The sequence below is a fragment of the Kogia breviceps genome, chromosome 1 (assembly GCF_026419965.1).
Source record: "Kogia breviceps isolate mKogBre1 chromosome 1, mKogBre1 haplotype 1, whole genome shotgun sequence".
Classification (NCBI taxonomy): Eukaryota; Metazoa; Chordata; class Mammalia; order Artiodactyla; family Physeteridae; genus Kogia; species Kogia breviceps.
In genome coordinates this window covers 85,784,860-85,902,170 of record NC_081310.1, presented here as the reverse complement: position 1 = coordinate 85,902,170, position 117,311 = coordinate 85,784,860, and the positions used below count along the sequence as shown (strand labels likewise).

At 54.9% G+C, this 117,311-nt stretch overlaps 8 protein-coding genes across 38 annotated transcripts; 1 reads left to right on the top strand and 7 right to left on the bottom strand.

Annotated features, from left to right (window-relative positions):
• Window positions 1-20,728: 20,728 nt before the first annotated feature.
• EFNA3 (ephrin A3) lies at window positions 20,729-29,740 on the bottom strand. Of its 2 annotated transcripts, XM_059047911.2 has the most exons (5): window positions 29,481-29,740; window positions 22,878-23,191; window positions 22,343-22,408; window positions 22,077-22,154; window positions 20,729-21,864 (listed from the first exon to the last, which is right to left on the bottom strand). In XM_059047911.2, the coding sequence occupies exons 1-5, from the start codon at window positions 29,606-29,608 to the stop codon at window positions 21,734-21,736; spliced, it is 717 nt and encodes a 238-aa protein (XP_058903894.1). In that variant the 5' UTR covers window positions 29,609-29,740; the 3' UTR covers window positions 20,729-21,733. The 2 variants fall into 2 exon arrangements, with proteins under 2 accessions (XP_058903894.1, XP_058903902.1); XM_059047919.2 differs by lacking the exon at window positions 22,077-22,154 and having other exon boundaries at window positions 29,481-29,705.
• An 8,846-nt stretch (window positions 29,741-38,586) lies between these two features.
• On the bottom strand, window positions 38,587-42,770 carry EFNA4 (ephrin A4). 3 transcript variants are annotated; one of them, XM_059047986.2, is made up of 4 exons: window positions 42,578-42,770; window positions 40,174-40,469; window positions 39,697-39,765; window positions 38,587-39,306 (listed from the first exon to the last, which is right to left on the bottom strand). In XM_059047986.2, the coding sequence occupies exons 1-4, from the start codon at window positions 42,688-42,690 to the stop codon at window positions 39,170-39,172; spliced, it is 615 nt and encodes a 204-aa protein (XP_058903969.1). In that variant the 5' UTR covers window positions 42,691-42,770; the 3' UTR covers window positions 38,587-39,169. The 3 variants fall into 3 exon arrangements, with proteins under 3 accessions (XP_058903969.1, XP_058903977.1, XP_058903986.1); XM_059047994.2 differs by having other exon boundaries at window positions 39,697-39,762; window positions 42,578-42,763; XM_059048003.2 differs by having other exon boundaries at window positions 38,593-39,163; window positions 42,578-42,762.
• A 1,098-nt stretch (window positions 42,771-43,868) lies between these two features.
• On the bottom strand, window positions 43,869-54,226 carry ADAM15 (ADAM metallopeptidase domain 15). Of its 12 annotated transcripts, none has more exons than XM_059047661.2 (23): window positions 54,002-54,191; window positions 52,699-52,805; window positions 51,985-52,061; window positions 51,503-51,581; window positions 51,250-51,326; window positions 50,965-51,157; window positions 50,109-50,174; window positions 49,958-50,026; window positions 49,711-49,880; window positions 49,475-49,559; window positions 48,881-49,029; window positions 48,622-48,796; window positions 48,282-48,374; window positions 47,848-48,152; window positions 47,560-47,761; window positions 47,216-47,293; window positions 46,693-46,765; window positions 46,346-46,484; window positions 45,871-45,940; window positions 45,161-45,235; window positions 44,680-44,751; window positions 44,289-44,413; window positions 43,869-44,199 (listed from the first exon to the last, which is right to left on the bottom strand). In XM_059047661.2, exons 1-23 carry the CDS (start codon window positions 54,078-54,080, stop codon window positions 44,157-44,159), a joined length of 2,601 nt encoding a protein of 866 aa, XP_058903644.1. In that variant the 5' UTR covers window positions 54,081-54,191; the 3' UTR covers window positions 43,869-44,156. The 12 variants fall into 12 exon arrangements, 11 of the variants coding, with proteins under 11 accessions (XP_058903644.1, XP_058903649.1, XP_058903687.1 ...); XM_059047666.2 differs by having other exon boundaries at window positions 45,161-45,232; XM_059047704.2 differs by lacking the exon at window positions 44,680-44,751 and having other exon boundaries at window positions 54,002-54,199.
• Window positions 54,227-54,609: 383 nt separating this feature from the next.
• Window positions 54,610-69,685, bottom strand: DCST1 (DC-STAMP domain containing 1). Its single transcript, XM_059048053.2, is given in 17 exon segments — window positions 54,610-54,864; window positions 57,590-57,703; window positions 57,825-57,967; window positions 58,452-58,568; window positions 58,954-59,080; window positions 59,221-59,316; window positions 59,442-59,541; window positions 61,609-61,766; window positions 62,091-62,212; window positions 62,940-63,083; window positions 63,185-63,422; window positions 64,162-64,301; window positions 64,648-64,776; window positions 68,995-69,069; window positions 69,138-69,263; window positions 69,624-69,645; window positions 69,647-69,685. Coding segments are annotated over 17 exon segments (2,145 nt in total).
• Window positions 69,686-69,993: 308 nt separating this feature from the next.
• DCST2 (DC-STAMP domain containing 2) lies at window positions 69,994-82,071 on the top strand. Its single transcript, XM_059047807.1, is given in 15 exon segments — window positions 69,994-70,261; window positions 70,438-70,608; window positions 70,904-71,005; window positions 71,252-71,449; window positions 71,998-72,063; window positions 72,555-72,768; window positions 72,946-73,103; window positions 73,843-74,007; window positions 75,707-75,874; window positions 76,005-76,105; window positions 76,751-76,881; window positions 78,215-78,342; window positions 78,704-78,797; window positions 78,903-79,043; window positions 81,855-82,071. Coding segments are annotated over 15 exon segments (2,322 nt in total).
• Window positions 82,072-82,093: 22 nt separating this feature from the next.
• On the bottom strand, window positions 82,094-98,055 carry ZBTB7B (zinc finger and BTB domain containing 7B). Of its 7 annotated transcripts, none has more exons than XM_059047856.2 (4): window positions 97,948-98,055; window positions 97,690-97,790; window positions 84,771-85,936; window positions 82,094-84,393 (listed from the first exon to the last, which is right to left on the bottom strand). In XM_059047856.2, exons 3-4 carry the CDS (start codon window positions 85,928-85,930, stop codon window positions 83,928-83,930), a joined length of 1,626 nt encoding a protein of 541 aa, XP_058903839.1. In that variant the 5' UTR covers window positions 85,931-85,936; window positions 97,690-97,790; window positions 97,948-98,055; the 3' UTR covers window positions 82,094-83,927. The 7 variants fall into 7 exon arrangements, with proteins under 7 accessions (XP_058903839.1, XP_066893450.1, XP_058903867.1 ...); XM_067037349.1 differs by having other exon boundaries at window positions 97,965-98,023; XM_059047884.2 differs by lacking the exon at window positions 97,690-97,790 and having other exon boundaries at window positions 97,948-98,006.
• A 7,107-nt stretch (window positions 98,056-105,162) lies between these two features.
• FLAD1 (flavin adenine dinucleotide synthetase 1) lies at window positions 105,163-112,532 on the bottom strand. Of its 11 annotated transcripts, XR_010841253.1 has the most exons (10): window positions 112,354-112,421; window positions 111,669-111,893; window positions 109,396-110,140; window positions 108,581-108,728; window positions 108,024-108,122; window positions 107,757-107,946; window positions 106,698-106,771; window positions 106,451-106,578; window positions 105,617-105,868; window positions 105,163-105,531 (listed from the first exon to the last, which is right to left on the bottom strand). XR_010841253.1 is itself a non-coding variant. In XM_067037275.1 (9 exons), the coding sequence occupies exons 2-9, from the start codon at window positions 111,747-111,749 to the stop codon at window positions 105,485-105,487; spliced, it is 1,512 nt and encodes a 503-aa protein (XP_066893376.1). In that variant the 5' UTR covers window positions 111,750-111,893; window positions 112,354-112,421; the 3' UTR covers window positions 105,163-105,484. The 11 variants fall into 11 exon arrangements, 9 of the variants coding, with proteins under 9 accessions (XP_066893376.1, XP_066893416.1, XP_058928753.1 ...); XM_067037275.1 differs by lacking the exon at window positions 105,617-105,868; XM_067037315.1 differs by lacking the exons at window positions 105,617-105,868; window positions 112,354-112,421 and adding an exon at window positions 112,082-112,185.
• Window positions 105,670-105,855, bottom strand: LENEP (lens epithelial protein). The gene has a single exon (XM_067037329.1). It carries the CDS (start codon window positions 105,853-105,855, stop codon window positions 105,670-105,672), a length of 186 nt encoding a protein of 61 aa, XP_066893430.1.
• Window positions 112,533-117,311: the final 4,779 nt, after the last annotated feature.

Below are 117,311 nucleotides of genomic sequence, written 5' to 3'. Positions count from 1 at the left end.
CTCAGTCAATGTTTGCTGAATTAAACTGTGTTTTTGTTTTTGTTTTTTAAAAGAGGGTTACTTTGCAGAAAATAAAGACTCTGCATTGGCACAGACCTAATTTGGTAAAAGCCATCACACTTCAAGATATTTTTATTTCATACTCTTTGAAGTTCACCTCATTTGGAGTGTTGAGTGCGCTGAATTTGGAACTGGTGGAATTCAAAATCTAATTTGAAGAAAATGTGGTATTATGTTATTGTAGTTCTGATACATAATGTTTATCTTGTTAGGAAATCCTTTGTTTGGAGACAGCTTTTGTGGGAGGGCAAGATGGCCTGTGGTAAGTTTGTCTTTATTATGAAATTTCCTGGCATCTGATTGATGAAGGATGGTGACACTCTGGCAACTGGGCACCATTCCCTGTAGTGGTTTCTGGGATGGATAATGGGGAACTCAAAACTGGGTATGGAAAAAACACTTGATTAGTGTGAATAATTGAAAGACACCCCAAATGTAGCCTGGTTAAATAGAAATGTTAAAGGGAGTGGCAATCTATAAGTCTAGCTGTTGTATTCAGCTCTCAAAAAAAAAATTACAAAAAGCAAAAGATGAAGGCTCCTTGGTGTTCAGTAGTGAGGCTGTCTTGGAACAGAACTGGAACAGATGCCTGGGGTGGGCTCTCTCATGAAGGTGGGTATTCACGCTTTTTTTCCTTTGCTTCCTGGCTGCCCCCTGGGAGGATGTGGTACCTGGGAAGAGACAGGTGCTTAGGAGCCAGGCAGATGGGGTTGGGGGGTGGGGTGGGGATTTAAGTGGTCTTGAGTCTCAGTTCTTGAGTCTTGAGTCTCAGTTCCCTCATCTGCAGAATGTAAGGAATAATAAATACCTTACAAGGGTTTGGGATACTCTTGTAAATGGCCCAACACAGTGCCTGACAGATGTAAGCGCACACGTGTGGTATTCCTCCACTTAGCTTGTGGGGGTCCCCCATCCTCTTCTCCCAGCCTGTCTATGCTACCCTTTCTTCCAGATTAGGCTTATCAGATTTAGCAGATAAAAACAGGACGTGCCCAATTTAACTGGAATTTCATATCAGCAATGAAGAATGTTTTAGTATAAGTATGTCCTGTGGAATATTTGGGACATATGTACGCTAAAAAAGTATTCATTGCTTATCTGGAATTCCAGTTCAACTGGGGGTTCTGTAGTTTATCTGACAACTGTATGTCAAGGTGCATTTTCCTTTGTGAAGCCTCCTGGGTCAATTTAGTAAGCTCCACCCTCTGAACTCTTGTAACCCTTCATGACTTTGACACTTGCTTGACATCCAGGAAACAGCACCACTTTTACTTGTCACTAATAATAATGACCATTTGTTGAACATCTATGGTGCACCAGGCATGTAGGGTTACACAACCTGCCATATTAGCCCTCACACTAACCCTACATGGCTGTAATTAGTGTCCTCAGAGGCCCAAGGAGCATCAATACAGCCCAGCGGGTACACAGTGGTATCATCCTTCAGGCCCAAGTGTGCAGGACTGAACCCAAACCCCACACTTCTGCTTCCTGGGTGTCTGTCACTGCCCGGCCCACAGCGGCCGCTGCCCACGTTTATTGTTACGGAGAGTGATGCTACAAAGGAGCAGCACCACTATCAGCATTGATTTGGGGACGGAGGGGTTATGACCTGTTTCCCGAGTCCTAAAAATATTACTGTCGGGGCTTCCCTGGTGGCGCAGTGGTTGAGAGTCCGCCTGCCAGTGCAGGGGACACGGGTTCGTGCCCCGGTCCGGGAAGATCCCACATGCCGCGGAGCGGCTGGGCCCGTGAGCCGTGGTCGCTGGGCCTGTGCGTCCGGAGCCTGTGCTCCGCAACGGGAGAGGCCACAACAGTGAGAGGCCCGCGTACCGCAAAAAAAAAAAAAAAACCAAAAAAACAAACAAAAAAAACATTATGGCAAAGACATGGGTTTTCAGACAAGAACAAGAAAGTTTCTAAACTTCTAGAAATTTCTAAAGTGCTGTTTGCTTTAGTGTGTAACTCTAGCATTGTTCCTTGCAGTACTGTGAAACTCATCCCTGAGCAAAGTCCTCTCTGACACTGCCGGTGACAGAGCATGTGTGGGATGCACAGTGTATACGTGGCTTGTGGTAGAGAGCTGGCGCTGGCCAGGACTGAGGACATCCATTACTCCTCTGGGAGTTTTTTTGGTTTAAGCTTGAGAAGCAACTGTAGGAAGCTATGGTCCTTTTTGGAAAAGGTGTTAGGCATAACTAAGCAGCCATTTCCGATACCCAATCTCCATGGGTTTTCTTCTCTCAGATGCAGAGGATCTAGGAGTGTGGGTGAGCGGTAGATAGGTTTATGATCACCAAATGGAAATGCAGCTCCTTCTGTGGTTTGGACCTCAATTGCCATATTAATGTTACTTCCTTGCTTGTGCTTCGAAGTTAGACACATGCATCATGGTCAAGCACGTTTCGTTCCCAGGATAGAAGGAAGTGACTGATGAGCATGAATGGTTATAGCTGTGAATATACCTGAGCTAGGGGGTGGATCTTCACCCCAACAGGCTGGCTGCCTCTTTTTTCTCATTACCCCCTTTTCTATTTTTATTCCCATTCTAGTTTATATGAATTCTGGGGAGGTGGTTTTATAAGGGGGTGGGGAGAGCGAAGGAACTAGCCTCTCCTAATGATAACCAAGGAGTAGGTATCATCTCCATCCCACAGTAGGGATGGAGGGGTTTAAAAGCCTTTCCAGGCTTGCAGACCTGAAAATTGTGGAGCTGGGACCTGAGCTCAGGTCTGTCTGACTTTGAATCCTCAGCATTTTCCGTGCTGATGCACAAATTCTGCCCTTTAAAAGACTTGGGGAAACAGGAGGGGTTAATCACACATGTCTATTTCTTAAAACCACACTAGAATGACTGTCAATCATTATATAATAATAATATAGCTCCTCCAAAGATGAGAGGTTTAACACATTTTGGAAGGTGGGCAGCAGATCGGGGAGTGGGAACTGATTTTTTGAGAAAGGAAGAAGCTCTAAGGTGGGTGCCTGCAGAATGGACTCTTTTTTTTTTTTTTTTTTTTTTTTTTTTTTTTTTTTTTTTTTTGCGGTACGTGGGCCTCTCACTGTTGTGGCCTCTCCCATTGCGGAGCACAGGCTCCGGACGCGCAGGCTCAGCGGCCATGGCTCATGGGCCCAGCCGCTCTGCGGCATGTGGGATCTTCCCAGACCGGGGCACGAACCTGTGTCCCCTGCATCGGCAGGCGGACTCTCAACCACTGTGCCACCAGGGAAGCCCCAGAATGGACTCTTGCCAAAGGATTTTGGAAGAGTAGGGCATCTCTCAAGGCAGGATCTGGCCCAGGGCTGGAAATGGAGATGGGGTTAGGAAAGGGGGGTCTGGGGCAGTTAGGCCCCCAGGTCTTTCCTGGATGCCCAGAAGTGAAGCAATTACACCCCTATAAACCCTACCCCATAGGAAACCTCCCCATTGCCCTGAGTGAATGAACTCCTTAAGAGACCTCATCAGGCTCCCAGCTCACACGTGCGCAGTGGCTTGTGAGATCTTAGTTCCCAGACCAGGGATTGAACCCCCGGGCCCCCAGCAGTGAAAGCGCAGAGTCCTAACCGCTGGACCGTCAGGGAATCCGGACTCACACATCTATATCTAACCCATCCCTCACCCTAAACTTCACACTCACAGATCTCCTGCTTATGTGACATCTCCACCAGGGAGTCTAATTCGCATCCCACACTCTTGTGATGGCCAAAATGCACTCTTGATTTCCACCCCCAAACCCATTCCTCCTCCTAGTGACTCCCACCTCAGCAAATGGCACCACCTAATTGCCAAGACAAACCAAAACAAAACAGAGCAAAATGGGAGTCATCCTTGACTGTCCTATCTCTCAACTGTCATCCAGTCCTCATCACCTCTTGTCAGGTCTGCCTTCTGGTACATCCTGAAGCTGACCCCAGCTTACCACCTCCACCTCGACCACTTGGGCTGAGCCACCAGCACCTCCCCTCACCTGGATCTAAGCAACAGCCTTCCCTCCGGTCTCCCAGCTTCCACTCTCACCCCTATAATCCTATTCTTTACAAGATAGCCAAGAGATCCTTGTAAGCGTAAATTTTATCCTGGGCTCCCCTGGCCAAACCCTCCAGTGGCTCCCAGTCACACAATGGAATTCAGGTGCTCACTGTGGTCTACCAAGCCCTTCATTATCTGGTCCCCGGCTCCCTCCCCCACCTTATCTCAAACCATTTTTCTCGTTACTTACCACTGTCCAGCCACACCGGCCTTCTTGATGCTCTTTGACCTCCCCAGCTTGCTTTAGCCTCAGAGAATTTGCACTTTGATTGTCAGGCTGGAAAACTTTTCCCCAAGGTATACACTTAGTCAGTCACATGTCGCCTGCATTGAGAGGTCTTTTCTGATGACTCCAGCTCGCAAGAGCTTGCACGAGGAAGGTCACATGCATGCACTCCTGTTCCTCGTCATCTTCTTTTTTTTGACATAACACAAAACATGTTTATTTCTTACTCATATAAAGTCCAAAACAGACATCTGATTGGCAGGTGGCTCTCCTCCAAGTGAAGATTTGGAACTTCCTTTATCTTGCGATTCTGTTATCTTGAGACTATGGCGTCCCAGGTCACCATGCTTATTATCACTGGTAAAGAGAAGGCTCCACTGGATGAATACAAGGTGAACATGGCATGATTGTTATTCCCACTGCATCTGAGGCCTTGCCAGCTTCATCAGTGGTCCTGAGGTCTCAGCTTCAGTCTCTGGAGCAAGCTGGAAGTCCCAACCATCCCATCCTCGTTGCCAAACTGTCCCCTCTTCATCTTCTTATTTTGCTTTACTTTTCCTCATAGCACTTGTCATTACCTGACATTTATATTCATACATATATATATATTTAAAATAGAGTTTATGTATTTATTAAATATGTATATATCCTTTTCTGTTTATTTTATGTTTCTTCCCAGTAGATTTTAAGCTTCATGGGGCAAGGACTCTGTTCCTTACTGTAGAGAATAATGCCGGGAAGATAGTAGGATGTGAAAAAATAATCTAGCCTCAGGAACACCAGGCAAAAATAGGTAAAAAGAGTATATGGATAAAAATAATCTGTGTGCTGAATGATGAAATTCCTGCCCCCTTCCCTACCTGCTTCCTGAAAGCTAGGGCTGCACTCCTTCCAATTTTCCCTCTGTTTCTTCCTCCCTTCCTTCCTTCCACAAATATTTGCTGAGCATCTACTATGTGCCAGACAATCTTCTAGGTGCTTGGACTCTATCTGTAAACAAAACTGAGGTAGATCTTTGCCTTGAAGAGCTAGTATTCTATCGGAGTACAGTCACAAACCCAGCTTGTACATACAGTTACCCAACAGCTTTTTCTGTGCCTCATGCTGAAGTATGAATGGATAGCCAAGGGTCAGCAGGCATCTGAGGAAGGCTCCAATGGGAAAAAGACAGAGATAAAGCACACAGAGAAAAAGAAATCACAAAGAAAATAGGAATAATGCAGGGAGTAGAAGAAATCTTTTAAAAAAATGGTAACTGATATTTTTAGAGAGGTAAGAGGATTCATGAAATAAAAAGATTATGTTAGGGCTTCCCTGGTGGCGCAGTGGTTGAGATTCCGCCTGCCGATGCAGGGGACACGGGTTCATGCCCCGGTCCGGGAGGATCCCACGTGCCACGGAGCAGCTGGGCCCGTGAGCCATGGCCGCTGAGCCTGCACGTCCGGAGCCTGTGCTCTGCAACGGGAGAGGCCACAACAGTGAGAGGCCCGTGTACCGCAAAAAAAAAAAAAAAAAGGCAATTAGAAACTTAATTAGTCAGAAATTAGACATACGTTAGTAAAAACAATTAACTAAAGGAATGAAAAATTTAGCTGAGGAAATCTCTGAGAAAGCAAAAGAAAACAAAGTTTTAGGGAATAGGGGAGGAAATATAAAAATTAGAGAAACAACCCAGGAGACTGAACATCCAACTAATAAGAGAAAGGAGATGGGAGGAAATTATCAAAGAAATAATACTAGAGGGTCTCCCTGGTGGTGCAGTGGTTGAGAATCCGCCTGCCAATGCAGGGAACATGGGTTCGAGCCCTGGTCTGGGAAGATCCCACATGCCGCAGAGCAACTAAGCCCATGTGCCACAACTACTGAGCCTGAGTGCCACAACTACTGAGTCTGCCTCTGGAACCCGCGAGCCACAACTACAGAAGACTGACTGTGCACCGCAACAAGAGAAGCCTCCAGGGCATGGCAAGGAAGAGTAGTCCCCTCTCACTGCAACTAGAGAAAGCCCCGTGTGCAGCAATGAAGACCCAATGCAGCCCAAAATAAAATAAGATAAATAAATTTTTTTAAAAAAAGAAAGAATACTAGAAACTTTCTAAGAACCAAAATTTTAGAATGAGAGTGATAAAGATTTGCATTCACACAAAGGATCAGGAATGGGTTTAGTCTTAGACTTCTCAGTAGCAACGCTAGAAACTAAGAGACCTTGATGTCCTGAGGGAAAACGTTTTCCAAACTATGATTCTACCCCAACCAAACTAGCAATGAAGGATGGGGTTAGGATAAAGAGCACTGCAAGTCACTCAAACACACAAAAGAAAGCAAATGTTTCTCAGGAAGTTCTTGGAAATATGTCCACAAAGGAGAAGTGAACACAGAGAGAATGGGACATGGGATCCAGGAAACAGGGCTCTAACACAGGATAAAGGGGAAGGGAATTCCCAGACTGTTGATGAAGAGGAGCTCCAAGGTGGCAGCTGTGCAACAGAACTAAAGACAAACCAACCCAGATTAGAGCAAAGGAGTGAATGAGTCCAGGAAGACTGTCTCCAAGAAAAAGGGCACTGCCAAGCTATTGATGAGTTTGACCACATTGACTGGAAGGATCGATCAGAGAGTTTGGGGATAAATTAGTAATCAGGAAAAGAAAACAAAAATAAATAAATAAAATAGTCCAGGAAATATTTTAATTTTAAATTCATTTTTGAATTGGTAATACATTCATATGGTTGAAAAATCAAAATGATATAAAAAGCAAAATAACTGACTCCACATACCCCCTGTCTCCCCCCAAATAGGCAACCATATTATGTTAATTTCTTATGGACACTTCCAATGATTTTGTTTTTTTTAAAGTTGTGGTAAAAAAAGACATAACAAAATTTACCACCATAATTTTTTTTTTTTTTTTTTTTTTTGCTGCACTGCACCACATGTGGGATCCTAGTTCCCCAACCAGGGATCGAACCCGTACCCCCTGCATTGAAGTGCAGAGTCTTAACCACTGGACCGCCAGGGAAGTCCCCCATCATAATCGGTTTTTTTGTTTGTTTGTTTGTTTGCGGTACGCGGGCCTCTCACCGCCGCGGCTTCTCCCGTTGAGGAGCGCAGGCTCCGGACGCGCAGGCTCAGCGGCCATGGCTCACGGGCCCAGCCGCTCCGTGGCATGTGGAATCTTCCCGGACTGGGGCACGAACCCGTGTCCCCTGCATCGGCAGGCGGATTCTCAACCACTGCGCCACCAGGGAAGCCCCATAATCGTTTTTAAGTGTACAGTTCAGTAGTGTTAATTATATTCACATTGTTATGTTCCAGTGTTTTTTCCATAAGGTATGAGTAAATATGAATATACTATCTTATTTTTATTTTATTTTATTTTATTTTATTTTTACTATCTTATTTTAAAAAAATATTCTATATACATTGTTCTACACTTTGCTGTTTTCGTTTTCCATTATATCCTGGAGATCTTTCCACGGAGAGTTTCCTCATTCTTTTGTCAAGTGGCTTAGTGTTCCACTGTGTGGATGTACAGTAGTTTATTAGACCAGCTCTTTATAGAAAGACACTTTTTTTCCTAATACTTTACTGTTGTAAATGAATGCCACAGTGAATAACTGTATACATACTTTGTTTCAAATGTCTGCAGATATAGCTGCAGGACAAATTTGTTGAAGTGGGACTGCTGGGTGAAAGGGTAAATGCATTTGTAATTTTGCTTGATCTCTCCAAATCCCACTCCATGTGAGTTACACCATTTTGCCTTCCCACTGGCAATATATGAAAACGCCTGTTCCCTGAAGCCTCATCAACAGACTGTGTTATAAACTTTTGGATCTTTGCCAAGCTGATAAAAGAGAAGTGCTACCTCAAAGTAGTTTTAATTTTCATTTATCTTATGTATGAGATTGAGCATCTCTTTAAACATTTAAGAGCCATTTGTCTTTCTTTTCTGTGAAATATTCATGTTCTTTGGCCATTTCTCTGTTGGGTTGTTGGTCTTTTCAGATAATTATTAACTACAAAGAAAATAAAAAGTTCTTGAAGAAAATTCTAGAATGGATCATAGTATATTACAAGGCTCAATTCTGAATAATTATTACAGTTTCATAACTATCTAAATGCTAAATATTGAATTTACCAAAAATTTGGATTTGACTATATTGGGAAGGTAGAAGCAAAGTGTGTGTGTTTGTGCATTAAGGGGTAGAACATAGAGAACTAAATACCTTCCATAAGAGGAAGTCATAGATAAAGTCTAAAGTAAAAAAAAAAAAAAAGAAAGAAAGAAATAACAAACAGCAGTACCAGCTAAATCAGATTGTTTAGAAATATGAAGGTAAATATCAGAAGAAGCAACTAGAAAGTTTGAGTGTGGTTGCCTCTGGAAATGGGGATTGGGAGTTGGGGAAGGGTGTGGCAGGGGCTATTGTTTTTCCATCAAAGTTATTTAGTCCTATTTGACTTTCTAAACTATGTAATGTATTCCTGTGATAAAACAAAATTAATTATATACAATTAAAAGGGGGTGGTATATACATTACAATATAAAGCCTCCCCCTTTTCAATAGAGGGATATAATGGAATGTGATACACAGGAGTGTTTATGCTAGTTATTGCAACCAGAAAAGGTTAAAAGACTGAAGAAGACCCAACAGGTCTTTTTTAAAAATAATTAATTAATTAATTAATTATTTTTAGCTGCATTGGGTTTTCATTGCTACACGCGGGCTTTCTCTAGTTGCGTTGAGTGGGGGCTACTCTTTATGGAGTGCGGGTTTCTCATTGCAGTGTTTTCCCTCGTTGCGGAACATGGGCTCTAGGCGCATGGGCTTCAGAAGTGTGGCACTCAGGCTCAGTAGTTGTGGCACGCAGCCTCAGTAGTTGTGGCACACAGGCTTAGTTGCTTCGTGGCACATGGGATCTTCCCAGACCAGGGCACGAACCCTTGTCCCCTGCACTGGCAGGCAGACTCTCAACCATTGCACCACCAGGGAAGCCCTGGCAGGCAGATTCTTAACCACTGCACCACCATGGAAGTCCCAAGGGCTTTTTAAAAAACAAACAAAGTCATGTTTGCAGGAAAGTCTCTTCCAATCGTAGGCCAACTTCTGATTCCTTCCATTATGGAGTAATAGGGACCATCCTCTACCCTCCTGCATTAATCAACTAAACAAATGGACAGACTCTATGAAACAATGATATTCAGACATTGGACAACAGGCAGAACAGAACAGCGATCCCTGAGAGGGAGGAAACAAACGAAGTGAGCTCTAAGATTTCCCAAGATTACTGCCTGAAGAGAATTTCCAGGCAGTGGTGTAGAGAGGGGCACCTAGGCTGAGCCTGGTGATCTCCCCGAGTTGAGGAGAGGGAGCTGGGAGTCTGGGGAGGCTGAGGTGGGCAGTTCACAGGTCAGGGCACTGAAGAGGAGAGAGCTGCATGGAGAGAGAATTCTGGAGATCTGCAGAGCGTCCCCTCCAGGTCTTCAGTTGTGTGCTGAGCAGTGTACACATGTAGGGGAAGAACCAAAAATTTGGATTTGACTATATTGGGAAGGTAGAAGCAAAGGAAAGGAGGAAAGGAGGCATTCCTCAGAGCTTAGACAACTTCAGGAATACTTTGTGTTCCTGTTACCAAACCAAACTTGGGTGTGCTTGCCCGCTGGAAGTAAAGCCAATCTATGGACACCAAGTTGTGGTGAAGGAAGGTGGAGGTTTTATTGCAGGGGGCCAAGCAAGGAGTCCAGGCAGCTAGTTCTTAAAAGACCTGAACTCCTGGGTGGCATTCAGAGAAAGGTTTTCAAAGACAGGGTGAGGGAGGGGGGGGGGTTGTAGGGTATGTGATCAGCTGGTGCACATTCTTCTGATTAGTTGGTGGTGAGGTAATCCAGAGTCAACATCATCAACCTTCTGGTTCCAACCAGTCTGGGGCAGCATACAATTAACTTCTTCCACCTGTGGGCGTTTCATTATCTACAAAACAGCTCAAAGGGTATGGCTCAGAGTATTGTCTGTAGCCCTTGAGGAGGAACTAAAGGTCCTTGACTTTATTTAATGGTTAAACTATTATTATTTTGTCTTACTTGACTGTTTTCCTTTGTTTCTACATTTCTTCACTTCTCTGATTAAATTTATTCTTTGGAACTCGGGGAAGGCCTAGGAGTCTGAAGTTTTTCTACAAACAAGAGGCAGGTGGAGGACATGGTGGGGGTCTGTCCTGGGAAGGCCCCAGAGGGTCCTGCTCAGTTATAGTCTCACCAGCCAAAGTGGAAAGACCTCCTAACAGTTATCACTCTGTGCCAGTTATTAACTTATTGCCTCTCAGCTCTAAATTGATTCCTCAGGGGCTTCCTTGATGGCACAGTGGTTAAAAATCTGCCTGTCAATGCAGGGGACACGGGTTCGAGCCCTGGCCCGGGAAGATCCCACATGCTGCAGAGCAACTAAGCCCGTGCACCACAACTATTGAGCCTGCACTCTAGAGCCTGCGAGCCACAACTGCTGAGCCCACGCACCACAACTACTGAAGCCCGTGCGCCTAGAGCCCGTGCGCCTAGAGCCCGTGCTCTGCAACAAGAGAAACCACCTCAATGAGAAACCCACGCACCACAACGAAGAGTAGCCCCTGCTCACTGCAACTAGAGAAAGCCTGCACGCAGCAATGAAGACCCAATGCAGCCAAAAATAAATAAATTAATTAAATTAAATTTTAAAAAATTGATTCCTCATTGCCTGCTCTGTGAAAATGGAGATGAGCTCTTTAAATATTTTTTGTTATTTTAAAATTATTTTTTCTTCCAGTTTTATTGAGATATAATTGACATACAGCTCTGTGTAAGTTTAATGTGTACAGCATAATGATCTGACTTACATACATTATGAAATGATTGCCACAGTAAGTTTAGTGAACATCCATCATCTCATATAGATATAAGCTAAAAGAAAAAGAAAAAATATTTTTCCTTGTGATGATAACTCTTAGGGTTTACTCTCTTAACAACTTTCACATATAACACACAGCAGTGTTAGTTAGATTAATTATGTTGTACATTACATCCTTAGGACTTATTTATCTTATAACTGGAAGTTTGTAACTTTTGACTGCCTTCATCCAATTCCCCCTCACCTCATCCCCACCTCTGGTAACCATAAATCTGATCTTTTTCTACTAGTTTGTTTGTTTGTTTTTGAAGTATATTGACCTACAACACTAAGTTCCTGGTACATAATACAGCGATTTGATATTTCTATACAGTACAGAATGATCACCACTAAACATTATGGGCATGATTTTAGGCTTTGTTAAAGGAGGATGCTGTAGAGACTTTGCAGGAGGAAGAACTTTTCCTTCTGGATTCTGGTGTGCTCTCTCCATAGGTTTCTGTAGCATACACAGCTTCTTAGATGCAGCTGGGGAAGGGCTTGTCCTTCCCAGCCCTAGAAGTAGTGGCTGAATATCTGCTATTCCTGTATGCCTTTAGAGTTCTGTTTATCTCTTACTGACCAGTCTCTTGTTACGGTTAATAATTCTTTTTTAAAAAAAATATTTATTTATTTATTTTTGGCTGCATCAGGTCTTAGTTGCGGCACGCGGGATCTTTCATCGCAGCACACTGGCTCTTTCATCACAGCACATGGGCTCTTCGTTGCCACGTGCAGGCTTCTCTCTAGCTGTGGTGCGAGCTCCAGAGCATGCGGGCTTAGTAGCTGTGGTGCATGGACTTAGTTGCCCTGCAGCATGTGGGATCCTAGCTACCCAACCGGGGATCGAACTAGTGTCCCCTGCATTGGAAGGTGGATTCTTAACCACTGGACCACCAGGGAAGTTCCAATAATTCTTTATATTAAACTTTCCCTGTTCCTGGCTGATACATGGGCATCAAGTAGCATCCTCAGAAGAGTATTGCCTCAGTGGCCAGACCAAATTGGCCCTAAATGAAAGGCTGTTTTGGTCTTGCCAAATGGCACTTAAAAGCAAGTTTTAAAAGATCAATCTGTTTCCAAGTAACTTAACTGTGTCCCTGAACAAGGCTCAAAAATATTCAAAGCAATTAAAAAAAAAAAAAAGGCCAGCACCAAACAACATAAAATTCACAGGGTCTGGCATCCAACCAATAACTACCACACATGAAAAAAAGCAGGAAAATATGACCCAAAATGAGAAAAATCAACCAATCGAAACAGATCCAGAAATGACACAGATGATAGAATTAGTAGACAAAGCATTTTAAATAGCTATTATTAATATATTCCTTATGTTCAGGAAGATAAAGAAACACAGGAACATGATAAGGATAGATGTGAGAGATATAAAATAAGACATCAATTGATCTTCTAGAATTGAAAATTACAGTGCCTGGGATGAAAAATATACTGGATGGGATTAAAAGCAGATTAGACACTGCAGAAAACAGTTGGGTGAACTTGAAGACTTAGCAATAGAAAGTAGCTAAAATGAAGCACAGAGAGGAAAAAAACAGAAGAATAAAAAGAAGGAGAGGAGGAGGATGTAGTAGTAGTAGTAGCAGTAATCAGTGAGCTCTGGAATAATATCAAGCAGCATATATACCTGTTTGGAGAACCAGAAAGGTGGGGAGAGAGGTGACAGAAAAATATGTGAAGAAATAATGGCCAAAAGACTTTGTGTTTTTGATTAAAACTATAAATGCATATATCCAAGAAGCTCAACAAACCCACAAGAAATATGAAAGCACATCATAATCTGCCTTAATCACTGCTGAACATCAGTGATGAACAGGAAATCTTAAGAGCAGCCAGAGCAAAAAACATGTTAAGTAAAGAGGAAAAAGAGAAGCAGACTTCTCGTCAGAAACAACGCAAGCCTGAAGACAGTGGAGCAACGTCTTTAAAGTACTAAGAGATAAAGCTGTCAACCTAGAATTCAGTGGAGATGTCTTTCTAAACTGAAGATGAAACAGAGATGCTTCAGACATTCAAAAGCTGAAGGAATTCATCACCAGCAGACCTGCACTATAAGAAAAAATTTGAAGTCCTTCAAGCAGAAGAAAAATGATACCAGATGGAAATCTCCATCTACACAGAGGAATGAAGAGCACCAGAAATGGTAAATATATGGGTAAATATAAAGACTATTTTCTTATTTTAAAATTCTCTTTAAATGATAGTGGAGGGATTAAAACAAGAACAATAATGTGTGTGGGATTTATGGGATATGTACAAATAAAATGCAGGACAACAATAGCACAGAGGCTAGGAGGTGGGAAATAGACAAAGTAAGGTGCTTACACTATAAGTGGTATAATATTACTTGAAGAAGATAGTCTATGATAAATTAAAGATACATTCTGTAATCTTATGGAACCACACACACACGTTTAAAAGTATAGCTTAATAAGATAATAAAGGAGACAAAAAAATGGAGTCACGGTCACAAGCATCCACAGGGGCATGTTGGCTGCCCGCTCTGCACACTGAGCGCTTGGGTTGGGTTCCTCAGGACAGAGGGGTGGGAGGGGGCGCAGGGGGTGGGGGGGATGTCCCACAGACCCTCCAGGTGTTTAGGACAGAATAAGTACTGTCAGAAAAGCGCTTCCTCTCCTGCCACCTTCTGGCAATAAATCCAGCCTATTTTACTCAGGCCTCTGCTTAAGTGCTCTTGGCTACAAGAGAACCTGCCGCTTCTGAGGCCCCGGGCGGCCACAATCTCCCTGGCTTCTCCGCTGTCCCCAGCGCCGGGAGGCTCACGGGCTGCTCCGGATGCTCCCAGCTGCCCAGCCACCTGTCCCAGGAGAAGAGGCTCCTTCGCTGCGGGTGTCACAGCGAACACCCACGCATGATAGGCGGCCCCTCAGTCCCGGCGCAGATGTGCGAGAGAACCTCTAGGGGGCGCCATGCACACAGAGACTGTGGGAGCGGCGCCAGCAGGGTAGTCCCGGGACCGAATGGGACCGCAGACTCGTGCCCAAGGGGGTGGTGGTGGTGTGTGTGCATGAAGGTGCACTGTGTGAAAAGGGTGTGTTCTACTGCGAGTGTGAATGTTTTTGTGACTGCTTATGCTATGAAACATAAACATAACAGCCTCTGCCCTTTTGGTCAGCCGCCCCCTCTGCCGGGCCTGTCTTCCATCCTAGTGGGCCAGCCAGCTCCCACACGCTAGCTGGCAATCCACCACCCATCCCTCAAGCCTATCATCTCTCCAAAAGCCTTCCCTGATGGCCCTGCCCACAGGCCCAGCCAAGTGGCCCTTTCCCTCTAGGTTGTACACCCAGGGCTTAGCACAGGGCCTGGGGTGTGCTTAGCCCTCAAGGAGTGAAGAATGCTCCCAAGGTGCGTTGTGAGCCCTTTCTAGGGGTCAGACCAGGTGCTGGCAGGCCTAGAAGAGCTGCCAGGTGACAGGCCTCAGAACACAGAGGGGTGCCAGGATCACCCTCCAGGCCGGCCCAGGACTGGATCTATGGGGTCTGTGCCCAGAGTGGGCAGTGCTGGTGCCCAGGGTGGTAGGTGTGGGGACATGGCCCACAAAGAGCGGGGCAGGCTCTGTTGGTCTCTCCCCGGGTCCCTACCCCAGGCTCAGGGTCTGGTGCGTGTGTGTGAAGACGTGTCCGTGATGTGCAGAGAGGGGTCCCTTTCATTGTTGTCTCCTTATTGATCAGCATATGGAAGGAGTGGGAGGGTTGTTCAGGGCCCCTGGGAGGCATTGCGGTGGGCATCTGTGTCTAATGCCAGTGTGGACTCATGTCTCTGTGTACATATGGACGTGGGTGAGAACCCCCTGCCTCGCCCTGTGTCTGTGTGTCTGGACATATCCTTGGGGTCCTAGGAACCTGCAGGTTCCAGAGGGTGTGAATGTGGCACTGCTCTCTCCCACACCCCACCCTCTCCCTCCCCTAGATTTTCCCGGACTCCAGACTTTGTCCAGCCGGTTTGGCTGCTGCCCTTTCCAGCACGAAACAGTGTTTGCTTAATTGGGACCGTCAGCGTGGTCTTTGTTGGCAACTGCCATCTGTCGGATGCCAGTCCTCAAGCGTGTCACCCTGTGTGACCCTGGGTGCAAGTGTGGCTTGGGTGCCTGTGAGCCCCTCCACCTGTGTGTGGGCTCTCGTTTGTTGAGTGTGTTAGACAGTGTGACTTTCCTGTGCGTGCCTGGTGCCCGTGAAGGGTAGGGGTGTGGCTTTAAAGTGCGTTGAGCACGCATGCCGGAATGTGTGTGGAAGTGGCGAAGCGGTGTGTGTCGGGGGCCTGTCCGCAGGGGCGGCTTCAGGGGCGGGGGGCGCCGGTGGGCCCGTGCTGCCTGAGCTGCTCCCTTGGCCCAGGGAGGACCCTTCCATTTCAGCTGTGTAAACAAAGCCCCTGCCTTCCCTTCTGAGGCCCCTTCAGGGGTTATTCCCCCACCCACCCCATCTGAGAGCAGGGAATTTGATTGAATGCGTGGGGTTGCAAGGTTGTGAGGTTATATGACCCTGTGTGAACTGAAGTGTGCAAAATTGTGCGTGAGCGCGAATGTGAAGCTGAAGAGTCCCCTGGCCAACACCAGCCTCTCAGGAACAGGTTGGGGGACCCCAAGCCACTTGAGCTGAGCTCTCGCAGGTCCCCAGGCCAGTTCGTCCACCCTCTTATAGCCAGGCTTGGCGACAGCCCTGTAATTAACCCCGGCCAGGTGCTGTGGTGAAAGCCAAGAATGTGACGCTGACCCTCTGGAGGAGGGGCTGTATCTGCCCCCGCTCCCCGCAACCTCTGTTTAAGCCAGAGGCCAGGCCTCCCCAGCTCAGATCTCAGGCCAGCATCGCTGGGTTCTGCTTGCAGCTGCTCTTCCTGCTCTGGTCCCAAAGTGTCCTGGCTGGCCTGGCCCCAGCACATCTGGGCTGTTCCCTGTGTCAGCACCACACTTGCCAGTGTGTCATCCAGGGGCTGAGATACCCAGCCTATGTGTCCCCACCACTTCCCACCTCTGTCCCTCATACTAGCCCTCGCCCCACCCCCCAACCTAGCTCATGTCCTTCATCCACACCTGTGTCCCCCCATCCAAGTCCATGTCTCCTGGTCCTAGCTCTTCCCTCCATTTCAATCTCTGTCCCATCCCAGCCCATGTCACCACCACATCTAACCCATGACCCATGTCCCCCCAGCTCAGCCCATGCTCCTGGGTTTGCCGGTAAGGCAGAACAAGGATGGCAAGGGAGACTGCGTAAGGCTTTGGGGCTGAGTAGCTCTAAGCTGGACAGGTGTGGACTTGGCCCAAGTCCACTCTCAGCCCCATAGCATCTAGAACTGAAGGAAGGGAGAGAAGGGGGTAAGAGGTCAGAGAAATTCTGAGATGGACGATGGACTGGGATGTCTCCACTCTGCCCCAGGCTCCAGAATAGGCTGAGCCTAAAGCACCCTCCAGCGCAGCTCTCTGCTCCCCTCAAGGGCCAGCACCCACCCTTGCAGGCCCCCATCCCAGGGCACAAGGCTTTGAACCCAGCCTGGATTGCAAACGGCCCTGTTGACCTCGTGTCCAGAAGGGGAGGACGCAGCTGGCTCTGAACTTCACTCCACCAGCCAAAATCTGTGCTGAGTTGTTTGTTGTGGCTGCTGCTTTTCACCCTGGGGAGGGCAGGAAGGAAGGGGCCATGTAAGAGTTTCTGTCTGGCTGTGTCCTGGGATGTCCCTATGAGGACCCTCTGGGAATTTCAGCGTGTGTTGATATGAACCCTCTTGAGGCCCTTGTGGAGGCGGCCAGAACAAGAGAACAAGGAGGAAGAGGACCCTGTTCAGGGTGGGCACACTGCCATCTGGAGCTGGCTTTGCCAGTCTGAAGCTGGCACAACTCACTGAATTGAACTTCCCTGGCCTCAGGGCCCTGTCTTTTGGGGTGGGGACAAGACACTAGCAGAATGTCAGGTCCTGTGGCATCATCTGGCAGCCATCAGCAGATTCTAGGGGCCTCCCAGGTGCTGGAACGTGGCAGCAGGAAGAAGGTGGCTTAGCCTGGCTTTCCCATGCCCTGCTGTTGTCCTGTTGCCCTCTGCCCCCCTCCCCCCAGTATCTTGCTCAGTCCCATATCCCAAACTGTTCTGTTTGGTTCTGTGCACTCCTCCCCTGCTTTATCCTCTCCATCAGCAGGTATTGAGTCTGGATCGTAGGCCCCCTTCCTTCCTTCCTGCCACCCCTGCCCTCATTCGCACCTCCAGCCCTTGCCCTCAGGCCCACCACTGGCATCATCTCACCTCTGCCTTGGCCGGGACACCCTGGGCTATGCAGATCTTGGTGCCACAAGGCAGAGGCCCTGTGCCAGGCGAGGCGGGCTCAGGGTCATGTCATCTGTGCATCTAAGTGCTGAGCCCTCACCCCACTCCATCTCACGTGCTCTGGGAACTTAAGCCTTGCCTGAGGGGGATCCCAGCAGCACCCCAGAACTTCCTGAAGCCCCAGCCTCGGGGGAAATGAAAAGAGATCTTTGAAGTGAGTCGTGCTTCCTCCTTAATCCCTGCTTGTGGGGGATTAAGGGGTTTCAAAGACCAGTTTCCAATTCCTGGGAAGGTGCAGATCTTCCCTTCTGGGGCTTCACAATATGATAGGAAAAAATGGGGGCTCAGGAAACCTGAGTTTCAGTCCTGGCTCTGCCATGGACATCTAAGTGACTGTGGGCAGGTCACTTGCTCTCTCTGAGCCTCGGTTTTCACATATGTAAAATGTGGGGTTTGGACTGGCTCCCCCAATCCAGAGCTGAAGTCCTTTGATGTCTTTCTCCAAAAACTCTGAGTGACTCTGATGGAGGGGATGACAGGAGGCAATCAGAATTTGTGGGAAAGGGTTCCAGGTGGTGGTGCAGGGTCCAATGGTCAGAATACAGTGACAGACAGACCCATTTTGAATGTCAGCCTTGAGGGACATAGCCTCTTAGACCCTCAAGTTTTCCTATCTGTGCTATTGGGGTAGGAAGGCTTCCAAGGGCACAATGCACACAATGCATGTAAAGCACTGGGCATAGTGCCTGGCACGTAGTAGGCGCTCAGTGAATGGAAGCTGGCTAGGTCTAGTTCCTGCTTCCAAATGCCTGGCCTTCTTGCAGCCTTCCCATTCTTGGATTTTTGAACCCACTAGATCCTCCCCATCCCAGCTGGCCAGCTCCTGCCCCACGTAGCCCTGGGGTTGGAGGGAGCCTGCAGCCTGGGCTCCTTTATGGGACAAGCCCACACTCCTCAGCCTTCAAGGCCCTCAAGACTGCCTAGTAGGACCCCTTCTATGTGTACCTCCTCCTCCTATGTCCCCAGGCTAGAGTGTGATTTTTTTCCCCCATGTTCCTATAGCTTCCTGGCATTTACTCATGTTACACCTGGTTATATTGCCATGTGTGTGTGTGTGTGACTGATTACTCATCACGTATCAACACATGTGAAATTATGAGCTTATCTGAGGCTAGAGACGGTCTTCTTTGTATCCCCAGTACCCAGGTTAGGGCCTGGCACTCAGCAGGCGCTCAATAAATGTCGATTGAGTCCATGAATGACTAGGTCGATGAGCCTACCTTTTCAAGTCCTGTCTCCACGTAGGGAGCCTCAGACTAGTGCACTGGCTGCCCCTGATCCTTTCTCCACCTGCCCTCCCACCCCCACGCCTCCCAGCTCTGCCAGTGGGAAACCTACCCACTCTTCACGGTCCAGTCGAAATTCCGTTTCCCATGTTTTATGAGTACAGAGGGGGAGAAGACACAGTCCCTGCTGCTCAGAGACTCACAATGCAGCTGGCAAGAGCCACAGGGCACACAGGAGGGGCACTTACTCAGGACCCAGCCTGCGCACACAGTGCCCTGGTTGGGCTGGAGTCACTGCTTGGCAATGAGGAAAAAGGCACCCCCTTCCTGGACCAGGGAGCTTGGCTGGGCAAGGGAAGCCTGGATAGATTTTGGCCCCTATATCAGCAACCCCTCACCGCCCTCCTGAAGTGCCCACCTGTACAACCCTGACCTCACTGGGCTTAGGTGGGGCTGTGACCTTTGACTGCTTCAGCCACTGTTCTGTCTTTTGCCTTCTGTCCCCTCACTCTCCTGATGGATGTAGGGTGCTGTAGTTATATGTGGCTCCAGCACCAGCAAACTCTCAGCCTTTTGGCCATAATGTTTCTTTTTGTTTGTTTGTTTGTTTGTGTGTTTTGCGGTACACGGGCCTCTCACTGTTGTGGCCTCTCCCATTGCGGAGCACAGGCTCCAGATGCGCAGGCTAAGAGACCATGGCTCACGGGCCCAGCTGCTCCACGGCATGTGGGATCTTCCGGGACCGGGGCACGAGCCCGTGTCCCCTGCATCGGCAGGCGGACTCTCAACCACTGCGCCACCAGGGAAGCCCAGCCATAATGTTTTAAATGAAAAAAATAAAATTACAAAGGATTATAAAGGAAACCAATTATACTGAAACACAGTTATCAAAACATTTACATTTTTTGGTACAGTAATATATATGCTTCTTTATTAACTCATTAAAAACAAGATCTAACAACAACGGTTATTTCAAAGAAGTGACGAGAGTAAATGATATTTTGAGATATCTTCAAAATCTATAATGCAGTCTGAACACATCTGTGTCTGTTACAAAGTCACGGGCGCCCTTAAAACTACTGTGGCTATTTTTTTTTAAAGCTTCTTTGTTTTACCTTCACATTTAAAAAAAAATTATTTATTTATTTATTTAGTTTTGGCTGTGTTGGGTCTTCGTTGCTGCGCACGGGCTTTCTGTAGTTGCGGTGAGCGGGGGCTACTCTGTTGCGGTGCGCAGGCCTCTCATTGCGGTGGCTTCTCTTGAAGAGCAGGGGCTCTAGGAGCATGGGCTTCAGTCGTTGTGGCACGGGGGCTCAGTAGTTGTGGCACACGGGCTTAGTTGCTCCGCGGCATGTGGAAGCTTCCCCGACCAGGGCTCAAACCCGTGTCCCCTGCGTTGGCAAGTGAATTCTTAACCACTGCGCCACCAGGGAAGCCCACTACTGTGGCTTATCGCCCAAGTACATAGGAGAATGTTAAATTTCAGTTACAGGCGAATGAAAATAAAGATATAATTTTTTCCTATCTAGGTTCACACCCCCCTGAAATCCATAGACCACAGTCAAGAACTTCTGGTTACAGAATGGAATGGGAAGAGGAGAAAACCATCACTGATTGAGCCTTATACTCCCTCTACCATTTAATCTTTACACCAACCCTGTGAGAGGTGTATTATAACCTAAATTTTCTGATGAGATACTTGAGGCTCAGAGAGGTTGCCATGCCCTGGTCGGAAGCCCTTGTTGCTCCCTCCACTCAGAGCTGCCTCCTTAGGGGAGATGAGCCACAGAACAAAGTGTTCAGTTGACCCTTTGGCCTTAGAGTCCTGTCCCCTCTGCAGGCCCTGTGACCTGTGGGGTTTATTTAACCAGTGTACAGAAGAGTGATGGCCCCTGGAAATCACACACATGCAGTTATTTTCATCTCCAGTTTATTTTTTTAGACTAAGAGCAGAGTATGAAAGTCACAGCCAAAGCACTTGAAAAAGGCCCAGGAGAATGGGTGGGGACCACAGAGGATGGGCAGGGCAAGGTCCTGGGAGCTGGGTCCCCCGCTCAGGGCTGGAGGGGAGGGGGCGTTGTTGTCTCACGGTCTCCAAAAGTGTCTGTGCGTTGCATAGGTCCTGTCTTCACAGAAGACAAAAGAGGGGCCAGGTGGTCCCCCAGTGGGGTCCTAGCCTGGTGGGGAAGGGGTCTGAAGCTGGAAGGGGATGTCAAGGAAGGTCAGGGGGTTAAGGAGGGGAAGGGACTCTGTCCATCTGTACATTATATATAGAGATATAGAGTCTGTACATGCCTGCCTGGCACCCCAATGCCCACCCCTTGTCACCCATGTCCACTGCCGGCCCCCCTAGGGGTGTCTACTTGTAAACTTGGATTCAATCCAAACCACAATCCTGGGAGTGGGAGTAGGGGGAGGAGGACGTGCTTATTGCTGTAAACAGGGGAAGGGGGCAGCAGGCGGTGCCACCCCCTTGCCCATCCAGTCCCCTCCCCATGTTCTGTCCCTGGAAGAGAGTGATTGGGGGTGTCTCCCACACTTCGATTTGCTCTCTCTGGGGCACATTTGTCTCTCTCTGGGGGGACAAGGGGGGAGGGCACCAGGGGTCAGAGAAAGGTACCAGGGGGCAGGGAGTCCTGAGCACTGCCCCTTATATCCCCCCGGGTTTGGTACCAAACATTACCAGAGCCACAAGGCCACTTGGAAACCTTGGCTGTCCCTGCGCCTGGTCCACTACAGTGCCCTACTTGGTGGGGACGGGGCAGAAGGGGTGGGCACAGATTTATGGTGCAGACCCCACTTCCAGCCATCGGAGGAGGGGTCTAGGCCCCAAGGTTAGGCTTCCCTTGGAGAGGCCAAAGGCTCCCTGCTCTGTCCCAGCCCCACTCCATCTTTCCCTGCCAAGGGAGGGGGCAGAGCTAGGAGGCCAAGAGTGTCATAAGGAAGAGGGCGATGCCCATCGCCAGGGGCAGGTGTTCCCGCTTGGGGCTGGTCCCGCTGATGCTCTTCTCAAGCTTGGGCACCTGGGGGTTCTCTCCTTCAAAGTCTTCTGTGGATAGATGAATAGACAGACTGGTGAGAGCTGTGCTGCGTGCTGGGGCGGGGCACGCGGCAGCGGCAGCAGCAGTGGAGCGGGGGACGTGACCACCCACGGGGGTGGTAAAGATCGGTGACCCCGGGAAAGACATGCAAGATGAGCAGGCACCGGGGAGGGGGCTGCGGTTCCAGCAGTGGCCACCAGAGGGCGCTGCGCAGACTCACCCAGCACGTTGATCTTCACATTGGGGCCCATGGTGAACTGGGGGAGAGTGGGGACCGGCTTCTCCCCGGAGTGCGATGCTGCGGGGGGTGGGGTGCAGGGGGGGAGAGAGGAGGGGATAGTCAGGGCCAGGATCCCCTCTCCCTTTTACAGCTGAGGAGCGAGTCCCCCTCGCCTGTGCCCTCCGCCCCCACCCCCAGGAAGCCAGGGGAGCCCCAAAGCAGGGGAGCCGAGGATGGGGTCGCGGCTGGGAGCCTATTATACTCACTGGAGGCGCAGCAGACAAACACCTTCATCCTCAGACACTTCCAGTGCAGATTGTGGGTGGGCGTGGCTGGGGAGGAGACTGGGCCTGAGTCACTTTTTCCAGATTTACACCCCATGCCCTCCTCGCTCAGAAACTCTCTTTCTCACCCCCTCCAAATTGCCCCTCTTGGGCAGTGTCCTTCAGTAACTCCTCCACCCTTTGCGCATTGGTCGTGGTGGCTCCGCCGTCAGCCCTAGAAGCCCCTTGGGTCCCATCCCTCAAGAAACAATGACCCCTGAGGTCCCGGCCCCGGAATGGTCCTCACAGAAACAGTGACTCTGCGACCCAAAGTTCGGAGTGCCACTAAACCTCTTTCTTAGCCTCAAGACTCAGAGCTGGAACTCTGAGGTCCCCAGCCCCCACGCCTCATCCCGAGGTATCACTCCAAGCGATGAAGACCTAGTGCCTTGCAGCGTTGCCCCGCTCCCGGCCCCTCGGGACTCCACCCCCGGCACTCTTAGGTCCCGCCCTGGCCCGCCGCCTGGCCGTCACTTACAGATGTAGTAGTACTCGTGGCCCGCGTGGAACTCGTAGCCCAGAGAGAAGGCGCTGTAGCGCTGGAACTTCTCCGAGAACTTGATGGGGCTGTGGGGAGCGTGCGGTCGGTTGCACTCCCAGCGCTTGAAGCCTTGGGTGGCGTTGCAGGTGCGGTAGCCTGCCCGGCTCACCATATACAGCACGTACTGCTCCGCCCCGCCTCCGGGCCCTGGCCCCGCCCCCGGGCCCACCCCTGAGCTGTTGTAGTGCGGGCAGTAAATATCCAAATAATCGTTCACATTCACCTGCACCGTGTAGCCCTCTCGCCGCAGGCTGTGGGGAGAGGAAGCGGGTCAGAGCGAACAAACCCAAAGCCAACGCACTTTCCACCTCACCGCTCCGCAGACCTTCCCCAGGGTCCTCGGAGCCTCCCGGCTTTTCTTCGGAGCTTCCTCTCTTCTCAGTCCCTGTCTCTGTTCCCAGGGCCCTAGTGCCGCCAGTCCCCCCACTATCCTTCCAGGCCCACTCCTTGTTCTGCCCTTCTCACGGTGGCCACCAGAGGGTAGCAAAGGCGCAGGGAAGCCCTGCCGGCCTCCGAAGGAAAAGAGGCGGGGGAGAAGGGTGGAGGGAAGAAGGGAACGTATGCTCTGGTTACCACAGAAACAGCGCAGGCCTCTGCGACTCCTAGACCCAGGCCCGGATTTCCTCTGTCCATCCCCCATAATTCACTAGTGGGGAGGAAGGATAGAAGGAATGGAAGTGTGAAAGTGGGAGGGATCCCTTCGAGGTATGCGCACTCTCCATCGCCTCTCCCAGAATGCTTTCCTGCTGCTGACAGTCCGCCTCCAAAGGCGAGTCAGACAGGACCTGCCCTCACAGACGCATGTATGGAGGCTTCATGCATATACATGCACAAGTTCAATGGCACACACACAAATATGTTCACCGCCCACTCATAGGTGGCATACACATAGAAAACCTAGGTGATATGTGTGCTGGACTGGCATGCCAGTATTGGTTGACCCCAGCAATTTCAAGCTCTCTTCCTGCTCTTCCCATACACACACACACACTGGCACATGCTCTCTCTACACTATGACTGGCCTCTGTACCTTGAGTCCCACTGACCTGAACCCTGAGGCCACGGACAATCAGGTCCCCAATAATGTGCGTGACACAATAGACCAGGGAGCTAAAGGGACTCAACACCAAGGCTCCATGTGGTGTTATGTTAACCAGCCAAAACTTCTGTCTCTATACACCTCCCTCCTCAACCTGGACACCAACGCCCCCGGTGATGATGATGCTGTGAAGAGTAGTGGGTATAGGGCCCAGACAAGATGGCTGTGCCTCTTACTTCCCTGATCCTTCTATGCGCAGAGAAGCAGATGCTGGGTCCCTTGTAATCCCCACTTGCCTTGCTAGTTACCATCAAAGTGTTGGTGTTACTGTTCTCCATGGTAGTACTGAGTGGTGTGGGGATGGGAGAAACATCTGAATGGAGAAAGAAACTCAGAGAAGTAGGCAGGAGTTTCCCCTAATTTCCTTAGCATAAGAATGCACACATGGGCTTCCCTGGCGGCGCAGTGGTTGAGAGTCCGCCTGCCAATGCAGGGGACACAGGTTCGTGCCCTGGTCTGGGAGGATCCCACATGCCGTGGAGCGGCTGGGCCCGTGAGTCATGGCCGCTGAGCCTGTGAGTCTGGAGCCTGTGCTCTGCAACGGGAGAGACCACAACAGTGAGAGGCCCATGTACTGCAAAAAAAAAGAATGCACACATCTTGGCAGTGAGAGGGGAGTGTGGTGGACACAGGAAGGCATGGGGTACTTGGCAAAATATCAAACCACTGGGGTCCCTGGTCCCTGGAACTCCCTGAGGGGAGAGACTCTCTCCCCATGTCGCCAGGCACGTCCCAGTTCCACAAACAGTAATTGGATCCATTAGGGAAAGGAGCTTGGAGGCCTTTGGATGGCATGGGGACTTGAGGGGCCCTCCTCACCTCACCCTACTTCCTTGGCCTTGCCTGTGCCACCCCCCCCCGACACTCCCTTCCAAGCCTAGCAGTAAGGCAGATAGGTAAGAGCTGGTGTTTGAGCACCCCAGTAAGAATGGGCACAGCCTCCCTGAATCATCAGGAATGCCACCAGCCCCACTCGGTTCCCATGGGAGTGATGGGTCACTCTGGCCCCTCCTTGGCCCTGGCACTCAGGTGGGCAGGAGTCTCTGCCTGGGGCACTGGGAGCAGGAAAACGGGTTAGACCAGGCCTATAGCTCCCAGCCACCACCCCAAGTTTGCCTCTCTATCCCCAAGCCCAAAGTCTACTGTTTTCTCCACAGGCTTTGAGGAGGGGGCCACGAGTGCCAGGCCTGGAGCAGCTGCACAAGCACACTGGGGCCTCTGTCCTTGAGCTTCGCCCGGGTTTCCAGCCCTCCTCTGAAGTAGCGCCTCCCTAGGGCACTGCCCAGTTCCTCCACAACACACCCTGCTCTAGCAGAGAGGAAGCCAAAGCCAGAGCTATCCCTACAGGTACCTCAGTTTCCTCAACGCAGAGGGGAGTAGCCTTATACAAAGGTTGCTGGGCCACAACAACTGAAGAGAAGCCACCTCTTTCCCATCCCTGGGCTGAGTGGAACAGCCCCTGAAATGCACCTCCCTCCCCCCAAGCTTGGCATGTGGGAGAAAAAACTGCTTGTGGAATGACTGTGCCCAGTTGGTAGCTGGTGGACATGGGGCAAAGGGCTGGGTGACAGGAATCCCCAGCCACACCTCCTGGGAGACCTGAGGTGTCTGCTTGGCTTGGGCGCTTTAATTGAATGTGTCATCCTCCCAGCCTTAGCACTGAAGAGGGAGGTGCCACTAGGCCCCGGCTTAGCGCCACAGCTCACCCTCCCTCCAGGGCCGCACCTCTCTAACCTAGAGCCACCCCCCACCCCCGCCCCACGGGAGAAGAGGATAGGCTGGGATCTGGGGGCTGGGTCGTGCCTGCCCCTTCAAACAGTTCTCTATTCTTCCTACTTCATCCCCTCCTAGCCTCCCACTTCTCCAGAAAGGCGTGTCAACACACCCCACCTGGAGGGGGTGCCCCCTCACCCTGTTATTTCATTTCTCCCAGCTCTCACCGCCCCTGGTGCGCATTCCGACCCCTCACTTTCGCTCTTTCAGTGCCCTACCTGATTGAGCCTGGTGGGGTGGGCGGTGGGGGAGCGGGGAAGGAGTAAACCTCTCCCCCTGGGGCAATTAGGGGCAGGTAAACAGGGTGTCTAACAGACCAGGGAGTAGGGAAAGGATCCCCAGAAAGCTGAACTTGTTAAATCCCTGCCCCCACCCCTAGACGCCAGGATGCAGAGCTAAGGAAGTGGAGGAGGGATAAAGACACGGGACCCCGGTTCTCCTTCTCTCTAGCGCGCGCCCCCGAGGCTGCGCGCCGCTCACCCCAGCAGACTAGGCCTGACCACGTGTGTGCGGCGTGGGGTCCGCGCACCCGGGCTTGGGTGGGTGATTGGCGAGAACGCTCGCGGGGCGGCGCGTGCACGCTGACACCCCCTCACCCCTCCGGCGCCCCAGGCCTCGGGGCCCCACCGCACTGGGTCTTGCCAGCCCGGGACTGGGCCCCGGGCTTCTCCGGACGGCGTCGGATGGGAGAAAATCAGCGCGCCCCATATCCCAGCCCCTCCTCCCTGCGACAGCGGCGGCGGCGGTGGCGGCGGCGGCGGCGAAGGTTTATTGATCTGCAGCGGCGGAGAAGCGCGAGAAACCCGCCGAAAGCGAGACACAGAGAAATGGAGAGAGGGGGAGACACACACCGAGAGGGGGGATGAACAGAAACCGGATTCACTGAGAGGGGAAAGGGAGTGAGACACAGCGAAAGAGAGGGATCCAGAAACCGAGAGAGAGAGGGAAGAGAATGAGACGGGAGAGAGGCTTGCAGAAAGGGAGAGACCTAGAGGCCGCTCCAGAGAGGCCCACAGACAGCAAAGACGGAGACGGAGAGACGCAAAGCAGAATATCAGGGACGGGAAAGGGGTTCAGGACAGAGACTCGGTGACAGAGAGAAAAGAGAGAGAGAGAAAGACCAATAGGGACGTAGTATAGTCTCAATAAATATTTGTTCAATAAATGTATGAATGAAAGAGAGATAAGCAACAGAAACATTTCAGAGATAAAGAGACAGGTAGGGAGACAGCTAGAGAAAGATGTTCCGTACGCTTCTTGAGGTAGGGGTGAAGACCAGCACCTTTGCACACTTCTGCAAAGAAATGAAACACGGGCCTGGGCGCATATATTTGGCCATTGGCCAGTCCAGCCCCCCCCCCATTCGATTCCGGGCTCAGGGGACTCCTCGACCTCACACTCTCACGCTTTCCTCCAGTATAGTTCGCCCAATCCCTAGTTTCTGGGCCAGGTTGGGAACAGGTCTCGCCTATTCCAGAGGACCAAACGGAGGGGCCGAGTGGGAGACAGGAAGCGAGATCACGGTCGCTGTGCAGGGCACTGCCCCCAGGTCTGTCAAAGTGGCCAGCGCACAATTTCCACCAGTACCCTCCCACGTGACCCCCAGGAGGCGGGGTCGCAAGACCCTCTCCACGTGATCCCAAGGGTCAGAGACCCTCGGCAAGTGACGGGGGGTGGGAGCCTGGAGCCCAGCTCACGTGACCGGGGGGAGGGGGCGCGGGAGCCTGTGATTTGGCCCGGCCCCGCCCCCAGCTCCCTGGCCCTCTCCACTCCCGGCTCCGGAGCACGTCGCTCTCACGATTTATGGGGCCGCGGCTGCCGCAGTGAGGGAGCCGGGGAGCCCGGGCGCAGCGGCAACAAAGGCGGAGGAAGCGAGGCGGGGGCGGCGACGGCCTCCCGGCCCGGTGCGCGCCCCCTCCCATCTCTGCCGGTCCAGACCTGTGGGGGAGCGGGGAAGACAGAAAGGAGGCTCTCGGAACCTGGGCTCCCCCACCCCCTCCCAGCGCTTTCACCTGCGCCCAGGTGTATGAGGGGAGGGAAACCTGATCGACAACATCCCCCTTCCCTCCCCGCCATTCCCGCATCCCCCTGGCTCCAGCTTCTCCTAAGAATATGGGGGTGCCCTGACGGTGGTGGGAAACCCGGGGCCCCTCACCTGCGCGCTCTCTGCTCCCCGCCCCCCGCCAGACTCTAGCGGGGCGGGGGGCAGACTGTGAGTCTGGGGGAGGGGGACGAGCTAGACTGAGCAGGGGAGTCAGCCCCCAGCGCCTCCCGGATTTCTCCGAGTCCCGGTCCGGGGGGAGGGGCCGTATCCCCACCCCCGAGGTTTCCATGGGAAGCGAGAGGGGGGCGTCGTTGGCTCATCCCCACCCCCAGTCTGACACTCCGGGCGCGAGGAGGGAAAGAGGGGGAGGCGCAGAGCCCCAAACAACAAAGAGCGGAGCGGCGAGCGGCACTCCCTCCCCAGGGAGGTTGGGGGTCGCGGCCGCCCGGCCTTCTCAGTCCCCTCCCGTGGGGCCTCGCCATTTGCTCCCGAGTCGCCCCCTGGGGTGGGGAGCCAGAAACAGTGCCACCGCCGCCGCCTGGGTAGGTGTGACAGTGACCCCCGTGTCCCCAGGGATTCCCCCCCCCACAGACACACAAGGAGGCGGCCGGGGTGATACACACGGCGGCTCGGCGGGGAGGAGAAGACAAGGGCAGCAAGGACTGAGCAGAATGAGGACCTGGCCCCGCAGCCGGCACCCAGCCGCCGCTTCACACACCCGGGGAAACCACACGGCCGCCCTGACACCCGCCCAGACCGCGGCCAGCCACCTTAGCTCAGAAGCGGCCGGCCACGCGGACAGCGACCGCAGCCCCCTCCCCGACCCGTCGCCCGCTCCCACCCCCAGACAATCGCCGACGCAGACACACAAATCACACTCAGACACACACACGCACACTTGACAGCCGCGCACGCCCGCTCACTCTTGGAGCCACACGCCGTCCCCAGCCCGGGCGTGTGTGTGCGTGTGTGACACGCCATCTCCTTGCCTCCCTCCCTTTCGCCGGTACCCCACGTTCCCATCCTGTCCAAGCAGCACCTCCAGAGCCCCCCAACTTGGCGGCCCAGCCCCAGCTCACCCCAACCGGGCTTATCCATACAACCAGGGTAACCCATTCGCCTTCGTTCTGAGAAGGTGCTTGGTCGGACTCCTTGCCTCAGCTCTGGACTCCACTTTTAAAAGCAGGAGTCATAGACAGAACCCCTTGAAACCCTCACGGCTGAAAACGAAAACAGGTCATCCCTGGGTGCCCCAAGTGTGGCGGCCTATGCCCAGCACACTGGTACTCCCAAACCCCAGCCCGGCCGAAGGAGAGGAAGATGGGGGGACTGTCGGTGGGGGTAAGCTATTTCAGAGGCGGGTGTGGAGAGAAGCCACGGTAGGGTGGGGTGTCCCCGAGCAGCCTCCTCATCACGGCCCAATCCCTGGTTACTATACCTTAACAGCCTCTTTCAGACACCCCCCGAGTGTCATAGATGCCCACAGAGTGTTTCTCCCTCTCCCTCGCCTCCTAGCCCCCAGCTATGGTCTCCCAGGACTCCCACCCCAGGTTCCCCCAGGACTTCCCAGGCCTCCCCCTCTCACTGACGCGGGACGCATGGGCTCCCTGGGCCCCCGACTCACTGCTGGTTGGAGCTGTTCCAGTACACCGCATGCCGGTTTCCCAGCGCCCCCCCGGGCCCTTGGGCCAGCAGCGGCAGCAGCGGCACGGGCACAAGCAGCAGCAGCAGCAGCAGTGGAGCCGCCGCCATCCCCGGAGCCGCCGCCGCCGCCGCCCCCCTACTGAGCCCCGCGCTCCCGGTTTCTTGCTTCCCAGCTCCCTGCTGCCGACGCCGCCAGCCACAGAGCCTTAGGCCACGCCCCCAGCCCTTCCCTCCGCCCTCCCGGGCGCGCCCCTGAAGCCCCGCCCCTGGCGCGCTCCCGCCAGGCCCCGCCCCTCTCGGGCCCGGAGCGCGCGCGGCGCGTGGGAGGTGAGGACCGTGCTATCCCCTCGGGAACAACCGGAGCGCCTCTCGCCTCTCACTCTTAGGTTTAATTTGCTACCGCCGGCCCTGGGCCTTCTGCTTCCCAGTCTGGAGTTCCCAGGAGAATTAGGGAGGCCAAGACAGGGATCTTGATCTCCTGTGAACATTCATTTCTGGGATGGGGCGAAGGAGACTTGAAAAGAAGCTGGGTGTCCAGGACCCCTTAATAAGTAGAACTAGGCCCCCCTCCTTTCTGAACAGTCTGGTCCTCTGCACCCTTTATGCCCCTCTTCCCATGTGCATGAGGAGTCAGGTGGGTTCTAGAGGGTGGCTGAGAAACCCTCTACTGCCACCTAGGACCTGACAGCTGTTGACCTGAAGCCCCCAGCTGAGCAGGCGGCTTGTTTTTCTTGGAGGTAGTGTAGAGTAGCTCAGCCCCCAAGACTGTCAATACTGGGTGCTGGAAGGGCCTTGGGCAGTCCAGGGCCCAAGGCAGAGGAGGGACCAAGGAGAGTAAGCTAGAGCAAAACAGGCTTCCCTGGGACACCTACAAAGGATTCTTGACTCACTCAACCAGAGCCCCCTCCCAGCGCAGCCAGTGGTGCCCCCAGGCATTCTCACTCCTACTCTTACAGATGCTAACGAGAGGGCAGCAGGCAGAGCACCTTGCATTCCAGCTCTCACCATAGTCATTGTCCTCACAGTGGCACCCAGGCACAGACGTTACACTCACACATTCAGGAGAAAAGGCACAGACACCCAGAGGCAGAGAACATTAGAAACACAGGCATTTGATACAGACATACAGACACACACACAGATAACCCTTCGGAGACACACACAGGTAAAGGTACTATCAGACAACTAGAGATCTGTAGAAACACAGGGATTAGGTACACAGAGACTTAGGAGCACACACCCAGACACACACACACAGTGACTCACACACAAGACCATGCACACACTCTGACACACACACAGCTCTGCACTCTCCTCTTCTCTCTTTTCCTATGAAGCAGAAGTTGAGGGAAAGGGTCTAGAATCCGGACCTAGGGGGTATCCACCCCTCATCCCCTTTTTTGGAGAGGCTCAGATTAAGCGTGATCAGGAGGACCAGGTCTCAGACCAGACTCTCAGAAACCAATCCAACCACCTGTGCCCAGGGTGACAGGTATGATGATCTTTTCTTCTTACTGCAGGAGAGAGGACATACAGGCACTCTTTATCTGCTTATTGTTGGCAGGAAAGGGGTCCTGACCACAATTTGGCCTCAGATGCTGGCTTTGGGGGAGGGGCAGTGCCAACCAGAAAAAGCCCCGTGCCTAGCTGCTGCCAGGCAAGAGCAGGCTCTGTCCTCCCTGGGCTCCTCTTCACCGCAGGAGATCTCCTCTCTCTTCTCAGAAGCCAGAAAATAAATTAGGCCCCTTGGGGTGGGAATGGGGGACATTGCAAACAGCTCTCCCTCCCCCCAGACTCCTCATCCCCAGGGAGATTTGTTTCACCCAAATGATGCTGACCTGCCTACTCCACGTGCCACAAATCCCAGCCTCCTCCCTGCCTACCCACACCCCTGCTCTGCAAAGGGAGGCTTCTCTCTGTTGGGCCCACAGTTGGCAGAGAGGCTGCCCATATTCATAGGGAGTGGGAGCCTGCTGGTTTGGCCTAGGACTTTAAATTCCATTTTAGAAGCCCTGTTTGTAGAATCTGGGTCCCACTTAATGATTTGGGCCCTTTTCTGTGGGGCTCAGATACTCCTCTTTAGAATCTAGCATGCTCCCCGCCAACCCCTGCTCAATAATAACTGAGTTCTTTTCTCTACAGTTTGGAGCTCTCTCTCCAGGATTTAAGCAGCTCTCTCTATGGGGTCTAAGCCTCTGGTTTTTAAGTTCTGAGACACTCTCTATAGAGCCTAGGCCTCAGTCTATGGGATATGGTGCTCTGTCTGTCTATCTGGGCCCCTATCTAAATCAGGTGCTGGCTGATTTGGGCTTTTGGGTGAATTAGAAAAACCACGCCTCTATGCAGACCCAGTCCTTAGGGTTCATCTCTTGGCAAGCGGTGCCTTTGTGCAAAAACAAAGGTGCCGCTTCCTTCTGTGGGAGGTGGCCCTATGTGTCTCTCTATCTTAGTGAGGGAGCTTGGGCTGATCTTCTCTACTACTTCTTGGGTGGCTCCTTTGTGCCAGGCACAAACCGCACACCTGTATGTGGCAGTTCTGAGTATAGGATATGTGCTTCCAGCTGTAATGCTTAGGCCTGTCAATAGGCCTCTATTCATGGGGTTTGGACTTCTCTAGGGTTTGCGTCTCTGTGTGTAAGAAAGATCTGGGCCACTGTCTACAGTCCTGGAACCGGATCTGAGGCCTAGGCCTCTTTCTGTGGCATCTGGGTCATGGAAGGACCCAGGCCTCCATCAATGGGGCCTAGGACCTCTGTTTATAACATAACAGTGACTCAAATCTTTCCTGACTGTGACTCACAATAAGATGTATATTTTGCATTTGCAATACAGTACACACACACACACACACAGACGCACACACATTCACATATAACTGAAATAATGTTTCATGAAGCAATACTTACCCGTATTATAGAAGATGCACTCATATTTTTCTTCTGTTCTATTCTTAAAAATTTATTAAATGAAGTACAAAGCTCGTTAAGACCCAGAAAATTGATACCTTGATTGTATCACCCTTAATCAGTTACAATCTATAGTTTGAAACACTCTAAGGCCTGGGCCCTGACTGACACCTCTCTGCAGAGTGAGGGCCTCTGTGGAAGCTGGGGTTCTCTCCATGGGGCTGATCCTGTTTCTCTAGGGCCTCAGCCCTCTTTCTCCTCTCCTGCAGGCTCTGCCTATATTTCCCTCTGACCCTCAGGCTTGCCATTATGCTGCTGGCTGCCATGTTCTCTCCAGGGGCACTGAGCTCAGGCCATTGGGAGTTCTCTGAATGTGGTGCCTTACCCCACCCACCCCTCCCCCTGGGGCCAAGGAAGCAGGGAGCTGAACAGGTCGAGGGCAGAGGAAGTGCTCAGGCTGTGCGGCCCAAGGCAGCTCCCAGGACATAGGGCGGCAACCACAGAGCTGAGCTGTGTTCAATAAATCATGGAGACTAGGGCCTGGGGGAGGTGGAGGCCAGGACGGAAGGGGGGCCATGGATAAATAATTCATTAAACAAATAAACAAGGAGCCTGTGAGAGGGAGGTTCAGGCACGCATGTGAGCGGGAGAGGCAGCCAGCCAGTTCCAGACATGAAATATTCACAGGTTCTGCACCTTGCCCAGGGCCCATGTGTGCGCCAGTGCAGGAAGCCTGTTGGCGTGGTCCTAACATGGGACCCTGGGTGCCAACAAGGAGGGCAATGCATGTATCTTCTGACTTCCAAGTGTGATGTGTATGTCAACACGGCTACATGGTGCTCTGATGTCCATGAGTGGACATGGAACCACACACATGACTGACAGCAGGGAACATGGTGCACTGATGTATGGTCCAGGCCACAGGAAATTAGAATGCAGGGCTTGGTGGGTGGGGTTAAGGTGTCATAACTTCTGATCTGATTCTAGTCATGCCCTGATCCCTCAAATGAGTCCAGCAAACTCAGAAGCCTGAAGTGGAGAGGCATCTCTGGGGTGTTACAATGGAGGTGCGTGTGCATCCTCTGAATGTGCTTCTAGAAAAGCTGAGAGGGAGGCAGTTGGGCTTGGCAGTTAACAGGATGGGCTTCGGTTCGAATTCCATTTCCACCATTCACTGGCTGTGCTAGTCATCTCACTTCTCTGAGACTGTTTCCTCATCTGTAAAATGGGGATAATAACACCTTTCCTCAAAGAGTTGGCTGTTATGAGGATTAAGATCCATGTCTGGAAAGCACTTAGCACAGAATTTAGGACCCACAAGGTGCTTGATTGATGGAGGCCTCATCATCATTATTATCCTGTGGCCCTGCCCACCTAAACTAGCTTCAGATTCTCTTTTTCATTTGTTCCTCCCCATCTCCAAACTTCTCTTAATAGCTATCATAGTGGGAGAGGTGACCTTGGGCTTGGGGAGTAGGGATGGGATAGGAAAAGATTAGATAGAATGAGGGGGAGGAGAAGTTACAGCCAAAAAGAAGCTCACATCCTTGACAGTGTGAAAGGAGGGGTCCTTGACCTTCTTCTCAGACCCCAGAGCCTCCCCTTAACCCCTAAAACTGTCCTTAGATCCACAGTCTCTTCTCTTTCCTGCCACCGAAATTTAGCTTTCTAGCAAGTGGCTGCAAAGGGACAGAAGGAACTGGGGTAGAGTCTCTGAGTAGCATCACAGTCTCCTCACCCCACCCGTCCCCAGGCCAGTCTTCACTGCCAAAGCTCTAGCCCCTACCCTCTGCCTATTGGTTGAGCGCTTCCCTGAAAAAGATGACTATGTCTGGGCAAAACCCAGAGAAGTGGTACCCCAGAGTGGGTGGGGAGAATCCAGTCTGGAGAGAGCTGCACAGGGCCAGGGTGGAGTACCTGGGGCCTCCCACTAGGCCCTAGTATTCCCCAGCCCTCTCGTGTCCTCTGGAAAGGATCCGCTCCCAGTGGGAGAGAGCCAGCAGACAGGCCTGAGCCGGCCTGCTCCTCCACAGACAGAAGAGGAACAGGCTGGAGGAGGGGGCCTGAGATCTTGGTGGGGAGTGGTGGCTGTAACCCCCACATCTCCTGTGAGGAGCCAGGGGCAGAGGGGACCATGGCCTGGGCACACCTTAGGCCGTAGCCCAGCCCTTGCCTCCCTTGGCTAGCCTGCTGCTACTTGGGGTGTCAAGGGTCTGGGCCCCCAGGTGTGAAAATGGTGCCTGCCCACCTCTTCCCAAAGAGCCAACATCAGTTCTCCACTTCCCCTCCCCTGGGCTGGGCAGGTTCAGGCTAATCTGCACCAGAACTTCACAGCAAACACTGATCTGTAATGAAACCACAATGTGTGTTCGGGAGAAGGGATTCCAGACACAGAAAATCCAGGCACACATACACACTCACACACATACACGCAGATGCAAAACCTATAGCTCTGGGAGGACAGACACCAGTAGTACTGAAAACACAGCTAAACATGGACCCATACACTGAGTCAAACACACGAGCATGGTTAGTTCTACACCACTCCTCCATGCCATAAACTTTGTCCTTCAAAACCCAAGTCTTCTCTGACAGTCCATCTTCCCAGTGCTCCCATAGCACTTTCTGCACAGTTCCATAACTGCATTTGCACTTGGTATTGTAATTATTTGCTGGCCAGTTTGTCTTCTAGAGTAATCTGAAGATTCCTTAAGGGAAGAAATCCTGTCGTTTGCAAGTGTATATCCTCAGCATCTAGCATGCAGCCTGGTATTTAGTTAATAGGATTAGGTGAGGTGCTTAATAAATAACTGTTGAATTGATGAACAGAAGAATAAATGCATTCAGATAGTGAGACACCCATGCCTAGAATCCCTCAGAAGCACACAGAGCATAACCAGTGCATGCTACCCAGACCTCTGGTTCCCACCTTCTTGTCTGCTGGTCCCCTGACCCTACTGCCTCTTAGCTTCCTCAAAGTCCCTCCTTTCTCCTTCTTTTGCTCAGTGAGAGACCATGAATTTGAGTACCACCTGAGGGCTGGCAGGCGAGGTAAGGGTTAATGACACCTCATTAGTGCTTAATTGGAGGAAGGAAGCTGCCCTGGCACCAGACAGGTGGGCAGGCCTACCCCTTGCTGGAAACAGGCATCCCTAGTTCCAGCACCCTGTCGGGCATGTGGGTGAATTGGCCCTGGAGACCCTCATCTCAGCCCGGGGCACCTCCCCCCACCATTTGCTTTGCCAATTTAGTCTCTAGGCAGTACAGACCAGCCCTCCCCATCTGTCACCAAACATCCAGAGGGAGAGGCAGCCTTCTTATCCTTTCTCGTTTAGCTAGGCTGTGCCCCTTCCCACCCCTGGAGAGACCGGAGGCTGGGAGGAGAGGTGGGGTAAGGAACTGGACAACTGAGAGGTAGATTAGAGAGCCACTAAAGGATAGATTTGGGATACAGACAGGCAACAGAGCTGGGGATGTGGAGATGTCTGCCCAATTTGACCTTAAATGAAGAGAATGCAAATGAGATGCAGACGATATGCAGATAAAAGCGAGGAGCTCATAATTAACATTCCGGGTGGCATCAGCTCCATACCCAGGACCCCAACGCTGTTGCCAATACTCGCCTCCTAACCTTCCTGGGTTGAGTGGCACTGCCCGTTACTTTGAGTGAGAAAAATGAGCTCAAGAAAAATAAGAGCTTGGCTGGGCTAGGACTGCAGGACCTGGGAAACAGGGCTCCACCCTCGCCTCCCCGCCCCCATCCCAAGCACCACCCAAGCTGCCTTTGAAGCACAAGCAAAGACCACTCTCCAGGTTACGCTCGGACGCACCGTCGGTTGCTATGGGGACCCCCTCCACGTCCAGGCCTGAACCAATGGGCATCACCACTGATGACCTCATGCCCCAGGCCCCGGGATTCTATTGGTTATTTGGAAGCCAGAGTGCCCTTCTCCAACTGCGTCACCGCTGGGGATCCCCCGACGACCCCAGCTGGTGTGGCCGACTGAAAGAAGGACACGCTGGGAGCTCACAATTTGCTGTATGAATGAATAAGGAAAGGAAGGAAGGGATTAATGAAAAGGAAGAAGAAAAGAGGGTGGGGTCACATAAAAAGACCAAAACTCCAGGTTTCAGCCTCTAGGGAAAGACTTGCAACCCCAGAAAGTGCGGAGCAGGATCCAGGTCTGAGACTCTCGGGACAGCAAAATAGAGTGATGCAAAGATGAGGGGAGTTTTTGCATCGTTCCGAAAAAACTAGGGCAGGCCCAGCAAATTGAGGGCCCCACCCTTGGCCATCTAGCGCCGCTGAGCTTTGGGGAGATCGGTGACTCCCCCAAACCGGCAGGTCTCCCAGCCTTCTGGAACCGCGCCCTGGAACACACCTCGAGGACTTCTCATGGGTAGGGCCCAGAGCCTTCAGCCCGTCTAGGTTCCATAAGCGGACTTGGCCCTCGCTGGAGACGCGCCCCAGGACTGAAACAGTTGTCCGCACAGGGCCCAGGCTGTAAGGAAAGTGAGTGTAGGGAGGGGCTGGCTTGAGGCCTGCGGCCGGCGGGCCTGAGTTTTCACCGCCCCCTCCCCCCCGCCCCCAGGCCAAGTGCGTGGCTGCCCAGGTGTCCACCCTTAACACTTGCAGGGAGCTTAGGCGGCTGGCGAGGGTGTGTGTCTGTGTCAAGTGTGCGCGTCTGCCTAAGAGTGAGGGCGTGTGTCTGCGTGCCGGGGAAAGCCGACTGGGCCCCGCGCCTCTTTCGCACATGCGTTATCAGCGGCGGATCCGCGCGCCGGCCACAGACTCGGGAGCGAGCGCGCCCGGCTTGGTCTGCGAAGAGAGGGTGTCTGGGGCCGCTGGGAGCAGGATGAGACCCGCACGGTCCTCAGTGCCAGGCTAACCAGTCATCCCCGGCCTGCGCCGCCTCTGCTTTCACCGGAGAGGGGCGGAGGTAGCAGTACAGTCGGTTTACAAGGCGACATATAGACACCCTCCTGGATGACAGTAGAGACTGAACTCGAACTCAGGACCAGAAGACCGAGCCCATAGCTCATGCTTCAGCTCAGACTTCACCCTCTCCACTCCAGCCCCTCGCCCCCGCTAAGGATCTTGTTTTGGGGTGAGGGCCCTGACACGCAGGCACACGTACCTACAGACATGGCATTTTATGAAAGTGGCCTTGAATGGGGGGCGGGAGGGTCCACTCATGTATGCTCCATCCGCGGCGCTGTCCTCCATCCCAGGCCTCAGCCAGAGCAATGGAACCAGCCCAGAGGGACCGGGGTCCGACCCAGGTGTGCAAGGGGGTGGGGCAGCGGTTCGCAGTCTTCAGCACTTCGGTCTGGTCTGTCAGTCTCTGGACCCCCAGCACCCTCCGCGGCGCCTCCCCCTCCCCGCGCATGTTCACACGCCGCCTCTAGCCGCCGCAGCCCCGCCGAGCTAATCAGCACAACATCCACCTATCGATCGTTGGCTGGGTGCCAGGCGGGCCGGCATTGTGCCAGTGCAGACTGTGTGGGGCACCGGGGCGGGTAGAGCATAGCTTCGGGGGAAGGGGCACCCCTTTCCTGGCTGCACCCAGGACACCGTTCAGAAAGAGGACCCCGGTTAGTCTTGGGGTGGAACATAGCCTTGCCACCTCTGCCTGCCTGAGGTGGAAGAGACCGAGTGAGGCTGAGAGCAAAGGGGGCCCTCCCTCCTCGGCCCCACCTCCTCCTCCTTATAAAAGCGAAGAACAAAGAGGCCGCTGGGGAAGGAGGCTTTGATCTGACCCCACCTTCCCAGTTCTAGGCCAGGCACCGCCCAGACTGCCCTTGGGGAGGGGGAGGGACATCCAGCTCTCAGGGACCCACGCATTCTGAAACCCAGGTGCTGTCTTTCTACTACCCCTTGCTTTTGCCCCAATGCCCTGCTTGGTGCTACCACAGCTTCCGCAGTGCCCCAAGTGGGTGGGCTATCAGGAGCACCTGTCCCCTCCCCAGCACAGGAAGCCAGCTAGGGAGGTGGTAGAGGGTGCCAAGCTCCACAGCTGCTGCGGGCACCCACCCCACACTGCCCAGAGGGTGCCTACTGAGGCCTGGCATGGATGGTCTGGGCACAGCTGGCAGGGAAGTCAGGCCAAGCCAAGCTGAGAGCAGAGGCTGCAGGGAGTCCCCTCCGGTGTCAGGGAAGGAGCCAGAGGGCAGTAGGTTGGGGAAAGCAACAAAAAGATGGGTGGTTTATTGAAGGCTTGGTCCAGACACTTATAAAAATACAAATTGGCATGAAATTCGACCTCATGGCAAGTCCGTCTTCACAGAAGACAAGTGGGTGACCCCCTGGGGAGGAAAGGTGCTGCCCCAGGGAAGAGGCCCACAGGGCACTGGGCACAGATGGCAAGCATGGGCTTCTTGCTTGACCTGGTCCAGCAATCACCTGTCCCCAGGTCTTCGGCCTTGGCCCCCAGCAGGCTCAAGGATCCGATCCCATCAAATCCCAGTCTTCCTGGGGTATGGGATGAGAATATCAAAGCAGCTGACAGAGACCCTATGTTTGTCTTGCCTCTGTTCCAGGGTGCCCAGTGCTGTCTGCAGCTCTCCTGCAGCTCCTCTTCAGTCTGTGATGAGGAGGCCGGCACCTGGAAGGGTCACCCCAGACCCTCTGACCTCCTCCATCACTATTCCATCTTGTCTGTCTGGCTTGGCCCTCCCAGCTCAGGTAGGGGGCAGGGGCCCTCCTCCAGGGAGTCTTGGGAGGGCTCTGGTTCCTGGGGGTGGCAGGAAGGGTCCGCTTGGCTCAGAGAACTCTCAGGAGACGCAGAATTGGGAGCAGCAGCAGCAGCAAGAGACAGAGGGGGCTGGGAGTGGCCCCCCCTTGCCACCCTGACGTGCCACTCTCTCCAGGGCTCCCAACAGGATGGGCTGACTCAGGCTCTGTGAGGGGGAGGGGGTAGCACTGATGGGTCCTCCTGTTTCAGCAGCCTCCTTCCTGCTCTCCCCATTACCTGTTCACTCCCACCCCTTTCTAAGGTGTCTCCCAAACTGGCCAATCCCTTCCCATAATCCACCACCTCATCATCTCTAAGCCCCAACTTTCAAGTCTCCTTCCAGTTGCCATTAGAGACCACCAGTTCAGCTAAGGCCTGGGACAGCCTTGCCCCTGGAGATGCCATTCCCTTTGTGGAGGGGAGGCTCCCACAGGCTAAATGGGCGGAGAAGAGGTTCCCCAGAGTTTGATGCTCCCAGATTCTTCCCACTCCTCCCCTCATTCCTGAGGGCCCCACACTAGCCAGAAGGGTTGCTCCCCTGCCCCAACCCACTCACTGTCCTCCTTGCAGCAGACAGACACCTGGAGCCTCAAGCACTGGCCAGGACTCTCCGGAGTTGGCACTGCTGGGTGGTGGGAAATTGGGAGGAAGAAGTTAGCACAGGCTAGTTTGTATGCCTCAGACTCCATTTCAAACCCTCCCCACTTCTTTTCTCTCCAGTTCCCTGGAAAGCTTTTCCTTATTTTGGGGCCACATCTAGGTGCCAGCCCCCCATCTGTGACCCTACTCATGTCCTCTTTCCTGGCTCCTCTTCCTTTCCCCTCCTCTCTATTGGTTCGCTCTAGATGTCCCCCTACTCGGTCCTGGACTCAGGCTCCCTGCCCACTCCCCCCTCCTAGGCCTAGCCTTCCTTCCCAGTCCTCTCATTCCCCCACCCCTCAGGATCTCTGCCTTGACTGCTGGCCATGGCAGCTAGCCCCGTTCCCCTCCCCACCTTCCTCAGGAGGCAGCCAGTGTGCCCATCTTCACTCACAGATGTAGTAGTAGGTCTCTCCAGGCAAGAATTCGAAGCCAAGGGAGAAGGGCGTGAAGCGCTGAATCTTCTCTGAGAATCGAACAGGGCCAAAGGGAGCGAAAGGCAGGGAGCACTCCCAGCGCTTGAAGGCACCCGGCCCCTCAGCCCGGCAGGCCTCATAGCCTGGCCAGTCCACCATGTATAACGCAAATGTCTCAGGGCCCTCAGGGGGCCCTGGACCCTCATAGTGTGGGCAGAAGATGTCTAGGTAATCCTTGAGGCCCAGCTCCACCACGGCGTCTCCTCGAAGCAGCCTGCAGGCATAAGGTAGGTGAGGGCGGAGGGGCTCATGGCACGGCACACCTGGGGCACGAGGGTCAGAGATACCTCTTCCCAATGGTCCCCACCAGCCAATCCCCCACCTGCTGGAGAGGGAGCAGCTTAGGAAGGCCTGAGTTCTCTAGACTGACACCTCCTGAGAGACAGAGTGCAAGAAAAGGATGAGGTAACCGATTCACAGGTTCAGAGAGGTTAAGGAACTGCAGTGCCTATAACCACATGGCCCAAATGTGAGAAGGCCACTCACCACACCCTAGCTTTTGGGTGGGAGCTGCCACCCACCTATCTAGCCCTAGTGCCCAAGACAGGGCCTTGTGTAGCACCTATGCTTGATAAATGTTAGGTGGATGGCTGCTGAGAAGAAGGGGCACAGAGGCAAGGGCTATAGATCTGGGCCCACAGAGCAATCACAGACTAGAGATGGAGACTGGGAACAATATCCTCATTAACAGATGCGTAAAGAGGAAGGCTTGCCTTTTAAGACCTCAATTCAATGCTGAAAAAAATGCCATAGTAAAAAAAAAAGAGAGAGAGAGAGAGTGGATGGTGGGAACCTCCCTTTTTTTTTTTTTTTTGGCCAGGACAATCAAGTGCCATACAAAGAGGGGAGCCCCCTCCACATATCTCCCAATCTTTGGCCTCCTCAGGACTCCCTTCCACCTGCCTGGGGGAGCCAGTACAGGTGGGAAAACCTGGGACATGCTGTCCCCCTCCAGCATAAAATAGAGCATGAACCACTTCCCCCCGCATCCCCACCATACACAGAGTCCAACTTGACTTATGAAAGGCCCCCAACTGTCTCTCAATGAGTGGTCTCAAGACCACCTGCATCTGGAGTTCTGATTAGAAATGCAGATTCCTGGGCTCAGCTCAGACCTACTGGAACACAAGCTGGGCCTTTGTACGTTTTGTTCCATGGCATCCCCAGTGCCTGGAAAAGTGTCTTGCACAAGGACAGTGCTCAATAAATATTTGTGGATTGAATGAATGAGCCAGAAACCTCAGGCTTAGGGGCTAGCAACCTGAATTTTTAACAAAACCTCCAAGTGATGCAGAGGCACTGGTCTAGAACAGAGAGTGAGGAATTCAGAGTTGGAGGACAACAATAGCTCTTTATCACACAGCATTGGTATTGTAATGACCTGTCCCAAAGCTTGCTGGCCCAGGGGTTCTTTGGGCTCCCAGAGGGCAGAGCCTAGGTCTTATCTCTAACCCCCCCAGCACCCTAGCACAGATCCTGGAACAGAGTATATGCTTAATAAATGTTAGTGAGTGAACAAACGGCATCACAGATTGTCTTAAGTGAAAATCAGAAAGAAAAACAGATGGAGAAAGCAGAGGGAGGCAGGGAGAATTGGGGAGGAGGATGGAAACAGGAAAAAATATCGACGTTCAAAGACAGGCAGCTCAGGAGAGAGAAATAAATAATAGTTTATATCTGTGCAGCCTGCACTTCTTTCACACACATGACCTCAGTCCGCTTGACTTCCCGGGGTACTAGGCATTATTAGCCCATTTTACAGATGAGATAACTGAGGTTAGGGAGGTCAAACGACTTGCCTAAAGGTGATTCAGCTAGAAGGGCAGGGCCGAGACTGCACAGAAATAGGACTAATAATGCCGAGATGAAAGCAGAGTTACAGAATGAGATCAGGAGAAAGAGTAGCGCCAAAGGGAAGGCCAAACGAGCAGGAAAGTAACCTTCTTTCACTAGAGTAAAGCCCCCCCCGCCGCAAGTCCCCCCGCCCCAGCTCGGGGCCGTAGGGAGGCTGGGGATCACCAAGAGAGAAGCGAGGGGGGCGGGGCTCGGAGTGCAGGCCGAGGTCTCTCGGCTGCCGGCTCCGAGACCCCACCGATTGCCTTCGGGGCTGGGGGTCCCCCTCTCGCCCCACAACGCGTGCGGGCAGGGGTGGGGGACCCCGGGCACGCCTCGCCCCTCCTTCCTCCCCCGCCGGCTCAAACAAAGGAGCCCCGGCGCGCGGCCGGGTCCAGGCGGCGCCGCGCACAGTGCGAGTGTCGGGCGCGCGCCCGACGCGGGCGCGCGCAGGCCCGGCTCGGAGCCCGCAGGTTTCAGCCCTGCTACCTGGGGTTACTGGAGTTCCAGTAGACCTCGTGGCGGAGGCCACAGCCCCCTCGCAGAGGGGAGCTGAGGAGCGCGGCCCAGAGGACAGTCCGCAGCAGGGGCTGCAGCCGCATCGCCCCCGGGTCTGGTCTGCTCCGGCCCGGGCGGGCCCGGCCCGTCCCGTCCCGCTTCGCAGTCGCGCCGAGAAAGGTACAAAGTGCGGGGGGCGGGGGGGGACTTGCGGGAAGGGGGTGGGGTGCTGAGACTCACAGGCCACGCCCCTGGATAACTTTCCACCAATGTGGGCGCGTCTCCGCCTCTTCATTCAAAGCCAACTCTTGTTAACCTTCTGTGCGCTGTAGCGCGCACGCCAGCTTAGGCAAGTTCTTGCTGAGGCTAGACCGCGTTTCAAGGGGGCGGCGAGGCGGGACGTATTCCACTGTCTAGGAGTTGTTTTAGGGAGGTCGTGTTTTTCGTGTCTGTATTGGTACAGGGTAGAAAGCCTTATTAAATCTTTGGAAGATTTAAATATGGGCCCACGCCTTTTGTCCAGAAAGAGGCAAGTGAGGCACGGGAGAGGATCCACGAAGTTGTCCTGCCATCTTAGGCACCATTGCTCCTTTTTCTTTGCCCATCTAGGGATATAGCGAGGGGAAGGGACAAATCGCCTCCTGGGACCACCCCCCCACCCCCATCCCCCCTTTACAGAACCTCAGATGGCGAGCTCGATGTCCACCTTGGGGTTGGCCCCTGTCCCTTTCCGCCCCACACCTTCGTTCTGGGCGAACGAAGGCCATAGTCTCAAAGACGAAGTAATGATGTGGTTGCGGCCCATACAAAGCACTTCTGTTCCCGAACCCTCAGGTGGGGTGGGGGAGGGGAGAGGCAGGTGCGCGGCCTTGGAATCGTGGGAGCCGCCGCCGCGCCCCGCCCCGGCTCCTGGGCTCTGAGAACACCAGCCAGTTCCATTTTTCCCAGCCGCTGGTCAGAGGGTGGGGACAGCTAGTCCAACAGCTTGGCCGGTTTGTCGATGGTCGCCGCCAAGGGGCCGCGCAGCGTTGGGGGCGAGAACTTGGCTACTGGGGGTGGCAGAGGGCGTACAGCGCCCTTTGTGGTACTGATTGTGCAGAAGGTCATCCCAAAGTGGGCAGAAACAAGCCGCGAGCATCCCAGGGACACCCGCGGACCCAGCTTGGGGCTCTCGCCCTCCCTATCCTGTCTTCATCTGAGGCGCAGCGTCTCCTGGCGGCCAGATCTGGAATCGCGGCAGCGGAGACCCTCCTTCCCTAAGCAGACAAACTTCGAGGCGCGCTCCCAAGACCTCACTTTTATTGCAGTTCTGCAGAGACAGGCTGTGCGCACCTCCCTCAGCTCCGTCCAGCTCCCAGACACTCCCCAACCCCAAGATGCCACTGCGTGGGCGGGTCCCCAGGGTGCTGCTCGACAGCAAGTGAAGGTGCCTGGTGTCAGTGTCTTAAGACTCCTGCTCCGTAGCGTCCAGGTCCCCCAGCTCCTTCAGTCACCGCGGGGGACTCCAGGGGTCGGGTCTGCCTGTTGAAATTCTAAGTCCAGGTTGGAGGCAGCGGAACCTTAGGAGAGGTCAGAGGTAGAGCGAGGACACTGCTGGGGGCGGCGGTGCAGGCCTGCGGTGTGGGAGGCCAAGAAAAAAGGTCAGAGGTCCCCCCAGACCACTCGCCCCACCAGCCCATCCTCAGCGCCCCTCCTCCCCTACCTGGTGGGTACCACTGGGGACGGGATTCCAGCTCCAGGGCCAGGCAGGTCAGCCGAAGGGCGCTGACCCTGAGGGTCAGTAGGCAGTGGTTTCCTCGAGGGTGGGGGCTTGGTGGGCCCCTGAGACTGAGAGAGAGAAGGCAGGAAGCCAGCTTGGGAGGGGGTATCATGTTGCCCACCTCCCACAAACTGGTGCTGGGGAACACCAGCTTGAGGGGCGGCACCAGAGGACACCTTTGTCTGCAAACAAACCTGTCACCATTAAATATGCCACTGGGGTATGTGCCCTTAGGTACAGGGGGCATCTTACTACCAGCACCACTGCCAAGGCTACCAGCACCACAGCCCTGGGTGGGGGAGGAGGCTGTGCCCTTCTCTCCCCCCACTGTTACCTTCGGGCACCTCACCACCGGGTCAGCGGGCAGAGGGCGGGTGGGGGGATTGGGTCGGCCAGCCATCTCAGCCTGAACAGAGAGAGGGGCAGTGACTATGAGAGCACAGCCAGGAGCAGTGGGCATGCAGTGGATTTCCCGAGGGGTTCAGGTCAACATGCAAAGTCAGCCAGGGGGCAGGAGAGAACGGGGGCATGCGCATGGGGCCTGAGTGCATGGCAGTAGATGCCTTAGGGGAGAAAGGTGTGGGTCACCTGTGGTGTCCCTGGCAGACTGCAGTCCCACCACTGACCACCAGATGGTGGTAGAAACCAAGGCAGGAAGCTCACCCTTTGCTACTTCTGGGGAGCGTCTGAAAGCTGAGGGACACTCTGGTCCCCTAGTGAAAAGTGCCACTGGCAGGGAACAGGGAGGAGAACTGCAGTTGGGCACCAAGCCTCCCACCTGCCCTGGGCCAGGGTAGGGCCTGGCCCAGATTTACCTGGAGTCTCTTGGGCACAGGGTCAGGAGGCAGCGGCCTGGAGGGAGGGGCCGGGAAGCCAAGAGCACTAGCCTGCTGAAAGAGCAGGAGGAGCAGACAGGCAGAGTGGGCGGGGGAGAGGGAGCAGAGAGACAGATGTGGGCAGAGAGGTGTTAGTGCTCAGGGATGGGCAGCCAGGGCCCCGGGGGCAGTGGGGACTGTGCATGCGGTTATTCAGTTTCACGCAGAGGGGGTGCCAAGTGGTGGAGTGGGAGGGCGTGCAGACCACCTCCACACACACACTTCTGTCATCAGATCCAGAGGGCTCAGGGCAGGGGCATTCACCAGCCCTTCTACATACGGTGACCAGGGCCTCATCAGGTCCTGGCACACTGAAGGCCACTTTGAGCATCACCCACTCATGCCCTCCAGGGGGCATCACTGCTGGGAGCACAGGTAGACCCACCTTTCAAAGCCACTGGCTAGGCCAGCTCTAAGAGCACAGCACTCCCTCCTCTAGGTGACTTCCCCTCCCCAGTCCAGGCTGGACTCTGCTTCTCAGCCTGCAGCCAGGGGACGGGAGGGGAGGGCTGGCCCTGACTCCTCTGACTGACTCTTGGGCAATGCAAGTCTTTCTCTGAGCCTAGAGCCTTCAATACCCGCCCCCCACAGGGCCCAAGCTGGATGCCTGGCCAGGACGGGGCCCTCTCTCCTCTGGCATGCAGACTTACCTTGGCACCTGGCATCAGCAGAGCCCTCTGCGGGGGTCCTGGGCGTTCGGGGGGAGCAGACTGGGCTGCCCTGAGCATGGAGAGAGGCAAGGAGAGAGAGGGCCCAGCCTCAGACCCTGTTCTCCACCCATTTGCAGCCTTTGAGTGGGCTTAACCCTTTGTGGCCCCTTGGATCACGGTGTAGGCCAAATCAGAAGTGGGAAGGGGAAGCTGAGCAGCCTGAGGGAGGGCTCCACTTCAGCACTGGGGTTCCTGGAGAGAAATGATCCTAGCACCCCAGCTTCCCCACTTGGGTCTACATGTGAGGTGAAGGGTAATGGGGCACATGTAGGGAAGGGAGATGTGTGTGGGGTGTGGTCTGGGGGGCTTGGGTTCAGAATCAGGTGTCAGGGGCTGCCTAGGGGTGGGGGTGGGGCTCCAGAGCTGTTGTCCTTAACAGAGCTGTGGAGAAAGCTGGTAGCAGGGAGGCTGGTACCTGTATTGGCAGCTGGGTCCCTTAAGCTGGCAGAGTCGCTGGCGCAGGCGGGCACGGTGCCAGTAGCTGGCACCAAGCAGCACCAGGACCAGCAACAACAGAAGGCTGAGGGGCAGCCCTGTGGTCAGGGAGCTGGTTGCTGTGGGTGAAGGCAGGTTTGAAAGTGGGCAGGGCTAAGAACTCTACACCCAGGAAGAGGTGGGGGGGCAGGGAGTGAGGTCAGGTGATCAGAGAAGGTGAAGGGGTCAGGGGTCACAGAGAGTCAGGGAACCAGCAGCGAAGGGGTCAGAAAAGAGGGGCAGTGAAGGATGCCCTCTCAGCTGCCCCTGTCCCCCACCTCATGCTACCTCTGATGCGGGTGGTGCAGTCTGGGGGTGCCCAACCCTCCTCACAGTGGCAGTGTCTGTTGCTGTTGCAGACCTAGGAGGTACAGGTTGAACAGTGAGGAGCTGTGCCCTCTGGGGCCGTGTTTCCCTGTCCCCAGCTTTTCAAGATCTCAGATGTCCAAAACTGGAAGGCGTGCTGAGAATGATAGTGTGGAGGGCGCCAGTGTTCTGGAGAGAGACTCTTTATCTGTGCCAGAGAAAGTTAGATTGAACTCACATTGTGAGTGCCTTCTATCTGCCAGGCACTGTGCTAGAAGCCTTCATACTCATCTCATGTGCCCCCAGGAAGTGGGTACTATTATTATGCCCATTAGTTAGAGGAGGAAACTGAGCTCAGAGAGGTTAATAACCTGCCCTGGATCTAACAGTTCAGATGTGGTAGAGCACGGATTAGAACCCAGGTGTGTCTGTTTCCAAAGCCCACCATTCTTTTCCTTCCCAGAGGCTCCCTGCTCCCCTTTCATCTCCCACCATGCCAACTCACCCCATGCCCATGGCATTTGCTTCGACATTCCTGTGTTCCCAGGATCTCCACCGGTTGGCATTGATGGTCGATGCACACCTGCCCGATGGCGAGAGAAGAGCAAAGATCACCTTCTCTAGAGCTTTACTGGCACTGGAAGGCCAACAGAGACAAAGCCCACCCCGCTTTTACAGATGGGGAGACCAAGGCTCAGAGGATCATGGGACTCTGCTCCATCTGAAGTGACAATCTGAACTCCCCTCAGAGTCTGCACCTTCTTCACCGGTGGCTAGTGAGGCTTGGGCGCTGCCTGCAGCAGTCCAGATATCCCTCCCCACCTGGTGCTGCCCACCTAGGCTGCTCACCAGGCCGGGGCCACAGGCTGTGCCAGGCAGAGTCAGCAGGGGCTGGGCCACGTCGTTGCCCAGGTCCAGGTGTACCCAGCTGCAGTTCAATTTCAGCTGGGTCCCGTTGGCTTCCAGCATCTCCCAGTGAAGATCTCGGGCTGAGCCCAGCAGAGGCTGGGCCCTCCCTCCCTGGCACTGGAGCTGCCCACAAATGGCATCTCTGGGGTTAGATAGGAGGTGTAGGGTAAGTGGGGCGGAGCCAAGACTCCCACAAACCCAGAGGAGGAGCCAGGTTCCCTCACTTACCTAGGGGCACAGGACACATAGCTGCCATCAGGGCTGCGCCCACAGCTCCCAAAGGCGTCCCCCCGAGTGTTGGCAGTAAGAAGGCAAAGTGGTGCAGCGGGCTGGGCCCCAGGCCCCCAGAGAGCCTGGCACTGCTGGGCATAGGAGGTACAGCGTCCTTGCATGCACACAGCCTGTCCATCAGCACACGGCTCACCGTCCCCCAGGCTGACATCAGGGGGACACTGGGAGCTGTCTCCTGGGCAGAACTCGGGCAAGTCACAGTCACCTCTGGTAGAGCGGCACTGCCAGCCAGCCGGGCGCAGCTGTGGAGGGTGGGTAAGCATCAATGTGGGAGCTGGGCAAATCCAGCCAGGCCCTGGGAGTCAGAATGACCTTTTCCACACTGGCCCCTGGCAGGTGGGCTCTGGGCGGCCAGTCCAGTCTGTGCCCACCTGGCAATTTTGACAACAGAGTCCATCGGACGCACACTGTGCCCCTGGCCTCAGCTGGCAGGTGAAGTAATCACAGCAAGGATCAGTGCAGTCCTATGGGCAAGGGCACAGAGGGGCTGAGGGTCAGAGCAGGCTGGGCCTGAGAGCCTGCCCTTACCCCCTCCCAGGGCCTGAACCCAAAAGGATGCACACAGCAAATGAAGGCCAGAGCCCAACAATCTACGTGCAGTCCCCGCAGACAGGGAGGTGGGGAGAGGGGTTCCTGAGGCTTGGAGATGGCTGATGAGCCAGGGTGAGGGCACAGAAGTGAGTGGGGCAAGGCTCTGGGTGAGGGGCTCACATCTGGGAAGCCACAGTCACACTGCTCGCCGGGCTCCACCAACATATTTCCGCAGACACTGGCCATCGAGAGCAGACTGGAGAGCCGTTCAAAGAGGCAGCTGCCCATTCCACCCAGGAGGGCTTTTTCCAGGGCCTGTCGGCTGCAGTTGCTGAAGTTCAGGCCTGGCAGGAAGCTGGCAATGGCGGCAAGGAAGGTTGGGGCTTCGGACGTCTCCCTGCCCCCTGCCCCCTGCCCTCTCCATCCTGCAGCTACTCACTCTGTTGAGGCCTCCATGATGCAGCTCTTGGCCGGGGCTGGACCTGGACAGGGGCAGCTGTTCCCGGGTGAGTCATGGCCCAGGCCTAGGCTGTGGCCCAACTCGTGGGCTATTGAGGAGGCGACTCCCAGGATGCTTGTGGAGTGGTCCTGTCATTGGGGAGGGGATACCCCAGGTCCAGCACCAGCCTGACTCCTCCTCTTCTCTCCCATCTGACCTCTTGGGCACTGAGCAAGCACCGCCTCCCTCTTTAAGTGCTTCTAAAGTAGGAGAGCCTGGGCCTGGGTGGCAGGAAACCTGGGTTCTCACCTCTGTTACCCCTCTCTAACTATATGGCCCTGGGAGAGCACCTTTGTTCTTCAGGCCTCAGCTACCTCCTCCTGCCCCAGGAAATGGGAAGAGCTCATAGGTGAAGACACTAATGAGCTGGCCACAGGCGAGGGTATCCTGACAGCAGAGGCCACGTCATGCACCCTGGCCCTCTATACCCTCAGGTTTGGGGTTGGTAACTTTGCTGGGGGTTTCAGTGAATACATGGTACCACATTTGGGAAGAGCTGAACGGGAATGGGGAGGAGATGTGGAAATAGCTCACCATGTTCACACCTCCTGAGAATTCAGGAGAACAGATGGAGTTCTGAATGGCCATGCCCACCATAGGCCCAGAGAATGAAGTGGCACTGAGGGATTGAGAGGGCAAAGGTTAGGGCCCAAAGCCAAGGTGGCCAGAGCTTCAGGGCCTCAGGTAGGGAGTTGGGATGTGAAATTTGCCAGGCCGGGGCAGGGCCGGGGCAGAGCTGGGCCCCGCTGGCTGAGCCTGGGGGGTCTTACGTCACCAGCTGGGCACTGTCGTGGGGCAACCGAGGCAGCAGGTCTGTCCGGCGCCAGCGGAGGAAGCTGTCTAGTGTGAGACCTGGGTGCTGGCTTATCTCTATCAGGTCACGCTGAGTCCAGGCCTCCAGGCCCACTAGCACCACCCGGACATTCAGAGGCCTGAAGAACTGAAAGAGAACTGGGGCTCAGGAGAGGGATTCCCATGGTTGGGGGCCATAATCATGCTTCTGGGTCCAATACTCACTGTGTCCAGGAGGAGGGCCACTTCCAGGGTGCGGTTCAGCAGGCTCTGGAAGTCCCGGTACCTCTGGACCTGTGGGTCAAGAGAGGTGACCGTGAAAGGCAGCAGGGCAGGCAGAGGTCAGGGGAGGACTTGCAGGGGTCAGCAAGCTCACCTCGGAATGGTCAGCCACAATCACCAGCTCAACAATCTTGGTCTCTGTCACCACGTCCCGCCTCCACTGTGGACAAGAGGAAGGCGCATCAGGCACACCCACCACTCACCGCCAGCAGCTGCATAGGGCTGACCAGGCTGTGTCCACAACCACTCTGTGTGGTGAAACGAGAGTGAAGAGCTCATTTTACAGAGAACCACTGAGAACCTGAGAGGCCAGGGACTTGCCCAAGATAGACAAAGAATAGGTTTAGAAGCTGGGAGTAGAGCCCTGCTTTTCTGGCTTCAAATCCAGTGCTTTTTCCAAATTAAAAAAAAAAATAATAACAGCCAACACCATCAAATACTTAACGTATGCCAGGCAGAGTTCTAAGCATTTACACATATATATGTATTTATATAGATTTATTTAATCTTCACAGTAATCCTATAAGGTAAGTAGTTTTATTATCCCCATTGAATAAATTAGAAAATTGGCTTCTTATTGGTTTATGGTCAGCAACTATGTATTTGCTATATCCAAGTGAGAGCTCTCTGCATTTGGATCATAAGACAGATGAGAAGTTTGAGTCAAGTACCTGCATCCAAATCCTGGATATACCATTTATTAGTTGAATGGCCTTGGCCAAGTCACTTAATCTCTCCGAGCCAGTTTTCTCACTAAAATAGAGCAATGGATAGCACCTACCTCCCAGGGTTGCTGGGATCAGTAAAGGAGATAATGTTCACAAAGTGCCTGGTACTGGGAAATTGCTCCATTAGCAGGAGCAGTTGTTACTGTGAACAAATAGCTCTGAGGGCCCGGGGGCCAGCCCTGCGGACAACAGAAGCCCAGCCCTCCTGCCATTCATCCTCACCTGGAGAAGGTGACGCTGTCCCAGGGGGTGCTCTCGTGGAGCCTGAGTGGACACAGATGCAGGCCAGCTCAGGGCACAAGTGTGGCCTGGCAGGAGGAGGTCTTGGAGCCGGGAGATAACAGGGGGACCCTGAAGGTCCCCAGGCCCCAGCTCCAGGGAGTAGCTTCTCTCTGGGGACAGGATCACCAAGCCCCTATGCAAAGATGCAGGAAGTCAGAAAACTTTTCAGCTCCATGCCTCGTTTATGCTCACTCTCTCCACCTTCATGGAATCGACCCCTTGTACCTGAGCCCGGAGCAGGTGCAGACAGAGACCCAGGAGTTGGCGTGGCCCTGCACTCTTCCCTGGTAGCAGCAGTTCTCCTACAGCAGAGAAACATGAGTGCCAACTTGAAGGCCAGGCCAAGGTTTGAGCCCAGGAGGCTAGCCTGTGGGTGAGGATAGGCAGTGTCCTCCCATTCTCCAGGGATGGCACCTTCCAGTCACCCCTTTCCTTCTTCCCTCAGGCCAGAAACAGGGCACAAGATGACCTGACTCACCAGAGTGTGTCCCTCACTGACCACCCGGGTGCCATCAGGCTGGTACCACACCAGGGTTGGGCGGCCTGAGACTAGCTCCCTGTGGAATGAAGAAGAAGGAGGGCAGTGCTCCCAGGGTGGTGCAGTGACAGCCTGAGACCTGGACGTGGTAGAGGAGTGGCAGGGGGCTGGGCAATCCCCGCAAGCTTCCTGCTTCCCCTGGAGACAGCAGAGTATGGTGGTTGGGCCACAAACTCTGTCAGGCTATCTGGGTTCCAATCTAGTTTTCACCACCCACTAGCTGTGTGACCTTGGGAGAGTTACTTAACTTCTCTGTGCCTTGACTTCTTCATATATGAGGCCAATAATAATACATAATAGTATCTACCTTATAGAGTTGTTATGAGGATTTAATGAGTTCAAGCTCTTAGTACCTGGTACATTGTAGATGCTATATAAGTTGTTAGCCATGTTATTGTTAATATTACCACTATCATTATTACCTATTCTGTAGCAGCTCCAGGATATGACTCTCACCATCCAATTCCAAATTGATCCGCAAAGCCTCAGGCAGACTGGTCTGTGGGCACCAGAGGGCATGTCACCTCCCTGGCCCTGTCTGAAACTCCTATCTTCTCTAACCAGAAAACCTCAGGCCCTTAGGAGAGCACCAATGATTAGATCATTGGTGGGGGGATCCTGAGGGAGGGGCCAGGAAGCCCTGCCTGGCCTGGGGTATTGTTCTGGGGGGTTGTGTGGGTAGGTCAAGGAAGGTATCCGAGCCGCCCCTTCTCGGCTTCCTGCCCAGAGAGGAAGCATCATGGAGGACCCATTGCAGGCCCCAGCCCTTCCTCTGACTCAGCTTTAGAATTGGGAGGGGAGGGTGTTTGGTGAGGCCCTGACCCTCTCCAAGTCTCCCCACTGAAAAAGCTGACAACATGAGACCAAGAAAGCAAGTTTGGCCCCAGAATTTCCCAGTGGAGATGGAAGGGTTGTGTGGGGCTGAGGCAGACAGATGTGTGTGCAGAGGGGAGAGCGAGATAAGTGAAGCCAGGTGCTGGGGTGCAGAGGGAGAGGCAGCTAGACCTGGGATGGCCATGCTACAGTGAGGTCCATTCACCCACTCCTCAGCCAGTCTTTGCCTGGAGACACCTGATTATTCAGGGTGGTGGGTGGTGCGGGTGTATTTCTTTATTCGAGGGGAGAGAGAGGCTCACCTGAAGTACCTCTGCTAGGCTGAGCGTGAGGTTGTCCTGAAGGATCTGGGGCTCCGAAGACCCATTCAGGGCCCTCTCTGGCCTTGCCTGCTTCTCCTCAGTGCCACCTGCAGGGTTCCCAGGACACCCCAAGAGAGTGCTGAGAGAATCAGCACCACGGCTGGGGATGGCTGGTGCCCTCTGACCCACCTGGCTCCCAGCACATCAAGGCCCTTCTCTGCTTGAAGGACCCTTGCATTGCATGCTGGGACTTAAAGAATACTAGAGGGAGGGGGCAGGGGCTTCTCTCCAATTTTTCCCTTTCATCCCACCAACTCATCCACAAGTCCCCAAAGAAAGAAGTTCAGTTTGCCCAGTCTGTGGCCCCCCTGTCCCCCTCAGACCAATGCCAGGTTCTCACAGGGACCCTCCCCCTGTTCCTACCCCCTCCCAACCACCTCCCCCCAGGAACGCCCCCTCTCAGGACTGGGCGAAGACTTGTGGCCCGGTGCCCACTGACCCTCCCTTTCCTCACATCAGAGATGCCGGGAACGCCCATTTCTGGGTGAGCATTGCAAACACCCACCTCCCTAAATACCCCTCATGCCCAGTTAGGCACACCCGCTCCCCACAGCCTCCGCTTCCTCCCGGAGTCCGCCCCCCATCCCCACAATGGCCCTCTCTCCTCCGGACACTCCACCCCCCGCCTGCCCTCTCGGCCCCCAGACCAAGACAGCAGCGGGAAGTGAAAGTTCCAAGGAGGAGTTGGTGTCCCAGCCTCTTTCCTGGCCAATTCTCCCCACTCCTGGCTCCTCCCGGGCCCCCTCCCGTTCAGTCAGCTTTCTGGTGGCATCAGCACCAGGGTGAGGGGTGCCTGGCCGCTCAGGTCTGGGATGGGGGCCAGGAAGTATCCTCTTCGCCAAACCCTAGGAGACGTGCCTACTCGGCGCCCTGGCACCGGGTGGAACGGTCAGCTAGGCCCCAGAGGAGCGAAGACATCAGTCCTGGGGAGCAGAGACCCTCTACCGCGATCCTGAGGGGGCGCTGGGCCAGGCCCTGCGGTGCCTGGTCCCGGAGCCTGAAAGTGTCCGCGGGGACTGTGCAGAGGATGACAGAGTAGGGGGCGCCGGCATCCCTCCTCCTTTCCTCCCCACTCCATCGCCCAGTCTCTGGGCCCTCGGCCCAGGACAGCCGACCAGGGCGGGCTGCACTCTGGTTGGGGTCTCTCAGGGTCTCCGGCCGACCCCAGGACCCCAGTGCTTCCCGCCTTCCCTGCGCGTCCTCCCAGTCCGCCCCGCCGGCCCACTGCTGGCAGGGTACTCACCTATATCTGGGAGCGGCCGGGAGGGCAGAGGGCTGCCGGCCCCCAGGAGCCCCAGGGCCCAGAGCAGCGCCAGCCGCATGGCAGCGGCGCCCGGGGTCGGGCGAGGGCAGCAGGTGCTGGGCGGAGTGCCGAGGAGCCGCGGCTGCCGGGTCTGCTTCGCTCACCTAGCGGCTCGGCGCAGACACCAGGCCCCGCCCCGCCCCCTCCCACCCCGCAGAACCAGGCTCCGCCCTCGGAAGGCCCCGCCCCCACAGCGCGCCGGGTCCCAAAGAGGCGTGCACCTAGCCCATGACTGCGACTCCCGCACGACCAACGCTGATCTGCACAGCGGCTTCCCGGCTACTGTGCGAAATAGGAGCCGAGGCCCGGTCCGACCGCCTTGGGAGTCGCGCCTCCACCCGGCCCTGGGTCCCGACGCCTTCCTAGCAGCTTCACTGCCCTCTGGCCTCAAGTCAGCCGTCCCACTCTGTCAGATCAGGCGGGCCAGTTCTCCCGATTGCCCGGCTCACCCTCCCCTAACGGACCCCTGCGAAGCGCGGGCAGCAGGCGTGTACAAAACATTTTATTAAACAGGAAGGAGCGGGTGGGAGAGCCAGCAGGACGCCCCTTCACTCTGCGTAGGTAGCATCGTCGTTGCTGTCGCTGTAGGCGGAGGAGGAGAGCTCCTCGCGGGGTGTGCAGACCGGGCACCGCTGCCGCATGTCTTTCCAGCACGACCGGCAGTACACCGCCTCGCAATCCGCCGTAGGGCACACGTAGGACTCGGGCGTCTCGGGTGCCTGGCACACCACGCATCGCCTGCGCAGCCAGGGGCGCAAGAGGGACAGGCAGCGGCGGTGCAGGATGTCCGCCAGGTGGCGGCGCTGTTGGGAGGCAAGGGGGTTTAGAGCCTGTTAGAGCTTCTTGTCTCAAGTCTCAAGGCCTGACTATGCCCACATGTTGGAAGAAGCTGGATTGGGCAAAGAAGACCCCTGGAGGGCGAGGGTGCTATGCAAGTGGGTCCTAGAGAGCCTCCCTCACTCCGTGATGGAGAGTGGGAGGAAGAAGCCTCGATTCTCTCCCAGCCAGTAACAGCAACTACCATCATCACGTTACCATAAATCGCTTTATTTGATTCTCACCGTGGGGCTGAGAAGTGAGTAGGGCAGATAAGACTATCACTATTGTGTCCCCCCCCCCACTTTACAGATGAGAAAGATGAATCTCATAAATGTTAAGTGACTTTCCCAAAGGCACAGACTGAACAGTCAAAACCTGCCTGGACACAGGTACCCTGATTCCAAATCACAAGCCTGGCTCATTATGCTCCCTCCCTCTCCCACCCTCTCTCCGCACAATTGCCAGGAATTCTCAGGCCACCTTACCAGATGCTCTTTGCTCAAGAAACTCCCGGGGGGACTTCCCTGGTGGTCCAGTGGTTAAGACTCCGCGCTTCTGACACAGGGGGCCCAGGTTTGATCTCTTGTCAGGGAACTAGATCCCACATGCCACAACTAAGAGCCTGCGTGCTGCAACTAAAAGATCCCGCATGCCACAAAGAAAATCCCACAGGCAGCAATGGAGATTCTGCTTGCCGCAACTAAGACCCGGTGCAGCCAAATAAATAAATATATATATATATATTTTTAAAAGGCACTCCAGGGATTGGGACTTCCCTGGTGGTCCAGTGGCTAAGACTCCATGCTCCCAACGCAGGGGGCCCAGGTTCAATCTCTGGTCAGGGAATTAGATCCCAAATGCCTCAACTAAAGATCCTGCATGCTGCAACGAAGATCCTGTGTGCCTCAACTAAGACCCGGCGCAGCCAAATAAATAAATAAACCTTTTTAAAAAAAGAAAGAAAGAAACTCCAGGGGCTCCACTGCCTGCCAAACAAAGGCAGAACTCCTGGGCTTGGCCTTCTGAGCCTTCCACAGTCTGTTCTCTTTCTAGCCTCTGCTCCAACTTACTCCTCCCTGAACTTTGCATCTTCTGTGCCAGTTTCTCCTTAGACTAGCTCTGGCACTTGTCATTCCCTTTGTACTCTGAGTCTTTGCACATTCTGTTCCCTTAGCTTGGAATGAATGCCCTTCACATTTCCATCTACCCATCAAAATCCAGTTAACTCCATGATTTGGTCATGGAATCATACTATGTTCATTTTCAGTGAGTTTCTTAGGAGGCTGGATCAAGATGGTGGAATAGAAGGACATGGAGCTCACCTCCTCCTGTAGTATGTTCATTTTCTTCATCAGACATTCATTCAGCCCCTACTGTGTGTCATGGGAGTTGGGGGATCTAGGCACTGGAGGAAAATGTTAAGCAAACACAGTCTCTCACTTTTTTTTTTTTTTTTTTTTGCATTACACGGGCCTCTCAATGTTGTGGCCTCTCCTGTTGCGGAGCACAGGCTCCGGACGCGCAGGCTCAGCGGCCATGGCTCACGGGCCCAGCCGCTCCGCGGCATGTGGGATCTTCCTGGACTGGGGCACAAACCCGTGTCCCCTGCATCGGCAGGCGGCCTCTCAACCACTGCGCCACCAGGGAAGCCCCAGTCTCTCACTTTTATGAGCTTTGTTAGGGCTGATTAAATAAGAGTGACTGCCACTTGCTTTTTAAATAGTATTGGGCACTGTACCAAGAAACTGTAAGTAGATTAACTCAATTCAAACAATAACCATGTAAGGCAGATATTGTTGTTATCATCTCTTTTTCAGGCAAGAAAACTGATGCTTGGAGAGATGATCACTTGCCTAGGATCACACAATGACAACTAACAGGCATATAGAACTTGCTATGTGCCTGCACTGTGACAGTGAAAGTCATTTAATCCTTACTACAACTAGATGGAGTAGGTAACTCCATTTTACAGAAGGGAAAAACCAAGGCTCAGCATATAAGTGTGTTCAAGATCACACAATTGTCATAGAAATAAGGAAAGGAGCCAGGATTCAAACCCAGGCTCTCTGGCACCAGAGCCCCACACCTGACCACCACTCTATTACTGATCTCTAGTGAGCAGGCCTTACAGATCTGTCCAAACTCCCCATTCTTCAGAGGAAAAACTGAGGTCCAGTGAAGACCATGGCCAAGGTCACACAGCTTAATGAGGGAGTGTGGACTGGAGCCTGGTTCTTCTGACGGTGTGCTCTTTCTGTACACTGCATGCCCCTCCATGAAGCCTCCCTGACCCCCAGCCCACCTGCTTCCCCTCATCCACCAATCTGCCACCCCATCCACTGATGGAACTGCACTGAGGTTCTGGTCTTAAGCCCTCTCAGAAGAAACTGTGGCTTTGCCTTGGGTTCCTTGTTTCTGATGAACCCCTCTTGCTCTCCTTTGACCTGATGGTATCAAATCTGATTCCCCTTTTCTGCCTGCTTCCCAATGGTCCACTTAGGATCTCAGGCTGGGCTGAATCCTGGGGCACAGAGATGGACACAGCCTTGACCTCCAGGAGCTGAATGACCAGGGCCCTTGGCATGCATCCCATCAGAACTCACTGAGCATCAGTAGGCCTGGGGCCTTGGTGGGGGCTGGGTGGACTGAGGGGAGATGCTCCTCCCCCTCAGTTCTCAGACCCAGCCAGGGGCACAGGCCTGGACTTACAGAAGCCCTCTGCTGTTGTGCCCGCCTCACAATGGCGGCCCTCCTCAGTTGGGTGAAGGCTGCTCTCTTCCTCAGGAGCTCATTGTAGAGGAAAAGGATCCGCTTCTTCTCACGCTGGGGCCAGGGAGACAGTACAGAGGAGGAAGACATTCCCCAAAGATGGGGCTTGTGGTGAGCTGGGCTCAGGCTGGTGTGTGTGTGCATGCAGGGGTGGAGAGGGCGGGGCGAGGCGCACCTTGGGGAAGTAGAAGGCTACGATGACCCTCCGGAGCCGGTAGCCGAAAGCTTGGAGCAGGCAGAGACACACTAGCAGGATGCTTGGTAGTGCAGCCCTCAAATAGGCCCTGGTACTCAGGGGCACAGGCTGGGGCAGGCAGGCTGGCAGAGGAGGCAGGCCTGTCAGGGGTCTGGCCAGGACTGGCCACGGCTCTGGGTTGAATTCCCCATGCCAGTGGGGTGTGGGTTAAATCCCTGATTACCCTGTTCTCCTCCTGCCTGCCCCTCACCCTGCAGAGCTGTGTTGTCGGTATTATAGCCATTAGGCCCATGAAGCTATTTGCTCAACTTGGCACAGATGTAGAAATTTTCCATCACGGCAGAAAGTTCTGTTGAACAGCACTGCTCCAGAGGGCTGGGACCATCTGGCCCCAAAGACCCAGCCCTCAGACTCCTCTGACCCAAGTCTGTCATCCTGCAACTCTTCAAGCCTGACCTGATGTTCTCTAGTTTAATTTCTCCAATGCAAGCACGCCAACCCCCATCTCGCCACGGCCAAGGCCCAGTCCCCCAACTCTTTGTCTTGGAAAGACCCTGGCCCTCCCAGCCCTCAATTCCTCTGATCCAAACTTTCAGCATCACTCACGCATGTTGTTGGATTCCACCACCATCTCCGAGGAGGTGTTCAGGGCCCCAATGGTATTCCGAAGAAGTCGGGCAAGCATGGAGTCTCCCCCGACTTTCACCTCCAGTTTATGACTGCCTGAAGCCAGGATAGGGGACGTGGTGTGTGTGGAGCAGGGAGTCAGGAAAGGGTTGGGGTTAAGGGGATGGGGCTGGTTGGGGACTGGACGTAGGGGAGAGGTCAAGGCATACAAATACTTCTCAACTGCACGGGACTTTCCATCCCTTCACTGACTACTAATTCCTCCTTTTGGTAGATATAAAGGGTGGTGGAAACAGAGGCCCCCAGTGATAGCTGTCAGGTTGCAGTGCTGATATTTGACCCTAAGGAGGACAGGCAGGGGCCGAGATGCAGAAGGAGGTGACGGAATTGGAAGAATTGGGGACGGGTGGCTGCACAAGGGTGGGAGTTCTCCAGGGGGGTGTCTCTTGGGCCTGGAGCCTGGAGTCGGGACTGGGCTCACTGCGGAAGGAGTACTGCACGAAGGAGTGGTGGTGGATGGTGTTGAAGATGGAGTAGAGAGCCCGGTCCAGGCCACACAGCAGTAGTAGCAGCAGCAGCACGGGCAGTGTCTCCACGAGCTCCCTTACCTGCCCAGGGAGAAGGAGGGGCAGAGCAGGGCAGCGCCTTTGGCCCTGGCATGGAGTCCCCTCTGACTCCTTTGCCCTCCCCCCACGCAGATCCCCGCCTCTAGTAGGATCCAGGGGCCTGCCCTCCGTGCCATCCTCACCACATTTCTCATTTCTGAGGCCTGGATAGTGGGGTCCCAGGGGAAGATGACGGTTTTCTTCTCGGCGCCGCGGAGCGGCAGCAGAGTCTGCTTGCCCTGGAAAAAAGGTCCACACGGTGAGAGCACTGAGCGCCCTCTCCCTTTCCCCTCTGCTCTCCTGGAGCGTGAAGCCACACAGGGCGCAACGCAGGGCACCCTTGGGCGGGGCTGCGCCCACTCACCAGCTTCTTCCTGCGTTCATCGATCTGACAGAAGTAGGTGCTGATGTAGATGTTGTCGAAGCGGATGTCCCCGTTATAGCTGTCCATATAGGAGAAGCACCTGTGGACAAGGGTGTCTCCATCGCCTCCAGGTTCACCCACCCCCAACCATGGGCTTCCCTGGCGCACAGTCAGCTGGCCACACAGCATGCACTGAGCACCATCTGCGTCCTAGGAGAAGAAGGCTCTGCCCTGCCCTCCAGCCGTCCACGGTCCAGTGAAAGACATGCACAGACACACTGATGAGACATAACAGAGGTGAGGAGGGGAGGGAGCGTCGTGTAAGTGCATGCGTGTGCCTGGGAGGTAGGGGGAGGTTTCCCAAGCATGGAACTTTCAGAATGAATATCATGCAGAAGAAAGAGCAAGAGCAAAGGCATGGAGACAAGGAAACCCCTCGAGGCTGCAGAAACCACCTGATCCATTGACTCCCACGTTCACCTCTCAAGTCCCTGCCTCTTGGACGAGCCCTCAAAACATCTCCCGGAGGTCACTTCAAGCAAAACTCGTCTCAAGCATCATTTCCCTTCTCCTCTGACACACCCTTGAGTACGGTGATGTTTTCCGTGTGTGCGTGTGTGTGCCCGCGCAAATGTAACTCTCCTCTGTGTATCTCCCCAAAGTCCCGCATAATGATTCAGTTTCCTGAGGAAAAAATGTTAATTGTTGGAAATGTGTTTAAAACTGTATAAGTACATTAAATAAGCTCTGTAAACTGTGAAACATAAGTTCCAATGCTGTTGGTTCTGGGACCCTGTAAAAATCCACATCTTTGCCTTTAGAAGTAACTATAAATGCAAAGAAAGACTGTGGGCGCCCCCTTGTGGAGAGACCTAGCGTTGTTGGGCCTGGGCCTCCTGAGTCTGGTCTACACCCCTCAGCCAGCTCAGCCCCTTCAGTGAGTGACCTCACCCAGGTTGCAAACCTGGAAGTGGCTTTTGACTCTGCCTCCTTCCTTCCCTCCCCAAGCTGGCTCTGAGACCTGCTGCACCTTCCCGCTACCTCCCTCCATCTCAGGCCAACTTCCTGCCACACCCCACTCCACTCAGGCTCCCTAATCTCTGACCCACCTTGGCCTCCCTGCCTCCAGGCTGTTCCAGTCCACCCTTCAACCTTGCAACTGGGGGGCAGTTCAGGGCCCCCCTGCAGGGATTTCCAGACTGTTCTGGCCATGCCCACTTCAGCCCAGTCCTCAACCCCAGCCTCTGCCTTCCACATCCCACAAATGCCAGATTCCTGGTCCAAGAGGACACCTTTCCTCTTCTTGACCGTAGCTCCCCATCTGCAGCCTTCTGAAGCCTAGTTATGGTCCTCGCAGGGGCCTCTCCTCAGCTCCCATACCAGTCCCAAAGAGCCAGTCCATAGTACAGCCCTTGAACCATCTCTGTTTTGTGAATGCCTCACCTGCCTCCGCTAGACCCTGAGCTTCTTGAAGGCAGGAAGATGGCTCATTGATCTTTGTCCTCCCACAGGGCCCTGGGCACTCACATAACCGCTCACCTGCAGTCACTCTAAGCCCCACAAATGGGGGCAGACAGAGCAGGTGCCCCTGTGGCCACCCTTGCCCAGCCCCTGCCCCTCTCAGGCATTTGGGGGTGGAGACAGGAAATAGAGGGTCCAGAGGTCAGCAGGGAAGCCGAGTCCAGCCCAGCTGGACTCCAGGCTGGGTGGGGTTGAGGACTTTGGTCCAAATGGAGGGAAAGTAGCAGCCAACGCAGCAGGCGGGAGAAAATGAAAGCAGAGTTGGACGATAAAAATGGCACAAAGTCAGAGCCAAGGGGAATATGAAGGGCAAGAAAAAAAAAATCAAAAGTCAAAGCTAAAAGTGGAAAAAAAAAAAAAGTCAGCGTTGGGATAAAGGCCGGAAGGAGGTAGATAAATGAAGACGGTCGCCCTTTTAAGGTGGTGGGAACACGGGTAACGTTTCTTCTGACAAAATGTCCACATTTCCTTTACCTTTGGGTAAACAACGATCCCAGCTTTTAAAAAAGGCAAAGTTAAAGGCACAGGAACGTTCACATTCAGAGTCGGAGGAGGGCCCTGCAGCTCCGTTCTTAGGGCCTCCCTCAGGGCAGGGCTCCAAACCAGAGAGGAGGAAGGGGCATCTGGGTGGAGGTTCAGGACTCACGCTTTGAGGACGAGCAGGAAGGTGCAGGAGAACAGCGTGTGCAGCAGCCCCAGGACCCACTCGAGCTGGGCCTCCTGGCGTCTCACGTAGTCCAGCACCTCGGTGCTCACGTGTTCCCAGCTCGCGTTGAGGCCCAGCACGCCAGCCCGCTTCTCTTCCTGGTGGACAGCCCGGGTGCCGACTCAGAGGCCCAGACCCAGCCTCCCAGCCTCTCTGTGGCTTCTCTCCCCTGATGCCGCACTCCTGTCCCCGGCTCTTTCCAGGACCTTTAGGAGTTGCCGCTGCCCTCTGTTCGCGGCCCTCCTTGACACAGTCTTGCACCTGTACGAGCTGACACCTCCTCACCCCTGGCCGACCACCCATTCAGAGTCAGGACCCTGCGTGCCGCAGGCTCGGCACCCTCCCTCACAGCCAGCCACCTCCCTCCTGTGCCCTCCTCCCATTCTCTATCTCCCCCCTCCCTCACATTGCCCCTCTCCTACCTTGAGGTTAATAGTGGCTGAAAATTCCCCCTCCAGGCTGTGAATAGACTGGTTAAGGGTGTCATAGGTCTGCCCAAAGTTGCCTTCCACCGGGATGCGACTACGGCACCAAACTTCCATCACTGGTGGATGGGGGGGCCAGGTTAGGGGCCTCCCTGGGCCCGGCCTCCAGTCCTCCCTTCCCATGATCCTCTTCATGCTCTTCTTTTGTCTCTCTGCCTATGATTTTCTTTCTTTCTTTCTTTCTTTCTTTCTTTCTTTCTTTCTTTCTTTCTTTCTTTCTTTCTTTCTTTCTTTCTTTCTTTCTTTCTTTCCTGCGCTCTCTGGCTTGCGGAATCTTAGTTCTCCGACCAGGGATTGAACCTGGGTCCTTGTCACTGAGAGTGCGGAGTCCTAACCACTGAAAGTCCCTGCCCATGACTTTCTACCACCCTGAGTCTTTCCCCTCTTCAGTCTCCTTGAATTCTTTCCCCCGTTTTTTTCACCTGTCTATAACCATACCAAACACTAATTATGATAGCCAATACTTAATAGAGCGATTCCTCTGTGGGCCAGCTCTGTTACCTGCTTTACATGTATTATCCCCTTAAATCCTCAAAAACCCCTAATGGCATGAGTACTATCATTATGCCCACCTTTCAGATGAAGAGACGAAGCTGAGAGCCTTGCTGTAAACTCACCTGAGTCACAAAGCTGGTCAGTTGGAAGGGCTGGACCCTGAGGATGCTGTGTCCTCAGAGCCGAAAGCCTCCCCTCCTGAAGGTCTTCCTGCCCTACACCTACCCAGTGGTCCCCAAGGACTCAGATCCCTAGCCCTGGTGCTCCCCACCCTCCTGCCACTATGCTGACCCTTGGCAATGCCACAGAAGAACTTGAACTTCATGGGCAGGCAGAGCAGGTGGTTGAGCAGTGGGACCCAGATGCGTCGAATGCACTCTCTGTGCTTTTGGTCAAACCAGCGGCGGCAGTTTATCACGGCCTTGTTCACCACATCTGCGGGAAGGGGCAATGGGGGTCTGAGGTCCCCACACCCTGACCCGGAGCCCTGGCCAGGCAGCCCTCCCCGCCCTACCCTGCCCAGGGATCCCCCTCACGGGAGCAACGCAGCTTGGTCTTCAGCTCATACATCTTCTGTGTAGAGAGGCGGTGTCTGAAGGCTGAGGCGTGGAGGGTCTGTCTCCCTGTCTCCCTGACAGCCCTGTCTCGGGCTGTCTCCCCCGAGCCCTCGGCATCCTCGGGCGTGTATCCACTCTCACTGTTCACCTGGGCATCCAGTTCCTCAAAGGAGTTGGTGATGTTCTGAGTCTTGGCTTTCAATGACTCTTTGCTGCTCTGGGGTCGGAGGGAGGAAAGGGGTCAGGCGTGCGAGCTTAGAGCTTCTGCTGCCGGACAGCCTGTTCCTCCCCTGTTAGCCAAGCTCTGGGCTCTTACCTCAAGCCTATAGGGAGCCTAGGCCCAGAGATGGCCTCTCGCCTCAAACAGTCCACTGTTCGGAGTGCTTGGGAGCCCTCTCTCCTCCCCAGGTGCCTCTGCTCCGCTTACGTCCCAGGCTCCCAGCTCCTCCTGAGGCCTCCCATCCCAGGTCCTGGTTAGTCAAGGAAGGGTTCCCCAGGCCCTTGGACTTCACCCCTCATTACTAACCTCTCAGGCCACTGTGCCATCTCAATGTCCCCGACTCCCAAGCCCCTCAGCCTTCCTCTCCCCAACTCCTCAACTTTCCAATTCGTCTAATCCCAGGTACCCAATTCCCTCATCCCCTGATCCTCAAAGTTTCCAAACTCCTCAAGGCCAGGGCCCTCAGTTTCCTGACATTCTAGCTCCTCTGTGCAGAGTACCACCTACTCAGGTGTTCGGAAGTGTCTGTGTGGTATGTCCCAGTGGCTGGGGGTGGGGGCTCTCCTGGCATTGAGTGTCCAGGGACCAGGGCACATCCTGCAATGTTTGGGAACAGTTCTACCAAAAATGCCAGTACCGCCCCCATTGGGAAACTGTAAGTCCAGGGTCCCAGCTCAGGTCATCTAGGCCCTGCAGGGAGAGGGACCCCTAGGCCCTGCCTGTGTAGGGTCCTGACCAGCAGGTCCTTGAACACTGCCCGCAGGGGGGCTGTGGAGACACGCCAGGCCGAGCGGGTGTTGTTGATCTGCAGCTCCACAGTGCAGCCGAGCGATGCTATCACCTCATTGAGGTTGTGCCGCAGGTTGGCCACGGGTCCTGGGGGAAGATGCCCTGGTAGATTATCTCCCTCTAGAGCCAATTAACTTTCTTCAGCCCATCCCCAGCTCCTGCTCTGCGGGCAGTGACCACCTTCTAGAACTGTACACGGATGGGGCTCAGAAGCTGGTGAGAGGTCATCTCATTCAACCCCTGATTTTTTTCTCTGTGTGAACTAAGGTGGCCCAGAGATGTGGAGGAACTCTCTCAGGGACACACAGCAAGTAGGAACAGCTGGGATTAGACCCCCACTCTTTCTCCTTCACCAGCCCTGGCTCTCAATGGATGGCCCACCCAGGGTCACTGCTTCAGTGTCACTAACTGGTACCCAGGGGCACACACTCACCCTCATAGATGGCGGCCAGGGCGTATCCCAGCACAAAGAGCCGGCCCTCCTTGCCCAGCATCTTCGGTACTAGCAGGAGGCTGGCGCAGCGGATGTGAGGGGAGGTCCCCCAGCCTATGGCCCCCAAGCCTGTCAGGAGAGCCCAGGAGGTGGCGAGGCAGAGTCAGGACACTAAACCACCAGGTTTAGCAGAGCACGCACCCCCCCCCCCCCCACCGCCCAACTCCCTTCTAGAACCATCACCATACTGCCCTTGTCCCATTTACACTGACTCTGATACGCCTTATAGGCCACTCATGCATTCATTCATTGAAGAGCCATTTACAGAGTTCGACTGTGTGGCAGCCTGTGGAAGGGCTTGGAGAGATGGCTAGAGATCGAAAAGCCACGGTTGGTGATTGACTTGGTGTGTGTATGAGTGTGTGGGTTTGTGTTAGGGAAGGGGGCCAACACTTCCCTTTTCCAGGCTGGATTCACAGTAACCCTAGGTACTGAGGGAGAACAGAGAGCAAGAGAAAAATTCTGGAAACAGGCACTCGTGCTCAGAGCAGTCAGAAGAGAGGTCACAGCCACCTCAATATTCCCCGTGCTCTGACACCTACAGCACTCACCATCTCGGTCCCTAATTTTAGCCCTTAATCGTGTACCTCCTGGTATGTTTTAGCAGTTTCACATGTGTCTCCCTGTGGTCTCTGCAGGGAGACAGTGAGCTCCTTGAAGCTCATAATCCAGGGAGAGAGACAGACGGGTAAACAAATGACTGCAACACCAAGTGCTAAGTGCACAGGGAGGTGCTTATAAAGAGCTGTGGGAGCCAAGGAGGGAACGGGTATTTCTGCGGGGGCGGGTGGGACTGGGAAGGCTGGACAAAGGAGGTGATGTGTCAGCTGGGCCTGGAAGATGAGTAAGTGTTGTTAGGCATTCCAGGCCAAAGGAACAGCATAAACTGGTCAGGGAACCTAGAAGATTTCCTGTGTGGATAGAGTGTTCTCCCAAGGATCGCCAAAGCAAATCCCAAGTCCTGACTCTTCCCTCCATCTGCACTGCCCTCATAGGGTCCCCAGCATCTCTCACTGGGACTAACTAGTCCCCTAATTCCTCTCTTGCTAACCTAAACTTCAATTTTCACAAGGCAGCCAGAGGGATCCTGTAAAAATGTAAATCCGATCATGTCCCTTTTCCGCTTGAGACCAGGCAATGACTTTCCATCTCACTTGGGAACAAATCCAGACTCTCCTAACACGGTCTACCGACTCTCGTGATCTGGCCCCTGCCTACCTTCTGAAGTGATCTCATGCTACTCAGCCCTTCGCCCACCATGTCCGCCCACGCTGGTCTATTGCTGTTCCTAGAACTTGCCAAGCTCATTCCTCCTCTCAGGTCTTTGCCCTCGCTGTTCGCCCTGCCAGGAGCACTCGTCCTCCTAGTCTTCACCTGGCTGGCTCCATCAGCCTTTTGGCCTTTTGGCCAAGACTCAAGCTGAGGACGATAGTGGACAAATAGTTGTCCTACATTCTGAGGATGATTGCTGACCAAGCGCTGCTCTACATTCTCAAGGGAGCCCCATGGAGCTTACTGATCCCAGTCTGGCCTCTACCAAAAGAGCAAAACTGGTTTTTCACGCCTCTACCCCAACCAGTCTATACAAAAACAAGACCAGATATCTGAGTTTTCTGGACATAGAGAGAAGTGGTTAGAGTAGGCAGATATGGGAGGAGAGGCTGAGGAGAGGATGGGTGTTCACTTCCTCATGCCCAGTGACAGACTCCAAGAGAACCCTTCTGAAGCTGGTGCTGCAAGAAGGGGAACCTGGCTCATCCCTCCCAGCTGGATGCCCGCTGAGCTGCAGAGCCTGGCAGCGCGCCACCCCAGGGCTGTCACCGGAGCACAGAGAGGGAGGAGAGTTCACGGACGTGCTCAGCAGGGCCTCCTGGGAGTGTCAGGGAAACATGAACATGGAGAGTGGTACTCGCTTCTCATCATGACAGGGGAGAGGGCAGCTGCAAGGGGCCCTGCTTTCCCAGTTTGGCAGGGCAAGGATGTGTGCATTTCCTCTGGGAAAAGCAGACGTGTGGAGGGCAGCAGGCCTCAAGCCATCCCTCTGGGATGGACACCCTCTGCCTGCTTGGGTGGAGGCATCCAAAAGTAAGAGGCTGCAGGTGGCCTGTAGGAGCTACAGGGAGCTTCATTCGAAGTCAGTCAAAGAGAATTGCCCTCAGCAGGAAACTGGGCACTGTGCGGTCCACACAGAGCCTCCAGCGGGACCATGAATGGGCCCCCTGAGACAGCCAGGATGTGAGCACTCGCCGCGCAGAGGCGGTGGAATTCAAACAGTATCGATGACTTCAGACTTTTGTCCCTTTTCCTCTAATTCTTCTAATCCCCTTTCTGACATCAGAAGAGCCAGAAGGGGAAGGAAGTGGAGAAAAACAGTGAGTGAGCAGGCCATGCCCCCTTCTCCACCGCGGGACCTCACGCCAGGGATCAGGCCTGAGCTGCGGGGCAAGGGGGCGGTAAGGAGGGAAGATGTTTGAGAATGGACGTGAGATTGAAATCTTGATGTAGACTGGATTGGACCTCTTAAACCCTAAAAACAGTCATAATTACTGAAGCAGGACTAGGTCTTCTAGATTAAAATCACCAGAAAGCTAAGGGTCTGTGTGAGAGGTCATCAGTGAGAGAAAGGTTGGAATACAGTGGTCAGGGAAAAAATAGTTTCCTGTTGGTATCCCATAGAGGTAGATCATTCAGTGAACCGGGGATGATGCCATGTCTGAGCCCCTTGCTTGGGACAGTGTTAGGAAGGGACACGTGCTGTCGCTCTGACCAAAGAGGTGTGGGGGAAGTTGGCTGGGGGGGTTCTGGGAAGTTTTCTTTGTTCTTATAAGAGACATGAGGAAGGAATGTTCTGCTCTTTGACACTCATGTATGAGGATGTGATGCCTGGATTTGCTGCAGCCATTTCATGACCCGAAGAGGAATGTTCTACAGACCAAAGATAGCAGAGAAAAAAGTCAAAAGGAAGCTGGGTCTTGGTGGGTTTACTGAGCTGCTGAATTATCCAAACTCCAAAACCACTCTACCTTGAAACTTGTTATATGAGATGATAAACTCCCTCTATGGTTAAACCACTTTTAGGTGGGTTTTCTGTTCTTGCGGCCCAACACCTCCTGATACGAGGTCTCCATTCAAATGTAACCTTCCCTGAGAAGCCTTCCCTGACTACTCAAGTTAGCTTCCAATCCCTTTCTATCACATCCCCTTGGTTTACTTTTTTCATACCACTTGTCACCATCAGAAATGCTCTTGTTTATTTCTTGTTCATGTGTTGTCTAACTCTCCCCACTAGAATGTAAACTTGAAAGAGAACGTAAACTCTGAAAGAGCTGGTTGTGTGGGTGTGGGGTTGGGGAGGGGGGAAGTAGTTGAAGGGAATTAAGAGGTAAAAAATTCCAGCTATGTAATAATTAAGTCACAGGGGTATAATATATAGCATAAAGAATTTGGTCAATATCCCTATTGACCAAAATACGGCCAATATTTTATAATAACTTTAAATGGAGTATAATCTATAAAGATATTGAATCAATATGCTGTACACCTGAAACTAATGTAACATTGTAAATTAATTGTACTTCAATTAAAAAAAGAACATGGCCAATAATATTGTAGTAACTTTGTTCGAGGACAGATGGTTCTTAGACTTATGGTGGTGATCATTTCATAATGTCTGCAAATGTCAAATCACTGTGTAGTATACCTGAAACTAACATATTGTACATCAACTATATGTCAATTAGAAAAAAAAGAAATCATTATAAAAAAAGAAATCATTAGATTTATATTGTAGCTGTCACTGCACATGTACATATACAAGTATGCACTATATATTACAATGTACATATATGTATGTAATATGTGTTATATATATTATAAGCTCTAAGAGTGTAAAACTTTTTTTTAAAAGTGCTGGGTACTTGTCAACCTTGTCCACTGCTGAATCCTTAGCAAGTGCTCAGTTAGTGCTAAATGAATGAATGAGTGAATGGATTGAATTTATCAGGAGCAGCAGGAAACGAGACCCGAGAGGTCAGGAGAGATGGGGATTATGAATGGTCGTTGGGTTTGGACCATATCATGGGGGTAATAGGGAGTCCCTCAGATTGGGGAGACTCTAGTGGGCAAGGACTGTGTCTTCTTCTGTAGGCTGGGGGCCTCTTCCCTCCTCTCAAAGGCCAAGACAAGGCTGAGGCTACCAGGGACACTTGGGAACAGAAGAAACAAGTGCAGACTCCTGCCTGGGCACCCAGGGCTGGGTTGTGTCCCTGTCCTTAGCCCGGCACTAACCCACCAAGCTGTACAATGTCACCATCTTCTGATCTTCATAGATGTTCATAGGGTTCACCAGGAGCTGAAAGAGACCTAAGGATAGAGGGTCAGGCCAAAGGTCAAAAGATGGGCCCCACCCCTGACGTCTGCTCTGTACTCACCTATGGCCAGGAGTCCCCCGGTGCCTGCCCCCAGCAGGAAAGCACTGACCGGAAACTCGCCCCGTTGGCGCCACAGGAATCGGCTACAGTGGACGGGCAGCCCCCAGCTCAGGAACCTCTGCACCGCTGAAGGGTCGAAAAGTTTAGCCCAGCAAGGTCAACATACTATTCTTCCGTCTGGGGTGTGGTTCATTAGGATTAGGGGCTTGCAGCGGGGTAGAGGCTGGGGGAATCTGGATGAAGGTGGCAGGAACTTGGGGGATCCTGAAGGAGGATGAGGGACGCTGGGGAAGTGGGGCAGACATGAGCGAGAGAAGAAGAAAGGGCTAGGCTGGAGGAGGGCACTGGATGAGGGGGTGGAGGCTGGGGGACCCCAAAGTGGGGGAAGGGGCTGGGGTCCTGGAGGAGAGATTGGGTGAGAGGAGTAGGGGCTGGGAGTCGCTGGGAGTCACTGGGAAGGGTTGGGGTCTCTGGTGACTGACTCACTGGTGTGGGGTAGTTTCCTTTTTTTGTCCTTTTGCTCCGTTCTGATGAGGTCTGATGGCCATAAGTGTGCTCTGGATGAACCCTCTCTCATCCCAGAAGTCTCCTCGAAGATGTCCTTGGACGAGAGGTTCTGCTTCTGTCTCCACCGCGTCACCCACAGCCTGTCTGGGGTCTGTGTCCTTTAATCCCTCTGCTGTGAAAAGTGGAGATTGCAGACCTACCTATCCCTTTGCAACTGGATAAAGAATTCCAAGATACGGCAAAAGCCCTCCGGAATCTTAGAATTCGGTGAGAAATTCTAGGGCCTTTAAGAGTCACAGAACCTGGTGGGCATCTCCTGGAGACAAGGAAACGTTTAGTCTCTGCAGCCATGCCCAAAGTCATGAAGGATGCTGTGCACCCCTTGGGGGCAGAGGAGCCGAGCATGGCGCAGGCCGTGGTCCGCAGCACGGGGGCCTTTATCCTGGGCCTGTCCTTGGCCACAGCCTATGGGCTCATAGAGCTGCTGGTGGAAGGGCACAGCCCCTGGGGCTGCCTGGTGGGCACACTCACTTTGGCCGCCTTCCTTAGTCTGGGCATGGGATTCTCCTGCCAGATCCGAGTCACCGTCTTCCTGTTGCTGCCCCAGGCCTTCTCCAGTGAGCTTGGCACCCAGTGGAAGGGGTGGGCCCTGGGGCAGGGGCTGGGGCAGGAGGGATCTTGAGGGAGAGGGCGGTTGAGGGAAATACTCTCAAGGCTTCTATAAGGCACTTGTACGGTATATGCCGCCATGTGCCAGGCTGGGGCCCTGGTTCTGAGGGAGCTCTCTCTCCAGAGCAGGGCCGGACACTGCTATTGGTGGCTGCCTTTGGGTTGGTATTACAAGGGCCTTGTACCAACACCCTGCGCAACTTCACCCGAGCCAGCGAGGCTGTGGCCTGTGGGGCAGAACTGGCCCTGAACCAGACCGCCGAAGTGCTGGAGAGGGCCAGGCAGCCCCTCGTCAGTAAGGCTGCCCATCTCCACGCACCCCCAAGTTCCCCCTCATCATGCACATTCTACAGTCCTCTGGCTTCATTCCTCTCCATTGGTCCTGGGCCCTAACCTCAAAGCACCCTGTTAGACCCCTGACCCTCGCTCTCTGGCCTGCTCCACTGCCAGATGAACTATTTCCCAGACCCAAGCATCCAGGCTGCCCATTTCCCAAGTGGCAGGCCCCCTCCACTCCCTACTCCAGGGCAATGGTGAGAACCAGCCCCCAGAGGAGGAAATCCAACAGTACCCCTGCCCCCGCCTCTCAGGTGCCCTGAACAAGATTAAAGCCATTGCCCAGAAGGCCAAGGAGGTGGCTGACAGGGTCCGAAAGTTCTTCCGGTCAATCATGGATGGTGTGAAGCACATAGGTCAGTACATTAGCATGTCTGTTTTTTTGGGGGGGCGGTCAAAATTCAGCCAGTCTCCGCACCCTCACCCCTCGTCCAGGACTTTTTGGGTGCCGCCTGGGTATTGACTAGTTCCCACTGGATATAGCACAGCCAGGCCCCTGACCATGAGCCTCTCCAGCTCTGGGTGCTGTCCTGGTGTTCCCCACCCACCCCCCGAGAAGATGCTGCAGTACTCCTGGGTACCAGCCCCGCAGCCATCCCCAGCCAGGGCCCTGCGGAACGTATGGTATTGGCTCCTTCACATCGGCGACGTGTGCAACGCGGAGCTGGGCAACCCTTACTTGAAGTGTGCTCGGGTCTTCGATGACGCCAAGGACAGCTGCATGCAGGTCATACCACAAGCCTACCACCTGTGTTATGTGCTCATGCCCTTCAAGCTGATGCTCTGTGGACTTGCCAGTGGTGAGAGAGCCAGGGGCTCGCCGGCAGGATTGGGGGCCCAGCAAACGTAGGGGTCAGGTGGGAGGGTGGGCCCAGGGGCCCGATGGGGTGCAATAAATACGGGACCAATAAGGATGATGTGCCCTTTGTGGCATTGGGGGGGCAGATAGGGACGAACCAATGTGGAGGATGGGGTAATAAGGAGAAGCCAAAATGTTTTGAGGGCTTCCCTGGTGGCGCAGTGGTTGAGAGTCCACCTGCCGATGCAGGGGACGCGGGTTTGTGCCCCGGCCCAGGAAGATCTCGCATGCCGCGGAGCGGCTGGGCCCGTGAGCCATGGCCGCTGAGCCTGCACGTCCAGAGACTGTGCTCCGCAACGGGAGAGGCCACAGCAGTGAGAGGCCCGCATACCACAAAAAAACCCCAAACAAACAAAAATGTTTTGAGCCAGGGTGGAGGCTAGTAGGAAAAGTGAAAAGTCAGGGGGCCCTGTGAGAGCAAGGTCCCTGGAGGTGGGAGAGGCAGGCTGTGTCCCTCTGTCCCTGCTGACACTTGGTCTCGGCTCTCAGTGGTCCAGATTTTCTGCATCATCCCCGGGTACATCCAAACCTTCCTGCGCAAGAGCATCGTCATCCGTGAGTGATCCCCTCATGGCCCTCCTGCATGCAGTGCTCCTGAGAGGCCTCCCTCCCTCATCCCAGGATGTGCCAGCCCAGGAGTACTCCCAGACCATGAATGAAAATGCAGGAAAGGACGTCAAGAGGTTACCCAGGCCAGTGTCCACGCTGTACAGATTAGGAAATTGGGGCCCAGGGAAGAGGATGTGCTTCCTCAAAGCCTGACTTGAGAGCAGGAGCTGGGGAGAGAAGCAGCGTCCCCTGCCCCCGCAGCAGGTCATTGAGATGTTCATTGTGGAGACGTAAGGCTGGTGCTAAGCACGCAGCGGCAGTGGCACAGACTGTGGAGATTTTGTTCCCTCCTCAGTCCACTGTAGGTCCCAACACTGGGGGTTCCCGGCTGGCCTGTGAGCCGTGGGACCCCTGGGCTGACCAGGCCCCTCCTGAGTGCAGCCCCACCCCGTCCTAACTCTCCTTGCTTGCCTCTCCCCTCGACCTGCGGGCCTCAGCCATGAGGAGGCTGATTAACCAGGTGCGTCAGGAGTTTGAGTTCAACATGACAGTTTCCCACCACTTCTCTGTGGATCTCAATGCCTCTCGGAGCCTGTCCCAGGTAGCTCTGGACCTCCATGAAGCCGTCAGCATGAAGCTGTACCGCATCCGAGAGGCCTTGGCTCTGATGGGCTACACCATGCCTCTGCTGCTCATGCTTCTCTACCTCCAGTGAGGGGATGGAGGACGGGTGTGAGGGAGGAGGGCTAGGGCTGCTGGGGGGCCAGCCCATGCCCATGGCATCCTGGGAGGCTGGAGTTTGGAGGCAGGGTTGGGGGTGGGGGAGGGTGCCCTGCCCTGGGGGGTCTGGTCTGGGGGTGCTGAGGGGCCTCACGTGTGCCCCTCCAGAGCCGTGTGTTACCGGTACCGCTACCTGAACTGGGACAATTTTGACAACTTCTACATCACCAGCCGATTCCTGCGCATGGATGCTGTCCGCTCCAAGGCTGGATTGCCCACGGTGCTACCACTCAGTGCCCATGAGGCCAGACACTACATCCGGCCGGGTGAGGGCCCTGAGGACCTGGAGACAGGGACCCTTAAGGGAGGCCAGGGATTCCCCCAACCCTACCGCCCTGCCCAGAAGTGCCGTGCACAGGCCGGGCTCAGGGCGAGACAAGAGGTAGGGGAGACAGGCCAGAGCTGAAGGCAATTTCCAACTGGGGGGAGACATAACCCTGTCTTTGGGGAGCCCTCAGTCTCAAAGGGGAAAGTAGGGTCCCTCAGAACACGCAGACAGAGAGAGAAGGGGAAGATGATGCTTCTGGGAGCGCCCTGGATGTCGGGACGGAGGGAAGGATGGGTGGGGAGTGGCTATGGAGCAAGGGAAGTGAAGCTGGGGAGGCTTTCGGTGGGGGGCAGGGTGGCGAGCAGGAAGTGTGCCTGTGCTGATATGGAGGTGATGCAGCTGGGCAGGGGTGGGCAGTGCTATCTGTGAAGTGGGGGGCCAGGTAAGGGTATCAAGGATGCCTCAGGAGGGAGGATTCCTAGAGACTGGAAATAGGCCACCAGGCCCAGGTGGAGATGCTAGGCCTGCACCTCTAGCCGCGGAGCCCCTGCCCACAAAGAGTGCTTCCCACCTTTGCCCAGGGGTACTCACAGCTTCAGCATCTTCCAGATGAGCAGACAGGTTCCAGCTTGATCAGGGGCAGGAGCCACCTCCAGGAGGGAGATCTCTGTAGGAGCTGGGTTCTGGTGGATGGGAAAATTGGGGAGCGTCCTCCTGACCAGCTCTCCCCTACCCAGGCTCCATCTTCTTGTCCCCGTGGGAGCAGATTTTTTACATCCTGGCAACCTTCCACCTTATCCGGCACCTCCTCCTCGTTTTCCTCCTGGTCTTCTTGGACTATGCCATCTTCTGGGTCCTGGACCTGGCCCGGTACCAGCTGCAGGGGGAGATCGTGGCCCGCAGTGAGCACCTGAACCTCCTTAGCTTCCTCAGTCCTGGGGGATTGATTGCCTGAATGTCCCCATGTCACTCATACTTACTGGCCCCTGACATTGCCCCTCCTCCAGCTCTATCCTCTGCCTGGTAACCCCTGTGCCCAGTTCAAGATTATACCGTAACAGAATAGCTAAAAACACAAGCTCTAAAGTCAGACTGGCCTGGGTTCAAACCTCAGTAGTGTCCTTTACCAAATGGTGACCTTGAGCAACCTTGCTGAACCTCCCAGACCTTCAGTTTCCTCATCTGAACCATGGCACAATCATGGTAGCAACCTCTCTGGGTGGCTCTAAGGAGTAAATGAGACCACATGTGCTAAGTGGCTGGTGGACCTTTGATTGAGTGTGTGCCACAAACCACAGAATAGAATTAATCTAATCCTGTATACCAGAGGCCCAACAGAAAAAGTTAAAAAAAATACCCAGAACATGGGACTTCCTGGTGGCACAGTGGTTGAGAGTCCGCCTGCCAATGCAGGGGACACAAGTTCGAGCCCTGGTCCGGGAAGATCCATATGCCGCAGAGCAACTAAGCCTGTGCGCCACAACTACTGAGCCTGTGTGCCACAACTACTGAAGTCCGCGCGCCTAGAGCCCGTGCTCCACAACAAAGAGAAGCCACCGCAATGAGAAGCCCATGCACCGCAATGAAGAGTAGCCCCCGCTCGCCGCAACTAGAGAAAGCCCCACACGCAGCATAGAGAAAGCCCCACACGCAGCAACGAAGATCCATTGCAGCCAAAAAACAAAAAAACAAGAAAACCCCAAAACAATCCATAAAACACTTAGTTCAGTACCTGCTACACAGTCAATGCTGAGCAAATGCTTCATTTCTCTCTCTTTTTTTTTTTTTTTTTTTTTTTTTTTTTTTGCGGTACGCGGGCCTCTCACTGTTGTGGTCTCTCCCATTGAGGAGCACAGGCTCCGGACACACAGGCTCAGCGGCCATGGCTCACGGGCCCAGCCACTCCATGGCATGGGGGATGATCTTCCCGGACCGGGGCACGAACCCGCGTCCCCTGCATCAGCTGGCAGACTCTCAACCACTGCACCACCAGGGAATCCCCGCTTCATTTCTTTTTAATTTTAATTTTTAATTTTATTGAAGTATAGTTGACTTACAATGTTGTGTTAATTTCTGCTGTACAGAAAAGTGATTCAGTTATACATAATATATATATTCTTTTTCCTATTCTTTTCCATTATGGTTTATCCCAGGATATTGAATATAGTTCCCAGTGCTATACAGTAGGACCTTGTTTATCCATTCTATACATAATAGTTTGCACCTGCTAATCCCAAACTCCCAATCCTTTCCTCCCCCAGGCAAATGCTTTAAAATAAATGCTTCTGGGTGGTCACAGAGTCAGGGGATGGACTCACTGACCATTAAGGTCATTTCAAATCTGGTAGCCTGGGAAGGCAGACCAGGCACCAGTGCCAGCCAGCTCTGAACCATGGAGCCAGTCCCAGGTGCCAAGGGCTGATGTTAGGCTCCAGGGCACCATGAGGGTGCCTAGGGCATCCAAGGCCCCTGGCTGAGGGCCTTGGGGCCATCTCTATGCCCTGCACCGTCCACTCTCCACCCTCCAGAAACTAGGGCCTTTCCAGCATGGTGGAGTGGGCAGCTGCCAAGAGCATCCCTCACACAGTGTCTTGGTGCCAGGCCCTGTGCTAATATCCATAACTGTGGAAGGCACTGGCTCTACTGGGAAGATTTACCGCGACCTGGTGTCGGCCTTTGATGTCCTGCAGCAAGGCAACATCACCATCTTGTCCCAGCGCTGCCTCCTGCGTCCCTCGGAGCCCAACACCACTGGTTACATAGTCATCGGTATCCACACCTCTGAGGGCACTGGGGGAATAGACACCACTCAGGGAAGGAGGCGCAGACTGCTGAGGGTGAGCGTGGCTGACACCTCGTGCCCTCTGGCAGTGGCTTACTGTGTCTGCTGTGCCCCCAGGTGTCATGTATGGCCTGTGCTTCTTCGTCACTTTGTTTGGCAGCTATGTCAGTCGCCTGCGGCGGGTCATCTGTGCCTCCTACTACCCATCCCGGGAGCAGGTGAGGGGTCTGCAGCCAGTTCCTGCCCCCCTCCCCAGGCTGCTAAGCTCATGGCTGTCTGTCTTGGTTTGGGGGAGTTAAGAGGCCTTCAGCAGCCCAGCTCTCTCTCCTCTGGTTGAACCCCAAAGCAAATGATCTGGACTGCATATGGCAGAAATGGTGCCTCTTGGGGCAGAGCTTTCTGAGACAAAGCTTGCCTCCAAAGTTTTGTTAAAACCCTGGGGGGACAGGAGCCATGTTAACATGTTGAGGTGTGAATGGAAACTCACCATTTGTCTACTCATTTATGACTCACTCACTGAGCATCTACCGTATGCCAGTTACCGTGCTGGCCTCAAGGATGCCAAGGTGAACCAGACAAAGTCTTGAGGCAGGCTGGACAGGCTTTTAACCAGATGTTACAATGAGAAAAGTGTTTTTATTAAGGAATGAATAAATTGCTATGGAAACCCAGAGGAGGGAATGGGTGAATCCACCTAGGGAAGTCCCAAAGTCTTCCCCCAGGGAGGGGCATTGAGCCAAGCCTAGAGGGATTCATAGGAGTTGGACAGAAGGCAAAGGTAGGGAGTGAGGTGGGAGCAGAGGGCATTCCAAGTAGAAGAAACAGGATCAAGGGGACCCCATCCTTGACCTCCCCTCCAGTAGGAGAGGATCTCCTACCTCTACAATGTACTTCTGAGCCGCCGAACCAAGCTTTTGGCTGCCTTGCACCGATCAGTGAGGAGACGGGCAGCTGACCAGGGCCACATGAGTGTCCTCCAGGTGCTGGCCAGGCGGTGAGCCCACTGTCCTTTCTTATATGAAGTGGGGCGAGAGGGGGGTAGAAAAAGAGCCAGAGGTCCGAATGGATCACTGTCCTTCCTAGGTGTCCAGAGGTTTGTTTGAAGAGGGTGCTCATTCCATGGCATTCATGCATGAATGGATTGGGGATGAGAATTCTTAGGGGTGGGGAGTGAAAGGAGGAGGAGGACAGGAAGCAGAAATGTTGTTGCTATAGTCAGAGGGATGGAGGTTAGCCTGCAGGAAGCGCTACTGTTGGTTTGGAGCGTGGTGCTAGAGAAGACAAAGGTTAGTTACTCTGGCTGGGCTGGCCTGCTTTTTCTAAAAAATTAATTAATTTTAAAATAGAAATATAGTTGATTTACAATGTTGTGTTAATTTCTTCTGTATAGCAAAGTGATTCAGCCACACACACACATAAACTCTTTTTTAATATATATTCTTTTCCTTTATGGTTTATCACAGGATATTGAATATAGTTCCCTGTGCTATACAGTAGGACCTTGTTGTTTATCCATTCTATATATAATAGTTTGCATCTGCTAACCCCAAACTCCCACTCCAACCCTCCCTCACCCCCCTCCCTTTTGGCAACCACATGTCTGTGAGTCTGTTTCTGTTTCATAAAAGTTCATTTGTGTCACACTTTAGATATCATGTATAAGCCATATCACATAGTATTTCTCTTTCTGACTTACTTCACTTAGTATGATAATATCTAGGTCCATCCATGTTGCTGCAAATGGCATTATTTCATTCTTTTTTATGGCTCAGTAGTATTCCATTGTATGTATGTACCACATCTTCTTTACCCATTCATCTGTCCTTGGACATTTAGGTTGTTTCCATGTCTTGGCTATTGTGAATAGTGCTGCTATGAACATAGAGGTGTATGTATCTTTTAAATTAATTAATTTATTTTTGGCTCCATTGGGTCTTCATTACTGCACACGGGCTTTCGCTAGTTGCAGTGAGTGGGGGCTACTCTTTGCTGCAGTGTGCGAGCTTCTCATTGCGGTGGCTTCTCTTGTTGTGGAGCAGGGGCTCTAGGCGCACAGGCTTCAGTAGTTGTGGCATGCAGCCTCAGCAGTTGTGGCTCGCGGGCTCTAGAGCACAGTCTCAGTAGTTGTGACACACCAGCTTAGTTGCTCCATGGCATGTGGGATCTTCCCAGACCAGGGCTCGCACACGTGTCCCTTGCATTAGCAGCCAGATTCTTAACCACTGCACCACCAGGGACGTCCCAGGGGTGTATGTATCTTTCTGAATTACATTTTTGTCTAGATATATTGGGCTGGACTGCTTAGTGTCTGGGACCCCTCTCCTCAGGTGCTCCTGCCTGGCTCCGTTTATCAGCCACTCTAGGCAGCACCAGACCTACTGCCTGGGCTGTGGGCAGCCCCAGGATGAGGGGAACACAGAGAATTTGGTGTCCTGCAGTACCCCAGGCTGCCGAGGTGAGACTGCTGGGGAGTATGCCTCTCCCTTCTGGGACTCACCACATTTGCATATGACAATCAGCTGTTGTCCTTCTTTTATGGACTTCTCCTGTACCTCACCTTTTGTACCCCTCCCTTCATTACTATGCATGTCCTCATTTACACAGAACCCTCAGGTAGCTCATTTTCTCCATGAGCCTTAATCCTCCGGTGCAAATAGAATTTATATGCAAGTGGCATTGCAGCAACTCCCTAGTGTGCACCACTTGATGAGGATGGTCCTCCCAAGGGTGGGGTCGGGGAGGCAAGGGCTGAAAGCTGGGGAGCACAGTGGTTGGGGGGGTACAAGTTTACCTCCTTTCCTCCCGGCCTCCTCCAGGTCTCTTCTGTCTCACCTGCTTCCGCCTCCTGGACAACACCTGCTCGGTGTGTGCGTCTCCCCTCTCCTACCAGGGGGAGCTGGACCTGGAGCTGTGAGTCTCCAGTGACATGGGGTGGCCGGAGTCTGTGGGGGCAGTGGTAGCAGCCACCCCTCCCCCAGGACCTCTGTGGGCCACTGAGATGGGAGGCTTCTCCAGGGACTCCAGTGATGAGGACAGCCCCCGCCTATGGCTGGCGGCAGCTCGCAGAAAGGGTCCTGAGCAGGAGGCGTTACTGCAGCAATGGCTCCAAGAAAAGCTGGGCAGGCCCCTCTTATCGGATTCCAGCTCCGAATTCAGGTGAGCAGAAAGCTGAAGGAGTTGGGGCCTAGGAGGCCTAAGATGCTGTGTCACATTTACCAAGGGCTTCTTGGGTGCCTGGTCCTCTGCTAGAGCTGGAGATGGAGATAAAGGGAGGGGAGGGAAGGGAGGCTTGCCCTGGAGGAGCCCACCAAATGGTGGGGGAGAGTGGCATCAAATAGATCAGTGACAAATGTGGAGAGCGCCCTGATCAAGGAGTGAAGCAGGCTCTGGGCAGCACAGAGGACAGAACAACCAATTTGGGATGGGGGGATATTAATGAAAGCTTCATAGAAGAAGTGAAAAAAGAGGTGGGTTTGGGGGCACCCCGGGGGTTTGTTAAGCTGAGGAGTAGAGGAGAGCATTCCAGGGGGAGGCTTTTGTGTGTGAGTTTGGAGAACGTGAGACACTTAGGAGGTGCGTGAGTGCTCTGGGGCGGGCGGAGCTAAGGGAGATGTGTGTATGTGTGGCCAGGTGGAGACCGCAGAGCATGCTAGGAGATGAGGCAGGGAGAGGTGGGAGAGGACCTCACTTTGCCGTCTGAAGATCCTCAGTCAGAAAGTGATATAATCATATTTGTCTTTTAGGACAGTAAGCTAAGGAGGCAGAATGGAGGCTGGGCAGGAACAGGGAGACCAGAGAGGAGGCTGTCTTATCTCAGGAAAAGTTGGTGATGGCCTCAGGATTGAGGTGCTGAGAATGACAGGGAGTTTATGCTTGGGACTGGGCAGTGTTAAGGCAAGAGGAGAAACAGGTTCTTCAGAAAGAGGAATGGCCCAGTTCGAGACCTTTGAGGTATCTGTAGGGAATCCAGCGGGAGATGCCCAGGGGACAGTTAGAAAAGGGCAGGGCTCTGGGCCAGAGGTGTCTTTTGGGGGGGGCTGTTGACTTAGACACTGTAAGAGAGAGGATGAGCTAGATCACCCTCGCAGAGGGTAGGGCAGGGCAGGAGAGGAGGGGACAGGGACAGAACCCTGAGGGGCTCAATCACAAGCCAAGGAGGGGAGAGGCTGAGGAACAGAGAGCCAAGCATATCAAACGCTGTGAGATGATCAAGTAGGATGAAGCCTGAAGATTGGCCATTGAATTTGGCAGTTGAGAGATCCTTGGAGTGGCTTGTGGGAACATTTCTCATGGTGTGGGGAAGGCCAACACCAGTCTTAACGGGTTGAGCGGGGGTGACTGGTAGAGAAGACTCAGAAACAGAAATGGGGTATACGGCTCTGTGTCACTGTTGCAAGAAGTTTGAGAATTCTTTTTCTTTTTAATATAACTGCTGTAGTTAAAAAAAGGAAGCTTGATGGTAAAGAGGAGGGAGTTAGCTTCATAGAACAAAAGAGTAGCTTGAAGGGAACCTAAAGGATTTTTCTTTATCCAATTATAGGGAGATTTGAGCATTTCAGAGGTGAAAAAGAGAGCGCTGAAGAGAGAGGGATGCCAGAGAGATGGGATCTAAGGCCAGGTGAACAGGGTGGCCTCACATAGGAGCGGGCTCGCCTGAGGCAGGAGGGGAGAGGGTATGTTCCTCTGAGCAGAGCCGAGCCTGCTCCTGTCTGGTGGCCTTGCTTTTCTGAGGGAGGGTTGGGGGCGGGGGTAGGAGGCAAGCACACCTGCTAAGACAGCAAAGAAGGGGTCTGGGAGTGGAATAAAAGTTTCAAGGAGTGGGTGGTGGAGGCTGAAATATCTGCCTTGGGGACTGTGCAAAGGAGCCAGCAGGGGAGGTTAAGAGATTTCCAGGTAGCATTACAGGCTCAGATGAAGTTGAAAACCATAACGTGTTATGACTGACTCCAGCGTGCTTGGTTATGCGGTTTTTTTTCAAGCAAATGTGGTAGCTATGAACAGGATTCCAGGGTTGAAGGTTTTTTCTGGGCAGGTCAGGAGAAGGATAAGATGGGGAGACAATTGGGGTGTCTTTAGTCAAGAGTGTCTGAGATGACTGACTTTGGGGAAGAGAAGGCACTGAGACTGCAGGGGGCAGTCCTAGGTCTATGTCTCGATGTGGGTGTTAGAGCAGAGGCCAGGAGGGACACAGAGGATGGGCCATGCCTGGGAAGAATTCGGGGATAAATGAAGAGAGTGGCCAAGGTTGAGGGTGAGGTCCGAGTGGGAGCAGAGGTGAAGGTCATTACAGCCAAGGAGGCTGAGGACTCAAAGGCCAGAGTGCTGGACAGAGTCCATCCACTAGTGAGGAGGTGACTGGGCCTCACTAACAGCCCAAGTCTGGTACCAGCACCCTGGATGGGTATGGCAGGATGTCTGCGAGGCCTGGGGAGATGGCCGCAGCCCAGGGGTGTAGCTACCATGGCAGCCAGGGGCTTTGCAATACGCCACAGGCCTGCCGAGTTTGAGAAAGGCAAGCAACCTCCACTCGGGAGGACTGAAAAGAAAACTTTCCAGTGGTCACATTCCAGGGCAAATGGGGCACTGGAAGTAGTAATGAGTTGAGGGGTTGAAGGGGAAGCAAAGTTTTATTTTTAGAGATTCCAGAGGGCTCAGTGAAGTTAAAAGCTGGGGCGCCAGAGGGGATAGCTTGAGCCTTGAGCAGCTATTATCCCCAAGGTCACTGCTGGTTCTGTCCTTACTACCCACATGACCTTGGGCAAATCGCTGCCCACTCATCTCTCAGCCTAAAATCAGAAGCTATCTACAGCCATGAGCTGGTTTGCTCTGGGGGGCCTGTGAGAGCAGCAGTGGCTGGTAAATAACAGGAGCCAAATCTGAACAGATGGGGCAGGGGCAGGAGGCAGGAATGCACCTGTGAAAACAGAATGTTGGTGACTGGGCCACCCCCCTTCCTCTCCTCGCTAGTGACCTGGATGAGGAAAAGGGGCCTTGGAAGAGGAGGCACAGGTAGCAGCACCCATGTGAGGCCCAGTCTGTCAGCATACCCATGCCCCCTCAGCCCTCCTGACCACCTCAGAAATCCTCTGCCCCCGAAGCAGCCCCTTCCCCGCTTCAGAACCCCCAGTCCCTCTGTCTCTCATTTCCCTCTCCTCCTCATCCCTCCCACCTATCTCCAAAATAAAGAAACCATAGGTGGACACAAGTGTGAATCTTAAATTATTATTTCTTCCTGTCACTTACACCCGAGGTGGGGGGCAAGGCAAGGGGAGGGGAACAGGAGAGGGGGGATTGCTTCCCCCCCACCCCGTAAGGCACTGAGTGGAGAAGCCGCAAGGGGGGAGGGGGGAGGCCACATTGTCCTCACTCCCTGGGGCTAGGCCCCAGGTCTCCTCAGCCCTGGGCTGTCCCATCACCTGAAATGCTAAGATGAGGCCCAGGGCAACCTGACCTCCCCTTACCCCAATATATTACATCATCACTTTTTAAATAGATACAAGGACTGGTCCCGCTACCCCCTCCCTGTGACCCCCCCCCACTATTGGGGGTACCTGGGCAGCTGTGCAAATGGGCATGGGGGTGCATGGGGGGGAGGGAGAGCACCGGCCCCCTGAACCTGCCCCTTTTAAGGAGGGGGAGGAGCCGCCAGGCCAGGGAGGGGAAATAGTGCAAGGCAGAGCCCAGGCAGAATGGGGTCCAGCACCCAGCGAGGAAGGTGGGGAGGAGATACCCCCACCCCCAGCAGAATTGGGTAGTTAAAAATCTGAAACTAGATTTCAACAAGACCAACAGAAAACGCTATGTACAGACCGGGGGTGGATTCAATCCTAAGGGTAGAGTGAGGGGATTACTCTCCCCGACCCAACAGGAAGCCCGGCTGGCAAGGGTCTGGGGAAAGGATCACCTTTCCCACAGGTCCGCAGCCCACTTTCCTTGCGGCCAAGCAAGAAGCTATTTGCCCCGGCCTTGGCAAGGGGGCGCAGCTCACCAGCTGGGGTGGTGGAGGTTGAGAGAAGCCGGCTCGCTGGAAGTGGCCGCCAGGGGCGCTCGCCCGCGCAGGGCACGGCCGCCAGATGGCGCCGGCTCGCCCGTTCTCCGCAAGGCTGCCCCCAACCCCTCACCCTGTCCCACACCCTGAACCGCGCCAGCCCGGGGGCGGCGTGAGTCAGGGGCGGCAGCGGTGTCGGCGGCTCCGGCTTGCACCTGGGCGGGGAGGAGGAGAAGAGGGTAGGCCACCGCCCGGCCCGCCCTGCCCTCTGGCCCCGGGGAGGGAGCGGCGGGAACAAGACATTCCCTGCCCAGCGACTCGGGAGGGGAGGGGAGGAGAACCAGCAGCAGCTCCCGTAGTTGGGCGGGGCCCCTCCCGCTGCCCCCAGGGGCGGGCGAACCAATCAGGCCACCCCGCCCCCTTCTCCAGGACCCCATGACTCAGCGCTGGGAGCAGGGCGGAGGGGGACTAGGATGGCTCCTTCCTTACAGGCCCAGTCCCCCAGTCTTTCAAGCTTCTACCTTGCTTTCCCCCACTTACCCTTCCTTTGCGGCCCCCCTTTGCATAATTCACTGCCAGGAAAAGGGAACAGAAACCAGGAAGGAGGGGTCTCGAAAGGGAGGGGCAGTCCTTCACCCCCTTACACAGCCAAAACCCCAGGGGGCATGGGGGCAGGGTAAGGCTTTGGTCCCAAGCCCCCCACCCCCTAGAAACCCGCATAGCCGAAGAGGGACCCCACAAATCAGAAATACATTATTGCTTCTACTCCCCAGGAGCAGCTGGGGACAGGGACCCCACCTTTACAATGGAGCTGTAAATATATACATAATATCGTATGTATCACTCCTTGGGAGAGCACCCCAATCTGGGGAGCCTCTGCCCCAAAACCTTCTCAGCTTGGAACTGCAATGAGAGCTCTGAGGGAAGGGCCCAATTTCCGATGCCAGGGAGGCTCAGTGCCCGGACCCCAGCGCCGTCCCTGCTGCACACTCCCGCTGCTCAGCATGGGCGTCCCGGCCCCGTGCTGCTCCAGCTCGGCCACTCGTCCCTCTTTAAGAGGACTCCATGGCACCTTCAGCCTGAGGTGTGGTGGGTGCCCCCTCCTCCTCATCGTCATCAGGGGGCCCCGGGGTGGAGACTGGGGGCCCAGTAGGGGCTGGCTCCTCCCAGAATCGAGCCAGAGAGAGTCGGAAGTTGTCCAGGTGGCCATTGGAGAGGTCAAGGCCAGCAGGGGTCGGGGTGGCGGCAGAGGGCGGGGGGTAGTGAGGGGGCGCATCGTCCTTGCGGCGCCGCCGGGTGCGCACCTCCAGGCAGTTCTGGCCTTTGAGGTGGCGCTGCAGGTGGTCCTCCTTGGCGAAAGCCTTGTGGCACAGGTGGCACTCATAGGGCCGGTCCCCTGTGTGCAGGTGCATGTGGTTCTTGAGGTCATAGCTGTGCAGGAAGCGGGCTGGGCAGTGCGAGCATGAGTAGGGGCGCTCTCCTGTGTGCTTCCTCATGTGGATCTTCAGCTTGTCATTCCTGGCACAGGCAGGGGGGAGGGGCAAGGAAACCGTTCAGGATGCGATCCCTGGGTCATCCTGGCCAGGTTCCCAGGCCTTGTCCCACTCCCGGCCCCCACCATTTGTTTCCCTATTACTGCCCCAGGAGACCCTTGCTGACTTGCCTGCAGCTTAACTGGGCCCGGCCACCACCCACTCTGCCTCCAGCACAGCCAAATCTTTCATGCCCCAGACCTACCTCCCTTGACTTTCTTTCTCCTGGTCTCCCTCCTCACCCTGGGCATCACCACCCCAGTCCCTCCAGCATCACCTGCCTCCACACCTCGGGTCTCATAATCCCTTCCTCCCTCCCCCTCGACATGGCCCCTGCTGCTCCCCTTCCCCACTGGTGCTCACCGGGTGAAACGGACGCCACAGACTTCACAGGCGAAGGGCTTCTCACCCGTATGGGTCCTCATGTGGCGTGGCAGTTTGCCAGCCCCGTGGATAATCTTGTGGCAGACTGGGCACTCCTGGGGCATCTGGGAGCGGCGTTTGCGCACTAGCTTGTCCTGGCCATCTAGGCCTGGTGCCAGGGCGTCCTGGTGTAGGGAACTCAGGTAGGCCATCAGGTCAGGATCGATGGCATCCTCATCTGAGCCCAGCTCCTCTGGGGACAGCGGGGGCCCGCCACCCTGCGCCAGCCCATAAGCAGGGGGATATGCCAGCTCCTCCTCTTCTTCCTCACCCTCATAGGCCTCATAGCTCAGGGGCCCTTCATGGGGTGAGGCAGTCCCTGTGGGAGGGCTGTAGCTGTCCCCCAGCCTACTGCCCCCGCTGCTGCCCACTCCTCCTGCCGCCTCCTCCTCCTCCTCGTAGGTCAAGGGATGAGTGGGCACTGTGGGCACTTCAGGCACTAGGTGGTTTGCCCGGGCCCCCTTGGTCTGCAGGAAAGCTTTTCGGGGCTTGCGGCTGCGGCGGGCAACAGGCCGAGGGGGCAGTGGCGGCGGTGGGAGGGGCACCTGTGGAGGGCTGTCTTCACCGTTGGGAACTCCCGAGGCTGAAGCAGTGGCTGTGGCGAAGGCCTCCAGGTACTGGCGAGCTCGCTCACAGTCGTCCTCGTCAGGGCTGGGAGCTTCTAGTCCGCTGCCCTGCAGAATCTCCATGCAGGCAGCGATGACACACGGGATCTCCAGCAGCCGCGCGGCCTGGAGCACTGCCGGCATGTTGGCGCTGCTGGTGGTCAGTGTGGCTGTATAGGCAAACTCGAGCAGGGCACCCAGCGCCTCCGGCCCCACAAAGTCCAGCTCACACACGCCGGCCCCTGCTCCCCCAGCAGCCGCCCCACCGCCCCCAGCGCTCAGGACCGCCCCGCCACCGCCCTCAGTGAAGAGCTTCTTGAAGTAGTGGCTGCAGGCAGCCAGCACAGCCCGGTGGGTGCGGTATTCAAGGCCCTGTGTCCGGATGGTGAGGTCACACAGGTGGCCCAGCTGGCGCTGCTCATTGAGGCAGCTCAGGAGCTCACTGCTGTGGTCTGGGAATGGAATCCCGATCAGGTCGTCCTCCGGGCTCCCCATCTTCTCCTGCAGAGTCAAGTAGAGAGGGAGGTTAAGAGCGCTCAGCCCTGCAAGGTGGTCCAGGGAAGGAATACATACCAACGTTGGCCAGGTGACTACAGACTACTTAGATGGTCTTCTAAGTACTTTACACCCACTTCATCTTCCAAAACCTTCTAAAGTAACAGTTATCATTCATTTCACAGACAGGAACCTGAGGTGCAGACAGGTGAAGCGACTTTCTATGTTAAGTGCAGAAGAGGTTCAAAGCCAGGCGACGGGCCCAGAGTCCGTGTTCCTGACCACTGTGCACTGTTCTGCCTCTGTGAGAGCAGGAGCCCTGCCTTTCTGGCCTTTCCTAGAGACCCGTCTGCTTCACCTGCCCCATTCCACATCCCTTTGGGAGAAGCACTGGACTGGGAGAAAGGATGCCTGGGTTCTGGTTCAGGCTTCATGAAGAATTGGCTAAAGGACTCTGGGTGGCTCTGGCAGCTAGCCTCAGTCATCTGAAAAGTGGGGTAACAGTCTTTGTGATGGAACCTCCTCTAAGCCCAGAGAGAGGCCAATGAGAGAGTTCAGATTCACATTGCGCCAAGGACTGTTCAAGGCAAGGTCAGGTGCTTTAACTTATGTTATCTCCCTAAAGCATTTGGTGTACAGTAAAACACTATGCAAACCTGAGAGGTGGCTTCCCAGCACCCTCCTCCTCCTCCTTCCCCACCCACTAAAAGTTCATCTCCCCTTCTGGATCCCCCCTTCTAGAGGCCAAAAGGGAAACACAGCTCCCAGCATCCCTCCCCCCACATCCTCCCCTCCCCCATGGGGCCAAGGAGCAGCCACCCTTTGCTGGGGTGTCGCTGGCTGGCGCGGGTGCTTCCTGCCCCGCACCGATAAGCATCGTCCCCGCCCCCTCTCCCACTGCCAATAGGCCAAGTTCCAGTCCCACCCCTCCCCCACTGGGCTACCACCACCACCACCTCTCCCTCCCCATTCCCATCCAGTCAGGAGAGTCCCCCCTCTCCAGAGGACCATCTTTCACCCTCTATGCTTTCCCCTCCAAGGCAGAGCCACAGAAGGTGCAGAGCTGCTAGCAATCCCGAGGCTGGTGGAGGGGAGGGGAAGGGTAGTAGAGGGAGTCTGGCCTGGAAGTGGGGAGATCTGCTTTAAGTCCTGGCTCTGCTACTATCGGTTTTTTTTTTTTTTTTTTTTTTAACATACCATTAGAATTTATTTATTTATTTATTTACTATTATTATTTTTTAACATCTTTATAAGTATTCTGCTACTATCTTGCTGAATGACCTTGGGCAAGTCATTTCTCTCTGTGCTTCAATTTCCTCACTGTACAAGGAGGGGGTGGGAGTGGATGCCCCAAGGGCTCAGCCCTTCAGCCCTGACATTTGGTGGGTCTGGAGCAACTGGAGACAGAGTTGGGGCCTGGAAAGAGCTGGGCTCTGGAGTCATCCAGGCTTGAGTTTGAATCCTCAGTCTTTGGCTGATTAGCTCTGTGACCTTAAACAAGTGACTTAATCTCTGGACCTCTTTCCTCATCTCTAATATGGGATCATTCCACCTGACTCCTAGGGCTGTGATGAAGGTTAAATGAGACCGTGGGTGGCACAATGCCTAACACACACAGTAGGGGCTCAATAAATGTTCTGGCCTTGGCAAGGAGAAACAAGGCCTCAACTGGAGGCAGATTCCACTATACAGATGGTCTCTGCTGGGAAACAAGTCTGTCTCCCTCCCTCAGATCACCCCAGGGAGTCAGGTTACTACTAGCTACATGACCTTGGACCAGTCACTTCCTTTCCTGAGGAGGCCGGTTTCCTCATCTGTAAAATTAAAGACTGACCTAGATAATCCTTAGGGCAAGTCCCACTTACATTTTGTCAGTGTCTTCTCTGCCACTCCCAACAGCTGCTCAGTCTTGGCCATTGATGGGGAAGATTTTGGGAGGGGGGGGTTGGAGGAGTCAAGGGCTACAGGTTTCCTCTTGAGGACACAAGAACTGCATTGTTTCTGCCTGCCTCTCTGTCCCAGCACCAGAACGCCTGCGCGGAAGCCGTGAGTGAGCAGCACCCATGTGGCTCATAAGCCACAGCCAGACACCCTTAGATTGCCCACCCCTTCCCACCTTAAGTCCCCAAATCACTTCTCTCCCTGGGGGCCAAGCAGTCTGGGAGCACTCCCAGTTTCCTTTGGTTCTCCTACCTGTACTTTACAAATAGTACAAGAGGCAAATGGCCCCAGGACTTAGAAACAAACTAAACCGGGTGGGCAGCAGCAGTGGCCATTCAAGCAGCAGTGGGCTCCCTTCTGGGCCCAAGCAAATCCTGTCCCTCCTGAGGGGGATGGGTGGGGCTGTCCTCTATGTCCATTGGCCCGGAGCTGGGCACCCGCAGGCACGTGGCTAACCCCATCCCTCTCCCTCCTTCCCTCCACACCCCACCCATTCCCGCTGCTAAGCCCGCCTCCCTTCTCCCACCCCAGGGCCGTCTCCGAGGCAACTTGGTGTGGCGGGGGTGCTGATTGGCTGACCCCGCTGTCAGGTCACAGGCTCTGGCTGGTTCACGATGCAACTCACTCAGGGCTTGGGCAGGGGTGGGTGTTTAACCCCTTGGGCCTAACCCAGTGGCCACGAGGTACCAATGAAGGAGGGGAGAGGCAAAGGACACACGTGGGAAGGGGAGGTGTTCACATGGTTCTCTAGCTTCTGGGAAACTCCCCTAGCCCTTACCCAGGGCTCTGGCACCCATGCTAACTTAGGTGTCACCTGGAACTAGGCTGGTGCCAACCAGGCCAAGGGGATACTCCTAGCCCCATCATCTGGGAGGGGTTGCTGGGGTGGAGGCCTCCCCCTTCTTTCTGCCAGGGTGGGGCACTGGTGCCAGGATGCCCACCCCACCTTGGGCATCCTTCCCACCTCTGTATCCCAGAGGGCCCAGCCCCCCGACACCCATGAATGTCCCCACCCAGTCTGGCATGCCCCCTCTTGCTAAGACCTTGTGGGCATGGGTGTGTGTGGTGGCTGGGGGGGCAGCTGTGCCAGGGAGCCAGGCAAGATGTTTGGTCTGTTTGCCTGGTAGGGGGAAGAACTGGGGGCCCCGCCCCATCTCTCCCCCTTTCCTGCCACCCACCCCAGGCTCCCCTCACTGTCAGGCCTGCTAGACCGGCCAAGCCGGTGGGCAGCTCTCTTGAAACTGGGCCCTGAGTCAAGCTTGCCCCATCTTTGGTGGGGGGAAGATTTTGGGGTTAGAAAGGTGGGAGGGGGCAAAGGTGGGAGCCCCTATCACCTACCCCTCAGTGCCCAAGGGCACCTGCCAAGGTGTGTCCACCACCAAGAAACCGAAAGGTAGAGGGCACTGGCCCTGGCATGGGAAGGAAAAGGAGGCTGGAACTCTTTCCAGGTGCTGACCTCCGGCAGTGTCCAGTGCAGGGCTGGGGGCACCAGGGCCAACACTGCCGGCTCGAGCCAGCTGGAGAGCTGGGATATGAGGCCCTGAACGGGGCAGCTGAATAAAGCTGGCCCCCCTTCCCCACACCCTGGGGATTAGGGGAGTAAGGCTTAGTGTGGGGGGCAGCAGGCGGAAACAGGATTAGCGGCGGAGAAAATAGATATGGGCCTGAGACACAGGCACACAGAGCCACCCCTCCCTAGGCTTGGAGGCCCCCACCTCTGGGCTCTGCCAGAGAGCCTGAGAGGGACCTGGCCAGTCCTCTCCAGGTGTAGCAACCTGGGGTGAGGGAGGATGAGGACCAGGCTGTGACACCTCCTGCCAGGGTGATGGAGAGGCCTGACACTCTTCCCACCTTGGCCGGCCACCCTTACTTCTTTCTCCTTTCTGCCCCCCCACCCCCCACCCCAACTCCAGCCTCAGGTTCTCTTCCTGTTTTTTTGGAGCTAAGTTTGCACGAAGCCAGGGCTTTGGCCTGTGGCTGGACCAGGGGGGTGGGGAAATAGGACAGCCAGTCCAAAGTCCTCAGGGACCCAGGAATCCTAGTTCCCCAGCTTCTCTCACCCCTTCTTAGGGCCTCTGAGGCCCAGGGGCTGAAGCCATCTGGCCTTCCCAGTTGGGAAGTCAGGGTGACGGGTTGAGGTGAATCCCCTTGAAGATTGGAATGGCTTCGAAGGAGAGGCCCTTGGCCCAGGGATGCCCTAGGCATTTATGGAGCCCTTCCCTCCCCACCCCAGCCCCTCCAAGCTAGTACATGCCTTCCCCATCCCCCATAGGCTGCTTCCCCCTCCTAACCTCACCACCCCCGGCACTCACACTTCCTGGGGGCCGAGGCGGGGAAGAGAGACCGCAAGCCACGAAGGGGGAAGGAGGCAAGGGGAGTTGGCTGCTTCCCGGTGCCCTGGGGGTTAAGCCTCTCCTCCCTCAAAATCCCCAATTCCTGGTGCTTCAGCTCCTGACAGGAGGGAGACCTCAGTGTCCCCCCACATGTTCTTTCCATGACAACTGCCCTAGTCCACAGCCTCTCAGGCCGCATCAGGGGAAATCTGAGGGAGATAAAAGATGGCGGAGGAAGGAATGGGGGCAACTCTGCCTTCCCCAGCCTTCCCCTCTTGTCCTTTGGGAACAAGGCCCTCTCCACTCTTGGCCCCTTTCCTTGGTCTCTTCCTGTCCCCTTACCGCCTTCTCGGACCCTTGTCTCTCCTCTCTGCGACTCATCCTTTGCTTTCCTTCCTTCAGCCCTTGTGAGGCTCCTGCTTCCTCTACCGCGTCAATGTCCCCAGGCCTCTGAGGAATCATCCCTACCTCTCCTTTCTTTACTCTTTCGATTCTCTCGCTCAAACCTCCTCACTTCCTCCATTTCACCTTGCTCCGAGCATCCCTTCTCCTCTCCCCAGGCAGGCGCAGTGTGGAGAGGGGCAGAGGAATTAAATCAAGATGCCAGGCCTCCCCTTCAAGGCCTGGTCTTGCCATGAGATGGTCACATTTAAGGTACCCACGGCCCCATTTTGGATGAAGCACAGGGCCAAAATCTGGGGGACAGTTGGGGAAGATGGGTGGGGGGGGTGGTACATTGAGAGCGGATGTGGGGTGGGGTGAGGGGGACAGCCTAGGCCTCTCTGCCTGTCAGAATTTCCAGCCCTGGAGCTGCTGGACTTTCCCCAGAGGCTGCCCACCCTAGGCCAGGCAACTGTGCACTTGGACAGACCCTGGTCATCAGGGTTCCCAGCGGGGGTCTGCCGGAGCAGTGCCAGATACCCTTAGGGTCTGAGGAGACCACACAGGGTGCCAGGGTCTGCCCTGTGCCCACCCCCTCCCCCCAGTCTAGCGTCTCCGGCTGGGTAACTGAGCCGGCTGGTAACCCCACACCCGCCAAGCCGCCAGCAGAAACCTGAGCCCCCCAGCCCCAGAGGACACCCCGGCCCGATCCCCGGAGCCCGGCTCCCTGCCAGCCTGTCCAACCTCCTGTCCTGGCCCAGCAACCCCTCGGCTCCCGTAGGCCCCTTCTTCTGTTCTCCTGTCCTCCTGGGTCCCCCAGACACAGAAGCTTCCCCATGCTCCAGCTCCTCAGCCCCTCAGTTCCTAAACCGCCCCCTGTGAAGTTCAGACACCCTCTTCCTAGCCTGTTTTTCAGTCCCTCTCTGACCCTTGGCCAATTCTAGGCCTCCAAGCCTCCCCTGGGGCCTGATCTCCCAAGCCAGAGTGTGGCCTACTCACCTGAACGCTGAGGGGCCTTGCCGGCAACTCCTCTTGGCCCCTGGGGGGAGCAGGTTGGGAGGGGTGGGGGAGGGCCGGGCTGGGGGGGGAGGTAGGGTGGCTGTTCCCCGCTCCAGCTCCCTCCTTCAAAGGGGCCGCCCACGACTTGGCCCAGCCCCTCCCCCCTACAGCCTTAACCCTCTGGGTGCTGTCCCCCCTCCCTCGAGATGGAGGGAGGGGTTACCAGAGGGCTGACAGCGTGGGAGAGGGCCTAGAGTCTCTGCCTGTGGTGCCCGAAGCCCCAGCTGTACCCACCCTGGCCCGTCCTTTCTCAGTCCTAAAAGGGGAAAAAGGTAAGCAGTAGGCAAGGTAGGAGCTGGGACAGTCCAGGAGGACAGAGGTGAGGAGGAGCAATGGGAGAGGCTGCTGGAGGTGGGACCCGGAGAAGGAAGAAGGGAGGGGAGGGGACAGGAGGCAGCAGTGGCCAGAAGAGGGAGGAGGGGAACCCTGGACAGTCAGTGCCAGGGGTGACAGGTGCCTAGGTCCCAGCCCCTCAGGGCATATGGTATAACAGGGGAACACAGGGAGGCCCTCCAGACCCCAGTGGGTCCCTCAGCACCCCTGGGATCTGGCCGAATTCTCCCCACTCTGTACTGGGCTGGGGCCCTCAGGGGCTGGGCAAGGCAGCACCCCGCCCTCCCCATGCCTCACCCCAAACCCACTCACATACCACAGTTCCTTGCCCGGGCACCAGCCCCTGCCAACCAGGCCAGGGGGCAGCAATTGTGCCAGCCCCCAATGGCCAGGAGGATCAGGGGGACAGAGCTGGCCTGAGGGGGGTGGACAGATTGGGGGAGCTGTGGGCACCGAAAGAGGAAGGAGCCGGGAGGGGGCATCTGCTGGGAAGCAGCTAGCCCCACCCCTTGCGTAAGCTGCTGCCACCCTGGCCGGTTGGGTGGGACCCGCCTGGGCCTGAGGGGTAACTCAGGAGGGCTCTGAGCCCAGAGATGGGTGGGCCACAAAGTTCCACTTAAACAGCTTCTGGGGTCTCTTATTCCTGGAACGAGGCGTGCCCTAGGTTCCCCAGACACTAGGCCAACCCAAGTCCTACTGGGCTGGGAGGGGGCACCACAGAAATGCCCCCTAAAATATCCCCTCCCCTTTCCCCCCAACAGCTGCTGGCTCAATGCCGCTGGCCTGCTGCCCCTCACCAGCTCCCGGCCCGGTTGGCACCTACCCACCAGGATGCTGGCAGTCCTGCCCTCCTCTCCCTTCTACCCCCCTGGCTCCCAGCGCCCCATGCCAACTGTGGGCCTCGGGTGGGGGAGGGTCACCCCTGTGCCTTGGTGCCAGCTAGGCGGGCCCAGGCCCTTAGGTCCTACAGATAAGGCACAAGACCCTGTTCTCAAGCTATCTCCTCAAGAGGCAGCGCACGGGTTAGGGCCTACACAAAGAGAGCCCAGGGGGCTACGGACAGCTTGATGAGCAGTTATTGAAGGCTCCACTCCCCAAGGTGGGGGCCAGTGTCTCTCCCTGCCACCAGGCGCCGGCCTCCCGGCATTCCCCCTGCCCAAGCATTTGCTTGGGCACCAAAGTCCCTGATATTCCTGAGTGCCCTAGTGCCTGCAGCCTGTGAGGGAGTGGGGTGGGGCTGCTCTCTGCCCTTTGATCCCCATAAAGGGAGGGAACCAGCCTAGAGGGCAGGGGGCAGGGAGGGAGTTCATGGGGCCCCTCCATTTCACCCCTGCCAGGGGCAGCAGGGCAGGGTGAGGGCATCGCTTGGGTGGGGCCCTCAGGTGAGAATGGGTAGCATGTCTCAGCTGGGGGGATGGATGTCAATCATGGGTACATGGTGTCATGTGGGAACAGGATGGTGAGGACAAGGTGGGGGGATGCAGAGGGTCCCCACATTCCAAATCATCCCAGTCCACTTTTAGTCCCATCCAGAAAAATTTCCAGACTTAACCAAATTGAGAGATCAAGGAGGACTACAACTCCCAGTATGCACCACAATTGCTTTGCATGTACCTTGGGAGCTGTAGTTTCCTTGAGAAACCCAGTGCTCTCCTCTTCCCCAGAGCCTTGCTGATGGGGTAGGGAGGGCAGATCAGAGGACTTGGTTATGAATCTCCAAGGGGACTGTGTTTAGAAGAGGTACAAGGCAGGAGGTCCATGGTAGGGGGAGAGGACCCCTGCTCCCAGGCAAAGGGGGAGGAAAGGAGGAAGGAAGGAGGAGAGGATGTCTGTTGAAAGGGGCATATGGGTGGGGAGGAGTTGGGGGGAGTGGTGGAAACAGGAAGGAAACTGAAGCCAGAGACATGAGGTCGAAAGCAAGGGCCTGGTAGAGCCCCACTCCGAGGCTCAGCAAGGACTGGGAAGGCATTTCCCCCTGCTGGTCCTCGGCACCATTCTGGTGGCCTGGGGAGGCATAAGAGGAATTAGTGATGTCAAGTAACAGTAGACTGGTATGTTTGTGGGGGTCACTGGCTCCATTTACCTGCCACCAGCCCTCTTTTGTCTAGGGCATCCTCAACTCCCGGATCTGGCACAGGTATCTGCTGGCTGGAGAGCTCTGAAAGCTGACTAGGTTCTAGGATGCTAGCAGGAAGAGGAAGGGGTTGGGGGGAAGTTAGGGCCAGGCCTGATGGGTATGGTGGAGGGGGACATGTATGGGGTTAGGCCCAGGTGTGAGGTCAAGGAATTGTGCTGGCAAATGAGGATGCCATCCTCTAGGGCTGAGGCCATGGCAACTGGGAGGCATCAGTGAAGAGAGGGCTAAGATGCCAAGGAAGGCCACCAGCCTGCCACCCATCCCAGGCTGTGGGACAGAATGAAGAGCGCAGCCCTTTCCAGTGTCACTGTGGAATTTGCTAAAGGTAGCTTTTTCCCTTGTGCCAGGCAGCCTGTGAACATTAACGGTGGCAACTCAGGGGACCAGATGGCAGCTGGGTGCCTTTTCTTAGTGGGGGTGGAGGTCAGAAGTGGGCAGAGGCTCTGCTTCCAGGCCACTTTCCCTGGGCTCCCTAAGGTTCTGGGACAGATGCTTATAGGCCCCAGCCAAGACTCTTGCCAAGACCTGGGTCTGGCTGGGTGGTGGGTCATTCTTGCCTCTCCAAGGCCTTGGATGGTGGGCAACAGTAGCTCTTACCCCTTCCCCCCAGTCCCCCAGGCCCGCCTTGGCGCCTGGCCGCCTGCGTGTTGGCAGGACTGGTGGTAGGGGGGGGCGGCGAGGCAACTTCAAACTGTCCGGGCAAAACGTCAAGTTTACTCACGAGTTTACTCAGCAGAAGGAGGGGGAAGAGGCCAGGGCAGGCACACCCCATGCCAGGGTCCTATCCGTCTGCTTGTCCCCACCTTCCTCCCCCACCCTCCTCTTCAGTCCTAGGCCAAAACAGGCATAGGCCCCAAGGCCTGGTGGTAGGGCAGTCTTAACTCTCGGAAGGTCAGGGAACCAAGCAGGCTGGAGGCAGGAAGCCCTGAAGCAGGCCCAGAGGCTTCTATCAGAGGGCAGTGCCCTGCCTGGAGCCCATTCACTACCCGTCTTGGGACCTCGGCCTTAGGCCAGAACTGGGTCTCTTAGCCACCAAGAAGGGGGCAGTACCAGGACAGGCCTCCTCCGTCTGACCAGTCCCCTGGGCAGTGACTTCTGACCCCAAATGCCCAGTACTAGGCTGTGCCTCAGGCAGCATGATGCCATCTGGGCAGCCATAGGATCAGGGGCTGGTTCTCTAGGCCTTGACTTGGAATGAGGGGCCAGCACCCTATCTGACCTACTTCCCTTTCCTCCCCACCTGCTTTCATTCTCTGCTTTTCTCCCCCAGCCTTCACTGTCCCCACCCCAGAGGCGCTCCGCCCCCCATGCCCGCTGGGCCCCCTCCCCCACCCTTCCCCAGGGTGCCAAGTGCAAGCACACAAAGGGCCCGATGGTGCATTGTTAGCCCAGCCCCCGCTGCCCGCCTCGCCCTCCCAGGGCAGGCACTAGGCCAAGGAGGAGCTGGGGGCCCTGGGTGCCAGGGGGCACCATGGGGAAGGGGGAAGAGGTCAGCACCTGTCTCCCAGTCCCTGGGGTCCATGTCAGCCAGAGCTGAGCAGTGATGAGAGTACCCCATTAGAGCAGGCCTCTCTCCTTGACACCTGAGCCTAGTGGGCACTGCCTTCTTTCTTCCCCAGAGCCCCCTTCGGGTGGTATTAACCCCTTCCTGACCCCTGTGCTAAGGTTGGGGGGTGTGGTACCCAAGGGAGGGGACAGTGTCTGGGGGTGCCAGCAGGCTGTGTGGTGCCCACAGCAACCATGTAACAGAGGCACGCTCAGGGAGCTGGGGCCCCGAGGGCCAGGGACAGGAGGCACTGACAGAGATTTCTTCTTGTTTCATCAGCTGCTCCAGGGGAGCCCCCTGTCCTTCTCCCCAGTCACCACTAAGGAGGAACACTAAGTGTTACCCAAACTCAGTCACAAATATGTCCCTCTCCAGCCCAGCACAACACTCCATATGCCCACTCTCCCCTCCCAACCTGATGCCCACCCCATGCCAGCTCTCCCAGCAGTGCCAGAAGGGTACAGGGGTGACCAAACCAGTTGGTGTGGGGGGGGGCGAGCAGGAGGCAACCCCATAATCATCCAGGCCTCACCCCCCTACGCACATGCACCCTCAGGAAACAGAGTTCCCATCCTGGTTTAACCCCTCACCGCCCAATCTGGCTCCCCCTGCCTCTTGATAAACTGTCTCCCTCCTCCAGGAGTAAGCTGGGGGAAGGCGGAATAGCTGCGCTGACTCATTCCCATTCTCAGCTGCAGCTAGGGGTCTCCAAGGCACTCGTCTGGGGGTCAATTCAAGAACGCCCTCCACCTGGCCCGGAAGCCAGGACAGCCTGCTGGTCTCCCCCTCTCCCCAGCACCCACTTCCGGTGTCCCAAACTAGGTCAGCAGCGCTCGTTTCCTGTGGGTCAGCTAGCACCAGCGCCTCTGCCCCTCCCCTGCTCCGGACCCAGGCTCCCCGCCCCCCGCCCCCCAGGGCGCCCCGAGGTCTCACCACGTCTCAGCCGCCCTTTGATACGTGGGGGTTGTGCGGGGCGGGGGGCAGGGGACCCGCCCTCTCTCCAAACACCAGCAGGGCCGGGGCGCCTGGGCAGGCACGTGTCCGGGCACAACCCGCTGCCCACGCCGCCCCCCCACTCCCGGCCCCCCCTCGCTCTGGCCGGGACACGTCGCTCTCTTACTTGGGGTGGGGTGGGAAGAGAGAGAGAAAGCTGGAAATTGAAAGCAGCGCCCCCCACCCCTTTGAATGGCAGCCCTCTGCCAGCGGCGCTCAGAGTAGGTTCTACAACAACACAGTAGCGACCCCCACTCCGGGTAGGGGCAGGTGCGCCGGCGCCCGTGGGGGGACGGGTAGTAGGTAGAATTCTTTCCAGTCGCCCACCCTCGCTCTTGGGCTCTGGGGGCCGGAGCTGGCTTTGAAAAGGTGGCGGCTGTTCTGGAGCCTGAACGAAGAGAGTGGGATTGAGGGGAGGCGGAGAGAGGGGTCGTTCTATGTCGCTCGGAGGTTGTCGCTGAGTCCCACTACCAGCGAGAGAGCGCGATTCTGGAAGCGCAAGAAACCGAATAGTCCAGCCGGTAACTTTCCCCCAAGCCGCGGCTCCTCCTGTGCTCCCCCCACCCCCCATGCAACTGGCCCGGGTCCAACCCACCGCGCCAGGGGGCGCGGAGTTGGGGGGGGAGCGTTGTCCTAGTTAGAATCCGTCAGCGTTTCCATTCCCTCAACTCGGATGGGTCGGGGGTCTCCCCCTAAAGTCACGAAGGAGACTGGGGGAGCGCTGAGCGCCGCCTCACCCTCTCTCCATCCCGGAGCCGCCAGTCTGTCTGATCCCAGAAGTGCAGAGAAAGTTTCTGTGGACCCTCCGCCCTGGGTTGGGGGCGGCTGTAGTTCCTTCTCTACCTTTCCTCCCAGTTAAAATCAATTCCAAAGACCCGAAGTGTTGGGAAGGCACAGGGAAGGGGAGTGGTGGGAATCTGGTCTGCGTGCGTGTGTGTGTGTGGGGGGGTCCCACTTACAGGACGGACGAAGGACACTGCAGCAGTCTCGAATATGGGGGACCTCTAGCCAGGAGACAAAAGTGGGGTACACTCACCTCTCTGCCTTTGGGTCCGCTGGCTGGAGCTGCTGAGGCTCCGGGTGTGGGGAGAAGCGCGTCCCCCGCCAGGCCCGGGGGCTTGGGGCCCTGCTCCGGTCCTGGTCAGAAGGCCGCGGTCAGTGGCTCGCCGCTCTCTGCTGGGGGGCTCCTCCTCCGCAGCCCTCTGCCTCCTCCTGCCGCCCGCCCCCCCCTCGGCCGCAGAGAACCGTACATTCACCTGGCTCCCACCCGCCCCCCCCTCAGGGCCCGCCTCACCTGTCCTGCTGTCTCACCTGTCCTCCTGCTTGCTTTCCCCCCATCCCTCCCCCCGCCCCCTGCCACCCCCCAAACTCCCCCTCCCAACCCTTAGCAACACCCTCTGTCACTTCCTGGTTTTTCACCCGCCCCCCCAGGCCCCCCTCCCTCCGCCCAATAAGGACATAAACTTCAACCCCTTGGTCCAGCCAGTCTCTGCAGGGCGCAGATGGATCCCTCCCTCCTTTTTCGCTGTCTTATTCCAAGCTCTTACTTGGCTCTCCGAGCTTTTCCCACCCTCCTCTTTTCCCTCCTTCTTTCCTTCTCTCTCTCTTTCTCCCTTCACCTGCCGCGATCCCTTTCCTCCTCCTCTCTCTCTCTCTCTCTCTCTCTTTCTCTCTCTCTCTCTCTCTCTCTCTCTCTCTCTCTCGCCCCTATCTCTCCCAGTCCACCTTAACTCGAGCTCCGCCCCCGACCCCCATCCAGCCCTCCGCAGCTACTCCGTCCCGCCCCCTGCACTCCACCTCCCGGCCCGCCCATTGGCCTGAACACCCGCCCATCCCAAGTGGGTCCCGCCCTGCGTTCGGCCAGGGAGGGGGCGGAGCCGAGGGGCTGGCCTGAAACCTGGAGGAGGGGAAGAGGAGGGGCAGTGTCCGCAGCGGTTGGGGAACCGAGCAACCCCATCAAGGGCTCCCACTCCTACAAGAGGGGCTTCCGTAGGGTCAGCACCTCGGGAGGGAAGGGTATGAGGAGATTAAAGATACACTAGGTGGGGGCGAGGCGGGGATTTAGGGGATTGAGGGAGGGGGGTCCCGTGAGGGGCTATAATCAGGTCAGGGCCCCTGGAGGTAGGGGGAGGGGAGCCACCCAGCCATCAACTCCAGCTCCTACGCCCCACCCCACCCCTTGGAGGCGGGGGAACTGAGGCTGCGGGCACCCTGCGTCCCTCCCCACGCGTGACGGCGCCTCGCGGGGAGGGAACGGCGCCCTGGGCAAGCAGCCTCTGTGCTCCAGCCGGTGCCCGATGCGGCCTTGGCATTGTTGGAGGGGAGGGGCCCGGTCCGTGAAGGGGGAAGGGGAGGAACGCTCACGCTCCTGCTCCCCGCCTCCATCCAGCTGTTCCCTAAGTGGAGAAACTGAGTCTCCGCGAAGGCGGGACCTCTGGACTTGGGTTCGCTCAGAGACCTGGGAGGCGAGAGGGGACTGTTTTACGATGTGTACCTGGATTTGTGGGGGTGGGAAATCAGCATACGTACTTTAGTGCCCCCCAACTGAGGAAGGTAGCCTGTTTGGGATGCTTCCAACTGGGCCTGCGGCGCTTACCCCAAAGAGCCCCTCCCACTAGAGTAAAACTGATTCAAATCCGGCTCCGGCGGGCCAGGTTCCGCTCCTCGAGGCCGGCCGTGCCGAACCGGGTCGAACTTGCTTTCTCCAACCCCAGCCCCCTCCGCAGAGGGCCTCCCTCCCTTTCCAGCAGGTGGCTCCGCAGGACACCAGCTCAACCTGTTGGACCACAATAGGCGGCGCCAGGGGGGCCCTGGCCCTCACCCGGGCTGACCCGGGATCCCCGAGCAGGGGGAGGGGCGGAGTCCCGGTCCCTCCCTCTCTCTCCCTTCGGCCGTGACTCAGCCTCGGGGCCGCTGCCCTGCTCCCCAGCCAGGGGCGGAAAGTGTGAGGCGCCCCTGAGGGCCCAGGCCAAACCAAACAGCCCCCCACCCCAGACATTATCTCACTGTAGATTTAGGGGGGCTCTAGGAAGGAGGGGGTAGCAGTAGCAGGCATGGGGCTCTCCCTCTCGGGTAATCCGCTCCAGGTTTTCCTATCGTCCCTGTCCCTCTTGGGTCCCGAGGCTGGTCACTGCTCCGGGTTTTCTTCTCGGCCCCGCCGGGCAGATTCTGGTTCGCGAGCGCCCGAAGCCGGCGGGGTCCAGGCCAGGGATTTTCCCTCCCTTCCCCAGCTCGGGGTCTCGCTAGCCTGGAGAAGGGCCGTGCCAGGGGCAAGACGGCAGTGCCAGAAGCACAAGTGAAATTGAGAGGGGGCTGCTTCGGGGTAGAGAGGGCATGGCCGAGGAAAAGGGGGGGCGGGAAAGTGGCTCGGGGAGGGTAGAGCCAGGGCCTCTAGAGGCAATAGAAGGGAGGGCGCCTTGGCATCAGCCCTTAGGTATAGAGAAGCGAATAGCGGGCTCGCCACGTCCCCCATCCCTGGGGGTCGCCCCAGGCGTCTTGTTGGACCCCACCTGGATTTTTCAGCGGCTGGAATGCCATTCCTCACTTGAGTCTCAGGGAACCTCCTGTTAGTTTCTCAGTGACTCCCCCTCCCACGTTCTCTTCTAGTCCACAAAGCTCCCTCGCTCAGAAGTCGGAGTGGGGAACCCCGACTTGAAATTCCCGCCTAACCCCCAACTCCCGGGCCCTTACCTCGCCAAACCACTGAGACCGCGTCGGCCAAGAAACGCTGACTGGGGGCCCCGCCCTCTCCCACGAAACCCCAGGTTGGCCCCTGGGGCCTGCCGCCACCCCTGCCCCGACACTAGGCCTGGACTGGAACTGGGAACTGGAGGGCAGGTGTGGGCTCTCCAAGGGCCCTCCTGGGGATCGGGGAGCGTCCAAGATCCGCACGTTCAGTTGGTCTTCAGGCGACCAACTAGACCTTAATTTCGTGTGGCAGGAGGTAGGTAAATACCCGGAGAGTGAGGTGGTTGACCAAAGAGAAGGATGAACGCCCAGGCCGGGAGTTAACCCCTTTTAGGGAGAACTGCACACCTGGGGCTGGGACAGCGATTCGGAGTGAGGGCCAGGTGCCTAGGCCGGGCCACGTGCGCCAAGGGTGAGCTACAGAGAAGCTGGATGCTTGCAGAGCCTGGAGAGAGGGCTTCTGGCGGGAAGAAAGGCAAGGCTGTGACTGGGCGGGGTCCTGAGTGAGTGGGTCTAGGGGCCTGCTTTGGAATGTGTGGGGCTGAGCTGGAAGCGGCGCATCAGCTTCGGCGCCCACCTCTTCCCCGCTCTCCGCCTTCCTCCGGCTGCCTCCGCTTCCCTCGAAAAACCCGCCGCCCAGGAAACCGCTGGGGGCGCTCAGACCGCAGCCCTGCCGCCCCCCGGCACCCCCACCGCGACCGCCCAACCCACCTGAAGGAGCCGTGGCTGCCAGGGTTGCCCCCCTCCCGCCGACTCCCCCCACACCTGCGGGCTGCACTATTTATAACTCGGCGCCTATTCCGGGCCTCTGGGCGGGAGCCGGGTGTCGCGCAGCGCTAATCATCGCCGGGATCTCTGCGCCCCCCAGGGCCGGGGGAGATAAATTTAGCCTCAGGAAGCTCGGGGGAACATTTCCCAAAACTCCACGTCCCAGAGAAGGCGAAACAGAACCCCTCTGCCCTCAGCCTCCTCCGGACAGCCACCAGGCGGCGCAGCTCTCCCGGCTCGAGAAGACGGGTCGCTGCTTTGAAGCTGGGGTAGGTAAACGGTTGAGAAAGAACGACCTGAGGGTACTGAGGGGCGGAGGTCAGAGGGGTCAGAGAATGGCTAGAAGAATGGGTATGCCCCCAAGGCTGGCAAAGACTGGAGTAGACAGTCTCAGCTGGGCATAACTGGGAAAGGACTTCTGCCTTTTGAAGGGGAAATGACATATGCAAACGAGATGCAAATAGGGACGCAAATAAGAGCGTATGCCCTTGGGGGTCTGCGCTCTGGCGCTAGTGAAACAACTGCCACACTCCCTTTTCTGCCCGTCTTTCAGTTTAGCTGGGAAAACGTGGGACCCTCCCAAGATTATTACTATAATATCCAGTTTATTGCGCACGGCTCCTCAGACCACTTCTCTTGACCCCTCTCCTCCAGCTTCTGCACACCACTGACGGTCTTATATCCGACGTAATCAGCTGGGAATCCTGGATATCAGGCCGCTGCTCCGCATGCTGTCGTACTTGGTGGTCACTTCCAGTTCTGGCTGGTCTCCTTCCCTGTTTTACCCCGCCCAATCCCCTACCCCTTGTGGCCACTAGAGGGCCCCGGGGCGCCGAAGGGTAGATGAGATCTTACATCCCTCCCTGTCTAGGTGCCTGCACATCTTCCTTTATTGCTCCCCTCATCCCCCTCCAGTGAGTTCTTGAGACAGTAGTTTGGACACTTAAAACCTGAACTTACTCTAGTTGGGAAGAGAACACTGCAGGGAAGCTGCCACATCTCACTTTCCTTTCTAGACCAGTGGGGAGGTGTAGTCCAGGGAGCCATCTCCAGGCTTTGTGGCTTACATGAAAAGGGCGTAGCTGGGCCTACCAAATGAGCGCGGGGGAAATCAAGAACAAGGGGAGATTAGGGTTGAGGTAAAGTGGGAAAGCATGGAGTGGGTGCAGAATAGGGGTGGATAGTCCCCTCCACATTTCTGCTAGCCTGGCCCTGCCTCCCAGGCAACTTAGGCTACCATCCCAAGCACCAGTTCAGAAGAGGAAGGCAGGAGAGAAGCCCTGAATTTGAGATGAGAAAATCTGGGTTCACTAAGTGACTACCCTACTGCAGTGTGCTGTTCCTATGACTTTGGAGGTGTCACCACACCTCTCTGGGCTTGTTCCTTCATGTTAAGATGGGACAATTGCCCTCGTCCTGCCTACTTTTGAAGTGGACTTTTGTAAGGCTCAGACACTCTGTAGATGAAAAGGGCTCTGGAATGGTATATGAGGTTTTTATTATCCTCCCCATTCCTCTCCTCAGTCTTTCCAATTTCAGGGCTCTGACACTCTCTTTCCAGCTCTGACACTCTCCTTGGGCTACTGGCAGTCACTACTTCCCTCCCCTCTTCAGCTCCCACCACCTGCCACAATCACAGGCCCTGCCTTCCACCCCCTACTACTTCCCCAGTGGCCCTTGCCAGCCATCCCCTCCCCTGGCAAAGTCAGAAACCTCAGACTTCAGGATCCACCTCCAGGCACTGCCCCAGCTTGGTAGGAGTGAGGTCTAAGAAAGGAAAAGGAGGCAAAGGTCTAGAGCTTGAGTCAGGGAAGGGCTGGAGTTGGCCAAGCAGGATGCAGGCTACAAGGGGGAGAGGGAACTCCAAATTCAGATGGGAAGTTGAATTCTGTGTCCATCTCTACCACTAACCTCTCTCTGCTTGGATTCAGGACCTTCTCACTGCTGTGCCCTGGGGCTCTGAATGCACCAGGCAAGAACACTGACCTGTATTTTGTGGATGTCTAAAGAGGGGCTGCCAGGGATAAGAAATAACCTTGAGTTGGAGTACTATAGAGTACCATACTGCTGTAGAAAAGAATGGGCAGGCTCTAAATATATTGATGTGGAACCCTGTACAAGGTATGTGAAGGGAAAATAGCAAGGCACAGAACAGGGTATAGAGTATGTTATTAACTAGAAGGATAAGTATATGCAAGTGCAGCCACTTCTCCCTACTGCTATTGCTGTAAGCCTGCTCTGAGCCACCAACATGTCTGGCCCCGATTGTGCCCATGACCTCCTAAAAGGTCTCTACTATTCTACCCTTGGTCCCCTAAAGTCTATTCTCAACCCAGCAGCCAGTGTGAGCCTTTTAAATAAAAAATCAGTTCATGCTTAACTGCCTGCAACAGTTCCTCATTTTACTCAGCATAAAATCTCAAGTTCTTACCATGGCCTACTAGGCCTGCCTCCACTCCCATCCTTGGCTCAACTTTCTCTTTTTCCATAGAACCTATCACCTAGTAACATCAATGTACTTATTTTTTAATGTTTATGTTTTATTTTCTGTCTCTACCCACCAGAATGTAAACTCCATGAATATAGGGATCTATTTTGTTCACTGTTGTATTCAAATCAGCCATATTGGCACATAGCAGATGCTCAATAATATTTGTTACATGAAAGAATAAATGTTTTGCTATTTGCAACAACGTGGATGAACCTGGAAGGTATTATGCTTAATGAATAAGTCAGACAGAGAAAGACAAATACTGTGTTATCACTTACATGTGGAATCTAAAAAATAAAACAAATGAATGAATATAACAAAACAGAATGGACTCAGATATAGAGAACAAACTAGTGGTTACTAGTGGAGAGTGAAGGGGATTAAGAGGTACAAACTACTGTGTATAAAATAAATAAGTTACAATAATATATTGTACAGCACAGGGAATATAGCCAATATTTTATAATAACTTTAAATGGAGTATAATCTGTAAAAATTTTGAATCACTATGTTGTACACCAGAAACTAATATAATACTGTAAATCAACTACACTTCAATTAAAAAAAAAAACTTAAAAAGAGAATGAATGACGATGAAGTTTATGCATAGACTATCTCTGGAATGCTGTCCAAGAAACTGGTCACTATGGTTACCTCCAGGCAGGAGAGCTGGGGGATAGGTGTGGGAGGGAGATACTTTTTACTATCAGAGTTCATTAGGCATATATTACTTTGACAAAAAAAAAAAAAAAAAAAAAAAACCAGAAAGAAAGAGAGAGAGAGAAAGCAAGAAAAAGAAAATAAGCCCAGAGAAAAAGGAGTTAACTAAGAAGTTTGAGGAAGAGCTGGTCCCTGGCAGTGAGGGAGGGCCACATACACGATCTCCAGGCCAGTGTCCCAGGACAGAATGGAGGGGGGAGGGCATAACTGGGCCCCAGGGAATGCTGGGTAGAGATCCCAGGGACACTTTGGCTGGCTCTGAGGTCGTGGGGGGCTGTGAGTGGGCATGTCATTAGGCAGGAGCAAGACGACGTAAATGGCTGGTGTGTACCTACCACTGGGAGTGATTCAGGGAGAGCATGTGTTGGTGGCTGCCAAGGGGAAGTGAAGAGTCAATTCTGCTCATTCTGGCTGTTTGTGTCCTATGCACTGTCATAAGCCTGAGGGAACTGTGTGGTCACACAGGTGGCTTTCTCTTGCAGCTTTGTGTATGAGCTAGAGGAGCAGGGCCGGACTTCCTCCATAAGCTGGGAACTAGCACCAGCTCAGTGCTTTCCCCAAGATCTTCAGGGGCAAGGAGCTGGCCAGACCAGGTCTTCTATTTGGGTTCCCAACCTTACACACAGGGCCTCACAGAAGAAGACCCCACCCAAGCTGGACTCCTCCCTATCTACAAGTTGGGAGGAACCTGGCCTTTCTACCCAACGCCCTCCCTATCCAGGCACCAGTGAGTCAGGAAACCTGCCTTTCATTATGTTCTATCCAGGAAAACTTCCTTCCCTCCTTGGCTCCCAGACTCTTCCAGTGCTGACTTTTTCTGATTTCCCTGTAGACATTTAGAACTTTTGGTCTCAAGGCTTATTTATTGTACATACAGTTCAGTGATTCTCATACAGAGATACCAGGGGCAGCCCATTCCTGGTACTAAGAGGGTATGGTAAGATCAGCCATCTGGGCCGGTAGGTTCACTGTACCAGGCTTGGAGGAGTGCCAGGTCCTGCTGCAGTCTGACTGGGGTCCTAGCCAGCAGGCCAAGCTCCTGTGCACCAGAGGTGCACTGGAGGTGGGGCCTGGGAATAGAGGCCCAGAGATGAGGCAGGTCTGACAGATGGCACAAACTCAAAGCAGGATCACGCTTCACTCATCGTTTGTGGCCCATCCTTGGTCAAGCACAGCTGGCCCCAGGAGTCTTGATGGGGGTTGGGCTGGGTGCTAAAAGAGAATGGGAAGCTGAGAGGCAGGCTCTGCCACAGGAGCTGCAACCATGCCTCCTGTCTGTTTGCCCTACCCTGCCCACCTGAGCGATGCTGGCCATGGTGCCAGCGGGGAGGAGGCAGCTCCCTGCTGCCATTAATCCAGCAGCTCCTTGATACACCAGCAGCAGAGGAGGATGTAGGCGACTTCCTTCAGGGTCCGCTGCAGGCCCTCCCACCCTGTGCCCATCTTCATGACGGGCACCCGGAGTCCAGTGTCTCGCAGAACTCCCCCAAGGGAGAAGGGCAGGGCCTGGGCTAGGGGCTGTGTCCGGGACTGCATGTGGGCAGCAGCTCTGAGGAAGGGTGTGGGAGCTGCCTCTAGTGCCTTTTATCAACATTGTCCCCACCCCCTTCAGACCTCATGACTGTGGGGACAAAGGCCCCAGGGTCTAGCACAGGGAAGGTTCTGGGCTCGAGAATGGGCTGACTCAGCCCCTGTGCCCAGGGATGGTGGGGTGGGGTTAGTAGGAGGAGGGCCTGGCTACTCCATCTTTCATCCTCCACAGCCAGGCCAGCTCAGCTTCCCTTCCTCCAGCCTGGGCCTTGAAGCCCTGGCTGCCCTGCCCGGTTATCCCTTCCCCCAGGGGTTGGCACTGCTCCCTGCTCCTGCCCTCTGGTGGGCTCCTGCTGAGGCTGGCACTGAAAATCATCAATGAGAGATCCTTTCCAGCTTCCTCTCCCCTCTGCCACCCGAGAGTGAGCACTGAGGGCTCCGAGCTGCCAGGGCCTGGCCCACTTCTGCTTCTCCCGTCCCCTGAAGCAGGAAGACACGGCCAGAGCAACAGGCACAGGAGAGGTGGTTTATTGACAGGTAAGACCCCAGGATGGCCCCCTTCCCTTCCTCCTGGACAGGGCAGTAGTGGAAGGTCACGTACGGGAGTTCCGCTCCTCATCTTCGTTCTCAAGCAGGTAGGCTGGACGGTAGGTGGGCTGTCCTCCTGGGTTCGGGCACTTCAGGGCCGGGTTCCGCACCGTGTTCTCCCGGCTCCCGAGTGACGTATAGCTGGTGGGGCGGGGGAATGGGAATGGAGGGCATAGGTGAGTGTGGTAGGCTCTTGGCTCTCCCAGTCCCAGCACCCTCACATCTTCCACACACCCATCCTCTTCCCCCAAATCCCTCACCCTTGGTCATACAGGATACAGTATGGGACAAACAGTTGACGCAGAAAGTCCCAGATGTCTCTGTAGGTCCAATCCTGGGAGGTCAGAGTCAGAGGAGTCACACATACTTTCCTCTCCCACACCTACCCACTGCCACCTGGGAAGGGGCCTATCCGGGGCTCTTTGGCTTCCTTGGCCTCTGAGGGAGGGCCTGCTACCCAATTCTCTGGTATATCTTGCTCTGTGTAGGCCAACCAGTAAAAAAGAGAAAGCTTTTATCCTGTCCCTCTCCATTTCTCAACCCACCCTCCACTGGCATCTAAGTTCCAGGAGGACAGGAAGAGGATATCTATGTCTGTGTAAGCCTGTGCTGTCCAGTAGAACTTTCTGCAATGATGGAAGTGTTCTTTATCTGTGCTAACATGGTGGTCACTTGACATGTTGTTAGTAGAACTAAAGAACTTAATTTTGAATTGTAATTTAATTTAAAAATTGAGATATTCATATGCCATGAAATTCACCCTTCTAAAGTATACAATTCAGTTTTTTTTTAAAGCAATTTGTATTTTGTTTCAATTAATTACAATTTGAGTGTAAAAAATTGGCTCATGGCTACCATATCAGACAGCACAGGTCTAAGTCATTGTTCTGTCCACAGGAGAAAGCAGGATGCCTGCCGTTGAATTAGTGCTCGATAAAAATTGGTCAAAAGGCTGAATGAACAGGGCTTCCTGGGTGGCGCAGTGGTTGAGAGTACGCCTGCCGGTGCAGGGGACACAGGTTCGTGCCCTGGTCCGGGAAGATCCCACATGCCGCAGAGCGGTTGGGCCCGCGAGCCATGGCCGCTGAGCCTGTGCCTCCAGAGCCTGTGCTCCGCAACGGGAGAGGCCACAACAGTGAGAGGCCCGTGTACCGCAAAAAAAAAAAAAAGGCTGAACGAACAAATAGCACAGCCTCCCCTGGATGATGGGGCTGTTTCATCGAAGCCCCAGGGTCTCACCTCCCCCACCTCAGGTAGCCAGGGAGCAATGACTGATAGGGGACATGAGACTGAAGGCGATAAATCCCCTTCCCCGATACCAGTAGTGGGTTGATGCGCATGAATGAAGGCCACCCTGGGTCAGTGGGACTGAAGGGGCAGAGGCTGCAGGAGTAGGGGTCAGTGCGGCGGGTGCCCATCAGCACGGCCTCCAGCTGGGGGTGCTGTGCCCGCAGCTCGCTCAAGGCCTGCTTCATGTCACCTTCAGCCTCCAGCACCTGCAGACTGTACCTGAGGAAGAGCAGTGGGAATCAAGAGTGGGCCCTGCCAAGCCCCTCTTGCAGCCCAAACCTTCAGGTCCCTAGTACCTCTTGATGGTGTCCTGTAGAAACTGCTCCAGCTCAGGGAAAGGGGAGATGCTGCGGATATACAGGATCTGGAGGGGCTCTTGAGCATCAGGATACTTCCTGGGGAGGAGGCAGAATCCACTGGCTTGCCAGGATGGGCAGGGAAATGCTCTCCAGAGAGCTTGCCTTTTGGCCCCTGGGATGGACACACTCCCCTTCTCCCCTTTCCTCATCCTTCCCATCCATCAGAACCCACTTCGTCTGGGAAGCCCACTCTGACCTCTTACCTCTCACATCTGGAGCATACACTCCTGTTTCCAGTATGTGAGCCTTACCTCCCCGACAGGACTGTGACCACCCTGTTGTTGGGGATGGTGGCTTGCACATCCATACCTCGCGCCAGGCAGGTGTCAGACGCTCAATAAATACGGTGGGGGAATGGAACTGAGAGGTCACTATGGCTACCATCCTCCCAAACCCCACCCAGACACCCCCTTTCCTCCCTGCTTCTTAGGATGGGGTACTAGAGAATGGGGCAGATCTATCTCTGGGGTCTTGCCTCCAGGGGGTTGGCTCACTTCTGCACAGCGGCATGGAAGAGGTGCAGGAGGGCGGTGCAGTCCTTGCCCCCGTTGAATCCCACGCAGAGCTGGGTGAGGCCGTACTGAGCCAGGGCAGTCTCAATGGTCTGTAGGGCGCCTGCCACCTTTTCTCTCAGAGAAGACCCTGCCAGGCAGGCAGGGAAGAGGGCATCAGATAGAGACATATGGCTGTTAAAGGGCAGTGGGGGTCAAGTTGCCCTTGCTTAAAACCCTTCCATATCTTCCCAGTGTTCCCCATGCCTTCATCTGCCCCCAGCCTGTCATTTAGCCACACCTCACAGCACTCTTCACCTCAGTATCTTCCCTCTGGAGGTCCTGGTTTCTTTCCATTCTCCTAAACCTCATACTGCTTCCTTTCAGACCCTCTCTCACAGTTTACTCTTGCCCACCTCCTGGTCTGACCAAATCCTCCTTAGCACTCAGCTTATATGTCACTCGCCCAGAGAAGCCTTCTCGGACCCCACATCAAGGCTGATCTCCCTGCTATGGAAACCCCCCCCATCACTGACACCTCATGCACGATTACCTGTTTAACATCTCCCTCTCCTGTTAAACTCCTTGTCCAGAATAGGGCATACCTCTGTCCTGTTGAGTTATACCCCCAACAGCCAGCAGTGTTGCTGAAAGGAGGTATTCAATTGATATTTATTGGAAGAATGAATGAATCGACTGTAGCTATCTTCTACCTTCTCCTGGATCTGTGGGAAGCCTCCAACAGCCCCTGCATTCCTGAGACTGAGGGTGGCACCAAAGGTCTGATGTATGCTGCCCCTCCCCCAGGAGGCCCCTACCTGACTCAGTGAGTTTGTACACAGCCTCACTGGCCTGCTCCACGGCGTTGGGTACGTAGGGGACCAGCGATCCCTGGGGCAGACGGGCAGTCAGGTAGGCCAGGCATTCCTCCAGGGGCCCTTCTTCCTCCGAGTCCAGTGTCAGCTTCACCTGATAGTAGTTGCTGCCCCAGTCAGGGTACGAACCCAGGCCAAGCCTGCGCCCAAAATGGGCCTGGGCCTCAGCCAGGATGGGGGCGATAGAAGCCTCATTAGCTGCCACATACAGCTCCCGCAAGTGGAACTGAACAGCTGTGTTTTGGAACAGTCCCTTTAGCCCCTCCAGCACCCGCCGCAGCAGCTCCGGAATTCCCGGGAAGAGGTAGACGTTTCGGACGGAGACTAGTGGGAATCTGAACGGACGGCCAGTGAGAGGATCTGTGCCATAATGTAGGCGGGCAGAGGAGGGCACCCGCGACAGCTTCTCCCAGCCCTCCCCCCCTAGGGCTTTGATGGCCCCTTCCAGCTCAGGGTGTGGCTTGAGTTCCTCCCCAAAGGCCTGTGCTACTGCCTCGAAGGTCACATCATCATGGGTGGGGCCAATGCCCCCTGCCGTAAGGACGTGGGTGAAGCGGCTGGAGAAAGACGTGACCTCAGCCGCGATGGTGGCTACCTCATCGGGTACGACAGAGACTCGGCACACCTGGACCCCCAGGGAGCGCAGTGTCCGGCACAGAAAGTAGGTATTGGTGTCCTGAGTGTGTCCCTGCGAGATTGGGGATGGGGAAGATGACGGTGTCAGTGCCGTAGGGATGAAGGGCAAAGGGGTAAGGATCAGGCTGCATCTGCTTGATGATGGGGCACTCTGCTCTTTGGGGACACCACACAGCCCAGTCCAGTCTGGGCTGCCCAGAAGCCCAGACTAGGCACAAGAGTGGGAAAATCCATGTGAATGGAGTCAGGGGTAATGTGATCCCCCTTGGGCCTTCATCTCTGCTTATGGATTCAATCATCAATTGCATGGGGACAACTCATCTACTTCCTCACCAACCCTGACAGTTTTAGTCCTCTGGCTCCAGGTGCTTACTGGGCATCTTCACCCTATCCCTGGCTGTTGTCCCTTTGGTCAATGGCATCTCCAGACACTGTCCACAGCGTCAGGTCCTTCAAGCTGTGAATTCTACTTCTGAAATGTCTCTCCATTTGCTCTCTTCTCTCTGTTCCTACTGCCACCAAACGGGTCCTTGGCACCTTTCACCTGGACAGTGGCGGCAGACCCCTGGCCAGAATCCCAGCCTCCAGCCACAACGCTCTGCCCTGTGCCTCCTGAACAACTTTCCTAACGTGTCACTGTGATTGCATCACTCTTGGCTCAAAAGCCATTTGTTGTTTCCAACCATATACAGAATAAAGTTCAAATTCATTTGCAGAATATTTGAGGCTGTGAGTCTATGGTGTGTATCCACTATTCTTTTCCAGCCCCATCTTCTTCTACTTCTCTACAGAGAGTTTAGCGGTTAAGGGTGACTCTGGAGTAAGTGAGAATCAGGTTGGAACCCCACCTACCACTTACTAGCTGTTCAACTGTGGGCAAGTTTCTCAACCTCTCTGAGCCTCAGTCTCATAATCTATTCATTGAGATTTATAATAAAAGTACCCACATCGGACTTCCCTGGCGGTCCAGTGGTTAAGACTCCGCGCTTCCAATGCAGGGTGCGTGGGTTTGATCCCTGGTCAGGGAACTAAGATCCCACATGTCGGGCGGCTCAGCAGGAAAAAAAAAAAAGTACCCACATCATGGGGTTGTTGTGAGGATTAGTAAAATCACATATGTGATGTAATAAGCACACTGCCAGGCGCTAGTAAGCACTCAATATTACTATTACAAACCTGATGCCCACCATGACCTCTAGTGAGACTTCCCTGATTATTCATAAGTGATTTCCCCCTTCTAGTACTTTCCTTCTATCTCACTTATCTACTCTGTGGAATGCCTTGGATCATTTTCCAAACAGGTTGGATATAACTCTGAAATAATACATGCATTGTCATTTCTGTAAAGCCACCCCTCCCCCTACCATAGTGCTTGGCAAATTGTAGGGACTTTGCTACAAGTTTTTCAACACAGTAATTGAAAGAATGAAGGTCACTTTTTCTCCAATATATTGGACTCACTCCAGGACCCTACTGCAGCAAGGGGGCTCCCACCCTGGTTCACCCTCCCTCAACAGAACATGGAGCAAGCTCCGGAGGACAGGAGAACGCTGCCCCTCCCCCCTCCGTCCCAGACACACCTTGAGGATCTCATCTCCAACAATGATGATGCCCGCCGTCACGCTGCGCCCTGGGGGAGGTTCAGAGGCCCTAGATGCCATGGTCCTGCCTTCTCTGCCCCTCTGCAAGGCCCTCCAGTAGCCACCCAGAGCCCCAAATAGGGGGCGCAAGCACGCGGGGCCCGCCAGGTCTACAAGGCACTGGGGGTCATAGCCTGGGAACTGGGGTTCCGGGGTCGAGGGAACCTGGAGGAGCCAGAAAGGACAATGGGGGAGAGCAGGAGTGCAGTCTTCCTCATCACGCCCTTGACAATCGACTCCTTTATCCATGTCCCTTTAAGAAACGTGTTCTCAAACCCTAGCCCATACCTCTTTTAATGTTTTCTATGCTTGGTCCTAGTCTCCTTAAAAATGTCCTTCTCTCCCGAACCTACCACTTTAAATGTCTTCTGTCCGTTGAGCTCGGCTCCTCTAGGGTCTGCTCTATCTTGGGCATCTGCACCTTTAAATGCCTCTTCTCTTTGGGGCACCTGTCCCTTTAAATCTCTACCTTATCCTGGGCCTTGGCCCCTTTAAGTGCGTTCCCTCCCTCCACCCCCGACCAGAACTCAGCCGCTTTCTTCTGCTGGCTTCCACACTCTTTCTAGCCCGGAATCCTGTCTCTTCCCGCCACGGTTCAGACTGCTAAACTCTTCCAGGTTCTCACCTGCCTCCTGCCCCTTCACCGGGTCTTTCCCGCTCTCCTTCCCTCCCGTGGTAGCTTCCGTACTCAGAGTCCCGCCTTAGACTCCTACCTACCTCGTATTAATTGGTCATTTTGGCCGTCGCTCAGACAACCTTTAAGGGTCAATTGGTGTAGTCGACTATCGCTCTCGAGCTTTAGTTAGAGGGCGGGAGTAGTGCTGGGTTGTTATTGGCGACAACCACGTGGTCACCCCTCGCCCGGAAACATGGGGGCCGGGCCTTAGTCGGGGGGCGTGGCTTTTCTCTCAGAGCTGGACGTGAGGAGTCTGGAGTAAAATGAGTAGTGGTGGTTGGAGGTACTTTAAGGACTTTGGGGTGCTCCAGTCTCGTGCTGGAAGTAAAGAGAGGCTTGACTCTAACCTCCGTTCTGTGTTCAAATTCTTGTATTCATATGCTGTTATTCATTAACCATGACTCATTCTAAGGAGTTGGGGGCTGGCACTGATGTCAGAGGGGATTTTATATTGTAGCAAATGGAAGTTGGAGGGACAGCCAAGAAAAATTGTCAGCATTGCCTGGGAGGTAGCAAGATCCTGGAGGTGACCTTTAGTGTGTGGAACTTTCATTTGTCTCTGTTATAAACAGTAAAGCTAATTACCAAAACCTCTTTGACAACAAAGTCTTGCCCCACCTTGTTCCAAATGGTGCTTTAAACATAACCTCTCCCAGTTAATTGGTCTTGGAGGTACGAGTGAGGGCAGCGACTAGGGGGTGCCATGTGTCCACTTTGGATTCTCACATTATCCTAGCTTCCTCTTACTTCACTTGCCTCTGGTCTAAAAGTACTTCTTAAACTTTAACGCTCCTACAAATCATCTGGGGGCCTTTTCATTTTTCATTTTTATTTTAAAATTAATTAATTATTTATTTATTTGGCTGCGTTGGGTCTTTGTTGGTGTGCGTGGGCTTCGCTCTAGTTGCGCGGTGTGAGGGCTTCTCATCGCAGTGGCTTCTCTTGTTGCGGAGCACGGGCTCTAGGCGCAGGCTCAGTAGTTGTGGCACAAGGGGTTAGTTGCTCCGCAGCGTGTGGGATCTTCTCAGATCAAAGCTCGAACCCACGTCCCCGGCATTGGCAGGCGGATTCTTAACCAGGAAAGTCCCCATGGGGGCCTTTTAAAAAAAATAATAAATTTATTTATTTATTTATTTTTGGCTGTGTTGGGTCTGCGTTTGTGTGCGTGGGCTTTCTTTCTTCAGTTGCGGCGAGCGGGGGCCACTCTTCATCGCGGTGCGCGGGCCTCTCAAGGGCTCCAGACGCGCAGGTTCAGTAGTTGTGACCCACGGGCCCAGCCGCTCCGTGGCATGTGGCATCTTCCCAGACCAGGGCTCTGGTCCCATGTCCCCTGCATTGGCAGGCAGATTCCCAACCACTGCACCACCAGGGAAGCCCCATGGGGGCCTTTTTAATATGCTGTTTAAATCTACAGGATTCAGGCGGTTTGGGTGGGGCCTGAGATCTGCATTTAACAAGCTCTCATTGTTGTGGTCCTAACGCGGTTGGAAAAGAATTTCCAGACACAAGGCAGGATGAAATAAGATAGAATTTATTAGAGGGAAGGGTTGCTGCCAGAACAGCGGGCCGACTTCCTAGTAGTCTGGGAGAGTCCGCCCGAACATGTGCTATTGATCAGTTTTTATAGCCAGAAAACAAAAGAATGGTGCGGGGTGAAAATTTCGTTTACTGATTGGCTGAGGCACATATACCTGCCTTCTATCGGGTGAGAGTGGGACAGCCCAGATGCCTTTCCTTATTTGGGACAGGTCCCCGTTGCCCAGGTGGGTGTTGCCCAAGTGGGCTCAGGAATTTCATAACCATCTCAACGTGGTGGGGAGGGCGATTAAGAGTCCGGTAGGGTAGGGGGTGTGACGCTGCGACTTTTTCAGGCAGGGTCTTCTTTGTCCTTGAAGCATCATTGTCCTTGGAGCACCACATTCCCCCTTCTATTTATAGGGCCAATTCCTTGGCCCTATTGGGTACCCTGCTCATATCTACCTAACTGCCTGATTCCCTCTCAGGCATTCTGGAACCCCTTTGTGAGAAGGGGTGACGAACTCTCTGGCTGTTTCCTGCTGAGCAGGGGCATCATGGGGTCCTGGGTTCCCGTTGCCTGCTCTCTGTCAGGGTTTATCTAGGGAGGAGTGTGGACCCCATGTAAAGTGATGGCGGGGCTTCCCTGGTGGCGCAGTGGTTGAGAGTCCGCCTGCTGATGCAGAGGACACAGGTTCGTGCCCCGGTCTGGGAAGATCCCACATGCTGCGGAGCAGCTGGGCCCGTAAGCCATGGGCTTATGGTAGCCATGGCTACTGAGCCTGCGCATCCAGAGCCTGTGCTCCACAATGGGAGAGGCCACAACAGTGAGAGGCCCGTGTACCATAAAAAAAAAAAAAAAAAAAAAAAAAAAAAATTAAAAATAAATAAATAAATAAATTACTAATTAAAAAAAAAAAAAGTGATGGCGGCTTGTTCAAGGGGTTGTACGAGTGTTGTCTGGCCGGTGTTCTTGTTGTATCACCACCTGTTGTATTCTGGAAGAGACAAACTTAACAAGGAGGTTAAAAGTACATGGCCCGAAAATTGGTCTAGACTTTGCCGATTGGTTAACCAAAAAACAGCAATCCTCCTTTAACACTGCACAAGTCCCTCCCTGATAAGCGTTAGGAGGTCCTGAGCTCTTCTATTTTGTAAAACCACTCCTGTTAGAGAATTATTTGTTCTTGTAGCATGTTAATTTGAGCTGCTAGGTTGGCAATCTGTTGTGTGAGTTCAAGAGAGAGCTGTTGGGCAGTGAAAATAGAGTTTAAGAGTCCTGCTGAGCCTGTTCCTATACCTGTTAGGAGGATCAAGGAACAGTGAAAGTGGGACCAGAGAAGGAGGTCAGGGCTGAATAAGTAGCCCGTGTCAATTAGAAAGGTTATATTAGCCCCTGCCACATCCAGGGTTACCCGGGGCTCCTCCAGTCTTATGGAGAACATAGGGTCCTGTAGGTTGAGCCTCGGGCACCTTCAGTCATCCACATCGAGGAGCCCGAGATCTACAGTACAATCCGGTTCTTGCTCCTGGTAGTCAATTACCACCGACAGCGGCAATTGGCTTTGACCTCAGCCCAGGGGGCTGGGACCCAAAATACCCCGAGTGTTGGGTGGTTGTGGAATTGGCCTACCCGCTTGAGGGCGGCAGGGACAACTCCTCTTCCAGTTGGCCCTTTTTTTTTTTTTTTTTTTTTTGCGGTACGCGGGCCTCTCACTGCTGTGGCCTCTCCCTTTGTGGAGCACAGGCTCCGGACGCGCAGGCTCAGCGGCCATGGCTCACGGGCCCAGCCGCTCCGCGGCATGCGGGATCTTCCCGGACCGGGGCACGAACCCGTGTCCCCTGCATCGGCAGGCGGATTCTCAACCACTGCGCCACCAGGGAAGCCCCCAGTTGGCCCTTTTGATGACAGTAAGGGCATGGGGTATTGGGTGGTGGGGTGTGGCAGTTCCTGACAGTGTGCCCCTGCTGACTGCATTGGTAGCAGGTCAGCGGTGGTTTCTGAGACGGGAGAGGGGCTCCCATGGGTCCCTGTTGTGAGAGGGACTGAGTAATGGCAAGAACCATATATTGAGCATGTTGTTTTTCTTTTTTCTTTGCAGTACGTGGGCCTCTCACTGTTGTGGCCTCTCCCGTTGCGGAGCACAGGCTCTGGACGCACAGGCTCAGCGGCCATAGCTCACGGGCCCAGCCGCTCCGCGGCATGTTGGATCTTCCCAGACCAGGGCACGAACCCGTGTCCCCTGCATCGGCAGGCGGACTCTCAACCACTGCGCCACCAGGGAAGCCCGAGCATGTCGTTTTAATTTTTCCTCCTCTCTTAGTTCTCGTCTGTTCCTAGAAGCCTCCTCCCTATTGTTAAAAACCTTCAAGGCTGTGTCAAGTAGGACAGAAAATGGGGTCTGTGGCCCTTGCTCTAGTTTCTGTAATTTCTGTCTTATGCTTGGGGATGCCTGGCTTACAAAGTGAACTGCAAGTATAGCCTGACCTTCCAGGGTCTCAGGGTCTAGGCTGATGTATTTCCTCATAGCCTCTACTAATTGGGCCTGAAAAAGGGCCAGATTCTCAGAGGGTTCCTCTGTGACTTCTCTGAGTTTATTATAATTGACAGGTTTGATGATTGCCTTTTTCATACCTTCTAGTAGACAGGTAATCATGTAATTTCTCCTAGTGAGCCCTCCTGCTGGCCCATTTTTATTTTCCTGCTATCTCCATCTTGCGTCTGCCCGTGGGACTGCTTCTGCCCCAGCTCGGTTCTCATTAGGATTTCGGGCGTGTGCCTCATCTGCCCAGGCCTGAGCCATGGCCCCGATCCTGGCCTTTTCCTCATGATGCAGCAGGTAGTTAGGACCACGTGAATATCTGGCCAAGTTAAGTCAAAGGCTCTACTTAGGGCCTGGAATTCCCTTATGAACATGGAGAGGTCCTGGCTAAAGGAGCCCAGTTTCCCTTGAATGAGAGAGATCAGACATGGGGAAGGGGACATGAACTCTGATAGTACCTAGGCCTCTGTTAGTAACCTCTAGTAGGGGAAGCATATTGGGACTTGATTCAGAGCATTGGCCTGCTGGTGACCGAGTGTGGGGAGGGGGTGGAAGGTCTGCTTCTGGGTACAGGGGTGGGGGTTGGGGAGCAGAAGGTTGAGGAGGAGGCTGGGGAGATCGGGGACAAGAAGGGTCATCCAAGATATCTGGTGGTGGGGTAGATGGGGAGGGACAAGGTAGTAAAGCTGAAGGAGGAGGTGGGGGGAGGACGAGGCATCAAAGCGGCAATGGAGAGACACATGTGACAGGAGTCCCTCAGGCTCAGATTCTGACTGAGGGCCATGAAGGCCTGGACATATGGAACCTCGGAATCCTATGCTAGTTTCCGACAATAGAGATCAAGTTGGA

Excerpts from the sequence above, each read along its gene's own strand:
- LENEP (XM_067037329.1), bottom strand. The coding sequence starts at position 105,855 with ATGCAGTCCCGGACACAGCCCCTAGCCCAGGCCCTGCCCTTCTCCCTT.
- FLAD1 (XM_059072770.2), bottom strand. The coding sequence starts at position 111,977 with ATGGATAAAGGAGTCGATTGTCAAGGGCGTGATGAGGAAGACTGCACT. Across the intron at positions 108,729-109,395 it reads GTACAAACTCACTGAGTCAG|GGTCTTCTCTGAGAGAAAAG; the intron begins GTAGGGGCCTCC and ends CCTGCCTGGCAG. Across the intron at positions 108,123-108,580 it reads TTCCATGCCGCTGTGCAGAA|GAAGTATCCTGATGCTCAAG; the intron begins GTGAGCCAACCC and ends CCTCCTCCCCAG.
- ZBTB7B (XM_059047856.2), bottom strand. The coding sequence starts at position 85,930 with ATGGGGAGCCCGGAGGACGACCTGATCGGGATTCCATTCCCAGACCAC. Across the intron at positions 84,394-84,770 it reads TGTGGCGTCCGTTTCACCCG|GAATGACAAGCTGAAGATCC; the intron begins GTGAGCACCAGT and ends TGCCTGTGCCAG.
- EFNA4 (XM_059047986.2), bottom strand. The coding sequence starts at position 42,690 with ATGCGGCTGCAGCCCCTGCTGCGGACTGTCCTCTGGGCCGCGCTCCTC. Across the intron at positions 39,766-40,173 it reads AGAGACCTACTACTACATCT|CAGTGCCAACTCCGGAGAGT; the intron begins GTGAGTGAAGAT and ends CCCACCACCCAG. Across the intron at positions 39,307-39,696 it reads TGTCTGCTGCAAGGAGGACA|AGCCTGAGTCAGCCCATCCT; the intron begins GTGAGTGGGTTG and ends TCCCCCTCACAG.
- ADAM15 (XM_059047635.2), bottom strand. The coding sequence starts at position 54,080 with ATGCGGCTGGCGCTGCTCTGGGCCCTGGGGCTCCTGGGGGCCGGCAGC. Across the intron at positions 50,027-50,108 it reads TTGTGGCTGACCATTCCGAG|GTCCAGAGGTACCGGGACTT; the intron begins GTGAGCTTGCTG and ends CTTGACCCACAG. Across the intron at positions 47,762-47,847 it reads TATGTGTCCTGTGCCCCTAG|AGATGCCATTTGTGGGCAGC; the intron begins GTAAGTGAGGGA and ends ATCTAACCCCAG.
- EFNA3 (XM_059047911.2), bottom strand. The coding sequence starts at position 29,608 with ATGGCGGCGGCTCCACTGCTGCTGCTGCTGCTGCTTGTGCCCGTGCCG. Across the intron at positions 22,409-22,877 it reads CCACGAGTACTACTACATCT|CCACGCCCACCCACAATCTG; the intron begins GTAAGTGACGGC and ends TCTCCTCCCCAG. Across the intron at positions 21,865-22,076 it reads TGTGAAGATCAACGTGCTGG|AAGACTTTGAAGGAGAGAAC; the intron begins GTGAGTCTGCGC and ends ATCTATCCACAG.